Consider the following 123,279-nt stretch of genomic DNA (forward strand, 5'->3'; position numbering starts at 1 on the left):
TACTGCATCGTGTCTTTGCAGATCTATGAAAGCCAAGTACAAGGGTGGCTTTTGTTCATGTCATTTCTCCTGTAATTGGCGTGGTGTGAAGATCATGGGCGGAAGTCACACTGGCTCACCTCGCTACAACCCTGTCTTGTAAATAATACGCAGGTTAAAATGTTGACACAACATCGCGGCAAAACGGCTGTAACATTTTATGACTTTCATCTAATGAAAAAACAATAGAAAGTTTTAAGTTCCTGAGATATACTGCTAACTTTTAAGATGTTTACATTACTAAATTTGGCTCTAGTTGGGATAAAGCATGCCGTGGAAAGCAAATGCTAGTAGCTGCGAAAGCACACCTTTTTTTTGCACTGTTTCTTACACGTGTGTGTGTATTTATCATCATTACAGTCCATTTTTAAAATTAAAAAAGAAATGTGCAATACAGTACACGTTGTGCACTGTTGCAGAAAATGCAGTGATCGGCTGAGCGGCGACCTTACGCTTTTATGGTCGCGGGTGATTTAGAGACGGTCCCCGCTTCGCTGTCAATCAGCGGTTGCGCGGGCAACGGCGGTGGCGGCTCGGAGCCGGAGCTTTGGGATAGTCGGCGGCGATGAGCGGCCGAGCGGCGTGGGCCGCTCTCCAGCTGCGGCAAACTTTCGACCTCGCCAACCGCGACGTGGCGCGCTGGTTCCCGGGTCACATGGCGAAAGGTAGCGGCTGGGCCTGGGGCGAGGTCGGGTGGAAAGCTCGGATCAGGCCCAGATCTCACACGGCCTGGCTCCGATGCTGGTGTTTGCCTCCTCTGTGTCCGCCGATGGTGGAGACTGAGATACCGCCCTGGTGGGAAGCAGTGAACGGGGTTGGGGTGAGGGGGACAACAGGGCAGTGAGAATAAACCGTGAAAGTCAGGCGAGTCGGACAACCCCTGGAAGATAAAGGTGAAGTCAATAGACTTAATGGGCTTAATGAGAGTCGAATGATCATACCTTATATCACATGAAGATAGAACTATCCAGGGTAGGTTAGATTTTGATGAGCAATCTGTTCTGGTAAATCCTCATCACATTATTGAATAGTGGCGATATACAGTGTGGAAACTGACCCTTTGCCCAACTCATCCACGCACACCAAGATGTCTTTACATGCTGGTCCTATTGACCTCCCAATCTTCCCTTGCACCTTTGCTGCCTGCACCGCTCCATCTCTGTTAAGTGTGGCACTCTATTTTGTACTATGTAAGCACAAGAGATTCTGCAGATGCTAAGCAACCCCTTGTCCTCAACTACCACCTCACCAGACTATGTAACAGTTTCTTCCCCAAGCTATCAGACTCCTCAATACCCGAAGCCTGGACTGACACCTTGCCCTACTGCCCTGTTTATTATTTATTGTAATGCCTGCACTGTTTTTGTGCACTTTATGCAGTCCAGTGTTGGTCTGTAGTCCAGTGTAGCTTTCTCTGTTTTTTTTTATTACCTAGTTCAGTCTAGTTTTTTGTACTGTGTCATGTAAAACCATGGTCCTGAAAAACGTCATCTCATTTTTATTATGCACAGTACCAGCAGTTATGGTCGAAATGACAGTAAAAGTTGACTTGACTTGACCAGGGTCCAACATATAATTCTCTGTAACTTCCGCCACCTCCAATGGGATCCCACCACTAAATACATCTTTCCTTCCCCCCCCCCCCCCACTTTCCGCTTTCCACAGGGACTCCCTGTCCTTTTGTCTCCCCCTGCTCCCATCCTTCCCACTGATCTCCCTCCTGGCACTTATCCTTGTAAGCGGAACAAGTGCTACACCTGCCCTTACACTTCCTCCCTCAGCACCGTTCAGGGCCCCAGACAGTCCTTCCAGGTAAGGCGACACTTAACTTGTGAGTCGGCTGGTGTGGTATACTGCGTCCGGTGCTCCCGGTGAATCTATATGTTGGTGAGACTCAACGCAGACTGGGAGACCGTTTCACTGAACACCTACGCCAGAGAAAACAGGATCTCCCAGTGGCCACACATTTTAATTCCACGTCCCATTCCCATTCTGATATGTCAATCCATGGCCTCCTCTACTATCAAGATGAAGCCACACTCAGAGGAACAACACCTTATATTCTGTCTGGGTAGCCTCCAACCTGATAGCATGAACATTGATTTCTCTCATTTCCATTAATGCTCCTCCTCCCCTTCTTACCCCATCCTTCATTTATTTACTTATTATTATTTTCCCTTTTTTTCTCTCTGCTCCTCTTGTAGTTGCTCCTTGCCTGCTCTCCGTCTCCCTCTGGTGCTCTCCTCCCCCTTTTGTTCTCCCTAGGCCTCTCATCCCATGATTCTTTCCCTTCTCCAGCTGTGTATCCCTTTTGCCAATCAAGTTTCCAGCTCTTAGCTTCACTTCTCCCCCTCCGGTCTTCTATCATTTCGGATCAACCCCTCCCCCTCCAACTTTCAAATCTTTTACTATCTTTTCTTTCAGTTAGTCCTGACAAAGGGTCTCAGCCAGAAACGTCGACAGCGCTTCTCCTATAGATGCTGCCTGGCCTGCTGTGTTCCACCAGCATTTTGTGTGTGTTGCTTGAATTTCCAGCATCTGCAGGTTCCCTCGTGTTCAGCCTAGAGTATGTGGGCTTAATCCAGAGTCATAAATGGAAATGTTAGTCAAATCTCATCATCAAATGTGCCTTCACAGCAGCTACTTAGATAAGTGTCAGACAGTTTAAGTGTGTGGGATAATTGCTGTTGATTGCAGTGATCTCTGGAGTTAGTTGAGAGTGTTTGAGATGACCCATTCTTCTTTTTCACTCTGAACCAGTGTTGGGAGTTAAGTTTCCACGTTTCTTCTGCTACAATGAATGCGGAAAATCACGTAGTTGCGAAATTCACACACCTGTCATTAGAAAGGCATCTAATGGGCATGTACTTGGATAGGAAAGACATGGGGAGCGTGTGCCTAATGCAGGTAAAGGGATCCTAGTAGACAAACATCACAATCAGTGCGAAGGACCTATGATTTTTTTATGATTCTGTCTAAGAAATGTTTTTTTTACCATGTAACTGAGTTCATGAATTTTAATTAATTTCTATAGATAATTGGGATGTGGGTACCTTTTTTTATGTGACAAAACCTTGCTTGGTATGCTGAAGGTTGATTCTATTGTGTTTTATCCAGGCCTGAAAAAGATGCAAGCCAGTATGAAAAAAGTGGATTGTATAATTGAAGTTCATGATGCACGGATATCCTTTTAAGAATGTAGCCCTTCAAACGGTTTAACCCAAAAACCCAAAAGCTGTGGCCCACAATGCTGTGCCGAACATGTACTTACTTTAGAAATTACCTAGGGTTACCCATAGCCCTCTATTTTTCTAAACTTCATGTACCTATCCAGTAGTCTCCAAAATACCCTATCGTATCTGCCTCCACCACCGTCACCGGCAGCCCAACAAAAGTTCAAGCGTAGAAGGTTGAGGGGGGGCTTGATAGAGGTATTTAAAATTATGAGGGGGATAGTTAGAGTTGACGTGGATAGGCCTTTTCCATTGAGAGTAAGGGAGATTCAAACAAGAGGACATGAGTTGAGAGTTAAGGGGCAAAAGTTTAGGGGTAACACGAGGGGGAACTTCTTTACTCAGAGAGTGGTAGCTGTGTGGAACGAGCTTCCAGTAGAAGTGGTAGAGGCAGGGTCGGTATTGTCATTTAAAGTAAAATCGGATAGGTACATGGACAGGAAAGGAATGGAGGGTTATGGGCTGAGTGCAGGTAAGTGGGACTAGGTGAGAGTAAGCGTTCGGCACTGACTAGAAGGGCTGAGATGGCCTGTTTCCGTGCTGTAATGGTTATATGGTTACTAGGAAACTTAGGCATCTGGAGAATTAGATATGAGTAATTCAAATTCAGGTTTATCATCATTCAACCATACATATGTATCCCGCCAAATGACACAATGTACCCCCAGACCAATGTGCATATAACTCACACACAACACATAATGTAATATAGAAACATAGAAAAACTACAGCACAATACAGGCCCTTCGACCCACAATTCTGTGCCGAACGTGTACTTACTTTAGAAATTACCTAGGGTTACACATAGCCCTCTATTTTTCTAAGCTCCATGTACCTATCCAGGAGTCTCCTAAAAAACCCTATTGTATCTGCCTCCACCACCGTCACCGGCAGCCCATTCCACGCACTCACCACTCTCTGCGTAAAAAAAACTTACCCAACATCTCTTCCGTACCTACTTCCAAGCACCTTAAATCTGTGCCCTCTTGTGATAGCCATTTCAGCCCTGGGAAAAAGCCTCTGACTATCCACATGATCAACGCTTCTCATCATCTTATACACCTCTATCAGGTCATCCGTCATCCTCTGTTGCTCCAAGGAGTAAAGGCCAATTTCACTCAACCTATTCTCGTAAGGCATACTCCCCAATCCAGGCAACGTCCTTCTAAACACAAACATGAGGAAATCTGCAGATGCTGGAAATTCAAGCAACACACACAAAATGCTGGTGGAATGCAGCAGGCCAGGGAGCATCTATAGGAAGAAGTACAGTCAACGTTTCAGGCCGAGACCCTTCGTCAGGACTAACTGAAAGGCAGTTAGTCCTGACGAAGGGTCTCGGCCCGAAATGTCGACTGTACTTCTTCCTATAGATGCTGCCTGGCCTGTTGCGATCCACTAGCATTTTGTGTGTTTTGTTTGAACACCCTTCTAAATCACATCTGCACCCTTTCTATATTTTCCACATCCTTCGTGTAGTGAGGTGACCAGAACGGAACACGGTATTCCAAATGGGGTCTGATCATGGTCCTATATAGCTGTAACATTACCTCTCGGCTCCTAAACTCAATCCCATAGTTGATGAAGGCCAATACACCATATGCCTTCTTAACCACACAGTCAACCTGCACAACGGCTTTGAGTGTACTATGGACTCAGACCCCAAGAACCCTCTGATCCTCCATGCTGCCAAGAGTCTTACCATTAATACTATATTCTATCATCATATTTGACCTACTAAAATGAATCACCTCACAGTTATCTGGGTTGAACTCCATCTGCTACTTCTCAGCCCAATTTTGCCTATCCATGTCCGCTGTAACCTCTGACAGCCCTGCACACTATCCACAACACCCCCAGCCTTTGTGTCATCAGCAAATTTACTAGCCCGTTCCTCTACTTTCCCATCAGGTCGTTTACAAAAATCACGAAGAGAAGGGGTCCCAGAACAGATCCCTGATGCAAACCACTGGTCACCTACCTCCATGCAAAATATGACCCATCTACAACCACTCTTTGCCTTCTGTGGGCAAGCCAATTCTGGATCCACAAAGCAAGGTCCCCTTGGATCCCATACCTCCTAACTTCCTCAATAAGCCATGCATGGGGGTACCTTAACAAATGCCTTGCTGCAATCCATACACACTACATCTACTGTTCTTCCTTCATCAGCGTGTTTAGTCATATCCTCAAAAAAATCAATCAGGTTTGTAAGGCAGGACCTGACTTTGTCAAAGCCATGTTGACTATTCCAAATCATATTATGCCTCTCCAAATGTTCATAAATCCTGCCTCTCAGGATCTTTTCCATCAACTTACTAACCATTGACCCTCACCATCCAGGACATGCCCTCTTCTCATTACTGCCATCAGAGGGGTGGGGGGGGGTACTGGAGCCTAAAGACCCACACTCAATGTTTAGGAACAGCTTGTTCCCCTCCATCAGATTTCTGAATGGTCCATGAACTCATGTACACTACCTCACTATTTTGCTCTCTTTTTGCACTACTTACTTATTAAATTTGTTATTGTAACATCATAATAGTGCAAAAAGTGAGTAAAATAATGCAGTAGTATTCATAAATTTTAATAGTTCCTCCGTAGCTATAAATGGCACAGTAGTTCAGTCATTAGCATAGTGCTTTATCACGTCAGCAAACATGATTGGGGTTCAATCCCGGTACTCTGCTCTCCTCCCGCATTCCAAAGGAATACAGGTTAGGGTTAATGAGTTATAGGCGTGTTATGTTGTTGCTGGAATCATGGTGACACTTGTGGGCTGCTCCCAGTACATCCTAGGACTATGTTGGTTATTGATACAAAACATAGAATACTACAACACAAGTACAATATTGAAAGTCTACAATATTGACCCAAAATTTTAACAAATGATACATTTCACAGTATGTGGCAAATAAAACTAATTTTATAAAAATCTGTAATCCTTAACCTCCGTTAGTACATTCCTTTATCTGGACGCAATCCTATATTTAAGGAGACCATGAATGTTAGACCACATCTACTAGTGCTGAACAAAATGGACATAGCTGATCTAACAGATAAACAGGTCTGTATAGTAGCACACCGAGCAGTAAACAGCTCTGTAGCTGCATGTTATTTCCCAGTAATTGTATTTCTAAGGGGGAGTCAAATTTAAGAGCAGTTCATTGTGAATTATCTCCAACTTTCCCTTTCTCCCTGCAGTTTATGCCCAGAGCAATAATGCCTTAACTGGTCTACTTGCTGGAATTTAGAAGAATGAGGGGGAATCATTCTTCTAAATCATATATGTCAAACTCAAGGCCCGCGGGCCAAATCCGGCCCGCGGTGGAATTATCTTTAGCCCGCGAGATAATATCTAATTACTATTAAAGCTGGCCCCAGTAATCGAAGCGCCTATGGCATATGATATGGCTAATGCTGAGTTTATTCAGGTACCAGGTTTTCAGGGTTTTTAGTGTTTATTCGGCAGTCTTCTTCATAAGAAACGGAATTTGTAAAGTGAAACATTTTGTAGTTATAGCAAAGACTGAGACACATGAGAGCAGGCTGAAAAAACGGAGGCAACGAAAGCTGCGTTCGCATGCGTCCGACTGATCCGGCCCGCATGAAGCTGCATTTTGCTCAATCCGGCCCGTGACCTAAAATGAGTTTGACACCCCTGTAAAATGATTCGATATTTGAATTCTGAAAAGTCTAGATAGAGTGGACATGGAGAGGATGGTTCCTATTGTGGGTGAGTCTAGGACCAGAGGGCACAGCCTCAAAATAGAAGGATATTCCTTCAGAACAGAGTTGAAGAGGATTTTCTTTAGCCATGGTATCATGGGAATTCATTGCCACAGACCAAGTTATTGGGTATATTTAATGCAGATCTTGATAGGTTCTTGATTAGTAAGGCTGTCAAAAGTTGTGGGGAGAACGCAGGAAAATGGGGATGAGAGGGACAATAAATCAGGAGTGGCAGACTGGATTAAATAGACTGAATGGCCTATTTCTGCTCCTGATGAAGGGTCTTGGCCGAAACGTTGACTGTTTACTCTTCAATAGATGCTGCTTGACCTGCTGAGTTCCTCCAGCATTTTGTGTGTGTTGTGTTGCTTGGATTTCCAGCATCTGCAGATTTTCTTGTAGTTGTGCTCCTGTGTCTTTATGATGTTACAGACATTCATCTGCAGACAATGAAAATTCTACTCCATCAACCAGCAAGTAACATGCTACTCTATGATGCTATGCCCTGATAGTGCTTATGTACTACATTTTTCTTGTTTCTACTGGCATTTCATGACATAAGTGCTGTCTTCACATTATGAGAAGAATGCCAAAAGGTTGTCAGTGTATCAAGAACTGCTTATCTAATCATCAGGGTCACCTTAACCTTGCTGTGGTACAGTTGCCCCACAAGCTAATTTCTGCAGTACTGTCAATACAGAAATTTTCTGTACTTTGAGTCTTCTTGGTCATTGTTCTATATGGAAAGGAATAGCATGGGTAATGAGTTTTAGACAGATAGTTTCTTGGATATTTTGGACATTGAATTGTATAATATTAACTATTCTTGTACTGTACCATAAATGCTAAAAAGCTACTCTTCTGGATTCTCAAATCAATGTAAGAGTGGGACTCAAGTTTTTCTTTCTCAAATAAATATTTATTAAAAATAACTAGATTTGTAGAATACAGTCGGCCCTCTTTATCCGCAAGGGATTGGTTCTGGGACCCCTCGCGGATACCAGAATTCGTGGATGCTCAAGTCCCTTATTCAACCTGTCTCAATGCGGTGGATCTAGGACCCAGCGGAACCCCAGACCTTATTTAACCTGTTTCAGTGCGGTGGACATTAGGACCCGGCGGCAGAGATCTGAATCCTCAGTGTTTCTGTTTGCGAAAATAATCACAAACACGATTGAAAATAAAGTGGAAATAATAAAGCGATTGGAAAGAGGTGAAACGCCATCAGTCATTGGAAAAGCGTTAGGCTACGTCGGTCAACGATCGGAACAATTTTAAAGGATAAAGTGAGAAAGGCTCTGCCCCAATGAAAGCTACAATTATTACTAAGCAACACAATGGTTTAATTTTTGGGGTTTGGGGTTTTTGATCCACATCAACCAGGCACATGGAAAGCACACTCGGGAACGGTCTGTCCCGAGTCCCGAGAACTTCCGTTCCCGAGCCCGGTGCTGAAACATATGTTCTTAAGTGTTTTATATGCATAGAAAGGTAAAACATATACTAAGACAAACGTTTGACTAACTGACGCTAAATAATACTGGATGTACCTGTTCCGACTTACTTAGTAAGAGAACTTCTGATTTTTTTCTATCCCGATCCATGATAACCCACACACATCCTCCCGTATACTTTAAATCATCTCTAGATTACTTATAATACCTAATACAATGTAAATGCTATATAAAATGGTTGTTATATTGCATTGTTTAGGGAATAATGACAAGAAAACAAAGTCTGTACATGCTCGAACAACAAGTGCTGTTTTCACAATTCGCGGTTGGTTGAATTCGCGGATAAAGAGGGCCGACTGTACATTTCAAATATCTGGCCACCATTACGTCCTTCAAAGCTGAATTCTAGAAACATAATTTCTTAGGCCTTTGGTCCATTTGGTCCGTGCTGAACTATTAATTTGCCCACTCCTGTTGACTTGCACCTGGACCACAGCCCTCCATCCCCCTCCCACCCATGTACTTAAACAAATTTCTCTCAAATGTTGAAATCGAACTGGCATCCACTGCTTCACTGGCAGCTCATTCCACACTCTCCACCACCCTCTGAGTGAAGAGGTTCCCCCTCATGTTCTCCTTAAGCAATTTATCTTTCACCTTTAACCCATGACCTGGAGTTCTAGTCTCACCCAACCTCTGGGGGAGAAGATGAATTGAGTCATAGTAATTAAGTAGTCAATTATTTTTTAAAAGAGTTTGTCAGTAGGACCTAATATTTTTGTTTATTCTTCAGCGAATTCTGAAGCAATTGGAAGAACAAGGAGTCCAAAATGTCCTCTTCACAAACTGCTTACAGGACAGGGATGTACACATAAAACAAGTGAGTTCTTCAACTGAATTTGAATTGACTTAAATTCAATTGACTCCATCAGGAGTTTCCCATTAATGGTATATGTGGAGCTGTTTAGGATATTCACCCAATTGTGTGCAGATTTAAAGTGATGTCAATCAGTCAGAATCGGGTTATCACTGACATAAGTATGTCGTGAAATTTCTTGTTTTGTTTTCAGCAATACATTAAAAAACTATTAAGTTATAATAATAAATATCAAGAAAAAAATAATGCAAAATGGTGATGACAGAGGGGAAAAAACTATTCCTAAAATGTTGAGTGTCCTGTAGTCTCCTGTACCACCTCCCTAATGTAGTATTGCAAAGAGAGTATGTCCTAGATGGTGAGGGTCCTTAATGGTGGATGAAACCTTCTTGAGGCATCACCTTTTGGAGCTGTTCTTGTTGCTTGGGAGGCTAGTACCCATGATGGAACTGACTGAGTTTACAACCTTCTGCAGCTTTTTCTGATCCTGTACCTTGGTGTCTCCATATTGGACAGTGATGCGCCCAGTCAGAACAGTACAACTGTAGAAATTTGTGAGTGTCTTTGGTGACGTACCAAATCTCCTCAAACACCTAATGAAATAAGCTGTCATGCTTTCTTCGTGATTGCATCAATACATTGGGCCCAGGATAAATCTTCAGAGATGTCGACACCAAGAAACCTGAAGCTGCTCCATCCTTTCCACTGCTGCACAACTGGAATCCTGGTGTTTTTAGAAACATATTCCACAAGTGCTTCACATTTCAGTGACTGTTATGATATCTCCTTACTTAATTATAGAGAAATGTATACCATTTTAACATTGCTCCCTGATTGGGATTGCCATTGTACTAGCACAACATCTTTGATATCACCATTCTCCAGTCAGAGAAGCAGACCCCTACCTGTAGATATTTCACAAATGCATGACAGTGCTAGTGATCTGTCATTACGCTGGTGAAATTAGTGTTTGAAAGATGCAGACGTGAACATTACAATTGTTATAAGTAAAGTGCTCAAACTATTTTCAAATTTATAACTAATTAAATATTAAAACACAAGAAGTTCTACAGATGTTGGAAATCAAGAGTAACATACAGAAAATGCTGGAGGAACTCAGCAGATCAGGCAGCATCTATGGAGAGGAATAAACAGTTGATGTTTCAGGCCAAGACCCTTAATCAGGACCAGGTCTTCTCTATAGGTGCTGCCTGACCTGCTGAGCTCCTCCAGCGTTTTGTGTGTGTTAATTAAATGTTAGCTCTGCTGCAGAAGAATTATCACCATACAGAGCTTAAGGAATGTGGCCCATCTCCTTGAGGCAATCTCACACCTGTACCAAATGGTGAACAGATGCTGCCTCATTTGAGGCTGATTTCAACCTTGACTCGTGTTTTGCATTAACATGGACCATACAATACAGCTGTAACTGAACTACTAAATCAGTAAGAGCTGTAAAAACTGTTAACCTAATTTATTTATTAGGACCTGAGTAATTATAGGAAGTTAGTTGGCACCGATCCCGGTCCCAATTCAGACACAATAGTTTGATGTTTGACAGTAGTAGAAATGTGTTCTTTCTCCAAGTATAAAAGTAATTCCTCAATGATAAGCCTTGATGAGTTTGTGATTTGATCATTAATTGCTGCTTTTTTGGATGATTGGTAGATTGTTCCCACTGTGGTAGACCTCATTCAGAAAAGTAACCGGTATCATCGAACAGAGGTAAGGAAATAAATATGTTATTGTCTATGATATATAATTTGGTACTTTGATGTCACAAACTAATGCACATTAATAATGCCAATATGGCATAACGCTATAATGGATCCTGTGACCCAGGTTCATTTCTGCTGCTGTCCGTAAGGATTTTTTATGTTTTCCCTCTGTCAATGTGGGTTTCCTCCAGGTTTTCCAGTTTCCCACCAAATCCCAAAGACATAGAAGTTAGTAGATTAATTAGTCACTTGGGTGGCATGGGCTCATGGGCTAGGAGGGCCTGCCACTGTACTGTATCCCTAAATAATTTTTTTTTAAAATGATTAACACAGTAATCATATACATAAGACCGTACCTACACCGCTTGATATTATGCATCACTTGGGTACCATGTTTCAATGTGAGTGTGCGTCGAGTTTTGTCCCATCAAGTCAGCTCTGCTATTCAATCATGGCTGATTTATTATCCTTCTCACCCCCATTCTCCTGCCTGTTCCCCATAATCTTTGACACTATGACTAATCAAAAACCCATCAACTCTGCTTTAAATGTACCCAGTGATGGCCTCTGCAGCCATCTGTGGCAATGAATTCCACAGATTCACTACCTTGTGGCTAAAGAAATTCCTCCTAATCTCTGTTTTAAATGAATATCCCTCTATTCTGAGGCTATATCCTCTGGTCTTAGACTCACCCACAACAGGAAAAATCCTTTCCACATCCACTCTACCTAGGCCTCTTAATATTCAATAGGTTTCAAAGAGATTGCCCCCTTTTCTTCTAAACATCAAGTAGAAGTCCAGAGCCATCAAACACTCTTCATTCATTAACCCTTTCATTCCTGGAATCATTCTTGTGAGCCTTCTCTGGACCCACTTGCAGACTTCTATCACACTTGTAGACATTGGGCTTCAACATCTGCATTGGACTCAGAGATTCGCAGACCCAGCTCTGGTCAAGTGAAGAAAGCTAATGGCATGTTGGCCTTCATAACAAGGGGAGTTGAGTATAGGAGTAAAGTGGTCCTTCTGCAGTTGTACGGGGCCCTGGTGAGACCACACCTGGAGTATTGTGTTCAGTTTGGTCTCCAAATTTGAGGAGGAACATTCTTGCAATTGAGAGAGTGCAGCGTAGGTTCACGAGGTTAATTCCTGGGATGGCGGGACTGTCATATGTTGAAAGATTGGAGTGACTGGGCTTGCATTCACTGGAATTTAGAAGGATGAGAGGGGATCTGATTGAAACATATAAGATTATTAAGGGATTGGACACGCTAGAGGCAGGAAACATGTTCCCGATGTTGGGGGAGTCCAGAACCAGAGGCCACAGTTTAAGAATAAGGGGTAGGCCATTTAGAACAGAGTTCAGGAAAAACTTTTTCACCCAGAGAGTTGTGGATCTATGGAATGCTCTGCCTCAGAAGACAGTGGAGGCCAATTCTGTGGATGCTTTCAAGAAAGAGTTAGACGGAGCTGTTAAAGATAGCAGAGTCAAGGGATATGGGGAGAAGGCAGGAACGGGATACTGACTGTGGATGATCAGCCATGATCACGTTGAATGGCAGTGCTGGCTTGAAGGGCTGAATGGCCTACTCCACCTATTGTCTATTGTCAACTGGCCTTGACTTCAGAGTTGTCCATGAAAATGAATTCCACAGATTCACTGTCCTCTGGCTAAAGAAATTCCTCCTCCTCCTCTCTGTTCTAAAGGGACAGCCCTCTATTCTGAGGCTGTGCTCTCTGGTCCTAGACTCCCCCACTACAAGAAACATCCTTTCCACATCCACTCTGGAAACCCTTCAGTATTCAGTAGGTTGCAGCTTAGATCCTCCAGCAGATGGGAAGTGATACTTGAACTTTGTCACGGGTTTAGCCAAAGCTTAACGTGCAGTTCTGCTTACCACATTGTAGGAAATAACGTAATTGAACTGGAGCAGGTGCAGAGCAGATTTACAGCGATGCTGTCTGCAAAATAGTAGTTCTGAGCAAAAAAAAGTCAGATAAATTTTATTTGAAATTGAGGAGGTTGAGGGGAAACTTGAATGCAATGTATAAAGATTTGAGGGATCAGTATAAATGGAATGGATTTATTTCCTTTTACAGAAGGGTCAAAAATAGGGAGTAGAAATTTAAAGTAATTGGTACAAGGCTTAGGAGAATATGAGGAAAATCTTTATAACCCTGCTGCACAGAGTTCTGTAGTTCACTGTCTGAAAGGATGGTTGGTAGAAATCCTCAACAATTTTAAAGGAAAGGGCAACACAGTAATGTAGCGGTTAGTATAATGTAGTACAATGCCAACAATTCAGGTTCGATTCCTGCCACTGTCTGTAAGGAGTTTGTACATTCTCCCTGTGATTGCATGGGTTTCCTCTGGGAGATCTAGTTTCCTCCCACATTCCAAAGACGTATGGGTTACAGGTAAACTGGTCACATGGGTGTGATTGGGCATTGTGGGATCAAGGGGCTGGAAGTGCCTGTTATGGTGCTTTATCTCTAAATAAAATAAATAGAAGTGTTTTGGAGGTTTGGATGTGTACTTGAAGAACTGCTACTCACTGGGCTCCAGGCCCAGGTGCTGGAAGGTGGGGTAGCCTTTTCGATCAGCATCAACATTATGGTTTAAAAGTCTTTTTCTTCTGACATAGTTTACTTATTAAGTTGGAGATACAGCATGAAACAGGCCCTTCTGGCCCAACGAGCTGCACCGCCCAGCAACCCACCTATTTAACTCTTAGCTTAATCACAGGACAATTTACAGTGACCAGTTAACAGACAGACCGACATACTTTATTGATCCCGAGGGAAACTGGGTTTCGTTACAGTTGCACCAACCAATAATAGAGTAGAAATAGAGCAAAATAAAACCAGAAATAATTAAATGATAATAAGTAAATTATGTCAAGTGAAATAAGTCTAGGATCAACCTATTGGCTCAGAGTGTCTGACACTCCGAGGGAGGAGTTGTAAAGTTTGATGGCCACAGGCAGGAATGACTTCCTATGATGCTCAGTGTTGCATCTCAGTGGAATGAGTCTCTGGCTGAATGTACTCTAACCTACTAACCAGTACATCTTCAGACTATAGTAGGAAACTGGATACCTGTAGAAAATCTACGCACACAAGGGACGGAATATACACATTTACTTACAGAGGACACTGAAATTGACCTCTGATCGCAACACCCTGAGCTGTAGTAGCATCGTGCTAACGGCCACACTACCATAGCGCCCTATTTTCCATCTTTAAAGTACTTTATAATCTGGAAGGGTAATAAATCTTAGAAAATATTTGCTTGTCAGGTCAGAGGAATCAAAATCTTTGGGGAGGTTTAAAATGAGGCCAAACTCCTTAAAAAGAGAGTTGGATTACTTGAGGGAAAGGCATGTTCTTGAAACTGGTAAATGTTTAGAATTTATACCTAACAGGTCACCGGTGTTGTGGATCTCTGTCCTTAACTATGTCTGTCTTTTATAAAATTGATAGGTAATGTACAAGCATGATCATTTGGATGCTGGGTCATTCAGAACACCTAGTAATGAGAAATATTCCCATTTACCTTGTTTCCCCTTAGAATATGGAGTATTGTTTGATGGTGATTGGTGTACCAAACGTCGGGAAGTCATCCCTCATTAATGCTATGCGAAGAATGTATTTAAAGAAAGGTATGTTGTGTTTGAATGGGCACAAAACCATTTCAAAACCATTTGAATGTGCACTAAACTGTTTGAATCTATGAGAAAACAATGTTTGTCAGTCTCCTTTCTGAGGTGAATAAAAAGTCAATTATTTGTCAGATTTTTCACAAAGTTACTGAGCAACAGGACCAAGGATACTGAGCCCAAGTTAGGACAGCATGACTGATTCCATTGCTGTCCATCTGTGACTCAAGGCCGTATACAACTGGCTTCTCTACTCAAAGCATGGACAGCATGTAGCTTAGTGGCTACAGTAAAACTAATACAGTCCCAGCAACCAGGGGTTCAATTCTGCTACTGTTGTAAGGAGGTTGTACATTCTCCATGTGACCTCTGAATGCTCTGATTTCCTCCCACGTTGCAAAGTTGTATGAGTTAGAGTTAGTGAGTTTGTATGTTGGTGGCAGAAGTGTGGTGACACTTGTGGCTACTTCGCGCAATCCTCGCTGATTTGATTTGATGTACATTTTACTGTATGTTTCAATGTACTTGTGATAAATAGAGCCAATCTTTAATCTTTAAATTACACAGAAAACTTCAGAAATGAAGTGGTGATAACCTCACGATGGAGATCACCATTCTGATGACATTTAACTTAGAGCATTATTTGTTTTCTCTCAGCAAAGTTTAATCTTGTAATACTTGCATGCAGTGGCCACTTTATTAGGTACAGGATTGGAACTCGGTGTGGTCTTCTGCTTCTGTAGCTCACCTACTTCAAGATTCAACATATACATTCAGAGATGCTCTTCTGCACACCACCACATGTATGGTTATTTGAGTTACTGTTGCCTTCCTGTCAGTTTGAACCAGTCTGGCCATTCTCCTCTGACCTTATTAACAAGGCATTTTTGCCCACAAAACCGCCACTCACTGGATGTCTTTTGTTTTTCACATCATTCTCTGTAAACTCTCGAGACTGTTGTGCGTGAAAATCCCAGGAGATCAGCCGTTTCTGAGATACTCAAACCACCTCGTGTGGCTCCAACAATCATTCCACAGTCTAAATCACGTAGATTACATTTCCTCCCCATGTTTGGTCTGAACAGCAACTGAACCACTTGAACATGTCTCCATTGTGTTGCTGCCACTGAATGTGTGTGCCTTGTGGAATTCTTGAAGAGCACAGTTTTGCTTCTATTATAGATAGTCAATTGCTGAAAGGCTAAAGGCTTTGCTATTTTTTTTTAAGGCAAAGCATCCAGAGTTGGTGGTGTGCCAGGGATTACCAGAGCTGTCCTCACAAAGATTCAGGTAAATATAAGTGAAGCTTGAAAACAATGATAGTTGTAGCTGGTATTTTGGGGGCATCCTTTGGCTCTTCATTGCCAGATACAGACAGGCTACTTGATGAGGCATTGATGCATATTACTGATTGAATTAGTGGCTCATTTATGGCCAATGCCTCAAATAGAAACAGAAATCATATTGCATAGCTCCCTTCAGCCCTCCTCATTCTTCTAAACTCCAGTTAGTATGGGCTTCAGTTAGAAAACCATCAACTGCTCCACATATGTTAACTCTTTCATTCCCAGAATAATTCTTATTAACCTACTCTGGACCCTCTCCAAAGACAGCACATTTTTTCTTGGGTAAAGGGCCCAAAACTGCTCACAATATTCCAAGTGTGGTCTGACTAATACGTTATAAACGTTTGGTACATGAAGAGGGATTGACACTGTTCTGTCCAGTAAAGTACAAATGCACAGTGGGCACATGGCCTGCTCAGTGATATAGGTCAGAATAGGTGCTTCGGGATGAAGAGAAATTTACAGTTGGTGGTGTGGGGGGAGAGATGGGGGGAAGAGTCTAGTTATTGTGGGATGCGTGTGTACCAGTTGTTACGTACCCCGTAACTGGGTCACTTACCAGCAAAGATAGAGAGGTCCGTTGAAGTCTGATGGTACTATTTTTAACAGTATTTATTGATAAAAATACACAAAAATAATATCAATGCAAACACACAGATGATATACGTCGTCAATACTAAATCTAAAAGCGCGGGTATAATAATAATCAATAAGAAATAGCTCTATCGTTGTCTAGAGGATAATGTATTGTCCGATAGAAATATAAAGATAGATAGATAGATACTTTATTCATCCCCATGGGGAAATTCAACTTTTTTTCCAATGTCCCATACACTTGTTGTAGCAAAACTAATTACATACAATACTTAACTCAGTAAAAAATATGATATGCATCTAAATCACTATCTCAAAAAGCATTAATAATATCTTTTAAAAAGTTCTTAAGTCCTGGCGGTAGAATTGTAAAGCCTAATGGCATTGGGGAGTATTAACCTCTTCATCCTGTCTGAGGAGCATTGCATCGATAGTAACCTGTCGCTGAAACTGCTTCTCTGTCTCTGGATGGTGCTATGTAGAGGATGTTCAGAGTTTTCCATAATTGACCGTAGCCTACTCAGCGCCCTTCGCTCAGCTACCGATGTTAAACTCTCCAGTACTTTGCCCACGACAGAGCCCGCCTTCCTTACCAGCTTATTAAGACGTGAGGCGTCCCTCTTCTTAATGCTTCCTCCCCAACACGCCACCACAAAGAAGAGGGCGCTCTCCACAACTGACCGATAGAACATCTTCAGCATCTCACTACAGACATTGAATGACGCCAAAAACGCCATAAAAGTCACTTTAGTTCAGCCAAGCTGTAGGCTGCAGCCTTTTTGGTTGGAGAGAAAGACGGAGGTTTAACTTGCCCATTCCTTTTATGATGTCAATCCTTCGAGAGTCATTGGAGGACTGATTTCTCCTTCGAGGTTAGCTAAAGCCGTGCTTCCGTGGCAAGACCCACCAATTCCGAGGCAAATGGAAAAGGACACACGTGGGCTGGTTCCACTGGCTTTCGCTGTTACGCTGTTACAGGAGTTCTAGCATTTCTTCTGGTGCGTCTGAAGGGGCTGTTCCTCAGACCCTCTTTTATCCTGACTCACAGGGTCTCAGATGTCAATCAGGGTGGGATGATGCAATCCCTCCACCAACCCCTACCTTGGTTCATTGCCTGGGGGCTTCGATGCATCGTACAGGATTCAATACACAAGTCTGTCTCCAAGAGACAATAGCCGTTATCAGTGGTTCCGCCTTTCGGAGGCCAGGACACATTCCAAACTCTTTGTGGATTCTGCATGTCTTTCTCTCATTTCCTGGGTCTCCTGACTCGAATCAATAGCGATCCTGCCATTCTCAAAAAGGAGGGGGCCACGGGCATAACACAGTGACCTAGGCAGAATCATAAAGTGGATCTGTATGTGGCACTAAGCACTAAATTAAACAATGGTAAAAGCAATGGTGGTTGTCTGATGATGACAGGAAACCTGTGTGGGAAAGTTTTAAAGTGGAAAGGCCATTGCATTGGGGCAGTTTCACTCTCTTGATCTTAGAACATAAGAAATAGTAACAGAAGTAAGCCATCTGGCCCGTCGAGCCTGCTCTGCCGTTCAATAAGATCATGGCTGATCTGGCTATGGACTCATCTCCACCTGCCTTTTCTCCATAACTAATTCCCCAACTATGCAAAAATCTATCCAGACTTGTCTTAAGGATATTTATTGAGGTAACCTCCACTTCTTCATTGGGCTGAGAATCACACAGATTCACCACTCTGGGAAAAGCAGTTTCTCCTCATCTCCATCCTACATCTACTCCCCCAAATCTTGAGCTATGTCCCTCAGTTCTAGTCTCTCCTACCAGTGGGAACAACTTTCCTGCCTCTATCTTATCTACCCCTTTCATAATTTTATCTGTTTCTGTAAGATCTCCTCTCATTCTTAATTCCATTGAGTACAGTCCCAGGCGACTCAATCTCTCCTCATAGTCTAACCCCCTTATCTCTGAAATCAACCTAGTGAACCTCCTCTGCACCACCTCCAAAGCCAGTATACCCTTCCTCAAGTAAGGAGACCAGAATTGCACGCAGTACTACAGGTACAGCGTCACCCGTACCCTGTACAGTTGCAGCATAACCTCCCAGCTTTTAAATTCAATCCCTCAAGTAATGAAGGTCAACATTCCATTTGCCTTCTTGATAGCCTGTTGCACCTGCAAACCGACCTTTTGTGATTTATGCACAAGTACACCCAAGTTCTTCTGCACAGCAGCATACTGCAATTTTTTAACATTTAAATATAAATCTGCTCTTCCATTTTCCCTTCCAAAGTGGATGAAATCACTTTTACCAACATTGTACCCATCTGCTAGACCCTTGCCCATTCACTTAACCTATCTATATCTCTCTGCAGACTCTCTGTGTCTTCTGCACAATTTGCTTTTCCACTCAATTTAGTATCAGTAGCAAACTTAAGATACACTACACTCGGTCCTCTCTTCCAGATCGTCAATGTGTACATGAACAGCTGTGGACCCAGCACTGACCCCTGCAACACACCACTCACCACTGATTGCCAACCAGGGTAGCACCCATGTATCCCAACTCTCTGCTTTCTATTAGTTAACCAATCCTCTATCCATCACCCCCAATTCTATGCATCCTTATCTTATGGATAAGTCTTTTATGCAAAACTTATCGAATGCCTTCTGGAAATCCAAGTAAATAACATTCATCTGTCCCCCTCCATCCACTGCGCATTATATCCTCAAAGAACTCCAGTATGTTTATCAAACAGGATCTTCAGTTGCTGAATCCATGCTGCGTTTGAAGTCCAGGTCCAGTGGTATGAACAAGCATTACAACCTAGGGTCTTCCTTGGCTGCAGTGATGTGGATGACTATAACCTCTTCTGTGCCCTTCACTCTCCTTGGAGCATTGCCATACCGTATTCCTGGCTGTTGAATCTCACTGTAGATCTCATCCACTCAGTCTACCAAAGTTTTGTTTTTTTGTAGATTGCGAGGACACTCAGTCCTCGTTTATTGTCATTTAGTAATGCATGCATTAAGAAATGATACAATGTTCCTCCAGTATATCACAAAAACACAGGACAGACCAAGACTAACTTACAAATAATTGTAGCATATAGTTACAACAGTGCAACGCAATGCCGTAATTTGATAAGGGCAGACGATGGACACGGTAAAAAGTTGACTTTGCATGTCCCTATCTCACTGCCAACAGCCTTCGTCTGGTTTAGTCCACCTGTCGAAGTGGTGTACCAGGGCCACTGTCGCATGCTTTCAACTACTTGGAGCCACAGATGAGAGATGAGTGTCCTGTGGGGTCCAAATGTGAGTGAGCTGTCCTGGAATGGACACAACAAGTTCCTTCACCAGAAGTGCTCCCTCTCCCTGGACTCCCCATACAGCCCATTAAAAGTTATAATCTCTGAATTATTACCTGAGCAACATGTGAATGTAGCATAAAGTAAATAAAATTAGAAAAATTATTACTTGGAGAAACAACAGAGAAGATTGCTGGGACATGACAGATTTTTACATCTGTGTTGCTCAAAGGTAAAATACCGGAAGACCAGACCAGAGGATAACTGTTGGTCTTCCTTTATTTAAGAAGCACAGCAGAGGTAAGCCAGGTAAATGCATGCCAGTGTAGGGAAGTTAATTGGAATTTTTTTCTAAGAAACAGGATTTATGTTTGTTTGGAAAGGCAGGGACTGATTCAGGATAGTCAGCATGACTTTGTGAGGGAGACATTCTGCCTTGCAAATTTGATTTGAGTATTTTGAGGTGATAATAAAAGAGACAGCAGAGTGGTAGATCTTGTCCAGATCAACTGAAGTAAAGCATTTGACAAGATCCTGCATGATAGGCTGATCCAGAAGGTAAGGTGTATAGAATTCAAAACAATGTGGCTAATTGGATCCAAAACTGGCTTGGTGACAGGGTGCAGAGAGTTGTGGGGAGAGTGTGTTTCTGGTTGGTGTGCCACAGGGGTTGGTGCAGGGACTTTTGTGTGTGTTGTTCAAGACTCCTAGCATCAGCAGAATCTCTTGTGTTTATCACATCCTTCTTAGTGTGGTGACACAATATTCCAAGTGCTTCTTAACCAGTGGTCTGTAAAATTGCGACGTAATGTCCCAACATTAATATTTTATGCCCCCAACCTATGGAGGCAAACGTGCCACACACCAACTTCATCATCCTGTCACACGTTGTTGCCACGTTCAGGGAACTATGGACTTGGACCCCTAGGTTTCTCTATGCATCAACTTTCCCCAGTGTCTGTCAATTTACTGTATATGTCCTTCCCTTACCTGACTTCCATTTGCTTATACACTCCACCTAATTTTCCAACTGATCCATGTCTTGCTTCAGCCTGAGATAACATTCTTCATTATCCATTGGCAAAATTAATTATCTTACCTCCTACATTCAGGTTCATATATTGGTAACATACATTACCACAAATTGCTGGAGGAACTCAGCAAATCAAGTAGCATCTGTAGAGGGAGTTAAACAGTCGACTTTTCAGGCTGAAACCCGTCACGAGTCTTGATGAAGGGTCTTGGTCTGAAACGTGTGCAAAACTTCCAACTACCTGGGTGCTGTGTGAGAGCTTAATCTGCTTTAATCTAGCCCAGTTGGATAAATTTTTACCTTTGGATCACATGCAAACATAAAATACATCTTCACCTTACCCAGGAAATGTAGCAGCTACCACTTCAGTATACCTCTGTTAGTTTAGAAGTTGGATCAGTGGTTGTTAAAGGGAGATTGTCCAGACCCATTTACAATAGTACAGGCATTGTTGCTGTGAAGTGTATTTGAGACCTCTGCTGGTAGAAGCTGGTATTGTACTGCTGTAGTGCAAACCCTTTCCACTCCTGACTCCCACTCTATCTTCTTGAAAATATTTCAACAGGTCTGTCCCTAGATCAGCTACCTTCTTCATCAATCCATTCTTTTGTTTAAAAGAATGTAGTTGACCAAAATACTAATGGGTTTTCAAGTTAAAAGATCTTGAAAGTCGGTATTCAACTGAAACAGTGGTATATAAAATTTATATTCCAAAGTAGCTGTCTGTTGTTCATGTTTGCCATTAAAATAATATTGTTAGGATGATTTTCCAAGCAAAGAACATACAACAGTATAGGCTCTTTGGCCTACGATGTCGTGTTGAACTTTTAACTTACTTGACAACCAAGCTCTAACCCTTCCCTCTCACATAGTCCTCCACTCTTTCATCCATGTGCCTATCTAAGAGTTCCTTAAATGTACCTAATGTATCTGCCTCTACCACTACCCCAACAGAGCATTCCATACACCCACCACTCTTTGAAAAAAAACTTACTTCTGACACCGCCCCCCCCCCCCATACTTTCCTCCAATCACCTTATAATTATGACCCCTCGTATTAGCCATTTCTACCATGGGAAAATGGCTGTCCACTTAATCTATGCCTTGTATCATCTTGTCTATATTGTATATTTTACATTGTATTTTAATATTTATTATTTGATTAGCATCAATCCTGATTTTCAGACCCACGTTACAGCTGGATTGAAGTTTTCAGAAGAGTTTTAATATCCAATAACCAAACTAATTTATAAATCTAACTTGTATCATTATGGCAGGGAAGGGAGAAAGAGTCCTTGAAGCAGACCTACCTCACCCTCTTCAGTACAGATTTGTACCACATGATTAATTATGAAGCCTCTTAGTTCCTGGTAAAATGCAGAACATCAGCTGACATTGGCAAAATCAGTCATGGTTATTTCACAATGGAGGGTGTCATTTTAATATGCCAGTCAATATGGATCAACAGGGTGATGAATCTGGAATTTATTGCCATTGACATCTGTGGAGGTCAAGTCATTGGATATATTTAACGTGGAGGTTGATGGGGTCTTGATTAGTCGGGGTGTTAATGGTTATTTCTTTAGCAGTTTGAATGGGGCACGACTACGCAAGCTCGTGAAGGTCGACTCTGAGACAGAGGGAGTGTTTAAAAAGCGAGCAGATTAATGTAGCGGGTGACAGAGTAGTGGGAGACAGAGTAGGAAGGCTTTGGCTCGAGAGGCTTCGGCGAGCAGAGGCTGACGACGAACTTGCTCCCAGTCAGGTAAGGCCAGTCAGCTCCTTTAATTAATCTAATTAACTTAGGAGTAAACACGAGGAAATCTGCAGACACTGGAAATTCAAACAACAACACACACAAAATGCTGGTGGAACACAGCAGGCCAGGCAGCATCAATATAGGGAGAAGCGCTGTCGACGTTTCGGGCCGAGACCCTTCGTCAGGACTAACTGAAAGGAAAGATAGTAAGAGATTTGAAAGTAGTGGGGGAGGGGGAAATGCGAAATGATAGGAGAAGACCGGAGGGGGTGGGATGAAGCTAAGAGCTGAAAAGGTGATTGGCGAAAGTGATACAGAGCTGGAGAAGGGAAAGGATCATGGGACGGGAGGTCTCAGGAGAAAGAAAGGGGGGGGAGCACCAGAGGGAGATGGAGAACAGGCAAACAACTAAATATGTCAGGGATGGGGTAAGAAGGGGAGGAGGGGCATTAACAGAAGTTAGAGAAGTCAATGTTCATGCCATCAGGTTGGAGGCTACCCAGCCGGTATATAGGGTGTTGTTCCTCCAACCTGAGTGTGGCTTCATCTTGACAGTAGAGGAGGCCATGGATAGACATATCAGAATGGGAATGGGACGTGGAATTAAAATGTGTGGCCACTGGGAGATCCTGCTTTTTCTGGCGGACCGAGCGTAGGTGTTCAGCGAAACGGTCTCCCAGTCTGCGTCAGGTCTCACCAATATATAAAAGGCTGCACCGGACACAGTGAAGTGTCGCCTCACCTGGAAGGACTGTCTGGGGCCCTGAATGGTGGTGAGGGAGGAAGTGTAAGGGCAGGTGTAGCACTTGTTCCGCTTACAAGGATAAGTGCCAGGAGGGAGATTGGTGGGAAGGGATGGGGGGGATGTGTGGACAGGGGAGTCGCGTAGGGAGCGATCCCTGTGAAAAGCAGAAAGAGTGGGGGAAGAGACAGGGTGGAAAGAGGAATAGTCCAGGTAGCTGTGAGAGTCTGTAGGCTTATAGTAGATATCAGTAGATAAGCCATCTCCAGAGATGGAGACAGAAAGATCAAGAAAGGGGAGGGAGGTGTCGGAAATGGACCAGGTAAATTTGAGGGCAGGGTGAAAGTTGGAGGCAAAGTTAATGAAGTCAACGAGTTCAGCATGTGTGCAGGAGGCAGTGCCAATGCAGTCGTCGATGTAACGAAGGAAAAGAGGGGGACGGATACCCGTATAGACTTGGAACATGGACTGTTCCACAAAGCCAACAAAAAGGCAGGCATAACTGGGACCCATGCAGGTGCCCATGGCTACACCCTTGGTTTGGAGGAAGTGGGAGGAGCCAAAGGAGGAATTATTGAGAGTAAGAACTAATTCCGCTAGATGGAGGAGAGTGGTGGTAGAGGGGAATTGGTTAGGTCTGGAATCCAAAAAGAAGCGAAGAGCTTCAAGACTGTCCGGGTGGGTCTTGGTAGTGGGATCCCATTGGAGGTGGCTTGGTAGTGGGATCCTGTTGGAGGTGCTTGCTCCCTACATGACTCCCTTGTCCACTCATCCCCCCCCCCCCCCCCCCACCCCATCCCTTCCCACCGATCTCCCTCCTGGCACTTATCCTTGTAAGCGGAACAAGTGCTACACCTGCCCTTACACTTCCTCCCTCACCACCATTCAGGGCCCCAGACAGTCCTTCCAGGTGAGGCGACACTTCACCTGTGAGTCGGCTGGTGTGGTATACTGTGTCCAGTGCTCCCAGTGTGGCCTTTTATATATTGGTGAGACCCGACGCAGATTGGGAGACCATTTCGCTGAACACCTATGCTCGGTCCGCCAGAGAAAGCAGGATCTCCCAATGGCCACACATTTTAATTCCATGTCCCATTCCCATTCTGATATGCTTATCCATGGCCTCCTCTACTGTCAAGATGAAGCCACACTCAGGTTGGAGGAACAACACCCTATATACCGGCTGGGTAGCCTCCAACCTGATGGCATGAACATTGACTTCTCTAACTTCTGTTAATGCCCCTCCTCCCCTTCTTACCTCATCCCTGACATATTTAGTTGTTTGCCTGTTCTCCATCTCCCTCTGGTGCTCCCCCCCCCCCCCTTTCTTTCTCCCGAGGCCTCCCGTCCCATGATCCTTTCCCTTCTCCAGCTCTGTATCACTTTCGCCAATCACCTTTTCAGCTCTTAGCTTCATCCCACCCCCTCCGGTCTTCTCCTATCATTTCACATTTCCCCCTCCCCCACTACTTTCAAATCTCTTACTATCTTTCCTTTCAGTTAGTCCTGACGAAGGGTCTCGGCCCGAAACGTCGACAGCACTTCTCCCTATATTGATGCTGCCTGGCCTGCTGTGTTCCACCAGCATTTTGTGTGTTTTGTTGTTTAACTTAGGAGTAGGTCTTTTTTCCCCTTGGCGAATCGGCCCAGACAGACGGAGGAACAGCAGGGCTCACACAGCTAACGGTATGAGCTAACGGTTTAAAAAGTTTGTGTGTTTGGCGAGGTAAGTGGGTGAGTAGACTTATTTTTCCTTGTTTCATTCCTGTAGAATTAGGTAGCATGCCTGCAGGGTTAATGCTTTGTTCAGGGTGTCAGATGTGGGAATCCTGGGAGATCTCCCGCCTCCCTGATGGCCACGTCTGCACCAGGTGCACCGAGATGCGGCTCCTCAGAGACCGTGTTAGGGATCTGGAGCTGCAGCTTGATGACCTACTGCTTATTAGGGAAAGTGAAGAGGTGATAGACAGGAGCTACAGGAAAGTAGTCATCCCTAGGCTACAGGGGTCAGAAAACTGGGTGACTTGTCAGTAGAGGGAAGGGAAATGCCCGGATAGTGGAGAGCACCCCTGTGGCTGCCCCCCTCAGTAACAAGTATATCGTTTTGGATGCTGTTCAGCCACGCTGACCAGATCTCTGGCGCTGTTGTGCAGGAGGGAAGGAAGGAGAAGAGGAATGCGGTAGTCATAGGAGATTTCATAGTCGGGAACAGACAGGAGATTCTGTGAGCCTGATAGAGATACCCGCATGGTGTGTTGCCTCCCAGATGTCAGGGTATGGGATGTCTCGGATCGGGTGCAGAGTATTCTGAAGGGAGAGGGCGAGCAGCCAGCTGTCTTGGTACATGTTGGTACCAATGACATAGATAGGAAAAGGGAGGAGGTCCTGAAGAGAGATTTCCGGGAGTTAGAAAGGAAGCTGAGAAGCAGGACCTCCAGGGTAGTAATCTCAGGATTGCTACCTATGCCACGTGCTAGCGAGGGCAAGAATAGAAGGATCAGGCAAATGAATGAGTGGCTGAGAGACTGGTGCAGGGGTCAGGGCTTCAGATTTTGCATCTTTGGGATCTCTTCTGGGGGAAGTATGACCTGTTCAAAAAGGATGGGTTACACCTGAACCTGAAGGGGACCGATATCCTGGCGGGAAGGTTTAATAGAACTGTTAGGGAGGGTTTAAACTAATTTGGCAGTGGGATGGGAACCGTAATGATAGAGCGGAGGAGGGGGAAAACAGAAATAAATCTAAGATAGTCAGCAGTAAAGATGTCAGGAAGGACAGGCAGGTGATGGGGCAAATTTGCAACCATTGGGATGAGTTGCAGTGCAATAAAGTTGCAGTGCAATAAAGTTGCAGAGCAATCAAAGCAAAAAGTACCAAATACTGGACTTAGGGTGTTATACTTAAATGCACGCAGCATAAGGAATAAGGTGGATGATTTTGTTGTACAGCTACAGATTGGCAGGTATGATATTGTGGCCATCACTGAGACGTGGCTAAAGGATGCATGTCTCTGGGAGCTGAACGTCCAAGGATACACGGTGTACCAGAAGGATAGGCAGGTAGGCAGAGGGGGTGGCATGGCTTTATTGGTAAGAAATGATATTAAATCATTAGAAAGAGGTGACATAGGATCGGAAGGAGCAGAATCTTTATGGGTTGAGCTAAGAAATCGCAGGGATAAAAGGACCCTGATGGCAGTTATATACAGGCCTCCAAACAGCTGCAGTGATGTGGACTACAAATTACAACAGGAAATAGAAAAGGCTTGCCAGAAGGGCAGTGTTATGATAATTGTGGGGGATTTTAACATGTGAGGGGATTGTGAAAATCAGGTTGGCACTGCATCTCAAGAGAGAGAATTTGTAGAATGTCTGCGAGATGGCTTTTCAGAACAGCTTGTTGTTGAGCCCACTAGGGGATCGGCTGTACTGGATTGGGTATTGTGTAATGAACCAGAGATGATTAGAGAGATTGAGGTGAAGGAACCCTTAGAAGGCAGTGATCATAACATGATTGAGTTCACTGTGAAATTTGGGAAAGAGAAGCCGAAATCCAATGTGTCAGTATTTCAGTGGAGTAAAGGAAATTACAGTAGCATGAGAGAGGAACTGGCCAAGGTTGACTGGAAAGGGACATTAGCGGGAAGGACGGCAGAGCAGCAGTGGCTGGAGTTTATGTGAGAAGTGAAGAAGGTGCAAGACAGATATATTCAAAAAAAGAAGAAATTTTCGAATGGAAAAAGGATGCAACAGTGGCTGACAAGAGAAGTCAAAGCCAAAGTAAAAGCAAAGGAGAGGCCATACAAAGAAGCAAAAATTAGTGTGAAGACAGAGGATTGGGAAGTTTTTAAAAACTTACAAAAGGAAACTAAGAAGATCATTAAGAGGGAAAAGATGAACTATGAAAGGAAGCTAGCAAATAATATCAAAGAGGATACTAAAAGCTTTTTCAAGTATATAAAGAGTAAAAGACAGGTAAGAGTAGACAGGACTGATAGAAAATGATGCTGAAGAAATTGTAATGGGAGATAAGGAAATGGTGGAGGAACTGAACGTGTATTTTGCATCAGTCCTCACTGAGGAAAACAATAGCAGTATACCGGACACTCAAGGATGTCAGGGAAGAGAAGTGTGCGCAGTCACAATTACGACAGAGAAAGTACTCAGGAAGCTGAATTAGTCTAAGGGTAGATAAATCTCCCGGACCAGATGGAATGCACCCTCGTGTTCTGAAGGAAGTAGCTGTGGAGATTGCGGAGGCATTAGCAATGATCTTTCAAAAGTCAATAGATTCTGACATGGTTCTGGAGGATTGGAAGATTGCAAATGTCACTCCGCTATTTAAGAAGGGGGCAAGGAATCAAAAAGGAAATTATAGACCTGTTAGCTTGACATCGGTATTTGGGAAGTTGTTGGAGTCGATTGTCAAGGATGAGGTTATGGAGTACCTGGAGGTATATGACAAGATAGGCAGAACTCAACATGGTTTCCTTAAAGGAAAATCCTGCCTGACAAACCTATTGCAATTTTTTGAGGAAATTACTAGGAGGCTAGACAAGGGAGATGTAGTGGATGTTGTGTATTTGGATTTTCAGAAGGCCTTTGACAAGGTGCCGTACATGAGGCTGCTAAACAAAATAAGAGTCCATGGAATTACAGGACATTTACATACATGGTTAGAGCATTGGCTGATTGGCAGGAAACAGAGAGTGGGAATAAAGGGATCCCATTCTGGTTGGCTGCTGGTTACCATTGGTGTTCCACAGGGGTCCGTGTTGGGGCCACTTCTTTTTACGTTGTATATCAATGATTTGGATTATGGAATAGATGGCTTTGTGGCTAAGTTTGCTGATGATACAAAGATAGGTGGAGGTGCCGGTAGTGCCGAGGAAACAGAGAGTCTGCAGAGAGACTTGGATAGATTGGGAGAATGGGCAAAGAAGTGGCAAATGAAATACAATGTTGGAAAGTGTATGGTCATGCACTTTGGTAGAAGAAATAAATGGGCAGACTATTATTTAAATGGGGAGAGAATTCAAAGTTCTGCGATGCAATGGGACTTGGGAGTCCTCATGCAGGATATCCTTAAGGTTAACCTCCAGGTTGAGGTGGTGGCGAAGAATGCGAATGCAATGTTGGCATTCATTTCTAGAGGAATAGAGTTTAGGAGCAGGGATGTGATGTTGAGGCTGTATAAGGCAGTGGTAAGACCTCACTTGGAGTACTGTGTGCAGTTTTGGGCTCCTTATTTAAGAAAGGATGTGCTGACGTTGGAGAGGGTTCAGAGAAGATTCACTAGAATGATTCTGGGAATGAGAGGGTTAACATATGAGGACCATTTGACCGCTCTTAGACTGTACTCCTTGGAGCTTAGAAGAATGAGGGGGGACCTCAGAAACATTTCGAATGTTGAATGGCATGGACAGAGTGGATGTGGCAAAGTTGTTTCCCACAGTGGGTGAGTCTAGTACGAGAGGGCATGACTTAAGGATTGAAGGGCACCCATTCAGAACAGATGCGAAGAAATTTTTTTAGCCAGAGGGTGGTAAATCTGTGGAATTTGTTGCCACGGCTGGCAGTGGAGGCCAAGCCATTGGCTGTATTTAAGGCAGAGATTGATAGGTATCTGAGTAGCCAGGACATCAAAGGTTATGGTGAGAAGGCGGGGGAGTGGGACTAAATCGGAAAATGGATCAGCTCATAATAAAATGGCGGAGCAGATTCGATGGGCCGAATGGCTGACTTCTGCTCCTTTGTCTTATGGTCTTATATTTATATGGGGAAAGCAAGAGAATGGGGTTGAGAGGGATAATAATTCAGCCATGATGGAATGGTGGAGCAAACTCAATGACCTGAATGGCCTAATTCTGCTCCTGTGTCTTATGCTTTATCTTTCTGCAGTGATTGGTTAATCATAAAAGGTTGAGTCATTGTAAAGGGAACTTGCAGAGAACAGTTGGATGTCACTGTGGACTTGTTATTTTGAATACTCTATATGCTATTAATAGTTGGTTTGGTTTCCATCTCATCATTTTAGCAAAGGCTACTTTGTCACATGAGTACCAGCTCTGGGTTCAACTGGTTATAATCTAGGACAAGCATTTTTCTCATCACCTTCAGATGTCCTCCGGTAATGTAGTGCTAAAAAAAGTTATGAATGTTCTGTGTTTCTGCAGGTTTGCGAGAGACCCATCGTATTTTTATTAGATACTCCTGGTGTCTTTTCTCCTCACATTGAAAGCGTGGAAGTAGGGTTGAAGCTGGCACTCTGTGGTATGTTCTACACTTAGCACTTAGACCTGGGATAAGCTGTTGGCACACTACATCAACACTGATAGTAAACAAATAACTGTTAGAGTAGTACCGTACTACAGCACAGAAACAGGACCTTTTGGCTTATCTAGTCCATGCTGAAATGATATTCTGCCTAGTCCCACCAACCTACATCTGGACCATAGCCCTCTGTACCCCTCCCATCCTTGTACCTATCCAAACTTCTCATTGAAACCTATCAAGTATTGAAATACCTTGAGAGAATGGATGTGGAGATAATGTTTCCTATTGTGGGGGAGTCTAGGCCCAGAGGGCACAGCTTCAGAATTAGAACAGAGATAAGGAGGAATTTCTTTAACAAGAGAGTGGTGAATCTGTAGAATTTATTGCCCCAGATAACTGTGGAGGCCAAGTCATTGAATACATTACATTGGAGGTTGACAGGTACTTGATTAATCAGGGCATCAGAGGTTATGGGGAGAAGGCAGGGTAATAGGGTTGAGAGGGATAATAAATCAGCCTTGATAGAATGGCGGAGCAAACTTGATGGGCAGAATGGCCTTATACTGCTCCTATGTCTTATGTTCTTATATTATTGTTGGTTCATAGTCAACTGGTAATGATTTAAATGTCTACTGTGAGATTTGGTATCATAATCAAGTTGATCTTATGCAATACAGAGTGCATTCCTGATAGATCCATGAAAACAGAGATCCTTTTCTGGGTCCACCAGTGTTAAGGATCCTATGCACTAATTAAATAACAGAAAGGAATTTCTCATTGTGTCTTATCAATACCACAGTCAATGGAACCAAGATAGCTGACTTCAACTCATTGTTGTTTGTTGGCACCACATATACGTTGGCTGCTGGCTTTGCTTCAGAAATAAATCTGAGTTCAGCTTTAAAATGTTTTGAGGTTACAAAACATAGTTTTGGATGCAGAATTTTTCTTTCCTTCAGTGCAATAGTCCTGTATTTGATTTGCCACAGGAACAATATTAGACCATTTGGTAGGAGAGGAAGTAATTGCGGACTATCTACTCTTCACTCTCAATAAACATCAGAAGTTCGAGTAAGTATCATTTTATATTATTTTTCAGCATGTTCCTTTTGTTCAGCATGTCTCCGTTTGTGCATTTTCTCAATGTGCATTATGATTTCATAATATACTAAGTTATTTATTTATTGAGATGCAGCAGGGAATAGCCCTTCCAGACCTTTGAGTCACACTGCCTAGCAACCCCTGATTTAACTCTCGCCGAATCACAGGACAATTTACAATGACCAAGTAACCAACTAATTGGTACATCTCTGGACTGTGGGAGGAAACCAGAGCATCCAGAGAAAACACACGCATTCCATGGGGAGGACGTATAGACTCCTTACAGATGATGTCTCAATTGAACCCAGAATTCCAAAACTTTGAGCTGTAAAGGTGTTGCGCTAACTGCTACACTACTGTGGCACCTCCAAACTAGCATATAGAGTAGTATAATGGACATTTGCTAAAATAAGATATCATGTTTTCTTCTCTTTGGATAAACAAATCACCTTTGGTTATTTGGGCTTTTTACAGTTCTGACTCTTTTGATCAAATCAATGTTTCTTCCTCAATTGTCAGGGTCAATTGAAAGCAAAAGGAAAATTCAATTTGTTTCCCCTTTGTAATGTTACTTGTCTCATTAATCATAAATATGAACCACACTGCCCTTTCCTAATTTCCTTGCTCTGTAAAATTTTCTCTGTTTGATGCATACTATATGTAGATAGCCCATCACAGGTAATTGAGGGCAAAATATTAACATCTGATTTATAACTGACCATCTACTTTTCTGATATTACTATTCCTCTTCCAAATCCCTGGGAGTCCTATGTGACATTTTTGCTGTTCCATTACACTAGAATGTAAACAGCATCAAATCATAAAAAACTGACAGTGCAGGAGCCCATTCAGCTCATTGTTTTTGTGCTAATAAAGAGCAAACCAGCTTAATCCCATTTTCAAGCAGGAGCCCACCAGGTGACAGCTCTTCACAAAACATGTTGAAGTGTGATAAGGGTTTCTGTCTCTAACCTTTTGAACAGTCAGTTCCAGATCCTCGCCACCCTCTGGCTGAAAGACTGCCCTTAGCTCCCTCTAATCTTTGCCTATGCCCTTTGTTGACAGAAACAGAACCTTTCAATCTTCTCATAATTTTATACTCCTCAGCTGGGTTTCTCTTTGACCTCCCATTTCAAAAAGAGCCCCGCCATACAATTTCCATTTCTGGCAGCATTCTTTAAATCTCCTCAGTACCTTTCACCAGTACAGTCACACCTTTCCTGTAATCTGGGTTTGGAACTGTACACATTATGCAACCTATGTTCAAAGTTCAAACTACATTTATTATCCAAGTATGTATAAGATATATAACCTTGAGATTCGTCTGCTTACAGGCAGCCACAAAACAAACCCGAAAGAACCAAATTTTAAAAAAGACCAACACCCAATGCACAGGGAGAGGAAATAAACCACAAATCATGCAAGCAAAAGGACTCAGAACAAAACTGAGTCCATAGACATGCAGCCCAGAGCAGGTCCACAGCCGCAGTCTCACTTCATCACTCAGAGGAGCAAATTGTCACAAAGCCCGGAACAGTCTCACAGCCTTAGCTGAGAGCAGAGTAATGAACAGAATTGGCCCAACCCTCGCCTCTGGGCTGGTGTTTAAATTGTCCCCCACACTAGGACCCAGGCCCTGCTGCATCAACACTCTGAGCTTGAACCCTGCCACCACGTTCTGGCCCGCACCCAACTTTTCCAAATCAGCCTGGCGCTTAGATTGGTCCAACCTCGCTCCTCGGTTCAGGTGGACAGACTCCAAAACAATTCCTATCCAACTCCGTCTCGAACATGCCTCAACTTTGCTCCGAACACTTCTCCTCAAACATGCCTTGCTCTGACTTGGCATCACACTTGTATGCCTCGACCCTCAAGTCAACCTCACCTTTGCTTGCCTCTTCATTGTTTGTGGTGATAGTTTACCATAATTTACCACAGAAAAAGCATTATTAACAAAGTATTTGTGTTTCTTGCTTTATGAACCACCAGTAGGCTGTCGCCCATCTTAAATGGTGGCATTTTAAAACAATAGCCAATGCTATGGCTATGTCCAAACTAGCAATGTACATTCTATCATTCTTGAGGGCAGGTTTGTTAGGGCTGTTGGGGAAGGTTTAAACTAACTTGGAGCGGGGTGGGAGCCAAAGTGAAGGGACTCAGGAAAGGACAGATGGTAAACAAGTAAAGATAATGTGCAGTCACATTGTCAGGAAGGGCAGGCAGGTGATGAGATTTAGTTGCAGCCAACAGGCCAAGTATCAAATCATTAGGGGTGCAGAGTCAGAAAGGATAGCAAAATCAGTACACAAGGTGTTGTATCTAAATGCGCGTAGTATAAGAAATAAGATGGATGATCTTGTTGCAATATTACAGACTGCCAGGTATGATGGGGCCATCACTGAATTGTAGCTGAAGGATGGTTGTAGTTGGGAACTGAATGTCCAAGATGACACGTTATATCAGCGGGATAGGAAGGTAGGCAGAGGGAGTGGTGTGGCTCTACTGGTAAAGAATGGCATCAAATCATTAGAAAGATGTGACGTAGTATTGGAAAATGTTGAATCCTTGTGGATTGAGTTAAGAAACTGCAAGGGTAAAAGGACGTTGATGGCAGCTATATACAGGCCTCCCAACAGTGGCTGGGAGATGGACCACAGGTTACAACAGGAATTAGAAAAGGCGAGTCAAAAGGGCAATGTTATGGTAATAATGGGAGATTTGAACATGCAGGTCGATTGGGAAAATCAGGTTGGTAATGGATCTCAAGAGAGTGAGTTTGTTCAATGCCTAATAGATAGCTTTTTAGAGCAGTTTGTCATTGAGCCTACTAGGGGATCAGTTATACTGGATTGGGTGTCATGTAATGAACTGGAGACGATTAGGGAGTTTAAGGTAAAATAACCCTTAGGAACCAGTGATCACAATATGATTGAGTTCAACTTGAAATTCAGTAGGGAGAAAGTAAAGTCTGATGTAGCAGTATTTCAGTGGAATAAAAGAAATTAGAGTGGTATGAGAGAGGATTTGGCCAAAGTAAGTTGGAAAGAGCTGCTGGCAGGGATGTCAGCAGAACAGCAACGGCTGTTTCTGGGGAAAATGAGGAAGGTGCAGGTCAAATGTATTCCAAAAATGAAGAAGTACTCAAAAAATAGTACAACCGTGGCTGACGAGGGAAGTCAAAGCTATTGTAAAAGCAAAAGAAAGGGCATACAACAAAGCAAAAATTAGTGGGAAGATAGAGGATTGGGAAAATTTTAAAAACCTACAGAGAGCAACTAAAAAAATTAGAAGGGAAAAGATGAAATATGAAAGCAAGCTAGCAAATAATATCAAAGACTATAGTAAAAGTTTTTTCAGGTATGTTAAAAATAAAAGAGAAATGAGAGTGGATATAGGACCGCTAGAAAATGAGGCAGGAGAAATAATAACAGGGGACAAGGAGATGGCTGATGAACTAAATGAGTATTTTGCATCAGTCTTCACTGTGGAAGGCTCTAGCAGTATACTTGATGTTGTGTGTGAAGAAAGAGAAGTAGGTGCAGTTACTGTTACAAGAGCGAAGGTGCTCAAAAAGCTAAAAGACCTAAAGGTATATAAGTCACTCTAACCAGAGGAATTGCACCCTAGGGTTCTGAAAGAGATAGCATTAGAGGTACTGGTGGCATTAGAAATGATCTTTCAAAAAACCATTGGACTCTGGCATGGTGCCAGAGGACTGGAAAATTGCTAATGTTACTTCACTCTAAGAAAGGAGGAAAGCAGCAGAAAGGAAATTATAGTCCAGTTAGCCTGACCTCAGTGGTTGGGAAGGTATTGGAGTCAGTTGTTAAGGATGAGGTGATGGAGAACTTGGTGACACAGGATGGTTCAAAGTTGCATGGTTTCCTTCAGAGAAAACCCTGCCTGGCAATCTGTTGGAATTCTTTGAGGAGATTACAAGTAGGGATAGATAAAGAGGATGCAGTGGATGTTGTATATTTGGACTTTCAGAAGGCCTTTGACAAGGTGTCACACATGAGTCTGCTTACCAAGTTAAGAGCCCATTACAGGAAAGTTACTAACATGGTTAGAGCATTGGCTGATTGGTAGGAGGCAGGGAGTAGGAATAAAAGGATCCTTTTCTGGTGTGCTGCCAGTGACTAGTGGTGTTCTGCTGAGGTCGGTGTTGGGACCACTTCTTTTCATGCTGTATATCAATGATTTATATGATGGAATAGATGGCTTTGTTGCCAAGTTTGCAGGTGATACGAACATTTGTGGAGGGGCAGGTAGTGTTGAGGGAGCAGGTAGGCTGCAGAAAGACTTAGACAGATTAGGAGAATGGGCAAGAAAGAAAGTGGCAAATGAAATACAGTGTTGGAAAATGCAAGCTTAGGCAATTTGGTTGTAGAAATAAATGTGCAGACTATTTTCTAAACTGGGAGAAAATCCAGGAATCTGAGATGCAGAGGGACTTGGGAGCCCTTGTGCAGAACACCCTGAAGGTTAACTTGCAGGTTGAGTCGGTGGTGAGGAAGGCAAATACCATGTTAGCATTCATTTCAAGAGGTCCAGAATATAAGAGCAAGGATGTGATGCTGAGGCTTTATAAGGCACTGGTGAGGCCTCACCTTGAGTATTCTGAACAGTTTTGGGCCCCTCATCTTAGAAAAGATGTGCTGGCATTGGAAGGAGTCCAGAGGAGGTTCACAAGGATGATTCCAGGAATGAAAGGGTTATCATGCGAGGAACGTTTGATGGTTCTGAGTCTGTACTCACTGGAATTCAGAAGGATGAGGGGGGATCTCATTGAAACATTTTGAATTTTGAAAGGCCTAGACAGAGTAGATATGGAAAGGATATTTCCCATGGTGAGAAAGTCTAGGACAAAGGGCACCGCCTCAGGATAGAGGGGCGCCCTTTCAAAACAGAGATGCGGAGAAATTTCTTTACCAAAGGGTGGTGAATTTGTGGAATTTGTTGTCACATGCAGCTGTGGAGGCCAGGTCATAGGGTGTATTTAAGGCAGAGATTGATAGGTCTTGATTGGACATGGCATCAAAGGTTACGGGGAAAAGACCAGGAACTTGGGTTGAGGAGGAGATAGAAAAAAAGAATCAGCCATGATTGAATGGCGGAGCAGACTCCATGGGCCAGATGGCCTAATCCTGCTCCTATGTCTTATGGTCTTATTACCTCCCGCAGAACCCACATCACCAGATTCAGGAACAGTTATTACCCCACAACCATCTGCTCTTGAACTAGAGGGGATAACTTCACTCAACTTCACCTGCCCCATCTCTGAACTGTTCCCACAATCTTTGGACTCATTTTCAAGGACTTCTCATTCTTTGGTCTGGATACTTATTGCATATTTATTTATTTATTATTATTGTTATTATTATTTTGTGCTTATTTCGTTTTGTATTTGCACAATGTGTTGAATTTTTCACATGGGTTGTTTGTCCACCTTGTTTGCAGTCTTTCATTGATTCTTTTGTGTTTATTTCTATTTACTGTGAATGTGCACAGGAAAATGAATCTTGAGGTTTATTAACACTAACATTATCTCGTGAAATTTGTTGTTTTGTAACAACAGTACAGTGCCATACATAACAATTCCTATAAAATACAAGAAATATATTAAACATATAATAAATTTATTAGCATCTTGGGTTCATAGGGACGGTTTTGGGAACAGAGGGGAGCTAGAGGTCAGGTTAGGGTTTAGGGACAGGGCTTCTGCCCGATGGTAGCAGTGAGAAAATAATACGGTCTGAATAGTAGGTGCTCTTGATGATGAACACTGTTTTCTTGTGGCAACTCTGATGTAAATATGCTCACTGCTGGGGGGGGACTGAGTGATGGACTGGGTTGTATTCATCACTTTTCATAGTCTTTACTGTTCTTAGCATTGGTGCTTTCATACCAGGCCATGGTGCAGCCAGTCAGGATATCCTCCACTATGCATCTAAAAAAGTTCATCTAAGTTTTGGTGACATACTGAACCTACACGGTTATTGCTCCATGTTCTGTCTTCTGTCTCTCTTGTGTCTCCATTTTACTTCAGTTAGTAATGCTCTAGTGTTTAAAGCTTAACTCCATGGTCAGCTGTGACTAGCGAAACAAGACAGAGTCAAAAAAGGAATTTTTATCTCAAAGTAAATTTATTATCAAAGTACACATGTCACCATATACCACCCTGAGATTCATTGTCTTGAGGCCATTTACAATGAATACAAGAAACACACCAGAATTAATGATTCACTGCAGACAAGATGGACAAACACCAGTGTGCAGAAGGCACCAATTCGTGCAAATACATAATCAAAGGGAAAAAAAATAATAATTAAGTAACTGTTACCGGTAGTTATTTGCTAAACCCTGTGATTGTGATTGAGATCTCTTTGATTCTGTCTTCCCCTTCAGTTATGTTGAACGATACCAGCTGGGAGAGCCCTGTGACGACTTGCAAACAGTGCTGAAAAAAATAGCTGTGAAATTAGGCAAGACGCAGAAAGTGAAAGCCATTACAGGAGTGGGTGAGTTGTATGTTATGCTTCACTGATAATGCTAATTGAAAATAAATTATTTTGATTTTCTTCTCATACACATTTGGGGAGATACGAGACTTGGCATACTGCAGAGACGACTTCTTGAGGTTCTTTAAAGCAATGTCAACATTTTGAAAAAATGGACACAGCAGGTCCACTTGGGGGGAAATCAATGGGCATAATTTTAAGGTGATGGCTGGAAAGTTTAGGGGGGATTTGAGGGGTAAGTTTTTTCACACAGAGAGTGGTTGCTGCGTGGAATGCATTGCCAGGGGTGATGGCAGAAGCAGGACATTTAAGAGACTCTTAGATAGGCATGTTTAGCAGGCCAGTGGTGTAGTGGCATCTGCACCAGACTTTGAGGTGAATGGTCCTGGGTTCAAATCCAGCTGGCTCCTTGCACACTTTTTATTTGTGCTTCTTTGAGTGTTAGGTTAGCAACTTGGCCTCGTAAAAACCGGTAAGTGCTAAAGAAATGGTAATGTTGTTGTCCAATGTGCCAGAGGGCACGGAGAGGAACTCAGCAACAACTAGGTAGCCACATGGATGAAATAAAGATGGAGGACTATGTAGGAAGGAAAGGTTGGATTGACTTTAGATTAAAAGGTTTACACCATGTTGTGGGCCGAAGGACCTGTACTGTTACAAGTTCTATGTCCCAGCCAGAGGCCAGCATCCAAGTGTCTCCAAGACATCTACTAAGAAGTCAGTAGAAACTTATGTATCCAAAGAGTGGTGGAATTTACTACAAGTACAGGTTGAGACAAATTGGACAGACAAATTTTAGGGAGACTGGACAAGCTTCTGAGTCAGAAGAAAATGGAACATAGAACAGTACAACACAGAACAGACTCTTCAGCCCACTTTAATCTAACTCTTCCCTCCCATGTAGCCCTCCATAAAGGGATATGCTGGAAGATTTAATGGCAAGGACAGGAGGAGGCTCATGGGGGATATCAGTACTGGTAGAGCCAGTTGGGCTGAATGAACTGTTTGTGTGCCCCATGTCCTATAATATATTATAGGGTCAATGCTGAATACATTGCTGTGAACTCTTACTTTAGTGATGAGCCTGCCTATTTTATACTAACAGATATGGCCATAAAACATTGGAGCAGAATTAGGCCATTCGGCCCATTGAGTCTGCTCCACCATTCCATCATGGCTGATTGATTATCCCTCTCAAACCCCATTCTCCTGCCTTCTCCCCCTAACCTTTGATGCCCTGACTAATCAAGAACTATCAACTTCCACTTTAAATATACCCAATGACTTGTCTTCCACACCCAACTGTGGCAATGAATTTCACAGATGAATTAACTACCCTAAAGAAAATCCTCATCATCTCTGTTTCAAATGGAAGTCCATAATAATTATACTGATAATAAGTCAGTAATATTACTAAGGTAGGTGGTGTTGTGGATAATGAAGTAGGTTTTCAAAGCTTGCAGAGAGATTTAGGCCAGTTAGAAGAGTGGGCTGAACGATGGCAGATGGAGTTTAATGCTGATAAGTGTGAGGTGTTACATTTTGGTAGGAATAATCCAAATAGGACATACATGGTAAATGGTAGGGCATTGAAGAATGCAGTAGAACAGAGTGATCTAGGAATAATGGTGCGTAGTTCCCTGAAGGTGAAATCTCGTGTGGATAGGGTGGTGAAGAAAGCTTTTGGTATGCTGGACTTTATAAATCAGAGCATTGAGTATAGGAGTTGGGATGTAATGTTAAAATTGTACAAGGCATTGGTAAGGCCGAAATTGGAGTATTGTGTACAGTTCTGGTCACCGAATTATAGGAAAGATGTCAACAAAATAGAGAGAGTACAGAGGAGATTTACTAGAATGTTACCTGGGTTTCAGAACCTAAGTTACAGGGAAAGGCTGAACAAGTTAGGTCTTTATTTTTTGGAGTGTAGAAGGTTGAGGGGGGACTTGATAGAGGTATTCAAAATTATGAGGGGGATAGATAGAGTTGACGTGGATAGGCTTTTTCCATTGAGAGTAGGGGAGATTCAAACAAGAGGACATGAGTTGAGAGTTAGGGGGCAAAAGTTTAAGAGTAACACGAGGGGGAACTTCTTTACTCAGAGAGTGGTAGCTGTGTGGAATGAGCTTCCAGTAGAAGTGGTAGAGGCAGGTTCGGTATTGGCTTTTAAAGTAAAATTGGATAGGTATATGGACAGGAAAGGAATGGAGGGTTATGGGCTGAGTGCAGGTCGGTGGGACTAGGTGAGTATAAGCGTCGGCACGGACTAGAAGGGCCGAGATGGCCTGTTTCCGTGCTGTAATTGTTATATGGTTATTATTAAATACAAAGCATTAAAATATTGTTGCTCCTTCATTTGCAAAGCAAGATGTGATTAGTTGCTGGTCAAAATTACCCATGACTGTGTGAAAGTAACTACCATTACTGCAACTTTGCAGGTAATGTGAATATTCTCATGCCGAACTACAATGCAGCTGCTTACGACTTCATCAGAACGTTCCGGAAAGGAGACCTGGGGAAGGTTATGCTGGATTAATGTCAGTGCTCCTGTTCTGAGAATCAGAAGCCAGCAATACTGGACGTCTAGGGTTACCTGTACATCATCAGAAAGGATCTCATCCGTGAGAACTGTGTTTAAGTCCTCGTCCACTGTCATAAAGTGTTTATTTTTTTAAAAAGCTGATGATGTAGAGCATGACTGCTGCTTAACATGAAATACATGTGCTCTGCTGACAGCAACTTTCAAGAAAATACAGTGGATTCCAGTTAACTGGGACACCTTGGCCCCAGTACATTCATTGTGGCCAGTTAAGTGGCTGCCCCAATTAGCCAAAGTTTCATGAAGATAGTTAAAAAGTTATTTTTTTTAAAAAAACTAGTTTAACTGAGGTGAAAATTATGTGTTTAATTGAAATACAGAACAAATTAAAACACTATCAATATTACTGCAGTACTATAAAACTATGCATTAGCTGCTAATAGGTATTGACAGAGGAATGACACTGCCATGTTCTTTTGATTGACTGTAAACTAACAAACTCGGCTCAAACACCTAGTACAGATAATGGACTGCCTTCATACAATTCTTAACAATTGCATCCTCCAAATCTTTATTTTCACTAACACTCAAGATGTTTGTCGATACCTTCAATTTCTTTGTAGTTTCTAACTTGTTGAAGTAGTGAAATCATTTACTTTCACTCTGAGCTGTTTCTGGCACCTTCAAGCCTGAATGTTTGAAACCGCAGTGAGCAAAAACAGTTCTGAATAGTCTGACTGCTTATTTCTTGCAACTATCAGTTACAAAAATCACTGCTTTTTTAACATAAGCATGCACAACTGATGTTATTTAAAAACTGTTTGCTGTAAACACCATGTAGTGTCTAATGGCTTGTCTTGGCACTAGTTAGAAACTGTTCAGTGACAGTCTCCTATCCCAATCAGGCAGCATATAAACAAAGGGAATAGTTTTTGTTCTTTAAGACTTGTCCCAAATAAGCAGCTGTCCTGATTAACCAATGGCCCAATTAACCGGAATCTGCTGTGTAACAGCAACAGATTCTTCTACAGATTAAAATCTGCAGTAAAATAATCTGAAAATTAAACCTATCACATTGCTACACCAGTTCCATTCATGGTTCGGAAAAGAATTGTGAAATTAACCAATTAATTTCCTGAAGTGATTGTGGTCTTCTCTCTCAGTTATATTGAAAGTTGAAGTTTGGAATCTCATTAATTTGGCATCATCTGACTTTTTATTAAAATAGTGATCGTAGCTGGTGGTATTACTGAGAGATGTAGTTTTGAGAAATTTGCCCAGTTGTACAGAGGCTTCAGACTTGCACAAGTTCTGCACAGAAATCTAAATACGTCCAAATAATGCCTCTGTAGAAACAAATCTATCAGTTGTACTTTATTATGGATGAAAATGGATCTAGTGCTTTCCTGGCATATATGACGAATAAATTTTTGTCAGGCTTCCAGCTGGGTACAAGTTATATTTGATATCTGTACCCGGCTGGAAGCTCAAGAAAAGTTTATTGATTATGAATATTTGTCATAGTCTTCAAGGTTTAAAATAAAATTGAATAATTTATGCTGGAAATGTTTGTATGGGCAAATATGCAAATGGTTAAACTGTGGCTTGATTAAAAAAAGTCTGGTTGAAAGTGTGTTCCTGTGCTGGCACTCTGGCTTTTCAATGACCACAATGTCTGTAAATGAGTGAACTGCTGACACCCTCACTTGTTCTCCCTTAGACAATGTGATCATTTCTAACTTACTGATAAATCCTTTTACAGACACTTCACAGAAACAGAAGGCTTACATAACGTCTGTAAGGAATTTGTTCCCCCATGAGTGTGTGGGTTTTCACCCATAGTCCATGGTAGGTTAATTAGTCATTGTAACTTGTTCTCTGATTAGGCTAGGGTTAAATAGGTTGCTGGGCTGTGTAGATCGTTGGGTTAGAAGGGCTTGTTCCACACTAAACAAAAAACAACAAACAACTGCTTGAACTCTGGTACACTAACATTACCCACATTAACAAAATTTTGTTTGCACAGAACTTTTTACATTCAGTTGTTCCATAAAACACAATAGCTCTGAATAATTATTATTTATAAGGAATACATATTTTGTTGGATTGTGTTTTTTTAATAACTGGATTCCAGTTAATTGGACCATTGGTAAATCAGGCCAGCTGTTTATTTGGGATAACTCTTAAAGAACAAAAGCTAAATCAAGAAAATAGCCTGGATTCCCTATGTTTATTTGGGACACTATGCTGCTTAATTGGGGCAGGAGACTGTTGCCAAATAGTTCTGTGTTTGTCATGTGCACTTACATTGACATTAAGACATAATGCCTTGCTGAGAGTGATCAGTTTTTAAATAGCGTCTGTTGAATCTGTGTTCAAAAATGAATGATTTTTGTCACTGATAGTTGGCGAGAAGTAAATGGTAAGACAATTTGAAAGTTTTGCGCGCCATGGTTTCAATCATTCAGGCTTAGAGATGCCAGAAACAGCCGGGAGTGAAAATGAAACAATTTCACTACTTCAGTAAGTTAGAAATTACAAAGAATTTGGAGGATGCAATCACCTGAAGCATTATCTGTATCAGGTGTCTGCACTGATGTTGTTTGTTTACAGTCAATCAAAAGAATTCCTCCATTCATAACTATTAGGAACAAGTACACAGTTGTATAGCACTGTAGTAGTATTTGTAGTTTTCTAATTTGTTCTGTATTTCATTTAAATACATAAATTGTTACTCAGTTGAATAGTAGTTTGACTTTTTTATACCTTTTTAACTATATCCACAAAACTTTGGCTAATTGGGGTATCTGCCTAATTGTTCCAAGTGTGCTGGTCCTGATGTGTCCACTGTGTATATAAAAACAAAATGGTCAGAAATTTAGGCACTACTAAAGAGAAGTGGTTTCAGGGAAAATACTTTCCAGTAGAATTTATAGAATTACAACCATATCTTGTCAACATGTTTCTAAGTCAGTTTTATATGTATATAAAATGTATATGATAAAGAAAAAAGTAAAAACTGCTGAAGAATTTTAACCCATCACATTGAATGCAGCCTGTTTTTTTAAAATTCAATATAAATGAAGCAGTAATTGTGGATATTTTAAGGATGTGTGCTATTAAATCAATCTTGGTACCATTGTTTAACCATGTAAATCTGGTTTCTATTTTAATTGCATTTTTAATAAAGCTACAACAAAAATCTGAATCAGGTTTATTATCACCGGCATGTGTCATGAAATTTGTTAACTTAGCAGCAGCAGTTCAATTTAATACATAATATAGAAGAAAAATAAAATAATAATACGTGATAAATAAATTACAGTATACGTATATTGAATAGATTAAAATCATGCAAAAAAACCCAGAAATAATATACATTTAAAAAAATGAAAGAAGTAGTGTCCAAAGGTTCAATGTCCACTTAGGAATTGGACTGCAGAGGGGAAGAAGCTGTTCCTGAATCACTGTGTGTGTGCCTTCAGGCTTCTGTACCTCCTAACTGATGGTAACAGTGAGAAAAGGGCATGCCCTGGGTGCTGGAGGTCCTTAATAATGGACACTGTCTTTCTGAGACACCGCTTCTTGAAGGTGTCCTGGGTACTTTGTAGGCTGGTACCCAAGATGTAACCGACTAAATTTATGACCCTCTACAGCTTCTCTCGGTCCTGTGTAGTAGCCCCCCCTCCCCCCCCCCCCCCATACCAGACAGCGATGCAACCTGTCAGAATGCTCTCCACGGTACATCTGTAAAAAAACCCCTCACTGTTGATATATTGTGAGTTTTCCATTGTGTAACCTCTCAAAACATCCCTCCTGATGGTGAAAGTGTCCTAATCAAATTGTCTCAGCTTATTTGTTCTATGAATGGTGTTAAAAAAGACAGATTCAAGCATCATTGAAGACTGTGGTCTTTCTTTAAACTCATTTAACCTGTTATAAGACCTACTGCTTTTGTTTTGTGTGCAATTTTTGTATTGATTCTATTTATTCCTTTGTTCTGCTGTGAATGCCTGCAAGAAAATGAATCTCGGGGTCAATTATGGTGACAGATAAATACTTTGATAATAACTTTACTTTGAACTTTTAAGTATAAAATCCCATTACTAGCAGTAACAAATCAATATTCTTGATATAAAAATCTATAAAAATTTATGTCAGCATAAAATCTATAAAAATTGGTATAAAATCTATAATCCATATAAAAAAAATTTCATATGAGATGACATTGCTAGAAGCAACAAATCTATTTCTTGACTTCACATCCTTGTGCCTCTGTCTGGTTACACTCTTGGTCATTTTGTGTACTTCAGATTTACCCAATTATCTTTTCTTTAAGTATGGGAGGCGAATTTCCTGCGGGTTACCTGCGCAGTAAGGTATGGAAGGCAGATTTCCCGCGTAGTAAGGTATGGGAGGTGGATTTACTGCGAGTTACCCTTGCGGTGAGATGCAGAGGCAGATTTCCCATCCAGCGAGGTACGGAAGGCGGATTTCCTGCGAGTTACCTGTGCAGTGAGGTACAGAAGGCGGATTTCCTGTGAGTTACCTGTGCAGTGAGGTATAGAAGGCAGATTTCCCGCGCAGTAAGGTATGGGAGGCAGATTTCCTGCGAGTTACCTGCGCAGTGAGGCATAGAAGATGCATTTCCTGGGGAGTTACCTGTGCAGTGAGGTATAGAAGGCAGATTTCCTGCGAGTTACCTGTGCAGTGAGGTACGGAAGGCTGATTTCCTGGGGAGTTACCTGCGCAGTGAGGTACGGAAGGCGGATTTCCTGGGGAGTAACCTGCGCAGTGAGGTAGGGAAGACAGATCTCCCCCAGGGTACCTGTGCAGTAAAGTGTGGGAGGTGGATTTCCCACAGGTTATCTGTACAGTGAATTGGTACGGAGGCAGCAATCAGTCACATGCCTTCCTACCTAACCAGAGGTTTCAAGTTCTTAGTGTTGGGTATTGGTGGGACCTTTGTACATCGGTGCAGGCATGAAGAATGCTAGTCTAAGACTTATTCAGCCAGCACATCCCATCATCAATCATACAGGCAAACATATTCATTAAACTTCACACAGTGCAACAGCTCAGTTCACAGACTCACTGAAATTGACATCAACAATAAATACTGGGCATTAAGTACTTTATTTGGGTACTGTAAATATTTCACAATGCTAAAGCATTCCAAACTATGTGGAAAACAGTAAACAGATCTTACAATATATTGGCACTATGTGTTACATCTGCATTTTCTGAAAGGTTTTCCAATCCATTTAACATTGAAAAGTGTTACAATTTATCATGTATATATTATACAAATACCTCAAGCATAAATGTTTTTGCAATGATTCTTCATCAAATTGTTTTTTCAGTGGCTGTGTTAAGTACTATTACTTAATGCTGAAATATAAAATGGAAATATTCTTCCTGCCACAAGACTTCATAAAAGTTTCTAAAGTATCACTTTGACCACTATTAAAATATTTCAAACATCACTTCCACAATGTAAATATTAAAGAAACTACAAGCAGCTTACCTACCAATAAGACAGCCATCATTATGGGCAGGGCATAATTCCCTGATTTTTAATTTTAAAAAACTTTCTTGATTCTTCTACTGAGAGAAGAAACATGTTTAAAGAAGAATTATGTCAGACATTAATATTTTGTCTTTGAAATTTTCAAGACTGAGAAATATTTAAGGTATAAAGGTCCAGGTTGCTAGCTGGAGTTATCAATCCTGATCTACAATGCTCCTGTTCCTATGCTCTTATTTTGTGCCAAGAGATATGATTAAATAACATTCCTTTGTGAAAATTGTATTTAGAAAAATCCACTTATTAAAATCTAATGACAAATCAGCAATCTAATTGTATTCCAAAGTTAATCAGAATGAACCTTATTTTAAAACTAAATAAGAGGTTGCAGAGCTCTGGCTGAACTGAGCAAAGGATGGTAATTTTCAGCTCTCTCACGTGTCCATGTGTTGCTCCTTGCTGGGAGGAGTGGTTTCTGAAGGATCGTGCATACTTGAAAGGTTATTTATTTACTTAGTGATACAGTGCAGAATAGTTCCTTTCAGCCCTTAGAGCCACACTGCCAGCAACCCACAACAACCCCAATTTAATTCTAACCTGATCAACAGGCAATTTACAATGACCAATTAACCTACCAGGTACATCTTTGGACAATGGGAGGTAACCAGAGCACTTGGAGACGATCTGTGCATTCCACGGGGGTGGGGGGGGGGGGGGATTACCAACTCTGCATAGAGGGTGCCTTGCCCAGTACTGGTGGATAAACAGTTCACAAACCTCATTATCTCCTGTACACACAAACACTGCATGTCACTGTAGGACCCCACTGACAATCAAGCATCTGTCTACACATTTTTGAATATAAATTTTGATTGTTTTGTTTTTGGGCAACATACAGATTGGCAGGAGATGCATTCATTTCATAAAATTATGGTTAGTCTAATACTAACCTCATCTCCACATCCAGCCCCTTGCTGACTGAGAGTCTATCTACCCTCACTTTCAACATATTTCAAATATTCTTCCACTGCAGAAAAAAATTCCATAAACAACCTGAGTCAAAAGACTTAGCATTAGGTGGGCCACACTGTGGTGTCAAAGAGTGAAATGTCCAGCTATTAACCACTTTGGTACTGCTTTTAGCCCATAATTCATAGGAGCAGAATTAGCCCATTGAGTCTGTTCTGCCATTCCAGCATAGCTGATTTATTAAACCTCTCAGTCCCATTCTCCTGCCTTCTCCCTGTAACCTTTGACACACTGACTAACCAAGAACCTATCAACCTCTGCTTTAAACATCCTCAATGACTTGGCCTCCACAACTGACTGGGCAATGAATTCCACAGATTTACAGCCCTCTAGATAGAGATTCCTCCTCATCTTTGTTCCAAAGGGACATCCTTCTTTTCTGAGATTTTTCCCTCTGGTGCTAGACTCGCCCACTATAGGAAACATCCTCTCCACATCCACTATCTATAGTCTTGCAAATTTTGGTGAGATACCTCTTCATTCTTCTAAACTCCTGCACATTATTTTCCTTCTTTAAACGTTCCTACAATCTTATCTACAACCACTTTCCGTGAAAGTAAGTTTGTACAAAGCTGATTGGATAAAGATTAAGTTTAGTTTGCTTTATTATGTTGAATAATCTCAAGAGAATGCTACAATACAAAATTAAAGTCTCAGAGTTAAATATGGAGATAGATTAGAGATGAACTAAAAATTTGGGGAGAATCTGAGACAAGTACACTCAGTGGCCACTTTATTAGGTACACCTATACTCCTGTTTGTTAACACAAATTTCTAATCAGCCAATTGTGGCAGCAACTCAATGCATAAAAGCATGCAGACATGGTCAAGAGGTTCAGTTGTTATTCAGACCAAACATCAGAATGGGGAAGAAATGCGATCAAAGTGGCTTTGACTGTGGAATGATTGTTGGTGCCAGACGGGGTGGTTTGAGTATCTCAGAAACTACTGATCACCTGGGATTTTCAAATACAGTAGTAGAGTTTACAGAGAATGGTGTGAAAAAAAAGTATCTAATGGCTGGCAGTTTTGTGGGTGAAAACACCTTGTTAATGAGAGAGGTCAAAGGAGAATGGCCTGACTGGTTCAAGACAACAGGAAGGTGACAGTAACTCAAATAACTACACATTAAAACAGTGGTGTGCAGAAGAGCATCTCTCGATGCACAACACATCAAGCCTTGAAGTAGATTGGCTACAGCAGCAGAAGAAAATGGTGAGTTCCATCAGGTACCTAATAATATGGCCACGGTCTGTATATACAAGTGGTTTGAAGAACAGGAAGGAACATATTAATGGGGAAAATATAATCTGTGTGAAGAACAGGTGGACTGTGAATTAAGCAATTTGCTGAATTCTGAGATGCTCCACTTATAAAAATGAAGCCAGCATAAGTTATTTTTTCGACTTTCCAAGTGAAATAACTTTCATAAACTTAAACTTAAACCAATCACAATCACAACAAATGCATAATTTTCCCCACAGGTGCCCAACATTAAAGTGCTGGACAAATAAAATGTTTACAGACTCCTGCTTGAGACCCACAAGAAACATTTAACAAATATGGGTACTTCTTGCAGTTAAATTTCCAGTTGGGTCCAAGTGATCCGGTCCAAGCAGTTCACAAAATCACCCCTGCTGGTTTTAAACTACAAGACCATAAAACATAGGAGGTGAATTGGGCTGTTCAGGCCATGGAGTCTGCTCCATCATTCTATTTGGGTGTGTGCTGAGCAGGTTCAAAATCAGGACCTTGGGGTACTCAGCTAAGCAACCTCTCCAACTTTAAACTAAAATAAATTCCATTAAAATATTTTGTGTATTACATAGAATCTCCAGGTGATTCAGACTAACCAATTTTGACCAACACCTTGATTAAATTTATCCCATCAGCAATCTTATTCCCCCTAATGTTTACTCAGCTTCCTTTTAAATTCATCTAAACCTCAACCTCTTGATAACAAGCTACACATTCTCTTTGTTAATCCCGAATTCCTTGCAGGATCTGACTGATAGATTTATAAATATTAAGGAAACCGGGAATCTGGGGTTAGTAAGGAAAACTATTAACCATGACCTTTGTGGAGAAGGTTCATGTGTTCACAGTAAAAAATGGACAGGAAAAGTCACTGCGGACACTACCCACCCTGCAAACTGCCTTTTCCAAAACCTCCCTTCTGGAAAGTGCTAGCGCGCTATTAAACCAAAAACGTCACACTATCTTAAAAGTATCTTCCTCCAGGCAGTTTATCTGATCAACCATTCTAGCCTCCTCCCCTCCCAGCCTCCTCTATTATCCCAGTCACTGCACTGTACACACTTTAAACCACTTTTCATAATGCTGTTTACATTGTAAATACATGCTGGTAATTATGAATTTATGCACATTTTATTCCATATCTGTGCTTTAACCTCTAGCTTTATTTTTATATAATTCTTTGTTATAATTGTTGAATGTTGTTTTTTTTGTTGCATGTCACATCCTGAACAACACACCACGGCAAATTCCTAATATGTGTAAACGTATATGATGAATAAAGTCGATCCTTGACTTTTGACCCTTAAGGAAATGGAACCTGCTTCTGCTTCTCTTTCCTGCATCCTCTTCGTGTCGTATATGCGTGACTTCAAAGGTTGTCACCTAGCCTTCAACTTTCAAAAGTTCAAGGCTAGAACCTCTACACAATCACACTATAGTAACACTTGCCTTATTAAATTAATGAGTACAAAATAAGGACATGGTTGTTACCAGAATTTGTCTTAAATGACAATTCAGCAGCAGGAAATTGTAATATGGATGAGCCTATGTTACTTGCAAAGTGGAGACATTGAGTATTGATTAAGTTTTATTTTACACCCACCTTTGACAACATTTCATTCACTGATAGGTGTATTCGTACAAGCCTGGATTAATTATTGGAAATTATAACGACCTGAATATTCCTTTCTCAGTTAAACCAATGTAGCTGCAGAGGGCTGGGTCCGTGCATCATCTCCAGCTGTTTTGGTTATAAGATAACGCCAAATGGAATAACACAAAACTTCAGTCCGTTGCTTAACTCTGTAACATCTGAATTCAAGGGTGAAATCTTACTTTTTTGCCAACTTTAATGAAAATCCAATGTTTATAAAGTACCACAACACTGCAATCTCTTGGGGAGATTTATGAGGATGGTAGGTGCCTGATGGGGAAGTTGTACATGAAACTCAGCAATAACTGCAAAACTCCGAAACTATTCGTCATATTTTTATCCACTTGTACCCAGATAACGACAGAAATTTCCTAATAACCATGGTTGCATTACTTGGGGAACTGTCCTGGAAATTTTTACACTCTAGGACATTTAATCTATGATTTACATGACACCATTTGGTGCTACAACATTTAGGAGACTAATCTAATAAACTTTCCAGAGAGGGGGTTGGCCACTGCAGCAGTGATAAATACTGAGTTAGAACTGGAAACCTCATTTACAAGTGGAGATATTTCAAGGTGAGCAGAACGCACATGGGTAGTAAACTAGAGGAAAGCCACAATGACACGGCAGAAGATGTCCACGCTCTGTAACCATAGACTCCTGCTTCTGAGGTGCAGTTCCTCTCCAGAGAACAGTTCTTACTTACATATCCCTGGATGCCTTCGTCCCAGGTCAGCCTGGACCTCTGCAGCCTCCCGGCCATGACTCCGGCCGCAACGCCGGCTGCAGCTCCTGCAGCCGCCACCCGTGCCCTGGAGCCATAGGACCGGCTCCAGCTGGAGTACTTGGGCCGCACTCGCGGAGCGCGGAATCGCCCACGAGCAGAGCCACGCGCTGACCCGCGTGCTCCTCCTCTCCCTCCCTTGCAGGTCACACTTTCGCAAAGGATGGCCACCAACAGAATCAGCGTCCAGCACGTGGCTGTAGTTTTATTCATCACAAGGAATCCAAGTGACCTGGACAGATGAGAGTTAACCATAAACACAAGAGATTCTGCAGATGCTGGAAACACACACAAAATGCTGGAGGAACAGGGCAGGTCAGGCAGCATCTATGAAAATACACAAACAGTCATCGTTTCAGCCTGAGCACCTTCATCAGGACTGAAAAATAAGGGGATATGCCAGAACAAAAAAGTGGGGGGGAGGAAGACCCCCCTTCTGTTTTTTTCTCTTTTTTTCTTTTCCCCACCCACTTCTCTCTTCTATCCCCCACTCTGGCCTTTTACATCTTCCCCTCACATGCCAATCACCTCCTCATGGGTCCCCTCCTCCTTCCCTTTCTCCATGGTCCACTCTCCTCTCCATCAGATTCCTTCTTATCCAGCCCTCCACCTCCCAGCTGGTTTCAAAGCCTCAAAGTAAGTGTACATTTTGGGCAGAGACGTTCCGGGCCGAGATCCTTCTTCAGAACTAGAAAGGAAGGGGGAAGATGCCAGAACAAGAAGTGGGGGAAGGGGAAGGAAGCTAGTTAGAGATGATAGGTGAAGCCTGGTGAATGGGAAAGATACAGGGCTGGAGAAGAAGGAATCTGATAGGAGAGAAGAGTGGACCATGGGAGAAAGGGAAGAAGGGGATCCAGGGGAAGGTGACAGGCAGGTGAGGAGAAGATGTAAGAGGCCAGAGGGGGCAGAAGAAGCAGAAAAAGAGAGGGGAAAAGAAAAGAGAAAAAAATTAGGTGTAATCGATGTTCATGCTATCAGGTTGGAGGCTACCCAAACGGAACATTAAGTATTGTTCTCCACTCTGAGAGTGGTCTCATTGTGGTGGAAGAGGAGACCATGGAGAATTAATTAGTTGTAGAAAGACCAAAGGACAGGTAGGAACATCACGCAGGAAACTGGCAGAAGCACAGAGTTTGGGAAAGGCCTTTATAGTTGAAAGGGTGTACCTTCCGCCAACAGGCCTGGTATGGAAACAGCAATGCCCTTGAACAGAAAAGCCTACAAAAAGTAATGGATTCTGCTCAGTCCATCACGGGTAAAGCATTGAGCACAACTACATGGAGCACTATTGCAGGAAAGCAACATCCATCATCGCGTCCCCCACCACCCACATCATGCTCTCTTCTCACTGCTGCTATCAGGAAAGAGGTACAGGAACCTCAGGACTCACACCACCAGGTTCAAGAACAATTATTACCCCTCAACAATCAGGATCCTGAAGCAGAGGGGATAATTTCACTCATATTCACTCACTGCACCATTTGCACAACTGATGGAATCACTTTCAAGGACTCTTCATCCCATGTTTCCCATATTTATCACTTTTTTTTGTTTCTTTGCATTTACTGTGAACACCCAGAAAAAATGAATCTTTGTATATGGCGACATATATGTACTTTGATAATAAATCTACTTACTTTAACATAGACTGAGGCTTTTCACTGGTTCTGAACGTACACTGGACCAATGAAGTTTCAAAGGTTCAAAGATTCATTTTAATATCAGAGAATACATATAGTATACAACCTGAAATTCTTACTCTTCACAGACATCCACAAAACAAAAACCCCAAAGAATGAATGATAGAAACATCAAAGCCCCCAAGGCCTCTCCTCCCCCTCCCTTCACCCAAGCATCAGCAAAAGCATTGACCCTTCCCCTCTCACGCCAACAGAAGCACCATGCCCCACCCCTAGGCAACACCAAGAAGACCCTGATCCCGAATCCACCAGAACCACAGTCCATAACCCAGCACTTTGGTATCTCAGACAGGCGCTCTCACTGTAAATGCTCACCTCCCAAATAGGACATAATGTGTAGCTGCTCATGTGACTCTGTGTTCACAATGTGTGGCTATAGCCTCCGTATACACTCAGTGCCCATTGTATTAGGTATATCTGCTCGTTAATGCAAATATCTTGTCAGCCAATCATGTGGCAGCAACTCAATGCATAAACAAAAGAACATAAAAAATAGGAGCAGGAGTCGGCCATCTAGCCTGTTGAACCTGCTCCGCTAATCAATAAGATCATGGCTGATCTGGCCATGGACTCATCTCCACCTACCTGCCTTTTCCCCATAACTAATTCCCCAACTCTGCAAAAATCTATCCACCCTTGTAAATACATTTACTGAGGTAGCTTCCACTGTTTCATTGGGCAGAGAATTCCACAGATTCACCACTCTGGGAAAAGCAGTTCCTCCTCATCTCCATCCTAAATCTACTCCCCCGAATCTTGAGGCTATGTCCACTAGGGGGTAAAATTACCGGGTGGACAGAAGAGAAGATTCAGAATGTTCTTTATGGAACTGCAACATCCTCACCAACTCTTGACAACCTCTGTCCTACCACCTTCGAAACAGAGAAGCAGCATTCAGGATGATATTGAGAACCATGAATTCATGCATCATACGCAAGCAAATCCTATGTAAGTGTTGGAACAACTGGTCCTCCACACTATCACAGCATCCCTCTCCTCTCCTCTTATCTACAGGTCTACACTGGCTTCGTCAGTTACACCAAATGTGAGTGGAACCACATCATCTTGTCAGATTCCGGAATGGTCCATCAACACGACATCATTATTCCTCTTCTACACTATTTATTTACTGCAATTTATAGTCTTCTTTACATCTAACACTGTATAGCTGCCACAAAACAACACATTTTATAACATATGTCAGTGATAATAACCCTGATTCTGATTCTGAAGATGGAGGCATTGCCTAAGAAGCCTATTTCACTTACATAACTGCAGGATAAGTTGAATGAAAAACCAAGAAGTTAAGGCCCGTTAACTAGAACCAAGTCTGCAAAGCGCTTGGGGGGTGGGGTGCCCTCCACTAATGTCTGCGAGCCTGAGTCTATGCCACTGGAGGCCGGACACCTATCATGGTGTTAAAGGACTGTGTAGTGCATGGGAGGGAAGGTAAATGGAGCTTGGTGTTGCTGTATTGTTACTGGTTATGTTCTGTGTTATTTTGCCAAGTATTGTGGGTATTCTAAGTTGGTGCCAGGTGGTGTGCCAATACTTGTGGGCTGCCCCCAGCACATCGTTAGGTGTGTTGGTTGTTAACACAAATGATGCATTTCACTGTATGCGTAGATGTGCACGTGATAAATAAATCTAAATCTTGGATGAATCATGCTAGAATGAACCTTGAACAGTTATAAAGAAGCATATGAAAAGTTAGAACTACTCACTACAGCAGAGGTTAGGAGGAAGGAATCACTACATTCTCTGAATGAGGAAGCAGTGAACGAGTGTTTTTTAGCATTGTTGCATCTGAAGGCAAACTGAGGTGGAATTTTTCACAAATAGCTGTTAGATCATAGAATAAACACAAGAGATTCTGCAGATGCTGGAAATCCAGAGTGTGTGTGTGTAGGCCTCCATTAGTCTCGACAGACCATGGATTTGCACCTTGGAAAGTTTTTTTTATGGCAGACCGGCAGTTGCCCAAGCTGCAAGTCTCCCCTCTCCACGCCACCAATGTTGTCCAAGGGAAGGGCATTAGGACCCATACAGCTTGGCACTGGTGTTGTCACAGAGCAATGAGTGGTTAAGTGCTTTGCTCAAGGACACACACGCAGCCTCAGCCAGGGCTCGAACTAGCAACCTTCAGATAACTAGACGAACGCCTTAACCACTTGGCCACGTGCCAACACAAATCCAGAGTAACACACCCACAAAATGCTGGAGGTAGTCAGCAGGTCAGGCAGCACGTATGGAAATCCAAAAAATGGTGTAAAAATAGCTACCTTTCAGTCAGGTCTGCGTTCAAGATTTCAAAAGCAAAGCTTCAGGTCAGCTTTCTTTGAGCTGGACAAAGGAGTGCATAAAGTGAGCTACTTTTTAATCAGGACATTGATTGCAATTTTAAAGGCAAAGTTTCAAGGCAGATTCCTTAGAGGAACAGAGACAAGGTTCTGTGGCCTGATAGAGAAATCTGATTGGTATATTGTCTCCCTGGTGCTAGGATCAGGGATGTCTCGGATTGAGTCCATGGTATTCTCAAGGGTGAGGCTGAACAGCCAAAAGTCTTGGTACATATTGGTACCAATGACATAGATAGACAAGGTGAGAAGGACCTGAAATGAGATCACAGGGAGCTAGGTAGAAAGCTGAGAAACAGGACCTCCAGGCCAGTCATCTCTGGATTGTTGCCTGTGCCATGTGCCACTGAATAGGATGATTTGGCAGGTGAATGTGTGGTTGAGGAATTGGTTCAAAAGGCAAGGGTTCAGATTTATGGATCATTGGGATCTTTTCTGGTGAAGGTGCAACCAGTACAAAAGGAATGGGTTACACCTGAACCTGAGGGGGTCCAATATCCTTGTGGGCAGGTTGGCTAGAGTTGTTTGGGAGGGTTTAAACTAACTTGGCAGGGGAATGGGAACCAGAGTGATAGTGCTGAAGATGAGGTAATTGGTTTACAAACAAAGGCAATGTGTAGTGAGATTCCTAGCAAGGAGAGACTGATGATAGGACAATGTTGCAGTCAACAGGATGAGTTACAATGTAAAAGGCAGACAAAATCATAAAGGGTGTACACAGGGCTGAAGGTGTTATATCTGAATGCATGCAGTATACAGAATTAGGTCAATAAACGCTTAGCTCAGTTACAGGTGGGCACGTATGATGTTATGGGCATCACTGAATCATGGCCGAAAGAAGATTAAGGCTGGGAGCTTCATGTTCAAGGATGCATATTGTATCAAAAGGACTGGCAGGAAGGCAAAGGGGGTGGCATTGGTCTGTTGATAAAAACTGAGGTGGCTTTTTAGAATAGCTCATGGTTGAGCCCATGAGGGGATCAGCTATCATGGACTGGGTGTTGTGCAATGAACCAGAATTGATTAGTGAGCTTAAGGTAAAGGAACCCTTAGGAGAATTGATCATAATATAATTGAATTCACTCTGAAGTTTGAGAAGGGGAGGCTAAAGTCAGATATATCAGTATTACAGTGGAGTGAATGGAACTGCACAGAAATGAGTTGGCCAGAACTGATTGGAAAAGAACACCGGCAGGGATGACAGCAGAACAGCAACGGCTGGAATTTCTGGAAGAAACTCAAAAGCCTCAGGATATATACATCCCAAAGAGGAAGAGTTATTCTAAAGGAAAGATGGCACAACTGTGGTTAACAAGGGAAGTCAAAACTGACATAAAAGCCAAAGACTTATAATAAAGATGTATAATAAAGCAAAAATTAGTTGAAAGTTAGAGGATTGGGAAGCTTTTAATTACCAACAGAAGGCAACTAAAAAGAAGGTAAAGATGGAATATCAGTAAGCTGACCAGTAATATTAAGGAGGACACCAAAAGTTCCTTCAGATACATAAAGTGTAGAAGAGTGGATATCATACCACTGGAAAACGATGCTGGAGAGGTAGTAATGGGGGACAAGCAAATGGCGGACAAACTGAATAAGTATTTTGCATCAGTGTTCAGTGTGGAAGACATGAGCAGTATGGTGAAAGTTCCAGGTGTCAGGGGTCATGAAGTGTGTGAAGTTACCATTACTAGGGAGAAGGTACTTGGGAAACTGAAAGGTCTGAAGGTAAGTAAGTCACCTGGACCTGATGATGTAGACCTCAGGGTTGTGAAAGAGGTGGCTGAAGAGATTGTGGAAGCATTAGAATGATATTTCAAGAATCACTAGATTCTGGAATGGTTCCAGAGGACTGGAAAATTGCAAATGTCACTCTGCTCTTCAAGAATGGAGAGAGGCAGAAGAAAGGAAATTATAGGCCAATTATTCTAACATAACTGACTGAGAAGATGTTGCAGTCAATTGTTAAGGATGAGGTCTTAGGATAATTCACGTGATAAAGTAGGCCATAGTCAGCATGGCTTGCTCAAGGGAAAATCTTGCCTAATAAAACTGTTAGAATTCTTTGAAGAAATAATAAGCAGGATAGACAAAAGAGAATCAGTTGATGTTGTGTACTTGGATTTTCAGAAGGCCTTTGACAAGGGACCACACATGAGGCTGCTTAACAAGCTGTGAGCCCAAGGTATTATAAGAAAAATTCTAGCATGGATAAAGCAGTGGCTGGTTGGCAGGAGGCAAAGACTGGGAATAAAGGGATCCTTTTCCTGTTGTTTGCTGGTGACTAGTGGTGTTCCACCGGGGTTTATGTTGGGACCAACTTTTTTTTACTTTATATGTCAATGATTTGGATGATGGGGTTGTCTTTGTTGCAAAGTTTGCAGATGATATGAAGATAGTTGAAGGGGCAGGTAGTTTTGAGGAAGGACAGAGGCTACAGAAGGACAGACAGATTAAGAGGATAGGCAAAGAAATAGCAGATGGAATACAGTGTTGGATGGTGAATGGTCATGCACATTGGCAGAAGGAATGAAAGGGTTGACTATTTTCTAAATGCAGAGAAAATACAAAAACCTGAGGTGCAGGATTCCCTAAAGGTTAATTTGCAGGTTGGGTCTGTGGTGAGTAAACCATAGGAGAAAGAAAAGAAGGAGGAATACTGGGTGAGGTGATAGGCAAGTGAGGAGAAGAGGTAAGAGGCCAGAGGCCAGAGTGGGGAATAGAAGAAGAAGGGTGAGGGAAAGATTACCGGAAAGAGAAATCAATGTTCATACCATCAGGTTGGAGGCTACCTAGATGGATCATGGGATAACTTACCATGAGGATTGAAGCAGAGACTATATGACCCACGTGTATGCTGTCTGGCTGCAACTTCACTCAACCCAGAACAGTGACCTGCAACAAGAAAATCACAAGAGAATCTGCTGGAGATGATAACATATGGGTCTATTACATGAATCTGTAGTTGTGAACTTCCCATGGCTCATGTCATTTACAAAGACAGGTGTGTTCAAAGGGTCCAAAGGATCACTGGGGACCCCAATCACCCAACCATTATCTAGTCTAGCTGCTACCATCCCGGAAACAGTACCGCGGCATAAAAACCAGGACCAACAGGCTCTGGGACAGCTTCTTCCACCAGGCTATCAGACTGATAAACTCACGCTGATTCGAGTGTACCCTATGTTACACTGACTGTTCTATTTATTATAAATTATTATGATTGCACATTGCACATTTAGACAGAGACGTAATGTAAAGATTTTTACTCCTCATGTATGTAAGAAATAAAGTCAATTCAATTCAATTAAGGACAGGTCTGTTGAAAACCTTTTAAACTTATTTCAAATGTGTTTCTTGCCTAACTTCATTAGGAGTTTGAGGAGATTTAGTATGTCACCAAAGGCTCCAGCAAATTTCTACATATGTGCCGTGGAGACGTACCGCATTCTAACTGCTTGAATCACTGTCTGGTACGGAGGGGCCACCGCACAGGATCAGAAAATTCTGCAGAATGTTGCAAATTCATTCAGCTCCATCCTGGGCAATAGCCTCCCAAACATCAAAGACATCTTCAAGACGCAATGCCTCAAGAAGGCAGCATCAATCAGTAAGGACACCCAACACCCAGGACATGCCCATGTCTTTCCCTCACCTTCAGATTTCTGAACAGACACGTGAACCTGTGACCACCACCTCACTGATGCTCTCTTCTTGCACTGCGTATCTTTATGGCTTACTGGATCATGTGTATATTTTATGTATTGCACTGTACTGCTGTCACAAGATAACAAACTTCACGACAGATGTCAGTGATAATAAAGGTGATTCTGATGCCATCTTAGGATGAATAACCTGCAGCCTGTGATTTTGGTGCCTTTACTGAAACAGGGTCAACATCCACAAAGTGAAAGGAAAAAGTCATTAAAGTCTCACAAACCATTGGCAAATTTTAACAGAAATGTGAAAATTCACCATGAGATCCCTGCCATGATCTGTAATTAGGCCAAGCCTATAACTGATTGGATTATCAAATGGGTCACCAATTGCTTCAGTCTGCAGGTCTGATTTGTTAGTACATTTCAGTGTGCCCTGTTGTTTCATTGGTGCACAAATGGGTTGTCAAGGCAACTCTTTTTCTGCACCATGATTCTCTCTAATAAATCTTTGAAAATGCCAATTACAATTGCATCTAGTCAATGCAATTGTACAACCCCCCCCCCCCCATAACATAAATAAAATTTGAACAAATGGAACAATGGAAAGCAGACTATGTTCCACAACCCTCACTGGACTTTGTAATTGAAAAATCCGATAACACTGTCATCAAAATGTAAAATAAAGGTTTCAGAATTTATCAGAGTTAAGACAAAGACCACCTCCCTAGTGTCACCCATTAAAAAAACAGCCATATCAAACAAAATTGCAAAAGTATCATTCCCATTATCAGAGATTATTTGCCTACAATAAAAACAGTTACCTTCAGTATGTCAATTCTCCATGTTGTAAAATGACACAGATATCTTCCGACTCTGTGATGTATAATAAAAACAAAATACCTTCAGTGTGCCGTATACCTTCACTATAACCCGTCTCTGTGTTGTACAATATCAGACACCATCAGTATTCCCCGTCTCTGTACAGTACCATGTCAGAAACCATCAGAATTCCCCGTCTCTGTACAGTACAATGTCAGACACCATCAGTATTCCCCGTCTCTGTACAGTACAATGTCAGACACCATCAGTATTCCCCGTCTCTGTACAGTACCATGTCAGACACCATCAGTATTCCCCGTCTCTGTACAGTACAATGTCAGACACCATCAGTATTCCCCGTCTCTGTACAGTACAATGTCAGACACCATCAGTATTCCCCGTCTCTGTACAGTACAATGTCATATACCTTCAGTGTTCCCTCTCCGAGCTGAACAGTCTTCAACCGCACCCGTTGTCAGCCTCTGTCAGGATCGTGCACTGAGTTCACATTCACCATGGAAACTGTCTCTCCTACCGCACTATTTACGCCCCCAATCGTTGGGGTCTCTATCCCTCAGCAAGCCCCGTCCTGCAAACACTCTGCTCTACCCTTTCCCCACTACTGCGGGGGTCTCACCTTCCCGTTTGCCTTGGTCACTGTCAGCTCCCACCCCCACATCTCTCCCCGCCTTCGAGTCTGTTCCCCACCCACGTCTCCCCCGCCTTCTATTCAGCCCCCCACACCTCACACTTCCACCCACCTTCCCTTGTAACCTCACCCAGCCCGTCTGCCCCATACAGTCACCTCTCCCTCTACTCCCCACACCTACCCTTCTGTACCCCGCCCCTCCCTACAATTTAAAACTGGTTTAACCTCCGAGGACCATCTCCCTGCCATGTTCGTTCTGCTTCTCCCTCCACTGGCGCTTACCTCACCTGCACCCTCTGCCTTTCCGCTTCTGATACGGGTGGGGCTTTGGTAAAGTGATGTTAGCGCTGGAAGAACGTGTGCCTTTAAAACGGGGCCAAGAACGACATCTCATCACCCCGCCCTCGGATTCTATCGCTCGCCTCACTGGAGACTGCAGTGGTTGATGAATCCCACACCAGTTCGCACACCCAGTCTCCGCACGCACAGTCCGCACACGCAGACTTCACACGCAATCCGCACACGCAGACTTCACACACAATCCACACACGCAGACTTCAAACACAATCCGCACACGCAGACTTCACACGCAATCCGCACACGCAGACTTCACACACAATCCGCACACGCAGACTTCAAACGCAATCCGCACACGCAGACTTCACACGCAATCCACACACACAATCCACACACGCAGACTTCACACGCAATCCGCACACGCAGACTTCAAACGCAATCCGCACACGCAGACTTCACACGCAATCCACACACGCAGTCTTCACACACAATCCACACACGCAGACTTCACACGCAATCCGCACACGCAGACTTCACACGCAATCCGCACACGCAGTCTCCACACGCAATCCGCACACGCAGTCTTCACACATAATCCACACGCACAGACTCCACACACAATCCGCACGCACAGTTTGCACACGCAGTCTCCACACACAACCCGCACGCACAGTCCGCACATGCAGTCTCCACACACAATCTGCACACACAGACTTCACACACAATCCGCACGCACAGTTTGCACACGCAGTCTCCACACACAACCCGCACGCACAGTCCGCACATGCAGTCTCCACACACAATCCGCACGCACAGACTTCACACACAATCCGCACACGCAGTCTCCACACACAATCCGCACATGCAGACTTCACATACAATCCGCACGCGCAGTCTCCACACACAATCTGCACGCACATTCCACACACGCAGACTTCACATACAATCCGCACATGCAGTCTCCACACACAATCCGCACGCCCAGTTCACATACAGTGCACACACCCAATTTGTGCACACAGTCCACACATGCAGCCCCCATGCGCAGTTGGTACACACAGTGCGCACATGCAGTCTCTACAGGCAATCCACACACAGTCCACAGATGCAATCTCTACAGGGAATCCTCACACACAATTGGCAAAATACAGTCCACACCAGTCACCCACACAGTCGCAATATGCAGTGCTCACACACAGTCCCCACACATATTCTCCACATGCGATTCTTCGTTCTGGATTCCCACCACCTCATCCACAGCCATTTTACTTTCCCTACCCTAATCCCCAACACAGCCTGTCCCTCCTCTCAGGGACCCGCTAATGATTGCCAGCAGCAAATCTGAAATATCAACTCCATCACTCTCCCCACAGCCGCTGCCCGGCCTGCTGAATATCTGCATTTATTTCTCACTTCTAGCACCTGGGGCATTTTGGTGCAATCCCAAGTCATTTTAGTAGTATGAACAAGCATCACAGCTGGGGTCTTCCTTGGCTGCAATGGATAACTGTGACATCTTCTGTGCTATGCCATGCCCTTTGCTCTCCACAGAACCTTCCAGGGCATTGGATCTCACTGTGGGTCTCATCCGCCCAATATCACATGCCTGGACAGCCATGTCCCGACCTCACCGGGGTGTGAGGCTGCCCGCTGCCCACGTGTAAACAGCTAAACAGAACAATGTCCCCCGAGGACCCAGGTGCAGAATGCAGTACACACTTCACATACAGCAGATATTAACATGATAATTTCAACAGATGAAATATATTCTGTAAAACTAATCTTCCACCAGATTTTGCTTTTCAAGGTGGCTATTGTGCAAAACAGTGACATTTTGCAGGTAGCGTACACAACTTCTAAATATACTAATTCTGAGCTACTCTAGCTGCAATCTGCGACCTGTACATTCCCTATAAGTAACTCTGAGCTTTGAACTTTGGAGACCCAGTCCATTTGGAGTGAACCCAAGGTTTGGAGCCTTCACCGGTGAACTGGACTCTAACGCAAATCTCCACCTCCAGGTCAGTAACCTCTGCTAACATCATGGTACATGGGGGTGGGGGGATTTACTGAGAGAACTCGGGCAGTCCTGCACAGTCCAAACCAACAACAGGATAGACACCTCTTCTCCTACACCTGTCCCGGGACTGAAATAGCAGCTGCCAAAACTGGCATCAAAGTCGCTACATAATTCTGAATCCACAACCACCAGCTATGAGTGTGAGGGCTGACGGCCCCTACCCACTTTATCCCCTCCCTAGGATGCCGAACCCGCTGTATCCCATCCCAGGACTATGCACATGCCTCCCTAATCTTGCCCCACCCCACAACATCCCCCTTCTGGGGCTGCTCCCCGGGCACCCATTTCTCCCCAGACCACTAGTGCCTACACCTGTTCTCCCCCTCTCACCGATTCACCGGAGCTGCTCTCCCTTCCTTCTCTGGGGACCCTGAACCACTCTCCCCTCTCCGCAGGGTTCTCTCTTGCTCTCATTCCCCTCCCTCAGCCATGCACTGACTCTGGGTTTGTGCACTGGGTAAGAGCAGCATTCTGTTCCCTGGGACTCAGCCCAGCCTCCACTCACCAAGCCATTACCTGCAGCCTGTAGCAGTCACCTTCCTGACAGAGGAGGAAGGGTGAGAGGGGCTGGTGCTCTCGGGAAAGATCCCACGTACAACAGGTACTAAAGAAGATAACCAACTTTGTTGTACTTTTCTACGACTCTATAATCTGCACACACAGGATCTCCACTGTCCCACCATCTCCCTGTCACACTGGACCCTAGTCTGATATCACTGCAGTCCTTTGTGTCCATGTTCTGCTTTGGCTCTGTTCAAACCCCAAACCCCATCTGGACGATGTCATTTTAAACACTCTGCAATATTTGGGGTCAATCAATACTTTGCATCAGGACTGATGATGACTTATCATGCCTCCAGCGCCCACCCCCCACACCACCCATCCTTCTGGACACCTTCAGGCCTTTTACCCTGGTAATCGCATCTCGAACTGCCAGTCCTGAAGCAGGAATTCAGCTTGAAATATAGTCTGCCTGATTCCACCCACTTCCAGTAGGGATGTCACCTGACTCGCGGTGTTCCTTCAGGAGAAAGTGTCGCACCAGATTTCCAACACCTACCATTGCCTTCTCAGCAGCAAACCCCTCCTCTTCACTCAGTCTGTCTGCAATACTGACCTCTCCATCCCATCCTCTTCACCCAGTCTGTCTGCAATATTGACCAACTCTCCATCCCCTCCTCTTCACCCAGTCTGCCAGCAACACTGACCAACTCTCCATCCCCTCCTCTTCACTCAGTCTGCCTGCAACACGGACCAACTCTCTAAACCCTCCTCTTCACTCAGTCTGTCTGCAACACTGACCTCTCCATCCCCTCCTCTTCACCCAGTCTGTCTGCAATATTGACCAACTCTCCATCCCCTCCTCTTCACCCAGTCTGCCAGCAACACTGACCAACTCTCCATCCCCTCCTCTTCACTCAGTCTGCCTGCAACATGGACCAACTCTCCAAACCCTCCTCTTCACTCAGTCTGTCTGCAACACTGACCTCTCCATCCCCTCCTCTTCATCCAGTCTGTCTGCAATATTGACCAACTCTCCAACCCCTCCTCTTCACTCAGTCTGTCTGCAATACTGACCAACTCTCCATCCCCTCCTCTTCACCCAGTCTGTCTGCAATATTGACCAACTCTCCATCCCCTCCTCTTCACCCAGTCTGTCTGCAATATTGACCAACTCTCCATCCCCTCCTCTTCACCCAGTCTGTCTGCAATATTGACCAACTCTCCAACCCCTCCTCTTCACTCAGTCTGCCTGCAATACTGACCAACTCTCCATCCCCTCCTCTTCACCCAGTCTGTCTGCAATATTGACCAACTCTCCATCCCCTCCTCTTCACCCAGTCTGTCTGCAATATTGACCAACTCTCCATCCCCTCCTCTTCACACAGTCTGTCTGCAATATTGACCAACTCTCCAACCCCTCCTCTTCACTCAGTCTGCCTGCAATACTGACCAACTCTCCATCCCCTCCTCTTCACCCAGTCTGTCTGCAATATTGACCAACTCTCCAACCCCTCCTCTTCACCCAGACTGTCTGCAATACTGACCAACTCTCCATCCCCTCCTCTTCACTCAGTCTGTCTGCAATACTGACCAACACTCCATCCCCTCCTCTTCACTCAGTCTGTCTGCAATACTGACCAACTCTCCATCCCCTCCTCTTCACTCAGTCTGTCTGCAATACTGACCAACTCTCCATCCCCTCCTCTTCACTCAGTCTGTCTGCAATACTGACCAACTCTCCATCCCCTCCTCTTCACCCAGTCTGTCTGCAACACTGACCTCTCCATCCCCTCCTCTTCACCCAGTCTGTCTGCAATACTGACCAACTCTCCATCCCCTCCTCTTCACCCAGTCTGTCTGCAATACTGACCAACTCTCCATCCCCTCCACTTCACCCAGTCTGTCTGCAATACTAACCAACTCTCCATCCCCTCCTCTTCACCCAGTCTGTCTGCAATACTGACCAACTCTCCAACCCCTCCTCTTCACCCAGTCTGTCTGCAATACTGACCAACTCTCCATCCCCTCCTCTTCACCCAGTCTGTCTGCAATACTGACCAACTCTCCATCCCCTCCTCTTCACTCAGTCTGTCTGCAATACTGACCAACTCTCCATCCCCTCCTCTTCACTCAGTCTGTCTGCAATACTGACCAACTCTCCATCCCCTCCTCTTCACCCAGTCTGTCTGCAATACTGACCAACTCTTCAACCCCTCCTCTTCACTCAGTCTGCCTGCAATACTGACCAACTCTCCATCCCCTCCTCTTCACCCAGTCTGTCTGCAATATTGACCAACTCTCCAACCCCTCCTCTTCACTCAGTCTGCCTGCAATACTGACCTCTCCATCCCCTCCTCTTCACCCAGTCTGTCTGCAATATTGACCAACTCTCCATCCCCTCCTCTTCACCCAGTCTGTCTGCAATACTGACCAACTCTCCAACCCCTCCTCTTCACTCAGTCTGCCTGCAATACTGACCTCTCCATCCCCTCCTCTTCACCCAGTCTGTCTGCAATATTGACCAACTCTCCATCCCCTCCTCTTCACCCAGTCTGTCTGCAATACTGACCAACTCTCCATCCCCTCCTCTTCACCCAGTCTGTCTGCAATACTGACCAACTCTCCATCCCCTCCTCTTCACCCAGTTTGTCTGCAATACTGACCAACTCTCCATCCCCTCCTCTTCACTCAGACTGTCTGCAATACTGACCAATTCTCCATCCCCTCCTCTTCACTCAGTCTGTCTGCAACACTGACCAACTCCCCATCCCCTCCTCTTCACCCAGTCTGTCTGCAATACTGACCAACTCTCCATCCCCTCCTCTTCACTCAGTCTGTCTGCAATATTGACCAACTCTCCATCCCCTCCTCTTCACCCAGTCTGTCTGCAATATTGACCAACTCTCCATCCCCTCCTCTTCACTCAGTCTGCCTGTAACACTGACCTCTCCATCCCCTCCTCTTCACTCAGTCTGCCTGCAATATTGACCAACTCTCCATCCCCTCCTCTTCACCCAGTCTGTCTGCAATATTGACCAACTCTCCATCCCCTCCTCTTCACCCAGTCTGTCTGCAATATTGACCAACTCTCCATCCCCTCCTCTTCACCCAGTCTGCCTGCAACACTGACCAACTCTCCAAACCCTCCTCTTCACTCAGTCTGTCTGCAACACTGACCTCTCCATCCCCTCCTCTTCACCCAGTCTGTCTGCAATATTGATCAACTCTCCATCCCCTCCTCTTCACCCAGTCTGTCTGCAATATTGACCAACTCTCCAACCCCTCCTCTTCACTCAGTCTGCCTGCAATACTGACCAACTCTCCATCCCCTCCTCTTCACCCAGTCTGTCTGCAATATTGACCAACTCTCCAACCCCTCCTCTTCACTCAGTCTGCCTGCAATACTGACCAACTCTCCATCCCCTCCTCTTCACCCAGTCTGTCTGCAATACTGACCTCTCCATCCCCTCCTCTTCACCCAGTCTGCCTGCAATACTGACCAACTCTCCATCCCCTCCTCTTCACTCAGTCTGCCTGCAATACTGACCAACTCTCCATCCCCTCCTCTTCACCCAGTCTGCCTGCAATACTGACCAACTCTCCATCCCCTCCTCTTCACCCAGTCTGTCTGCAATATTGACCAACTCTCCAACCCCTCCTCTTCACCCAGTCTGTCTGCAATATTGACCAACTCTCCAACCCCTCCTCTTCACTCAGTCTGCCTGCAATACTGACCTCTCCATCCCCTCCTCTTCACCCAGTCTGTCTGCAATATTGACCAACTCTCCAACCCCTCCTCTTCACTCAGTCTGTCTGCAATACTGACCAACTCTCCATCCCCTCCTCTTCACTCAGTCTGTCTGCAACACTGACCAACTCCCCATCCCCTCCTCTTCACTCAGTTTGTCTGCAACACTGACCAACTCTCCATCCCCTCCTCTTCACCCAGTCTGTCTGCAATACTGACCAACTCTCCATCCCCTCCTCTTCACTCAGTCTGCCTGCAACACTGACCAACTCTCCATCCCCTCCTCTTCACTCAGTCTGTCTGCAACACTGACCAACTCCCCATCCCCTCCTCTTCTACCAGTCTGTCTGCAATATTGACCAACTCTCCAACCCCTCCTCTTCACCCAGTCTGTCTGCAATACTGACCAACTCTCCATCCCCTCCTCTTCACCCAGTCTGTCTGCAATATTGACCAACTCTCCATCCCCTCCTCTTCACTCAGTCTGCCTGCAATACTAACCAACTCTCCATCCCCTCCTCTTCACCCAGTCTGTCTGCAATACTGACCAACTCTCCAACCCCTCCTCTTCAACCAGTCTGTCTGCAATATTGACCAACTCTCCAACCCCTCCTCTTCACCCAGTCTGTCTGCAATACTGACCAACTCTCCATCCCCTCCTCTTCACTCAGTCTGCCTGCAACACTGACCAACTCTCCATCCCCTCCTCTTCACCCAGTCTGTCTGCAATATTGATCAACTCTCCATCCCCTCCTCTTCACCCAGTCTGTCTGCAATATTGACCAACTCTCCAACCCCTCCTCTTCACTCAGTCTGCCTGCAATACTGACCAACTCTCCATCCCCTCCTCTTCACTCAGTCTGCCTGCAATACTGACCAACTCTCCATCCCCTCCTCTTCACCCAGTCTGTCTGCAATACTGACCAACTCTCCAACCCCTCCTCTTCAACCAGTCTGTCTGCAATATTGACCAATTCTCCATCCCCTCCTCTTCACCCAGTCTGCCTGCAACACTGACCTCTCCAACTCCTCCATCCCCCTTCCCCACTCTGGTCTTTTACTTCTTCTCACTTGCCTATCACCAAACTGGTGCCCCTCCTTCTTCCTTCTTCTCCAGCCCTTTACCACTCCTACCCATCTGACTTCACCCATCACCTTCCAGCTTGCCCTCCTTCCCCTCCTCCACTTTTTTATTCTGGCATCTTCCCCTCTTCCTTTCCAGTCCTGATGAAGGGTCTCAGCCCAACATGATGACTGCTTATTGATTTTTGTAGATGCTGCCTAACCTGCTGAGTTTCTCCAGCATTACTCTGGATTTTCAAGATCTACAGAATTGCTTGTGTTGATGTCTGATCATTGCTGCACTTACCCCCCTTACCAGGAGCACGCACCAGACCTTTGCGTAGTCCTGGACCTCACCCTGAGCTCCAGAGTGAGGTGACACCTCCTGCCCTTCACATGGAGTCTTGGTAAAACTGGTGTTAATGGGCAACAAATAGAGTCAAACATTATGCAAGGTGGTGTGGTTGAAGGAGGTTGATCCTCCTAATCTATCACAGCAGCAGTTGCTCATGTAGTGTCCTAGACCCAACCACTTTCATGAAGAGTTTTCTTTCAATCATTATGTCAGCGGTTGGGTGGCTTCCTGTTGATCATACAATGATGAATTCTAATTATATCTCAGAAACTTGAAGCAGTCCATGTCTGCAGGTAGCAATACTTGGATAACAGTCAGCCAGGAGACATAAAACAATAAAACATATAACCATATAACAATTACGGCACGGAAACAGGCCATCTCGGCCCTTCTAGTCCGTGCAGAACGCTTACTCTCATCTAGTCCCACTGACCCGCACTCAGCCCATAACCCTCCATTCCTTTCCTGTCCATATACTTATCCAATTTTACTTTAAATGACAATATCGAACCTGCCTCTACCACTTCTACTGGAAGCTCGTTCCACACAGCTACCACTCTCTGAGTAAAGAAGTTCCCCCTCGTGTTACCCCTAAACTTTTGCCTTTAACTCTCAACTCATGCCCTCTTGTTTATTTCATATTTACATACCCTTGTTTACATACCATATTTACATACCCCGCCCCCCACCCCTCAACTCCCGCGGCAGAAGAACCCTGCACTGTGGTCCTTCCCCACCGGGCTCCTGCGGTGGCTGCATCAAGTTTCAGTGCGTCCCTCAGCATGTTCTCCTGCAGCCGAGAATGTGCCAGTCGGCAGCATTCCCCCACGGACATCTCCATGTGCTGGTAGACCATCAAGTTTTGGGCCGACCAAAGAGCGTCTTTCACCGAGTTGATGATCTGCCAGCAGCACCGGATGTTGGTCTCCGTGTGCATTCTCGGGAACAGCCCATAGATCAGAGAGTCCTCTGTCACGCAGCTGCTGGGGATGAATCTTGACACTGTCCCTTCCATCTTCCTCCACGCCTTCTCCGCAAACCCACAGTGTGCAAACAGGTGGGTCACCGACTCCTCCTCACTGCAGTCCTCCCGTGGGCAGCGGGGTGTGGAGACCACGTCCCGGGCGTACAGGAGGGATCTGACTGGGCGGGCCCTTCTCACCGTCAACCAGGCGAGGTCTTGGTGCCTGTTCGAGAGGTCTGGCGATGAGGCATTTTGCCGGATGAACTGGACTGTCTGCTCAGGGAACCACCCCACCGTGTCCATCACGTCCTTCTCCTGCAGTGCCGACCACTGCCAGATGGCCCTGTGGTCAAAGGCGATGACCTGGAAGAACTTTTCCACTAAGGACAGGTATGGCGGCAACGACTCGCTGACAGGGGTGTTGCGCGGGAAAGGAGCCAGACACATCCTTCGTAGCCAGGACGACAGATAGAACCTGGGCTCATAGTGGTACTTGGTGCCCACATACCTGGGATCCACACACAGCCTGATGCAGCCACACACGAAGCTGGCCATCAGGGTGAGGGCGACATTGGGGACGTTTCTGCCCCCGTTGTCCAGGGACTTGTGCATGGTGGTCCGTCTGACCTGCTCCATCTTGGATCCCCAGACAAATCTGAAGATGGCTCCGGTGATTTCCGAGCTGAAGGAGCGGGGGACTGGCCACACCTGCGCCAAGTACAGCAGCCCTGAGAGCACCTCACACCTGATGACCAGGTTCTTGCCCGTTATCAAAAGGGAGCGCCCTCCCCACAGTCCCAGTTTCTCTTTGACCTTGGCAGTCCGCTCCCGCCAGTTCTTGTTGCACGCCTCGGCCCCTCCCGAACCAGATCCCCAACACCTTCAGGTGATCAGCTCTGATGGTGAAGGGGACGCTGGATCGGTCGGGCCAGTTGCCGAAGAGCATAGCTTCGCTCTTCGTGCGGTTGACCCTGGCCCCCGACGCCTGCTCGAACTGTTCGCAGATGCTGATCAGCCTGTGAACTGACCTCGGATCGGAGCAGAAGACGGTGACATCGTCCATGTACAGGGAGGTTTTGACTTGTGTCCCTCCACTGCCTGGCAGCGTCACCCCCCTTATGCCCCCATCCCTCCTGATGGCTTCGGCAAAGGGTTCTATGCAGCACACGAACAAGACGGGAGAGAGGGCAGCCCTGATGGGGAAGCTGTCTGTTTTCCACCCGTTGACCTGCACTGCGCTACAGATGTCTGTGTAGAGCAGTTTGATCCAATTCCGGATTCCCTCCCCAAATCCCATTTTGGAGAGTACATCTGCCATATACGTGTGCGATAATCTGTCGAAGGCTTTCTCCTGGTCCAAGCTGACCAGGCAGGCGTCCACCCCCGTCCTGCACGTAGGCGATGGTGTCCCTCAGCAGCGCGAGGCTGTCTGAGATCTTCCTGCCCGGTACAGCACAGGTTTGGTCCGGATGGATCACCTGCTCCAGTGCAGACTTGACCCTGTTGGCGATAGCCTTGCACAGGATCTTGTAGTCCACATTCAGGAGAGAGATGGGCCTCCAATTTCTAATGTTCTCCCTCTCCCCCTTCTGTTTGTAGATGAGGGTGATGATGCCCTTTGTGGTGAACTACATATACCTGTCTGGACACGCCCCTCTGCTGACTGCTCCTGTGGCTCCTCCCACCGACCCCTGTATAAAGGCGATTGGAGGCACTGCTCCTCCCTCAGTCTCCAGGATGTTGTGTGGTGGTCTCTTGCTGCTAATCGTGGTCTCTTGCAGCTAATAAAAGCCTATCGTTCGCCTCCCATCTCGGAGAGTTATTGATGGTGCATCACCCTTCCTCATGGATCCTGACATACTGCCCGCCAGAAGCATAGCGTTGTACACTTCCAGCAGGTCAGGGCCCATCCGGTTCCACAGAGCCGAATAGAACTCAACTGGTAAGCCGTCGCTTCCGGGAGTCCCCCTCAACCATCAGACTCCTGAACTCACCTCAACGCTGAACACGAGGAAATCTGCAGATGCTGGAAATTCAAACAACACACACAAAATGCTGGTGGAACACAGCAGGCCAGGCAGCATCTATAGGGAGAAGCACTGTCGACGTTTCAGGCCGAGACCTTTCGTCAGGACTAACTGAAAGAAAAGATAGTAAGAGATTTGAAAGTAGGAGGGGGAAGGGAAAATCTGAAATGATAGGAGAAGACCCAATCACCTTTCCAGCTCTTAGCTTCACCCCATCCCCTCCTGTGTTCTATCATTTCGCATTTCCCCCTCCCCCTCCTACTTTCAAATCTCTTACTATCAGTTAGTCCTGATGAAGGGTCTCGGCCTGAAACGTCGACTGTACTTCTTCCTATAGGTGCTGCGTTCCACCAGCATTTTGTGTGTGTTGCTTCAACGCTGAACAGTCAGTCACTTTCTCAGAATTATTTATATTCTTTGATTTATTACACGATTTGTCCTTTCTGCACACCGGTTGCTTGTCATGTACATATAATTTATTATGTACAAATGATTTAGTACATTCTATTATATTTCTTTACGACATATGAATAGGTTTCTGTTTAATAACTTTATTACATTTACCGTATTTTAATGATATACTTTATTTGAACTTTGATGTCCCAGTTAGATAAAAAACAGAAGACACACGTAGATTTAGGATCGGAGTGAAGAGATTTAGAGGCGGTCTGAGCACCTGTGTACGGGCAGTGCACCGACCGAGAGTGATGGAACTGACTCGTTGACAGCATTTACAAGCCCGAGTACCGAGACGTAGAACGATTTGCCCCAAGGCAGGGAAATCTGATTGATAAGGATATATGCGCACGATTCCGCATGGCCGAACAGCCTGTATCCGTGTTGTATGAGTCTTTACAAAGGCTGGGCGGCCGGAGACGGGACCCGCCGCCAGCCTGCAGGGTAGCCAAAGCAGCTCTCCGCAGAGATGGTGCCCGGAATCCGCGCCGCAGCCCTCGATCTGTCAGTCATCGGGTTGATTGACAGGCAAGCGTGGTCTGGGGCGTGTCATCCGTCTGATTGACAGGTGAGGTGGCCACGGGCGGGTCATCGGCGCAGGACTGGGACAGCGTGCGCGCTCTCGCGAGACGGCGCCGCAACAGACAGACAGACAGACAGGCAGCGATGGCAGTACTGTGCAGAGCCGCTGTGGCTTCCCTGTGTGCGCCCCGGATTCTGCCCTCTTTATTAGTTGCAGCCCGGGTGAGCAGCGCAGGTAAGATCCTGTCTCGTCCCACGGCCGTGCGCTTGCAACCGAGATCGGGCCTTCTGCAGAATATTAGGGCGGAGAGCCCGTGACCTTGGGTCTTTAACGAGCCTTCCAACTAAATGTAGCCGAATGCTTCGAGAACACTGTCCCCTGTAAACGCAGCGGTGCAGAGTGGCATTGCCGGAGATTCCCTTGTCACTGAGGCGCAGAAAGATGGTTTCTGTCCTTAGGAAGGGCCTCGGTCCAAATCACCGTCTGCCTACTCCCCTCCATACCTGATCTGCTGAGTTCCTCCAGCGTTTTGTGTGTGTTTGCTGAAGATTTACGACATTTGCAGAATCTTTTGTGTTTATGGTCGCCAGGTCTAACTTGGGATGGACACGTGATAGCAACAGGCCTGGGTGAATGATCTCCCCACCAGAGACTTTTGGGTGAGGGGAGCTTTATTGTTGGTTCGACGGAAACGACACCACCTGCCACAGACTATTTGCATCCTATTTGAAATTCAAAAGTCAAAAAGTTTTGAGTTACGTAGTTAGAAAAGCATTTCTTGATTAGTCTCATTCTAGTAGTTTTGCACATTGATTAGTGAGCAATACGCAGTCTCTGGTGCTTCCCTTGGAATCTAGTCGTTGAATGAATTGCTCCCAAGTTGGTGGTACTGTCAATCGTGCAGGTGGTTGTTGGGACTCTACAATTCATGTTCTCAATATTATGCACGATTATTATTTATTTATTTTTCTTGCATTTGCACAGATTTTCTTGTGCGTTGGCAGTCAGGTTTAGACTATTGTATTTGCTTGTTCTGCTGTGAATGCCTGCAAGAAAACGAATCTCAGGGTTGTATATGGTGACAAATATGTACTTTGATAATAAATTTGAACTTTGCAAAGCTGGGCTGAGAAATGACTGATGGAGTTCAGTGAAGTGTGAAATGATACAAAGTTGAAAGTATATTTTATTATCAAAGTATGTATACATTATACAACCTTGAGATTTGACTCCTGACAGGCATGCACAAAACAAAGAAACCCAAAAACCTGTAAAAAAAAAAGGAAGAGTGTCGAACACCCAATATGCAGAGAAGAAAAAGCAAATCATGTAAACATTAACTGCAAGTAAATAGCATTCTGAACTGAAATTCACAAAGAGAGTCCAAGACCCATAGTTCAGCAGAGAGCTGAGTAAACATTGCAGAGCAGCAAACTACACGATCCCTCACCTCGGGCCCCGACACCCTGGCCTTTTCCATCTGACCAGCACCCAAATCAACATCCAAACGTCAGGTTCAGTCGCCTCGATTTGCTCTGGGCCTGGAACCCTGCGCCTCAATTCAACCTGTACCCAATCTTTCTGATTCGGCCTGACACTTTGGAAAGTTGAACTTGAAGCCAGAATACGCGGTGAAAGGCAGGATTCTTAGCAGTGTGGAGGAACAGAGAGTTATAGAAACATAGAAAACATACAGCACAATACAGGCCCTTCGGCCCACAAAGCTGTGCCAAACATGTCCTTACCTTAGAAATTACTAGGCTTACCCATAGCCCTCTTTTTTCTAAGCTCCATGTACCTATCCAGGAGTCTCTTAAAAGACCCTATCGTATCCGCCTCCACCACCGTCGCTGGCAGCCCATTCAACGCACTCACCACTCTCTGCGTAAAAAAAACTTTCCTGACATCTCCTCTGTACTTACTCCCCAGCACCTTAAACCTGTGTCCTCTTGTAGTAACCATTTCAGCCCTAGGAAAAAGCCTCTGACTATCCACACGATCAATGCCTCTCATCATCTTATACACCTCTATCAGGTCACCTCTCATCCTCCGTCGCTCCAAGGAGAAAAGGCGGAGTTCACTTAACATATCGTCATAAGGCATGCTCCCCAATCCAGGCAACATCCTTGTAAATCTCCTCTGCACCTTTTCTATGGTTTCCACGTCCTTCCTGTAGTGAGGCAACCAGAACTGAGTACAGTACTCCAAGTGGGGTCTGACCAGGGTCCTATATAGCTGCAACATTACCTCTCGGCTCCTAAATTCAATTCCTCGATTGATGAAGGCTGATACACCGTATGCCTTCTTAACCACAGATCCTTGAGATCCACGTCCATAGCTCTCTGAAAGTTGCTGTGCATGTGGGTAGGGTGGTTAATGATGCTTAAGATGTGTCGGGGGATTGTGTTCAGGGGCTGTGAGTAATGTTGCAGCTCTATAAGACCCGGGTTAGACCAGACTTGGGATATTGTGTTCAGATCTGGTCACCTCATTAGGAAGTTTGTGGAAACTTTAGAGAGGTTTCGGAGGAGATATACCAGGATACTGCCTGGATTAGAGAGCATGTCTTATGAGGGTAGGTTCAGTGCGCTAGGGCTTTTCTTTATTTTCTCAGTGCAGAAATTACTAATACAATGGGGTATAATTTTAAGATGATTGCAGGAAAGTATAAGGGGCATGTTGGAGGTAAGTTTTTTTTTACAGACTGCTGTGTATGTGGAATGCAATGCCAGGGGTGTTAGTAGAAGCAGGTACATGGTGGGGAGGGGGTGAGAGAGGGGAGTGCAGGGTGGGGAGGGGTGAGAAGGGAGTGCAGGGTGGGGAGGGGGTGAGAGAGGGGAGTGCAGGGATGGGAGGGGTAGGGGTGAGAAGGGAGTGCAGGGTGGGGAGGGGTAGGGGTGAGAAGGGAGTGCAGGGTGGGGAGGGGGTGAGGGACATGCAGAGACGAAGGAGGTTGAGAGAGGAGAGGATAGAGGTGGGAGGGGAAGGGTGAAAGGGGAGTGGAGCAGGACTGGAAAACCACAAGTGTCACTTCGCTCTTTAATAAGGGAGGATGACAAAAAGAAAGGAAATTATAGGCCAGTTAGCCTAACCTCAGTGGTTGGGAAAGTGTTGGAGTCTATTATTAAGAATGAGGTTTCAGGGTACTTGGAGACTAATAAGTCAAAGTCAGCATGGTTTCTGTAAAGGGAAATCTTGCCTGACAAATCTGTTAAGAGTTCTTTGAGGAAGTAACAAGCAGGGAGGACAAAGGAGAGGCAGTAGATGTAATTTACTTGGACTATCAGAAGGTGTTTGATAAGGTGCCACGTGAGGCTGCTTAACAAAATAAAATCCTGTGGCATTACAGGAAAGACACTGGTATGGATAGAGGAACGGCTGAGAGGCAGAAGCCAGTGAGTGGGAATAAAAGGGGCCTTTTCTGGTTGGCTGCCAGTGACTAGTGGTGTTCCTCAGGGGTCAGTATTGGACCGCTACTTTTCACATTGTCAATGATTTAGATAATGGAATTGATGGCTTTGTGGCAAAGTTTGCGATAAGATGAAGATAGGTGGAGGGGTACATAGTGTTGAGAAAGCAATGCGATTGCAGCAGGACTTGGACAAATTGGAAGAATGGACAAAAAGTGGCAGATGGAATACAGTGTTGGGAAATTTATAATAATGCATTTTGGTTAAAGGAACAATAGTGTGCACTATCTTATGGGGAGAAAATTTAAGCATCAGAGATGCAAAGGGATTTGGGAGTCCTTGTCTAAGTCTCCCAGAAGGTTAATTCACAGGTTGAGTCTGGTAAAGAAGGCAAATGCAATACTGGCATTTATTTCAAGGGGAATAGAATATAAAAGCAAAGAGATAATGCTTGAAACACCTGTCAAGCCACATTTGTTATATTGTCAACAGTTTTTGGCCCCTTATCTCTGAAAGGATATGTTGTCATTGGAGAGAGTCCGAGGAGGTGCACGAGGATGATTCCGGGAATGAAGGGGTTAACATACGAGGAGCTTTTGGCAGCTTTGGGCCTGTACTCACTGGAACTTAGAAGAATGTGTGGCGATCTCATTGAAACCTACTGAATGTTGAAAGGACTACATTAGATTAGATTAGATTCAACTTTATTGTCATTGTGCCGAGTACAGATACAAAGCCAATGAAATGCTGTTAGCATCTAACCAGAAATGCAAAGAATAGTGTTATTTACAAAATAACTGCGAATAAAAAATAAGTGCTACAGCACACAAATATAAAAGTACTGAGACAGTACAATATGGGTGCAATACTGCTTAGTGCTGTGATGTGAGGTTCAGCAGGGTCACAGACAGACAGACATACATTATTGATCCCGAGGGAAATTGGATTTCGTTACAGCCGCACCAACCAAGAATAGTGAAGAAATATAGCAATATAAACCATAAATAATTAAATAATAAGTTAATCATGCCAAGTGGAAGAAGCTATTCCTGTGCCTGCTGGTGCGGGAGCGGAGGCTCCTGTAGTGCCTACCGGATGGGAGGAGAGTAAAAAGTCCATGGTTAGGGTGAGATGCATCCTTGATAATGCTTTTCGCCTGCCCAGGCAGCGTTTACGGTAGATGTTTTCAGCGGTGGGCAATTGGGTGCCGATAATCCGCTGGGCAGATTTCACCACACGCTGGAGTGCTTTGCGGTCTGATACGGGACAATTGATAAGGTGGATGTGGAGAGGATGTTTTTTCTGGTGGGGGTTTCCAGAATTAGAGGGCACAGCCTCAAAATTGAGGGGTGACCTTTTATAACAGAAGTAAGGAGGATTTTTTTTACTCAAAGAGTGGTGAATGTGTGGAATACCCTGTCACAGACTGTGGTGGAGGCCAAGATCGTGGTTATATTTAAAGTGGAAATTGATAAGAGTTCTGATTGCTCGGGGCATCAAGGGATATGGTGAGGGGGCAGATGAAATGGCAGAGTGAACTTGGTGGGCTGAATGGCCTGATTCTGCTCCGATGTCTGATGGTCTAAAGCAGCTGAGATATAAGAGCTTCCGGGGGCGATGAATGTATTTTATTGGGGGTTTCCAAATTCTCTTGTTGAAGTCCTTTCCATAAGACATAGGAGCAGAATTAGGCCATTTGGGCCACCAAGTCTGCTCCACCATTCCATCTTGGCTGATTAATTATCCCTCTCAATCCCATTCTCTTGCCTCCTCCCCATAACCTTTGATGCCCTGACTAATCAAGAACCTATCTGCTTTCATTGACTTGGCCTCCACAGATCACTATGCTCTGGCTAAAGAAATTCTGTCTCACCTCTGTTCTAAAGGGACACCCTCATACTCTTGAGGCCATGTCTTCTGGTCTTAGACTCCCCCACTATAGGAAGCATCCTCTCAAGATCCACTTTAACTAGGCTTTTCAATATTCGATAGGTTTCAATGAGATCTCCCCTCATTTTTCTAAACTTCAGCGAGTACAGGCCCAGAGCCATCAAATACTCCTCATGCATTAACCCTATTTATGACAGAGATACATGGTGATTTCTTCTGTGAATATTGTGAATCTTTGCAATTCTGTTCCCAAATAGCAGAGCTTTCCTGGTTGTTGAGATCGATCAGTTATTGGACCTCGGAGACAAAATGGAGCCCTCCCCAGTGCAGAGCAGCTGTGAATGGTGCCGCAGGTGAAGGTTCCAGGGGATGGCCACTGCTCAGAGTTCACAGTTCGGTTCTTTAACCTAAGAACGTAGGAGGATTGGGCCAAGCACAAGCAAAAGGACAGCACGGCAGTGTAGGGATCGGTAAATCGCTTTACAGCAGAGTCCCCAGCCTTTTTTATGCCTGTTTCCATGCTGTATGGCTCAATGACTGGTCGTGGACCCCTGGTTGGGAAACCCTGCTGTACAGCATCAGCAGTCGCCGACTGGAGTTCATTTCCTTCTGTTGTTCTCAAGTGTGCATTTCTCCCCATGGCTACTGGTTTTCCTCCGGGTGCTCTGGTTTCTTCCACATTCCAAAAACGACGGGTTAGGGTTAGTGACTTGTGGGCATACCATGTGTTTGCCAGAAGCCAGGCGACACTTGCTCAGCACAGTCCTTGCTTGATTTGATACAAAACAACATGGTTCACTGTCTGTTTCAATGTAGAGGTGACAAATCTTTAAAGAAACTCATCTGGCTCAGGTAGGAGCCTTGGTTAGCATTGATGTGCTGGGCTGAAGGGCCTGTTTGCATGCTGTATTGCTCAATGACTGCTATCATGTGCTACACTGTGGATTGTGTGTGCACCTTTCTGCTGCTGTGTTCCAGGTGAGGAATGATGGACTAATGAGTTCCGTTGAAATCTTTATAAAAGCATTCTCCATTGGAATGATTTCTGGAAGGTTGTCTTCGTTGTTCACGTTTCTGCAATGTGTTCTTCTGTCCAGCGGCTCAGTATCAACACATCCTGGTGGGAAAGAGGGGCGAGCAGGAGAATGTGGGGTTCATCCAGCTGAACCGCACCAAGGCTCTGAACGCATTGTGCGACACACTCATGAAGGAACTCGGTCAGGCTCTGGATGAGTTTGAAAATGACCCAGCAGTTGGAGCCATTGTCCTCACAGGAAGTGAAAAGGCTTTTGCAGGCAGGTACCTGGGGAGGTGATTGTAATTTTTCAGAATCAGGTTGAATATCACTGACACATGCGAAATGTCCACACAAAATGCTGGTGGAATGCAGCAGGCCAGGCGGCATCTGTAGGAAGAAGCACTGTCGATGTTTCGGGCCGAGACCCTTCGTCAGGATTAACTGAAAGAAAAGTTAGTAAGAGATTTGAAAGTAGGAGGGGGAGGGGGAAATCCGAAATGATAGGAGAAGACCAGGGGGGAGGGGTGAAGCTAAGAGCTGGAAAGGTGATTGGCAAAAGGGATACAGAGCTGGAGAAGGGAGAGGATCATGGGATGGGAGGCCTAGGGAGAAAGAAAGGGGGAGGGGAGCACCAAAGGGAGATGGAGAACAGGCAAGGAGTGATTGTGAGAGGGGCAGAGCGAGGAAAAAAAGGAGGGGGGAATAAATAAATAAATAAGGGATGGGGTAAGAAGGGGAGGAGGGGCATTAAGGAAGTTAGAGAAATCAATGTTCATGCCATTAGGTTGGAGGCTACCCAGATGGAATATAAGGTGTTGTTCCTCCAACCTGAGTGTGGCTTCATCTTGACAGTAGAGGAGGCCGAACACCTACGCTCTGTCCGCCAGAGAAAGCAGGATCTCCCAGTGGCCACATATTTTAATTCGACATCCCATTCCCATTCTGATATGTCTATCCATGGCCTCCTCTACTGTCAAGATGAAGCCACACTCAGGTTGGAGGAACAACACCTTATATTCCGTCCGGGTAGCCTCCAACCTGATGGCATAAACATTGATTTCTCTTAACTTCCATTAATGCCCCTCCTCCCCTTCTTACCCCATCCCTAATTTATTTATTTCCCCCCTCCCTTTTTTTCTCTCTCTGCCCATTACTCTTTGTCTGTTCTCCATCTCCCTCTGGTGCTCCCCTCCCCCTTTCTTTCTCCCGAGGCCTCCCATTCCATGATCCTCTCCCTTCTCCAGCTCTGTATCCCTTTTGCCAATCAACTTTCCAGCTCTTAGCTTCACCCCGCCCCCTCCTGTCTTCTCCTATCATTTCGGATTTCCCCCTCCCCCTCCTAATTTCAAATCTCTTACTATCTTTTCTTTCAGTTAGTCCTGACGAAGGGTCTCGGCCCAACACGTTGACAGTGCTTCTTCCAATAGATGCTTCCTGGCCTGCTGCATTCCACCAGCATTTTGTGTGTGTTGCCTGAATTTCCAGCATCTGCATTTCCTGATGTTCACATGTGAAATGTGTTGTTTGGCAGCAGCAAGTACATGGTAATTGTAATTTATAGATTTTATAAGAAGTGTGTGTGTATATATAGCAGTAGGTGAGGGGAAAAATAGGTAGTGTTCATGTGTTCATTGTCTGTTCAGAAATCTCATGGTGGAGGGGAAGAAACATTTCTGTTCATGAACGTTCAGAGATGGGATGATTGTGCCAGTTCAATTAGGGGAGAGGAAGAAGTGAAATGGGCCGGAAGGAGAGTGGTTACCAGAAGTTTGGTGGTCCAAGTTTATACCAACTGATAGCGATCACTATAACTGGTCAGCAGAATAGCCAGGATCTCCCAGTGGCCAACCATTTCAGTCTGTCTTTCCATTCCCACATCAACATCAGTCCATGGCCTCTTGCACTGCCACGTCATGTCCAAGCGACACCTCGTATTCCACCTGGGCCATCTCCAACCTGGCGTCATGAGCATTAAATTCTCAAACTTCTGGTAGCCTTGCTGTGTGGCTGTGCTGCTGCAAGTTAGCTTAACACTGCCGCTGTGCGTGTGGCATCACACTCGGCTTCTGTCTTAGATCTATCATTACTGTGTCTATTTGATGTTTATTCCCAGATCATGAAGTGAATTTAAATTCAGGTGGAACTGAACTTGGTTAGTCCACAAGGAATCACACACTGATCCATGCCACTCCCTTTTCCATCGCTGTCAGTGAGCAGACTGGGATTCCTCACTCTCTTTGCTGTTTTCATGCCAACCATGTACTTAGGCAGCTGACCTCCCCATCTTTCCATCTAGGCCTGTCCACCTCCACCTCCTTTGCTTTCAAAGATTCAGGTTGTATCTGCCTTCACTCACCTTCTGATGTCTTTCTTTGGCGTAATGCTATTTGCTTCCTGATATATGTCCCCTTGGGTTCCTTTACTGCCTTAGAAAGTTGCTATGCAAATACAGATCCCAGTTGTAGTAAGTGAAGATTCAAAAACCAGTAGGTTCTGCAGATCAGAAATGAAACACAATAGGTGGAATGAGAAATGGCTAATGATTCAGGCCGAAGAACTTTGTCAGAACTTCAGGAGGTGGGGAAGCATGAGTTTTAAATTGCAGGGAACATGGGGAAGGGGTGGCTAGGACAAAGGGATTATCTGATAGGATAAAGTTGGGGTTAGATAAGATTTAGACGATGTAGTAATCTAAATTCTGGTAACGACTTTTTCTTCCCCCTTGTCTCTTTTTGACATTCCCTATTCAGACTCTCCTTTTAGTCCTCCTCAGTAGCCTGCCTGTCACCTCCCTTTGGTTCCCTTCCTCCTTCCCTTTCTCCCATGGTCCATTCTTCTCTTCTATCAGATTCCCTCTTCAGTCCTTGACCTCTTCCACCTACAGTATCTATCACCACCCAGCTTCTTTCTTAATCCCTTCTTTCCCACCTTCCACCTTCCCCTGTCACCTTCCAGCTTGTACTGCTCCCCGTCCCCCCTCCCCAGCACCTTATTCTGGCTTCTCCCACCCCCTTCTAGTTCTGATGAAGGGTCTTCACCCAAAACATTGAATGTTTATTCCCCTCCATAGATGCTGCCTGACCTGCTGAGTTTCTGCAGCATTACGTGGGTGTTAGTCAGGATATCCAGCATTGCAGAATCTCTAGTTGATGGGTTAGTTGGAGTGAAAAGACAAAGGAATGTAAAAGCTGTGAAATGTAGAGCTGTACAGAGTGCTCAGCAAGTTGTAATTGGGTTTTGATCTCCCCTTAGCTGGTGCTGACATCAAGGAAATGGAGAACAAAACATTCCATGATTGCTACACTGGAAACTTCCTGTCCCACTGGAACCACGTGGCCACGACCAGGAAGCCCGTGATTGCAGCTGTCAACGGCTACGCTGTAGGTAGAACGGAGAGTCCAAACCTGAGATTTCCCTCACCACTGTCTTCCTGTTCAGTGTGGTGTAGTTGTGGACAGGAGAAAGTCGCGTGACCCAGAACTTTGTCCACGAGTAGCCCTTGTGTCAGTATGTCCATTCCTAATGTTGTCTCGCACACAAATGGAGAAAAGGCCATTCGGCCCCTCATCATATCACATGATTATGGTTGACCTGCCCCAGGCTTCAACCCTCTGACCAGATGTGATTCCTCTGGGTGTCCCTACATTCCAAAGGTGCTGAGGGTGATGGGGTAATGGGCCAGTTCCATGCTGTATGACTTTCCTGTCTGTTCCCTGTAACTACCAGTTCCCCAATCTTTCAAAAACTATCTCCCTCCTCTTGTTGAAGTAATTGCAATGATTCAACCTCCACCACCCTGTGGGGTTGGAAGATCCAACCCTCCCTGAAGCAAAGTTCCACACATCTCCTGTCCCTATATGTTGTGACTATGCTCCCTTTTCAAAGTTTCATTTTGTTATCAAAGTATGCATGTACAGTACATCTTTGGCAGCATGGTAGTGTAGTGGTTAGCACAACGCTTTACAGTACCAGCGACCCGGGTTCAACTCCCGTTGCTTCCTGTAAAGAGTTTGTACACTCTCCCCCTGAATGGGTTTCCTCCGGGTGCTCCTGTTTCCTCTTGCATTCCAAAGATGCACCGAGTGGCAGGTTTGGTCACTGTAAATTGTCCTGTGATTGGGCTCAGATCAAACTGGGTGATTGCTGGGCAGCGTGACTCCAAGGGCCGGAAGGGCCTACTCGACATCAAAAATTAAACACTGTTTGTCTACTCCAGCTAGCCATCAAATAGGGAAAAACAATTGGGGTTGATGAAAGAACAGTCAGTAACTCCCCACCCCCCTCCACAACATGAAAAAGAAAAACAAAACTTGTAGACCCCCCCCTAATCCCCCCCCACAGCAAAAAAAAGTGACAATAACAGTTCCTGACTCCCTCACTCATGGAAAAAAACAGTGACCACAGCACCAAATCCCCAACATCCCCTCTTACACACAGAAGAGGGGGATGCTGGTACTCAGTGTGATAGAGCTTGAGATGTTTCTGTCCACACAGTAAGCTTTCTGTCAAGAAGTCCAGGATCCAGTTACAGAGAGAGGTGCTGAGACCCAACTAGGACAGTTTACTTGCCAGATTCTCAGGGACGATCATATTCAACTCCAAGGTGAAGTCGATTATCAGCATCCTGGCATATAAGGAACCATTTTCCAAGTGGGACAGGACAGAGTGGAGTTCAGAGGCTATAGCATCATCAGGACTGATTTGAACGATAGGTGAACTGGAAGGGGTCCAGTGTGGCAGGAAGATGGGATTTAATGAGATCCATAACCAGCGGCTCAAAGTACTTAATTATTGTTTGCATTTTTCCAGTCTGGTGATCTCCTGGAACCCAGTGAGTTGTGGAAATCGCCATCCGGTAACTGGACTGTCACTGCAGCTGCCTCCTTTAATGCCCTTTGATGCAGCCTAACAAACTGCACCGTCCAGCAACCCACCAGTTTTAACCTAGCCTAATCATGGGGCAATTTACAATGACCAATTAACCCAGTAACTGGTACATCTTGGGCTGTAGGACAAAACTAACACCTGGAGAAAATCCACACGTCTCATGGCGAGGATGTAGAGACTCCTTACGGGGGATGGTGCAGTTGAACTCTGAACTCCGATGCCCCGAGCTGTAACAGTGTCATGCTAACCACTAGGCCACCCATTTGCACCTTCCGTGTGACTCAGTTTTAGTCAATCACAACAGAAAGATTCCTGAACTCCCAAAAAAAACTACAGGGGTGTGGGCACGGAGAAATCCTTTCTGTATTTGCTTGATGCAAGTATGGAGCAGTGGCCTTGACTTCGAACCTCCTGGTTGCGTTCCACTTGGGGAGAGGGCCGCTCTGAGCTTGATGCGCTGATGTTGAAGGGGTAGGGGTGGATCAGGAATGCGGGATATGACTTTAACCTTCCTATTCTGCAGCTCGGAGGAGGCTGTGAGCTGGCCATGATGTGTGACATCATCTATGCAGGTGACAAGGCACAGTTTGGACAACCAGAAATCCTGCTCGGGACGATTCCAGGTAAATTTTCTGTCCAGTGTTACTAACTGATTGAAAGTTTTCCAATAGGATGGAGGGTGGGAGCCGCCAGAGGGGATTTGAGGGTGGGAGCCGCCGGAGGGGATTTGAGGGTGGGAGCCGCCGGACGGGATTTGAGGGTGGGAGCCGCCGGAGGGGATTTGAGGGTGGGAGCTGCTGGACGGGATTTGAGGGTTTGTTGGTAACATCCGCCATTCTCTGAAAGTCTAATCCCATCACTTTGCATGCGCTGGGGGCTGCAACCCTGCCGGGTAAGTGCTTGCTCTGTGAAAGTTATTTTGGAGCAAAGAAGTTGTTGCTTGCTTTTCAAAGTTATTAATTTGAAGACATTGCTAAATCTTTGCTTTGAACCCTATGTGGAATATTAGTATGTATTGTGATTATGTGTGCTGAGTGTATGTATGGCAGGAGCAGAATTAAGCCATTTGACCCACCGTGTCATCCCCACCATTCCATCGTGGCTGATTTATTATCCCCCAATGTCATTCTCCTGCCTTCTCCCCAAAACTTTTGACACCCTTACTAATCACAAACCTATCAACCTCTGCTGTAATTATACCCAGTGACTTGGCCTCCACAGCCAGCAGTGGCAATGAATTCTACTCTCTGTCTAAAGAAATTCCTCCTTATCTCTTTTCTAAAGAAACATCCTTCTATCTGAGGCTGTGCCCTCTGGTCCTAGAACCCCCACTATAGGAACCATCCTCTCTAAGCCTTTCAATATTCGATAGGTTTCAATGAGCTCCCCCCCTTATTCTCCTAAACTCCTGTTATTATAGGCCAGAGTTATCAAACGCCACTCGTATGTTAGCCTCTCATACCTGGGATCATTCTTGTGAGCCTCCGATGACCCTTTCCCAGCTCATCCTTTCTGAGGTAAGGGGCCCAGAACTTCTCACAGTACAAGGATGTAAACTTGTGGGATGGTGACTATTGGTTGACCCCGTCTACAGTGGGTCACTGGGCTTTCCCTGTAGCTGGGCACCCTGCAGACACTCGGGAAACCAGGTGTTAAAGGGTAGAACCTCTTTACCTTTATAACACACAGACTCTGTGGCATTTAATGTGCCCTTGGTGATCCGTTACTGCTGCCACTTGGGTAGCTGAGCTCACTGGCAGTGCACTGTGCTGCAGCATCTCTGACTAGAGTCCTGGAGTACAGCAGCTTAAAATCAGGCTCCTCAGCCATGTTACAGTAAATATTAGACCGCACCAATCATTCAAAGTAAATTTATTATCAAAGTATGTCTTTGTCACCATATACAACCCTGAGTTTCATTTTCTTTTTGGCATTTACAGGAAAATAAACAAAAGTTATTCAAAACTGTGTATGTATGTGTGTGTCTATATATATATGTGTGTGTGTGCGTGTGTGTGTGTGTGTATGATATATGTATATATATACACACACACACACACACACACACACACACACACACACACACACACACACACACACACACACACACACACACACACACACACACACACACACACACACACACACACACACACACACACACACACACCCCATTTCCAGAAAAGTTGGGATATTTTCCAAAATGCAATAAAAACAAAAATCTGTGATACGTTAATTCATGTGAACCTTTATTTAACTGACAAAAGTACAGAGAAAAGATTTTCAATAGTTTTACTGACCAACTTAATTGTATTTTGTAAATATACACAAATTTAGAATTTGATGGCTGCAACACACTCAACAAAAGTTGGGACAGAGGCATGTTTACCATTGTGTTACATCACCTTTCCTCTTAATAACACTTTTTAATCGATTTGGAACTGAGGATACTAATTGTAGTAGATTTGCAATTGGAAATTTTGTCCATTCTTGCTTGATATAAGACTTCAGCTGCTCAACAGTCCGTGGTCTCCGTTGTCTGATTCTCCTCTTCATGATGCGCCATACATTTTCAATAGGAGATAGATCTGGACTGGCAGCAGGCCAGTCAAGCACACGCACTCTGTGTCTACAAAGCCACGCTGTTGTAGCCTGTGCAGAATGTGGTCTGGCATTGTCCTGCTGAAATAAGCATGGACGTCCCAGGAAGAGACGTCGCCTTGATGGCAACATATGTCTCTCTAAAATACTAATATACGCCTCAGAGTCAATGGTACCTTCACATACATGCAATTCACCCATGCCATGGGCACTGATGCACGCCCATACCATCACAGATTCTGGCTTTTGCACCTTTCACTGATAACAATCAGGATGGTCGTTTTCATCTTTGGCACGGAGAACTCGACACCCGTTTTTTCCGAAAACTAGCTGAAATGTGGACTCATCTGACTACAGCACACGGTTCCACAGTCTTTCGGTCCATCTGAGATGAGCTTGGGCCCAGAGAACTCGCCGGCATTTCTGCATAGAGTTGATGTATGGCTTCCTCCTTGCGTAATACAGTTTCAAGTTGCATTTCTGGATGCAGCGACGGACTGTGTTAAGTGACAATGGTTTTCCGAAGTACTCCCGAGCCCAGGTGGCTATAATTGTCACAGTAGCATGACGGTTTCTTAGGCAGTGCCGCCTGAGGGCTCAAAGATCACGCGCATTCAACAGTGGTTTCCGACCTTGCCCTTTACGCACTGAGATGTCTCTGAATTCTCTGAATCTTTTCACAATATTATGCACTGTAGATGTTGAAAGACCTAAATTCTCTGCAATCTTCCTTTTGAACTGACTAACAATTCTCTCATGAATTTTGGCAGAAAGGGGTGAGCCACGACCCATCTTTGCTTGCAAAGACTGAGCCTTTGATGGACGCTACTTTTATACCCAGTCATGATACCTCACCTGCTAAAAATTAGCCTGCTTAATGTGGAGTCTTCCAAACTGGTGTTACTTGAATATTCTGTGCACTTTTCAATCTTATTTTAACTCTGTCCCAACTTTTGTTGAGTGTGTTGCAGCCATCAAATTCTAAATGTGTGTATATTTACAAAATACAATTAAGTTGGTCAATAAAACTATTGAAAATCTTTTCTTTGTACTTTTGTCAGTTAAATAAAGGTTCACGTGAATTAACATATCACAGATTTTTGTTTTTATTGCATTTTGGAAAATATCCCAACTTTTGGATGTAAGTGTGTGTGTGTGTGTGTGTGTGTGTGTGTGTGTGTGTGTGTGTGTGTGTGTGTGTGTGTGTGTGTGTGTGTGTGTGTGTGTGTGTGTGTGTGTGTGTGTGTGTGTGTGTGTGTGTGTGTGTGTGTGTGTGTGTGTGTGTGTGTGTGTGTGTGTGTCAAAAAACCAATGTGTAAATAAAAGACACATTGTGCAAATAAATAAATAATGCTGACAACATGAGTTGTAGACTCCTTGGTGAGCCTGTCTGTAGGTTGTCGAATCAGTTCAAAGGGTTTTCAGTGTCTGACCAGAGTGTTTCCAACATTTGGTGTTTTGTGTTTGAAGAGTTATGTTTCTGCAGAGCGAGGGAGGGGAACAATCAGGGTTGTTTGTAGACTTAGCATGGACTCAGGACTGAGTGACTTCTGCTGTAATATTCTGTACCACAGGTTTGTATGGAATGGACTCATCATTAGGCTTTCTGCTCCCCTACTGAGTTGTGTGCCACATAAAACAGAACAGCACATTCAAGCCCTTTGGCTCACGATGATGTGCCAACCTTATAATCTATTCTAAAATCAATTTAACCTTCCCTCCCACATACCTCTCCAATTACCTATCATCCAAGTGCCTATCTAAGAGTTTCTTAAATGTCCCTAATGTATCTGTGTCTACCGTTCCACTGGGAAGGCACCCACACATCCATCACTCTGTTTAAAAAAAAAATTACCATAGGACCGTAAGATATGGCAGAATTAAGCCATTTGGCCCAGCGAATCTGCTCCACCATTTCATCATGGCTGATCAATTTCCCCCTTAGCCCCCAGCTCCTGCATTCTCCCTGTGTCACTTCATGCCCTGTCTAATCAAGGATCTACCAACCTCTGCCTGAAATATACATAAAGACTTGGCCTCCATAGCTGCTTGTGGCAATGAATTCCACAGATTCACTACTCTCTGGCTAAAGAATTCCTCCTCATCTCCATTCTAAAAGGACACTCCTCTATTCTGAGATTGTGTCCTCTGGCCTTGCTCTCCCACCATAGGAAACATCTCCATGTCCACTCTATCAAGGCCTTTCAACATTTGATAGATTTCAATGAGGTCACCCCTCATTCTTCTGAATTCCAGTAAATACAACTCCCAGAGCCATCAAACACTCTTCACATGACAAGCTATTCAATCCTGGAATCATTGTCGTGAACCTCCTTTAAACCCTCTCCAGTTTCAGCACATCCGTTCTAAGATAAGGGGCCCAGAACTGCTCACAAAACTCTTAAGTGAGACCTCACCAGTGTTTTATAAAGTCTCAACATTACATCCTTGCTTTTATATTCTAGACCTCTTGAAGTGAATGCTAACATTGCATTTGCCTTCCTCACCACCGACTCAACCTGCAAATTAGCCTTCGGGGAATCCTGCACAAGGACTCCCAAGTCACTTTGTGCCTCAGTTTTGGGAATTTTCCCCTCATTTAGAAAATAGTTAGCTCTTTCATTTCTTTTACCAAAGTGCATGACCATACACTTCCTGACACTGTTATTTCTTCCTGCCATTTCTTTGCCCATTCTCTTAATCTGTCTCAGTTCTTCTGTAGCCTCTCTACTTTCTCAAAACTACTTGCGCCTCCACCTGTCTTTGTATCATCTGCATATTTTGCAACAAGGCCATAAATTATATTGTCTAAATCCTAGACATAAAATGTAAAAGCTGGTCTCAACACAGATCCCTGTGGAACACCACTCGTCATGGCAGCCAGCCAGAAAAAGCTCCCTTTATTCCCACTCTTTGCCTCCTGCCAGTCAGCCACTGCTTTATCCATGCTGGAATATTTCTTTTAATATCATGGGCTCATAACTTGTTAAGTAGTCTTATGTGTGGCACCTTGGCAGAGGTTTTCTGAAAATCCAAGTACACAACATGAACTGATTCTCTTTTGTCTATCCTGCTTGTTATTTCTTCAAATAATTCTAACAGATTTGTCAGGCAAGCTTTTCTCTTGAGGAAACCATGCTGACTATGGTTATTTTATCACGTGCCTCCAAGTACCCTGAGACCTCATCCTTAATAATCAACTCCAACATTTTCCCAACCACTGAGGCCTATAGTTTCCTTTCTTCTGCCTCTCTCCCTTCTTGAAGAGTGGGAGCATTTGCAATTTTCCTGTCTTCCAGAATCTAGTGATTCTTGAAAGATCAATACTAATACCTCCATAATCTCTTCACCCACCTCGTTCAGAACCCTGGGTGTAGACCATCTGGTCCAGGTGACTTACCTACCTTCAGACCTTTCAGTTTCCCAAGTTCTAGTAATGGCAACTTCCACACTTCATGACTCCTCTGACACCTGGAAATTCCCCTATTACCACAGCATGCCTCTTCTCCCCCTTCCCATCTGAATCACAGTGGCAGACTCGGTGCCAGAGACCCGACCACTGTGACTTCCCTCTGTTCGGACAACCCCTGCACCCCCCCCCCCCCACAACAGTTTCCAAAATGATGTACCTGTCGTTAAGGGGATTAGCTCTGACATTCCTCCAATAATTTCCTTCAGTCACCTTCAAATTATGCTCCCTCGTATTAGCCATTTGCACTTTGGAAAAACATCATTGGCTATCCACTCAATTTGTGCCTCAAATTATCTTGTACACCTGTATAAAGTCACCTCTTATCCTTTGCACTCTAAAGGGAAAATTCCTAGCTCACTCAACCTATCCTCCTAAGACCTGCTCTCTAATACAGGCACATCCTGGTAAATCTCCCTGCTCCCAATACAGAGAGCACTTAACTTGGCCAACATGTTGGGTTTAAAGAGATATCTGACGGGGAAGGGGCAGGTAATAGACATAGAAACATAAAAAACCTACAGCACAATACAGGCCCTTTGGCCCACAAAGCTGTGCCAAACATGTCCTTAGAAATTACCTAGGGTTACCCATAGCCCTCTATTTTTTTGAGCTCTATGTCCCTGTCCAGGAATCTCTTAAAAGACCCTATCGTATCTGCCTCCACCACCATCTCTGGCATGCACTCACCACTCTCTGCGTTTAAAAAAAAACTTACCCTGACATCTCCTCTGTACCTACTTCCAAGCACCTTAAAACTGTGCCCTCTCGTGCTAACCATTTTAGCCCTGGGAAAATGCCTCTGGCTATCTACATGATCAATGCCTCTCATTATCTTGTATACCTTTATCAGGTCACCTCCCATCCTCTGTCGCTCCAAGGAGAAAAGGCCAAGTTCACTCAACCTTTTCTCATAAGGCATGCTCCCCAATCCAGGCAACATCCTTGTAAATCTCCTCTGCACCCTTTCTATGGCTTCCACATCCTTCCTACAGTGAGGCGACCAGAACTGAGCACAGTATTCCAAGTAATATATGGAGATTTCCAAGGATTAGGGCTTGGCAGGTGGAACATAGACTTTCTTGTTGCAGAAACTGCTGTTGGAAAGTAAGTTTGGAATTGGCAGAGTTTCAGTGGAAGGTGCTGTTTTGGGTCAGAGTAGAGTACATGTACAGTATTTAGAGTATTAGAGATGCATTGTGGTAACAGCCCCTTCCAGCTGTCCATTTACACCCAGGTAACCAATTAATCTGCTCACTGGTAAATCTTTGGAATGTGGGAGAAAACAGGAGCACCTGGAGGAAATCCACGTAGCCATGGGGAGAACGTACAAGCTCCTTACAGATGTTGGCGGGAATTGAACCCTGGTCACTGGCACTGTCGTAGCAATACACCAACCACTACGCTACCATGCGCCCCAAAGTTTGTGATGTTTGTGTATTGTTGATTTTGTTCTATACTTTCTGCCAGACAATTATTGCACAAGGTGTGTGTAATCACAGTCTGCTCTCTGGACAGGTGCTGGAGGAACTCAGAGACTGACAAAAGCAGTAGGGAAGTCACTGGCAATGGAGATGGTCCTCACCGGAGACCGGATTTCTGCTCAGGAGGCCAAAGCCAGTGGTATGTCATGGACTATTGCAGCCTCTCAGTTCACATTGTCTCACACACTTCTCCATACCCTGGGCTAACCAGAGGAACAGAGCAGAGCTACACAGAGTAACTTGTGTCTTGTTTGTGAGCCCATCCCACTCCAGGGCTTATTGAAATATTTTATACATTCCTTGTTGTAATTGGTAGTATTTTTATGCATTGCACTATACTGCCACAGAACAAATTTCACAACTTGTCAGTAATAATAAACCTGATTCTGAAGGTTCAGAGTTAATTTATTATCACAATATGTATGTCACTATATACAACCCTGAGTTTATTTTCTTGCTGGCATACTCAGATTCAATAACCATAATACAATCAATGAATAGTACACATATAGAATGGAATTTGTAATAAAGATTGACACACCTTGACACGTTGCTGAGGGAGTGCAGCGCTGTCAGAGTTGCAGACTTTGAAATGTTGTATTAAGCGTGTTTTAAAACACCCTGTTATGCTGGTCAGACCTTGGCTAATTCCTACTGCATTTCTGACAGAGTGACTGAATCGCATTTTGTATATGTTGCTCCGCATTTCCAGCATCTGCAGAATCTCTAGTGTTTATAAATATTGTTAGACCTGTTTGCTAACTGTTAGTGATTCATGCATTAGAACACCTAGATCCTTTGGAATTCTCATTTACAATCACAATTTAGATCACCTGTATTTTGATTCCTCTTACCAAAATGTAGGAATCAGAATCAGGTTTATTACAACCAGCATGTGTCATGAAATTTATTATCTTAGCAGCCGCAGTTCAATGCAATACATAACATAGAAGAAAAAAATAAGTAAATCAATTACAGTATATGTATAATAGATTAAGAATTGTGCAAAAACCCCCCAGAAATGATATAAAAAAAAAGGTAGTGTCCAAGGATTCAATGTCTATTTAGGAATCGGATGGCAGAGGGGAAGAAACTGTTTCTGAATCGCTGTGTGTGTGCCTTCAGGCTTCTGTACCTCCTACCTGATGGTAACAGTGAGAAAAGGGTGCCCTGGGTGCTAGAGGGTGCCTTCAGGCTTCTGTACCTCCTACCTGATGGTAACAGTGAGAAAAGGGTGCCCTGGGTGCTAGAGGTCCTTAATAATGGAAGCTGCCTTAACGCTGCCTTTTTGAGACACCACTTCCTGAAGATGTCCTGGGTACTTTCTAGGCTAGTAGCCAAGATGGAGCTGACTAAATTTACAACCTTCTGCAGCTTCTTTTGGTCTTGTGCGGTAGCCCCTCCATACCAGACAGTGATGCAGTCTGTCAGAATGCTCTCCATGGTACATCTATAAAAGTTTTTGAGTGTATTTGTTGACATAACAAATCTCTTCAAACTCTTAATGAAGTATAACCGCTGTCTTGCCTTCTTTATAACTACATCGATAATGTTGGGACCAGGTTAGATCCTCAGAGATCTTGACACTCAGGAACTTGAAGCTGCTCACTCTCTCCACTTCTGATCCCTCTATGAGGACTGGTATGTGTTTCTTCGTCTTACCCTTCCTGAAGTCCACAGTCAGCTCTTTCATCTTACTAATGTTGAATGCAAGGTTGTTGCTGCGACACCACTCCACTAGTTGGCATATCTCGCTCCTGTACACCCTGAGATTCTACCAAATGGTTGTATCATCAGCAAATTTATAGATGGTATTTGAGCTCTGCCTAGCCACACAGTCATGGGTATAGAGAGAGTAGAGCAGTGGGCTAAGCACACACCCCTGAGGTGCACCAGTGTTGATTGTCAGCGAAGAGGAGATGTTATCACCAATCCGCACAGACTGTGGTCTTCCAGTTAGGAAGTCGAGGATCCAATTACAGAGGGAGGTACAGAGGCCCAGGTTCTGCAACTTCTCAATCAGGGTTGTGTGAATGATGGTATTAAATGCTGAGCTATAGTTGATGAACAGCATCCTGACGTAGACGTTTGTGTTGCCTAGCCGTTCTAAAGTCATGTGACGAGCCATGGAGATTGCATCTGCCGTTGATCTATTGTGCCGATAGGCAAATTGCAATGGGTCCAGGTCTTTGCTGAGGCAGGAGTTCAGTCTAGTCATGGCCAACCTCTCAAAGAGTTTCATCACTGTCAATGTGAGTGCTACCAGGTGATAGTCATTAAGGCAGCCCACATTATTCTTCTTAGGCACTGGTATCATTGTTGCCTCTTTGAAGCAAGTGGGAACTTCTGCCCAAGGCAGTAAGAGGTTGAAAAGATCCTTGTGCTTCCAAACATTAAACCTGCTTCGCCAGGGTACGCACAGTCACTCAGTCTGAGACAGAAAATAATCAGTTTCTGAAGTGAGGCCATGTACTTTCTAATGGTTTTCACAGCCCATCTCCAAGGACCTAATTCTGGAAAATAATAATTGGGTTTTCTTTTGCAAGGGCTTGTTAGCAAAGTATATCCAGCATCTCAAGTGGTGGATGAAGCCATCAGATGCGGGGAGAAGATAGCTTCGAACTCGAAACTCATCACAGCAATGGCAAAAGAGGCCGTGAATGGCGGTGAGCAGATTAAATTTTTTCTTCGACATTGCATATTATTATAAAGGGAAACATGTTATTTCTTCATTATATGAATGCTCCAGTACACAGTGAATTTCAGTGTAATTTAGAATTATTTAATACTGTATTGAGATTAGTTGTACCTGTGCCTTTAAATGTAAGATGACTCATGAAATCTGTCTGTTGATTTGTGTAGAGATAGAGTACAGTAACAGACCCTTACAACCCAATGAGTCCCCACTGCCTAGTTACACCCATGTGGCCAAATAACCAACTGACCTGTATGTCTTTGGAATGTGGGAGGAAATCGGAGCACCCAGTAGAAACACACAGGGTCACGGAGAAAACATACAAGCTCCTTGCAGAGAGTGCTGGAATTGAACCTGGGTTGCTGGCACTTCAAATGCGTTTCACTACTGTGCCGCCCCTAGACCTATTCTAGAGTCTATCCCCTCATCTGACTCTAGACTGTATCCCTTTGTTTGTCTCTAGACTTTGTCCCCTAGACCTATTCTAGACTGTGTCCCTCAGTCTGACTCTAGACTGTGTCCCCTTGTTTGTCTCTAGACAGTATCCCCTTGTTTGTATCTAGACTGTGTCCCCTTGTTTGACTGTAGACTCTCCCCTTGTTTGTCTCTAGACTGTGTCCCCTAGACCATTCTAGACTGTGTCCTCCCATCTGACTCTAGACTGTATCCCCTTGTTTGTCTCTAGACTGTGTCCCCTAGACTTATTCTAGACTGTGTCCTCCAGTCTGACTCCAGACTGTATCCCCTTGTTTGTCTCCAGACTGTATCCCCTTGTTTGTCTCTAGACTGTATCCCCTTGTTTGACTCTAGACTGTATCCCCTTGTTTGACTCTAGACTGTGTCCCCTTGTTTGACTCTAGACTGTGTCCCCTTGTCTGACTCTGGACTGTATCCCCTTGTTTGTCCCTAGACTGTGTCCCCCAGTCTGACTAAAATTGGTAGGAATTGGGAAAGCTTTGATGGCTGAATGGTTTCCTGTACACTGCAGAGGGGTTTACTGTTCAAATAACACCTTTTAGATGATTTCAACATCGCAATTTTTTTCTATCGTTCTGCACAGACATAGAGTTATACAAAATGGAAAAAAGCCCCTTTGGCACATTTGGTCCATGCCAACCAGGATGACCCATCCAAGCTAGTTCCTAACCTTCTAAACCAGGGGTTCCCAACTTCTGTTGTGCCTTGGACCCTTTCCATTAACCAAGGGGTCTGTGAATGCCAGGTTGGGAACACCTGCTCTAAACTTTGCCAATTCACATACCCGTTATAACTGCATCTACCTCATCCACTTCCTCTGGCAGTTTATTCCACTCATTCCATGGAGTGTTTTGTGTGTTTATTGTCCCTCAGGTTCCTGTTAAATCTCTCCCCTTCCACCTTGAAGCTCTTCCATCTAAATGTAGACTCCTCAACCCTGGGGAAAGGACTGTGTGCAATTACATGATGTATGCCTCTCATAAATTTATATACCTCCATAAGAGCAGCTCTCAGTCTCCCAGGGATTAAAGTCCTCGCCTGCCAACATTTCCCTATGCCTCAGTCAAAGTCCTTGGGCAGCACAGTAGTGCAGTGGTTAGTATAACAGTATTACTGCACCAGTGATCCGAGTTCCATTTCCGCTGCAGTCCGTAAGGAGTTTTCGACATTCTCCCTGTGACCATGTGGGTGTTCTGGTTTCCTCCCGCCTTCCAAAGACGTTCGGGTTAGTGGGTTAATTGGTGTAATAGGGCAGTGTGGGTTCACTGGGTTGGAAGGCTTTTTTACCATGCTATATCTCTATACAAGTAAACATTTACCTTTTTTCCAATTTGTCACCTTTTTTTTCGTAAATATTGTTGCTTCCTTGTTCCTGTTTCTTGGCACTACAGATGTACAAACTGGCCTGTTGTGTTGGTGAGAGTTTAAGCTGTGGTCACATTTGGACATCCGGCAGTGAAGGGAATATCAGAGGTTAATTCTCAGTCTTCTCTTGCTTTTATCCTGGGGAGGGAGACTCTGGAACACACTGTAGGATTAAGAGGGAATGTGAAGATTGCCACTTGGAAAAGTCATTTCAGGAATGTCTTCCACTGCAGCCCATGAATCTTTTATTGGAATTTGTAAATGATAGCCACTGTCTCAGTCCTTAAAAATCTTTTTATCAAGGTGGAAGTCAAAACCTGAGTAAATTTCCCTCAACGTTCTTCTGTTGTCACTGAGTGGCAGCTACAAAGATCAGGCAGTATTTCATGGTTGTGCTAAACTGTCCTGTACTTTGTTACAGCTTTTGAATTAACGTTGGCGGAAGGAAATCGACTAGAGAAACGTTTGTTTCATGCGACCTTTTCCACTGTAAGTAACTTAAATTCAGTTAAAATGAAATTTTGGGCTCATCTACCAAACCATTGTAATCGTACTGTGTAAACTTTGTTTCAGGTTGATCGGAAAGAAGGAATGAGTGCATTCATTGAAAAGCGGAAGGCTAATTTCACCGACCAGTGAGTCAGAGTTGTTCCAGGAACATAAAGGGCTGGAAATTGAACAGTTGAGAGCTGAGGTAATGGAAATGTGGACTTATACATCCATAATTAAATAATTCCCCATTTCAAATAAATACTATGTTTCTAATACTTAGATATTCTGTTCCATTTTTTCTTTATGGTTGGGGTGGCCAGAATGAGAGCAATGATGTAACTTGAGTAATTGTAGTTAGTCAAATCCTCTGTCATCATGGAATCATTTAAAATCATTTTCTTCAGTAACGTTACTATGGCTTTATTAAATACCTTGTCACACAAGAATCAGATGATGCCGTGCAGTAAGACACAGGAGCAGAATTGTCCTTTCAGCCCATCAAGTCTGCTCCACCATTCTGGAGTCTCAACATGGATAAATCAGAAAAAGATGATTGTGGGCTTCAGGAAGGAGCAGGAGAGCCACTCTCCAATGCACATTGATGGCAGAGCCGTGGAGAGAGTGAAGAGCACATAGTCCCTTGTTGTGCACGTAATGGACGATCTACCCTGGACCCACAATATCTCCTCACTAGTCAAGAAGGTACAGCAGTGTCTGTACTTTCTGAGGAGATTGAGGTGAGCGAGGCTGCCCAGCCCCATTCTGGAGCACCATTGAGAATGTACTTGCTACGTCATTGTGAGGTACTGAAGCTGCAGTGGACACCCCACAGAGGACAGCAAACGTAACCAAGAGGGCTGCCGGGGTCTCCTTCCCCCCACTATTGGTGACATATACCGGGAGTATTGAAGACAAAGAGCCCAAAGCATTGTTGAGGATCTCTACCACCCATCCCACAATCTCTGTGACCCCCACCACCCATCCCACAATCTCTGTGACCCCCACCACCCATCCCACAATCTGTGACCCACTACCACCCATCCCACAATCTCTGTGACCCCCACCACCCATCCCACAATCTGTGACCCACTACCACCCATCCCACAATCTCTGTGACCCACTACCACCCATCCCACAATCTCTGTGACCCACTACCACCCATCCCACAATCTGTGATCCACTACCACCCATCCCACAATCTCTGTGACCCACTACCACCCATCCCACAATCTGTGACCCACTACCACCCATCCCACAATCTGTGACCCACTACCACCCATCCCACAATCTCTGTGACCCACTACCACCCATCCCACAATCTGTGATCCACTACCACCCATCCCACAATCTCTGTGACCCCCACCACCCATCCCACAATCTCTGTGACCCACTACCACCCATCCCACAATCTCTGTGACCCCCACCACCTATCCCACAATCCCTGTGACCCCCACCACCATCCCACAATCTCTGTGTCCCCCACCACCCATCCCACAATCTCTGTGACCCCCACCACCCATCCCACAATCTCTGTGACCCCCACCACCATCCCACAATCTCTGTGACCCCCACCACCATCCCACAATCTCTGTGTCCCCCACCACCCATCACACAATCTCTGTGACCCACTACCACCCATCCCACAATCTGTGACCCCCACCACCCATCCCCAATCTCTGTGACCCCCACCACCCATCCCACAATCTCTGTGACCCACTACCACCCATCCCACAATCTCTGTGACCCCCACCACCCATCCCACAATCTCTGTAACTCACTACCATCAGGAAGGAGGAACAGGTGTATCAGGACTAGGATGGCCCGACTGGGTAACAGCTTCTTCCTTGCCACCACAGAGGTCTCGTCAGTAGGACAGCGAGCCGTTTGCTCTACTGTTTACATATACTGCACTTTACTACATGTTTTGTATGGTTGTATATGTGTACAGTCAGATGACAATGAACTTGAACCATCATGACTGATCTATTAACCCTCTCAGCTCCATTCTCGTGCCGTCTCCCCGTAACCCTTGATGCCCTAACAGTCACCGCTCTAAATATACCCAGTGGCTTGGCTGCCACAGCTGTCTGTGGCAATGAATTCCACAGCTTCACCACGCTCCGGCTAATGAAATTCCTCCTCATCTGCCTTCTAAATAGACATCACTCTATCCTTCTGGTCCTGACTCCCTCACTACAGGAAACATCTCCATATTCACTTTATCTAGGCTTTTCAATATTTGATTGGTTTCAATGAGATCCCTCCCTCATTTTTCTAAACTCCAGCGAGTACAGGCCCAGAGCCATCAAATGCTCTTCACATGTTAACCCTTTCGTTCCCAGGAGCATTCTCATGTATCTCATTTGGACCCTATACAATGCCAACACATCTTTTCCTAGATGTGGGCCCAAGACTGTTCACAATACTCAAAGTGCAGTCTGACCAATGCCTTATAAAGCCTCAGTATCACATCCTTGCTGTTGTATTCTAGTCCATAAGATTATAAGATACAGGAGCAGAATGAGGCCATTCGGCCCATCAAGTCTGCTCTACCATTTCATCACGGCTGATCCATTTTGCCGCTCAGCCCCAATCTCCTGCTTTCTCCCCGTATTCCCTCATGCCCTGACCAATCAAGAATCTATCAACCTCTGCCTTAAATATACCCAGTGATTTGGCCTCCACAGCTGCCTGTGGGAACAAATTCCACAGATTCACCACTCTCTGGCTAAAGAAATTCATCCTCCTCTCCATTCTAAAAGGATACCCCTCTATTCTGAGTCTGCGTCCTCTGGTCCTAGACTCGCCCACCATAGGAAATATCCTCTCCACATCCACTTTATCAAGTCCTTTCACCATTCGATAGGCTTCAATTATGTCACCCCTCATTCTTCTGAATTCCAGTAAATACAACCCCAGAGCCATCAAACACTCTTCATATGACAAGCCATTCAATCCTGGAATCATTTTCATGGATCTGCTTTGAACCCTCTCCAGTTTCAGCACATCCTTTCTAAGATAAGGGGCCTAAAACTGCTCACAAAACTCACAGGCCTCCCCAGTGCTTTATAAAGCCGCAACCTTACATCCTTGCTTTTATATTCTAGTCCTCTTGAAATGAATGCTAACATTACATTTGCCTTCCTCACCACAGACTCAACCTGCAAATTAACCTTTAGGGAATCCTGCACAAAACTCCCAAGTCCCTTTGCAGTTCAGATTTTTGTATTTTCTCTCCATTTAGAAAACAGTCAACCCTTTCATTTCTTCTGCCAAAGTGCATGACCATATACTTCCTGACACTGTATTCCATTTGTCATTTCTTTGCCCATTCTCCTAACCTTGCAGCTCCCCTGCTTCCCCAACACCAGTCAAGTCTCTCTTTATTCCCATTCTGCCTCCTGCCAATCAGCCAATGCTCTATCCACTCTAGTATCTTTCTTGTAATACCATGGGCTGTTGACTTGTTAAGTAGCCTCAGGAGAGGCAGTTTGTTAGGCCTCCTGAAAATCTAACAGCACAACACCCATCGATTCTCCTTTGTCTATCCTGCTTATTATTTCTTAAAAATTCCATGATTTGTCAGGCACGATTTTCCCTTGTTTACTATGACCTATTTTGTCATGCACTTCCAAGTACCCTTGACTCCAACATCTTCCACTGATGTTCTGATCACTGTGATCAGACTAACTGGTCTATAATTTCCTTTCTTCTGGCTCTCTCCCTTGAAGAGTCAAGTGACATTTGCAATTTTTCATTTTCCCAGAACCATGCCAGAATTAATTGATTTGTGAATGATCAAGTACTAATGCCTGTACTGTCTCTTCAGCCACCTCTTTTAAAACCCTGGGGTGTAGTCCTTCTGGTCCTGGAGACTTGTCTACCTTCAGACCTTTCAGCTTACTAAGCATCTTTTCCCTAAAAATGGCAACTTCACTCACTTCTGACCCCTGACATTCTCAAACACCCACCATACTACTAGTGTCTCCCACAGTGAAGACTGATGCAAAATACTTATTTAGTTTGTCTGCCATTACCCTGTCCCCCCATTACTACCTCTCCAGCATCATTCTTCAGCGGTCCAATATAGAACAATAGAACTCTACAGCACAGTATAGGCCCTTCAGCCCTCCATGTTGTGCTGATCCATGTATAATACCTGCTCGTTTCTCTTTTACATTTTATATGTCTGAAGAAACTTTTGGTATCCTCTTTAATTTTATTGTCTGGTTTACCTTTGTATTCCATCTTTACCTTAATGACCTTTTTAGTTGCCTTCTGTTTTTAAAATCTTCCCAATTGTCTTGACTTCCCACTAATTTTGCTCGATTCTATGTCCCTCTTGGTTTTTATGTTGACTTTGACTCCTCGTCCGCCACGGTTATGGCATCCTGCCTTTAGAATACCGCTTCCTCTTGGGATGTATCTATCCTGCACATTCCAAATTTCTCCCAGAAATTTCGGCCATTGCTGCTCCGTCATCATCCCTGCCAGTGCTGCTTTCCAATCAATTTTGTCCAACTCCCCTCTCACGCCTCTGTAACTCCCGTTACTCCACCGTAATACTGATACACCTGACTTGAGATTCTCCTTCACAAATTTCAGGGTGAATTCTATTCTTATTATCACCTGAACCCTAAGGGTCCTTTACCTTAAGCTTTCTAATCAGTTTGGTTCATTGCACAACACCCGGTCCAGAATAGCAGATCCCTGAGTGTGCAAGAAATACCCTCTTGGATTCAGCACATTGGGAAGCTGATTTTCCCAATCTCCCTGCATATTGAAATCTCTCATGACCATCATAACATTGCCCTTTGACAGGCATTTCCTATCTCCTGTTGGAACTTGTAGACCACATCCTTACTGTTTGGTGGTCTGTGTACAACTCCCTTCAAGTTCCTTAGCTCTACCCACAATGATTCAACACCTTCTGATCCTATGTCACCTCCTTCTAATGATTTGATTTCATATTTTACCAACAGAGCCATGCCGTCCCTCTGCCCACCTGCCTGTCTTTTTGATACAATGTGTATCCTTGGATGTTAAGCCCATAAGACATGGGAGCAGAATTTGGCCATTTGGCCCATTGACTCTGCTCTGACATTCAATCATGGCTGATCTTTTTTTTCCCTTCGTCAACCCCATTCTCCGGCCTTCTCACCGTAACCTTTGATGCCGTGTCCAATCAAAATCCTGTCAATCTCTGCCAACGACCTGGCCTCCACAGCTGCCTAAATTCACTGTCCTCTGGCTAAAGAAATTCCTCTGCATCTCTGTTTTACGCGGACGTCCTTCTGTCCTGAGGATGTGTCATCTTGTCCCCACCCCGACCGTGGGAAACCTCCTTTCCACATCTACTCAGTTTTAGCCTTTCAACATTTGAAAGATTTCAATGAGATTTCCCCCCCCCCCACATTTCCTTCTAAATTTCAAGGTTTCAAAGGTACATTTAATGTCAGAGAAATGTATACAATATACATCTGAAAATGCTTCTTCTTTGCAACCATCCACCGAAAACAGAGGAGTGCCCAAAGAATGAACGACAGTCAAACGTTAGAACCCCAAACTCCCCCAGCTCTCCCCTCCCACACATAAGCAGCAGCAAAGTAACGATACCCTCCCCCACCAGTAAAATAAAGCATCGGCACCCCCACCCCCCCCCCCCCCATCAAGCACTCAAGTGTGAACAAGGCAACAGCAAAGACACAGGCTTGCAGTACCCCAAAGACTCATTCAGCCGGTATTTGACATTCTGCAGGCTCTCTCTCCCTAACAAGGGAGAAAGAGGTGTCTCCGTTTCACAGCGAGAGGGGAGACATAAACAACTTGCTGGTTTACGATGTGAAAAGTCTGTTGCATCACTTTTTCCAAGCTGTGTGCCCAAAGAACTCGGGTCTCTGGGCACAGAGCCAGAGATCTTCTGTCTCCCATGATACACTGATTTCCTGCTGGGACACCGACCTTTGATCTGTCGTCTCCAGAGCCACGAGGTCCCAGACCTCCGAAGGTGAGTGAAGCCCTTCGGCTGCATCCTTGGCGTGGTGAATAACGGCCGGTTGTGAAACCCTGAGAGTGGGTCCCATTCCCACAAAGTGTGTAACTCCAGGTCAGGGTCTTCAAAAGAACCCTGAAAGGGAAAAATAGAGATATTAAAGATGGAAATAGAGCTGTTTCCAAAGATGGAAGCAAAGGAGTCGTCGTTTAGCACCATCTGCACCTTCTCCAGTGAGTACAGACCCAGAGCCATCAAAAGTTATTCGTATGATAGCCTTTTCATTCCTGGAATCATCCTTGTGAACCGCCTCTGGACCCTCTCCAATGCCAGCACATCTTTTCTTAGATGAGGATCCCAAAACTGTTGACAATACTCAAGGTGAGGCCTCACCAGTGTCTTATGAAGCCTCAGCATCACATCCCTGTATTCAGGATATCTTGAAATGAATGCTAACATGGCATTTGCCTTCCTCGCCACTGACTAAACCTGAAAGTTAACCTTTAGGTAGGGTATTGTGCACAAGGCCCTTTGCATCTCAGATTTTGGATTTTCACCCCATTTAGTAAATAGTCTGCACATTTATTTCTTCCTCCAAAGTGCATGACCATGCATTTTCCAACATTATATTTCATTTGCTACTTTCTTGCCCATTCTCCTAATCTGTCCAAGTCCTTCTGTAGCTTAACCTGCTTCCTCAGTCCTAGCTGCCCCTGCACCAATCTTCATATCATCTGCAAACTTTAACCATCTAAATAATTATAAAAAGAAACGGTCCCAACACCGACCCCTGCGGAACACCACTTATCACTGGCAGCCAACCAAACAATTCCCACTTGCTGCCTCCTACCAATGGCTAATGCTCTAACCATGTTAGCAACTGTCCTGTAATAAGCTCCCAGATATAATACTCTGTCAGCAATGATTCAGTGATGTCCACAATGTCATGCATGCCAATCTGTAGCTGTGCTACAATTTCATCTGTATACTGCTCCCGTTCATCTTCAGAAAACATCTTCAGTCCTATAGTCATCCTTTTTGATTTTCTCCACCATTTACATTACAACTCGCCTTGTTGATTGCAATTTTGCCCAATCATCAGGTTCTCCACTACACACTGCCGATGTTGGTAAAACAACTACCTTACCCTCATCCTCAGCACTCCAATTCTCATCCCCCTGCTCACTTAGCTTAAACCCACCCAAACCGCTCCAACAAATCTTCCCGGAAGGATATTGATTCCCTTCGGATTCAGGTGTAACCACCACTTTTGTATAGTTCTGAAATGAATGTTAGCATAATATTCTGCAAGATCATCTTTAGGGAAGTATCTTCTTGCTCTACGGCAAAAAATTCAGTCAGTTGTGGAGCAAACACGCCAACCACAGCCCACTACCATCTGCCCTCATGCCCAGTCCACAAAGACCACAGCCCACTACCGTCTTCCCCTGCCCAGTCCACGCTGACCACAGCCCACTACCGTCTTCCCCTGCCCAGTCCACAAAGACCACAGCCCACTACCGTCTTCCCCCTGCCCAGTCCACACCGACCACAGCCCACTACCATCTGCCCCCTGCCCAGTCCACACCGACCACAGCCCACTACCATCTGCCCCCTGCCCAGTCCACGCAATCCACAACCCACTACCATCTGCCCCCTGCCCAGTCCACACTGACCACAGCCCACTACCGTCTGCCCCCTGCCCAGTCCACGCTATCCACAACCCACTACCATCTGCCCCCTGCCCAGTCCACGCTGACCACAGCCCACTACCGTCTTCCCCTGCCCAGTCCACGCTGACCACAGCCCACTACCGTCTTCCCCTGCCCAGTCCACGCTGACCACAGCCCACTACCATCTGCCCTCATGCCCAGTCCACAAAGACCACAGCCCACTACCATCTGCCCTCATGCCCAGTCCACAAAGACCACAGCCCACTACCGTCTTCCCCTGCCCAGTCCACACCGACCACAGCCCACTACCGTCTTCCCCTGCCCAGTCCACACCGACCACAGCCCACTACCATCTGCCCCCTGCCCAGTCAACGCTGACCACAACCCACTACCATCTGCCCCCTGCCCAGTCAACGCTGACCACAACCCACTACCATCTGCCCCCTGCCCAGTCCACACCGACCACAGCCCACTACCGTCTTCCCCTGCCCAGTCCACGCTGACCACAGCCCACTACCATCTGCCCCCTGCCCAGTCCACGCTGACCACAGCCCACTACCATCTGCCCCCTGCCCAGTCCACGCTGACCACAGCCCACTACCATCTGCCCCCTGCCCAGTCCACGCTGACCACAGCCCACTACCGTCTTCCCCTGCCCAGTCCACGCTGACCACAGCCCACTACCGTCTTCCCCTGCCCAGTCCACACAATCCACAACCCACTACCATCTGCCCTCATGCCCAGTCCACACTGACCACAGCCCACTACCGTCTTCCCCTGCCCAGTCCACGCTGACCACAGCCCACTACCATCTGCCCCCTGCCCAGTCCACACAATCCACAACCCACTACCATCTGCCCTCATGCCCAGTCCACACTGACCACAGCCCACTACCATCTGCCCCCTGCCCAGTCCACACCGACCACAGCCCACTACCATCTGCCCCCTGCCCAGTCCACGCTGACCACAGCCCACTACCGTCTTCCCCTGCCCAGTCCACGCTGACCACAGCCCACTACCATCTGCCCCCTGCCCAGTCCACGCTGACCACAGCCCACTACCATCTGCCCCCTGCCCAGTCCACACCGACCACAGCCCACTACCGTCTTCCCCTGCCCAGTCCACACCGACCACAGCCCACTACCGTCTTCCCCTGCCCAGTCCACACCGACCACAGCCCACTACCGTCTTCCCCTGCCCAGTCCACGCTGACCACAACCCACTACCGTCTTCCCCTGCCCAGTCCACGCTGACCACAGCCCACTACCATCTGCCCCCTGCCCAGTCCACACCGACCACAGCCCACTACCGTCTTCCCCTGCCCAGTCCACACCGACCACAGCCCACTACCGTCTTCCCCTGCCCAGTCCACACTGACCACAGCCCACTACCGTCTTCCCCTGCCCAGTCCACACCGACCACAGCCCACTACCATCTGCCCCCTGCCCAGTCAACGCTGACCACAACCCACTACCATCTGCCCCCTGCCCAGTCAACGCTGACCACAACCCACTACCATCTTCCCCCTGCCCAGTCCACACCGACCACAGCCCACTACCGTCTTCCCCTGCCCAGTCCACGCTGACCACAGCCCACTACCGTCTTCCCCTGCCCAGTCCACGCTGTCCACAGCCCACTACCATCTGCCCCCTGCCCAGTCCACGCTGTCCACAGCCCACTACCGTCTGCCCCCTGCCCAGTCCACGCTGTCCACAGGGTACTACCGTCTGGCCCCTGTGTCCGACCCCAATTTTCTGCATTTCCCGGTAGACTCCGCCCTTTCAGGTACATAATAAAGTTCCCCCGTCTGCCCCTGAAAAACCTTGAGCGGAAAGGCTGCAGTGAGCCAACCCAGGGCTGCATTCTGGCTCCTGTCTAATGGAAAAGTAAATTGATCGGCCGTCCATTGGCAGCGCGTTGACACCGGCATCGCAGGCCCATCGCGCTGAGCAAAGAACGACCTGTTGGAGGAGGAGCGGGCCGGGCAGCGCCGGTGTACGGAGGAGAGAAGCGCCGCGCAGGGTCGGTGCCTGTGCCGGAGCTGGTGGCCACCAGATGGCGCTGTCTGACCGAAGAGGGACTGGGAAATTATCGGGAACTTCGGTAAAATCTGTTTTGGATGGGTAAAGGGCACATTCGGTGCGGGTCCGGGTTCTGCTGGCGGCACAAGGTCCCCGTGGTGTTAGATCAGTTCCTGGAGCGGCTGATGAGTTGCTGTATCGCGAGCTCGGTCCAAGGTGCCCAACTCTTGGGACACGGGCACGGAGACGGGCTATGATGGGCGCCAGGGTTACGGGGCGAAATCGGGAGAATGGTGTTGACAGGGATTATAATAAATCAGCCATGGTAGAATGGAGAGCAGACGCGATGGGTTGAATAGCCGAATTCTGCTCCTATGTTTTATAGACTCCCGGCAGGACTATGGATGGTTGCCGAAGGTATAACGTAGTGTTATCCTGAGGAGGGGGAAGGAGGTCCCGAGGGATCCATAGACCAACGCATGTTCCCACCTCCTCCAGCCTAATCCCGTGCGAGTCGGGCAGATTGCAGCTCCCGAGCGCAAGGCTCGCTTCTCAGGCGGGTCCCCACAGTCAGAGAGGAGTCGGGTACTCCCGGAGGTGGGATCTGCGTCTGGTCGGTTCCAGGGAGGTATGGCGCCCAGTAACTGCTTGTGTTCACCTCCTGGCAGCCGAGGGCGGTGGGGTTGGAGTGAAGGGACACGGGAGGTACCAGGTTGTGGGATCAGAGATGGTGGGGAGCGGGGAAGGCGGGCTACGTTATTTGGGTGCAAGATGGCAAATGTTGGAATCTGGAGTAACAGACGAACTGTCGGATGAACAGCAGGTCAAGCTGCATCTGTGGAAGGAAAATAAACAGTCGACATTTAGGGTCCCTCTCTCTCTTTCACTCACTCCCTCCATCTCAATCCCTCTTCCCCTTCCCTCGTTCGCCTCTCCCTCTTCTGCCTCAAGCTGCGCTTGACAAGGGGTGGTAGAGGCAGGTTCGTTAGGGGAATCTTAGAAATGGCCGTGGCTAGGGACATGCCTGTCCCTCTAAGCGAAATCAGTTCCGGCGGACTGAGGGGATGAGATTTAACGGCCAGGAAGACGGGTCTGCAATGCTCTTTGGAGAGTGAAGGGTTATGACAGGCCATCCACTGCAGCCTCGGTTTGTGACGCCTGTTCGTGAAATCCCACGGCCCAGAACTGGGCGGTCGGTCAGTCTGAGTCTCCGCAGGAGGACGCAGCTTTGACCCCGATACTTCCCAACCCGACAATAGCAGAGGCTTTTGCGGCACACATCTCTCGTTTGCGGCCTAGCCCAGGATACCAACACCCGAGTTCCCTAGACTGCACTGGTGAGGGCTAAACTATGCAGTTTAGCTCACAATCCTTTCTTGACCTCCTCCACGCTTCCTCATGAATGCTTCACTCTTTCCGCGTGTTCATACTGCCTGTTTAAAAATTGTATAAGTTTCTCAGCCAACTCTTGGCATGTGATCTGTTTGATCCCATCCGTGGTATCAATGACATGCCACGAACAGGTTAATTTCCGAACCTTCCAGCCTTCCATAACAAATAAAAAGGCTAAAAGGCGGGGAATCCGTTGAAGTGATCGGGATGGTCCCGATTGCAGGGCCGCAATGCTGAGCGCTCTGGATTCCGTTCGCTTCCTTCCGTGCCCCGTCCAGGGACCTCAACTTACCGTTCCTGGTCACCGCCTCCTGTTAAACCATAGGACCTAGGATGGCGTGGTCGCTCAACTCTTGACAGTATCAGTGATCCGGGTTCGGTTCCCTCCGCTTCCTGTGCGCTGTCCCCGTGGCCGCGTGAGTTTCCTCCGGGTACTTCGGTTTCTCCCACAGCCCGTTACCGCTTGGTAGGTTAATTGGTCACTATAAATTGTCCGGTGAATCGGGAGAGTGTTGGGCGGCGCAGCCCGAAGGGTCTATTCCGCGCGGCGTCTCCATTCGGCCCATCGAGTCTGTTCCGCTATTCCATCATGGCTAATTTATTATTCCTCTCAGCTCCATTTTCCTGCTTTCTTCTCGTAACCTTTGAATATATCCAATGACATGGCATCCACAGCAATCTGTGGCGATGAATTCCACAGATTTACCACCCTCTGGCTAAAGAAATTCTTTCTCATGTCTGTGCTGAAGCGATGTCTCTCCATTCTGCTGTGCTCTCTGATCCTAGACTGCCCCGCTATGGGAATCATCCTCCCGACGCCCACTCTCCATGCCTTCCCCGCCGCTCATTCCAAACACCAACTACTCTTTGTATGAAGAATTTACCCTAGACCCCCTTTAAACCTTCTCTCTCTGACCCTATATCAACGACGGTCAGTACTGGACGACCTGTCGTGGGAAACGGGCTCTGATTGTTGGCTGCTCTCTATGCTGAAGATTTGTGTCCGTGCTGGAACCGGCTGGGAGTGCACACTCGTCTGCAGCCTCTCGAGCCCGTGGATTGGAGCCTCTGTACTCAGGAACTAGACAGAATACTTAATCTCCACGCTACATCTGTAGAAATTTGCTGTTCTTTGGTGACTTAACACATCTCAAACTGGCCTGCCATCTTCGTTATTAGGTCAATTCATGGACACATGAAGGGTTCCCAACCTTCCTTATGCCATGGACCAAGCCAAGGGTCGGTGGATCCCACGTTGGGAACCGCTGGGCCAGGATGGACGCCCAGAGACAAGTAGCCCGATGGACCCTGAAACACGAGCGCCCACCGCCCTTCTGTGAAAACGAGGCCCATCACTGCCGCCTACTGTATTACAGGTACAGAACCGTGGAGTTATACTGCCTGGAAACGGGTATAAGAACCAATTTCAAATCCAGTTCCAAACCGGATTAGTTTGCTGTCATATACAATGAAATATGTTGCCTGCGTGAAATTCACAGAATAAACACAGAGACGGGCAGAGCGGTGTAAAAACTATCGCTGATAATTACGGACCAGCCGATGGGGGAAAGTGAAGAGACCGGAACATTTGTAAATATCAATATTAACGCGGAATCAGCAGAAATCCCGGCAAGGCGCAGAATTATCCTCGGTTCAAAAAGGAAACGAACTGATACCACGTGGAATTATTTTACTTATTTATGTAGAGATACAGCGCGGAACAGGGCGCTCCTGGGCCAACGAGCCTCAACGGGCCAGATGGGCCCCAGCAACCCATCTGCTTCACAGGACAACTTACAACGACCAATGAATCTACTAACCCGCAGCGGGGGAAACCGCAGCACCCGGAGGAAACTCGCGCTCACGGGAAGGACGTACAGAGGACTCCGGAATACCAACTCCGACGCCCCCATCTGTTTTGGCGTCGTGCTAACCGCTATGTTATCGGAGTGAGGCTGGCTGAGAATCGTGTTTCAACAAGCCGCCTGGGGGGGGTGGGGGGGGGGGGGAGAATCACAACCCAGTGGCGTCCCGGTTCCCTCGATGCAAGGCCTCTACACAACACACGGAGCCATCACACTTAGAATGATCTTCCAACCGGATCTGTCGTTCAATCGCTAGCATGGCGGGAGGGAGGGAGAGAGGTGGAGGAGTGGAGTAGGGGGGGGGGGGGAGGCAGGGAAGGAAAGCGGGAGGGAGGGAAGGGAGAGAACGAAGGAGGTAAGGAGCGAGGAGGAGAGGGAAGGAAAGAAGGAGGAAGGGGATGGAGAGAGGAAGGGAAGGAGGGGAGGGAGGGAGATGGAGAGAGGAAGGGAAGGAGGGAAAGAGGAAGAGGAGGGGAGAGGAGGGAGGGCGATGTAGAGAGGAAGGGGAGGAGGGGAGGGAGGGAGATGGAGAGAAGGAGGAGAGGGGAGAGAGGAAGGGGAGGAGGGGGAGGGAGGGAGATGAAGAGAGGAACGGGATGAGAGGGGAGGAGGGGGAGGGAGGGAGATGGAGAGAGGAGGGGGAGGGAGATGGAGAGAGGAGGGGGAGGGAGATGGAGAGAGGAAGGGGAGGGAGATGGAGAGAAGAATGGGAGGGAGGGAGATGGAGAAAGGAAGGGGAGAAGAGGGGAGGGAGGGAGATGGAGAGAGGAGGGGAAGGGAGGGAGGGAGATGGAGAGAGGAAGGGGAGGGAGGGAGATGGAGAGAGGAAGGGGAGGGGGAGAGAGATGGAGAGAGGAGGCGGGGTGGGAGATGGAGAGAGGAAGGGGAGGGAGGGAGATGGAGAGAAGAAGAGGAGAAGAGGGGAGGGAGAGAGATTTGGAGAGGAAGGGAAGGAGGGGAGGGAGGGAGATGAAGAGAGGAACGGGATGAGAGGGGAGGAGGGGGAGGGAGGGAGATGGAGAGAGGAGGGGGAGGGAGATGGAGAGAGGAGGGGGAGGGAGATGGAGAGAGGAAGGGGAGGGAGATGGAGAGAGGAATGGGAGGGAGGGAGATGGAGAAAGGAAGGGGAGAAGAGGGGAGGGAGGGAGATGGAGAGAGGAGGGGAAGGGAGGGAGGGAGATGGAGAGAGGAAGGGGAGGGAGGGAGATGGAGAGAGGAAGGGGAGGGGGAGAGAGATGGAGAGAGGAGGCGGGGTGGGAGATGGAGAGAGGAAGGGGAGGGAGGGAGATGGAGAGAAGAAGAGGAGAAGAGGGGAGGGAGAGAGATTTGGAGAGGAAGGGAAGGAGGGGAGGGAGGGAGATGGAGAGAGGAAGGGAAGGAGGGGGAGGGAGGCGATGGACAGAGGAAGGGGAGGAGGGGAGGGAGGGAGATGGAGAGAGGAAGGGGAGGAGAGGGGAGGGAGGGAGATGGAGAGAGGAAGGGAAGGAGGGGAGGGAGGGAGATGGAAAGAGGAAAGGGAGGAGAGGAGGGAGATGGAGAGAGGAAGGGGAGGAGGAGGAGGGAGATGGAGAGAGGAAGTAGAGGAGGGGAGGGAGGATGAAGGGGAGAAGAGGGGAGGGAGGGAGATGGAGAGAAGAAGGGAGGGAGATGGAGAGAGGAAGGGGAGAGGGAGGGAGATGGAGAGTGGAAGAGGAGGGGGAGGGAGATGGAGAGAGGAAGAGGGAAGAGGGAGAGAAGAAGATGGGAGGGAGGGAGATGAAGAGGAGGAGAGGGGAGGGAAAGAGATGGAGAGAGGAACTGGAGGAGGGGGAGGGAGATTGAGAGAGGGGAGGAGAGTGGAGGGAGAGAGGAAGGGGAGGAGAGGGGAGGGAGGGAGATTTAGAGAGGAAAGGGAGGGGAGGGAAGGAGATGGAGAGAGGACGGGAAGGGGAGGGAGGGAGATGAAGGAGGGGGAGGGAGATGGAGAGCGGAAGGGAAGGAGGGGAGGGAGGTGATGGAGAGAGGAAGGGAGGAAGGGAGGGAGGTGGAGAGAGGAGGGGGAGGGAGGGAGATGGAGAGAGGAAGGGGAGGAGAGGGGAGGGAGGGAGATGGAGAGCGGAAGTGAAGGAGGGGGAGGGAGGCGGAGAGAGGAAGGGAAGGAGGGGAGAGACGGAGATGAAGGGAAGGAGGGGGAGGGAGATGGAGAGCGGAAGTGAAGGAGGGGGAGGGAGGCGGAGAGAGGAAGGGAAGGAGGGGAGAGAGGGAGATGAAGGGAAGGAGGGGGAGGGAGATGGAGAGAGGAAGGGGAGGGGAGAGAGATGGAGAGAGGAGGCGGGGTGGGAGATGGAGAGAGGAAGGGGAGGGAGGGAGATGGAGAGAAGAAGAGGAGAAGAGGGGAGGGAGAGAGATTTGGAGAGGAAGGGAAGGAGGGGAGGGAGGGAGATGGAGAGAGGAAGGGAAGGAGGGGGAGGGAGGCGATGGACAGAGGAAGGGGAGGAGGGGAGGGAGGGAGATGGAGAGAGGAAGGGGAGGAGAGGGGAGGGAGGGAGATGGAGAGAGGAAGGGAAGGAGGGGAGGGAGGGAGATGGAAAGAGGAAAGGGAGGAGAGGAGGGAGATGGAGAGAGGAAGGGGAGGAGGAGGAGGAGGAGGGAGATGGAGAGAGGAAGTGGAGGAGGGGAGGGAGGATGAAGGGGAGAAGAGGGGAGGGAGGGAGATGGAGAGAGGAAGGGAGGGAGATGGAGAGAGGAAGGGGAGAGGGAGGGAGATGGAGAGTGGAAGAGGAGGGGGAGGGAGATGGAGAGAGGAAGAGGGAAGAGGGAGAGAAGAAGATGGGAGGGAGGGAGATGAAGAGGAGGAGAGGGGAGGGAAAGAGATGGAGAGAGGAACTGGAGGAGGGGGAGGGAGATTGAGAGAGGGGAGGAGAGTGGAGGGAGAGAGGAAGGGGAGGAGAGGGGAGGGAGGGAGATTTAGAGAGGAAAGGGAGGGAAGGAGATAGAGAGGACGGGAAGGGGAGGGAGGGAGATGAAGGAGGGGGAGGGAGATGGAGAGCGGAAGGGAAGGAGGGGAGGGAGGTGATGGAGAGAGGAAGGGAGGAAGGGAGGGAGGTGGAGAGAGGAGGGGGAGGGAGGGAGATGGAGAGAGGAAGGGGAGGAGAGGGGAGGGAGGGAGATGGAGAGCGGAAGTGAAGGAGGGGGAGGGAGGCGGAGAGAGGAAGGGAAGGAGGGGAGAGAGGGAGATGAAGGGAAGGAGGGGGAGGGAGATGGAGAGAGGAGGGGAGGGGAGGGGAGGGAGGGAGAGAGGAAGGGAAGGAGGGGAGGGAGGGAGATGGAGAGAGGAAGTGCAGGTGAGGAGAGGGAGGGAGATGGAGAGCAGAAGGGAAGGAGGGGAGGGAGGTGATGGAGAGAGGAAGGGGAGGAAAGGGGAGGGAGGGAGATGGAGAGAGGAAGGGGAGGAGGGGGAGGGAGATGGAGCGATGAAGGGGAGGGAGGCGATGGAGAGAGGAAGGGAATTAGGGGAGAGGGAGATGGAGAGAGGAAGGGGAGGAGGGGGAGGGAGGGAGATGGAGAGCGGAAGGGAAGGAGGGGGAGGGAGGCGGAGAGAGGAAGGGAAGGAGGGGAGAGAGAGAGATGAAGGGAAGGAGGGGGAGGGAGATGGAGAGAGGAGGGGAGGAGAGGGGAGGGAGGGAGAGAGGAAGGGAAGGAGGGGAGGGAGGGAGATGGAGAGAGGAAGGGAAGGAGGGGGAGGGAGATGGAGAGAGGAAGTGGAGGGGAGGGAGGGAGAGAGGAAGGGAAGGAGGGGAGGGAGGGAGATGGAGAGAGGAAGTGGAGGTGAGGAGAGGGAGGGAGATGGAGCGATGAAGGGGAGGGAGGCGATGGAGAGAGGAAGGGAATTAGGGGAGAGGGAGATGGAGAGCGGAAGGGAAGGAGGGGGAGGGAGGCGGAGAGAGGAAGGGAAGGAGGGGGAGAGAGAGAGATGAAGGGAAGGAGGGGGAGGGAGATGGAGAGAGGAGGAGAGGGGAGGGAGGGAGAGAGGAAGGGAAGGAGGGGGAGGGAGATGGAGAGAGGAAGTGGAGGGGAGGGAGGGAGAGAGGAAGGGAAGGAGGGGAGGGAGGGAGATGAAGTGGAGGTGAGGAGAGGGAGGGAGATGGAGAGCAGAAGGGAAGGAGGGGAGGGAGGTGATGGAGAGAGGAAGGGGAGGAGAGGGAGGGAGGGAGATGGAGAGAGGAAGGGGAGGAGGGGGAGGGAGGGAGCGATGAAGGGGAGGGAGGCGATGGAGAGAGGAAGGGAATTAGGGGAGAGGGAGATGGAGAGAGGAAGGGGAGGAGGGGGAGGGAGGCGATGGAGAGAGGAAGGGAAGGAGGGGAGGGTGGGAGATGGAGAGAGGAAGGGAAGGAGGGGGAGAGAGATGGAGAGAGGAAGAGGAGGGTAGGGAGGGAGAGAGGAAGGGAAGGAGGGGGAGGGAGAGAGATGGAGAGAGGAAGTGGAGGTGAGGGGAGGGAGATGGAGAGAGGAAGGGGAGGAGTGGGAGGGAGTTGGAGAGAGGAAGGGAGGTAGATTGAGAGAGGAAGGGGAGGAGAGGGGAGGGAAAGAGATGGAGAGAGGAAGGGAAGGAGGGGAGAGGCGATGGAGAGAGGAAGGGGAGGAGGGGAGAGGCGATGGAGAGAGGAAGGGGAGGAGGGGGAGGGAGGTGATGGAGAGAGGAAGGGGAGGAGGGGGAGGGAGGATGGAGAGAGGAAGGGGAGGAGAGGGGAGGGAGGGAGATGGAGAGCGGAAGGGAAGGAGGGGGAGGGAGGCGATGGAGAGAGGAAGGGAAGGAGGGGAGGGAGGGAGGGAGAGAGGAAGGGAAGGAGGGGGAGGGAGATGGAGAGAGGAAGTGGAGGGAGGCGATGGTGAGAGGAAGGGGAGGAGGGGGAGGGAGGATGGAGAGAGGAAGGGGAGGAGTGGGAGGGAGGATGGAGAGAGGAGGGGGAGGGGGGCGATGGAGAGAGGAAGGGGAGGAGGGGGAGGGAGGCGATGGAGAGAGGAAGCCCTGCGCTCCCCCCGAACTGCCGATGTTCAGATGTGAACAAGGGTCACCAGCGCTCGAAGGCACGGCACGGCTTTTCAAAAATTGCATTTCTTTTCAAACTCAAGACAGTTTGAAATTAATTTTGAAGAAGGTACATTTTGATTTAATTTTAAGTTCAGACGAAACATGTTCTTTGTTAACTAATTTGATATCTTTATCAGATTCCATGTTTTACGAACTGGTTTCGAATCCAGTGCCTTTAACCCCGCGTCTTAACCCCGTCCGGAACAAGCGCGGGATCCACGCCTCCACTTCCCGGGGCTGTTACCCACCAGCTGATTATCTCCCAGGTTGTTTTACCCACCCAGCCCCTTCCCTCCCTCCCCACCCCCCGTGAGCAACGCAATGTGTCCCCTGTCGCCAAGGCATTATCCCCGATTCCGAAACAAACCAACCCCACTGTGGGCCCGCCGAGACTCGCAGCTCCGCAGTGTCGGGGTAGAGAGTGACAAGAGGAGCAGTCAGTACTGGAAGGGAGGGGTGAGAGATTATTGGAGGAGGGTAGTGACCGGAGGGGGTGTGATTGGAGGTGGGTAGTGACCGGAGGGATATTGGAGGAGGTTAGTGACAGGAGGAGGGTAGTAACCAGAGGGGGGTGATTAGAGGAGGGTAGTGACCAGAGGGGTGGGGGTGATTGGAGGATAGTAGTGATCGGAGGGAGTGATTGGAGGTGGGTAGTGACCGGAGGGGTTTATTGGAGGAGATTAGTGACTGGAGAGAGTTAATGGAGGAGGGTAGAGACCAGAGGGGGTTATTGGAGGAGGGTAGTGACTGGAGGGAGTTAATGGAGGAGGGTAGACACCAGAGGGGGTTATTGGAGGAGGGTAGTGACCGGAGTGAGTGATTGGAGGTGGGTAGTGACCGGAGGGGGTTATTGGAGGAGGGTAGTGACAGGAGGAGGGTAGTAACCAGAGGGGGGTGATTAGAGGAGGGTAGTGACCAGAGGGGTGGGGTGATTGGAGGATGGTAGTGATCGGAGGGAGTGATTGGAGGTGGGTAGTGACCGGAGGGGTTTATTGGAGGAGGTTAGTGACTAGAGAGAGTTAATGGAGGAGGGATGAGACCAGAGGGGGTTATTGGAGGAGGGTAGTGACTGGAGGGAGTTAATGGAGGGTAGACACCAGAGGGGGTTATTGGAGGAGGGTAGTGACTGGAGGGGGATGATTGGAGGAGGGTAGCGACCGGAGGGGTGATTGGCGATGAGTAGTGACCGAATGGGGTTATTGGAGAAAGGTAGTGACTAGAGGAGGGTGATTGGAGGAAGGTAGTGACCGGATGGTGTTATTGGAGGTGGGTAGTGATTGCAGTGGTAAGGGGAAGCGGTGAGGTGTAAAAGGGGAGGGGGAGTGATGGGAGAGGTGAGGGTGTGACTGGAGGTGGGCAGTCCCGGGAGAGGTGAGGGGTGAGAGTGGAGAGGTGAGAGGGTGATTGGAGGTAGGCAGTACCGTAGGGGGAGGGGGAGTGACGGGAGAGCTGATTTGTTCCTTCGTTATTCAACATTACAAAGCTTTCCTGCAAACTGGAACGGCCCCACTTTGATGTCGTTCCCATGCTAGTTAAAGGTCAAAATAATAAATGTATCCTCAAATTGAAGCGTTTACAGTGAACAATGAGGGCGAAGCGTTGCCTCTCAGAGCGTGATAAACGCGTTTGAAGAGTCGGACCAAAGACAGATCAGCATGGGTTCTCCCGGGAAAGAATACGCCATTGAGCGGATTCAGACAGGCCCGGCTCCCCCAGCGCCCCTCCTGCCTCTCCATCTCCCCACCCTGCAGCTGCGGGTCTACACACCTCATTCACACACACGCGGAAACTCCCTTAAATGAGTTCCTGGCCGCGGTAAACGTTCCTTTACGCAACAGCTGCACGTTTGGAGAATTATTTCACGGTGATTTTTTTTATATAACGGAGAAGGTGGGGGTAGTTGGTTTTAAAAAAAGTGAAAGACGTTATTTATCCTCCTAACTTTGCGGCTAAATGGCCCCCGTGAATAGAAAATAGATTTGAATGCTTTCTAACTACACGGTTTTGCAAACATTTTGTCAAATGGCCGATAACAGTTCTGGGGCAGGATCAAAGTTCCTGCAACATTTTCCTCTCCTGTGCCGAGTGTAATCCGATTTTAACCAGAATATACCAGACATTTTAATCAGGGGTCTTAATAATCTGCGACTGGGGAGAAGTGTTTAAGGAATTCAAGCCACGAGGGGACTTTGCGAAATGCTCTTTATCAGCGAATTTAGCCTCGACACGGCCGCCTATCTACAGGCACGGATCGTTATTACACATGAACTCGTTAATGAACAGGCCCGGACACAGTTTGGCTTCAGCTCGTTAATATTTACAGAGTCGAACCCCCCAACGAGACTATATTAAATGCCAAAAAGGCAATTTTTTGATCCTTTGTACATTTCCCGGTCTCGGAGCCCCGGGCACAAAGTTTACAAGAGTTTGAGCTGCAAATTAAAAGTTAATTAAAGAACAGCGGACGGGGAGTGCAGACACGAGAGGAAGCTCTGATATTGGCACAAGAATGACTTCTTAAGAAGAAAATATGACAACAAAAACGAGTTGATTAAAAAGGAGAATCGGCAGTGTTTATGTAATAAATTGTACAAATGCGGATGAGAGTGTAGGCGCCAAGCGGCGATTAATGAATGTATGATTTCAAAAAACAAATCGAAACATTTTTTCCTCTGTTGCGATCCCGCTATTGAGTCGGACAGTTGAGGCGTGTGATTGGAGAATACATTGTCATTCCCCGGCCCGCAAAAGCGCCGGGACGGCGAGCGGTGTAATTGATTGATAACCGCGAATATAGCTTGCTGATAAATAGCTAACATCAAAGAAATTATAGAGTCGAAAGGGAAACGTAGCCCCCTGGGCATCAGATCGGCAGAACAACAGGCAGCCCGGCTCCCTCAATGGATACTTTTTGCAACAAATTAGCCGAATAATTATTGAAATATTCTCAAGCAGCGAAATTAAAAAGAGAACCCTTTTAGAGATACCGCCTGTTATATTTAATAGAAGCAAATCTATGCGAAGCTGGGTTGATTGGCGGTGCAAATTTATCTTTTCTACTTTGAAAGAATGTATTTTGTCCGCCGCTCGCTCGTCTGTCTGTAGCTATTTGATATCGGGTAAATTGTTCCAAGCATGCTTAGTTGAACGCACTTTACACTCTTTCGATGTATCTTTCAGATCCGCTCCCCGAAGCTCCTACTTCTCCAAATCCCAACATTTCAAAGCAAAACCTTTCTTTTAAAAAATAAACAATTAGTTGTGTACCATCCTGAGATTTTCGTTTGACCCCGCGAGATACGAAGGAGACCAAACACAGGAACGGCTGCCCAAATCAGCACACGGGTTTAAAATTTGGTCTGTTTCCTCTCTCTCAACAGGTTATTCCACACAGCGCATCCAAGTCATTAATATGCGCCGAGCGAATTGTTTCTGCGGATCGGTTCTGCCGCAGGACCTCGACCTGAAACGTCGACTGTACTTTTTATTTCCATAGATGCTGCCTGACTTGCTGAATTCCTCCAGCAGTTTGTGTGTGTTGCTCTGCATTTCCAGCATCTGAAGATTTTCTCCTGTTTGTTTAAACGACTTCTGAGCAAAAATTAGAGATAAACACAGGGAAGCCTGAAGTTCCGAAGTTCCTTCCGAGAAAATTCCTGCTCCCCCTTCTCCGCCGTTTCCCAGTTTTCAGTGCGGCTGCTGAAGATGGGAGCAATTCCCTCTCAGCCTGGTGATAACGGTTTTTTCTCAAGATACCGATTACTGTGAGTGAGTGACCCGAATGTGAGGATAAACTCCACGCCTCCCGCGGCTGAAAGCAGCCCGGCCCGCGCTGCCAAGCTACATAGTTTATTTATTCTCCCAGATATGTAAAGGGAGTGTTTAATTTCAGAAGCAAGCGGCAGTATAATAATTTAACGGAACCATTCAAGGCGATGCTGTAAACTGCAGGAGTGTGCAGAATGAGGGTTCTGCTTTGAAGGCAACTTCGCTTCAGGTCAGTGAGGGAGTGAAAAGCCGGCCAACCCGCTCACACACGGAGCAGGGAACTCTTATCCACGGCGGCTTCGCCTTCATGTAAATTACACCGCAGAAAGCATTTTCTCACTTGACATATTTATCTACTTGTTTAATTATTTTTAGTGATCATATTTATTCATTTTTAGTGATATCATTAAATATATATCTGACTAAACGGGGCAGCAATGGGATACTCGCTCCGTTTCTCGTGAGGTTTAATTTACCGGAGTTGCAGGCTGAAACTGATGTTACTAAGGCCCATAGCCCAGACATTGCCACCCCGAGACCATTTAAACATCACCTTTCACGAAATACCCGTTACCAACTCCGCACCGCCGTATGTTCTTTACAATATTAAAAATTAATCGATATTCTGAATTAAACTCGGGAAATGCCTAGTAAATACATGCGGATATTTACGTATTTATCCGCATTTTATTCTGTATCCGTATTTTAATCTCGAACTTTATTTTTTATAATTCTTTATTCTTTGTAATTGTTGAATATTGATTTTTGTTACACGCCGCGCCGACTTCCCTCAGCAAAGTTCTTTAAAAAAGTACGCTGAATAAAGTTGATCCTTGATCCTTAAAATATCCCCACCCGGCACCCGATGGGATTTTTATTTGGTTGTGTGTGTGTGTTGGACAGCCAGTTTAAAACTCTGCCTCTAATGGTCTACGTACATTTTACTTCAGGCCGTCTCTCGCTTTAACTAACTTGATCGCCACGTCCCATCGGTGTCTCCAGTGATTCGGGAACAATTTTATGTAGAAAAGTGTTTCTGACCGCTCACCTCTCTCCTTCGCACAGGCAATGCGTTTGATGCCTGTACCGGGGTTTGATGCCCTGTGGGTATCCTGTCCCCGTCGCACACGAGACTGTTGGGCGGTGTCATCCAAACAAACAGCTTATTCATAATAACATATATACAAACAGAAAAATGCAGTGTTAGCGCTTTTTCTATTCTTAGTGTCACTTGGCCAATATATTCAGAATTAGAATCAGGTTTAATGTCACTGATATCGATGGGGAAGTTTGTTGTTTTGCGGCAGCAGTGCATTGCAATCAAGAATAATAAAACTATAAATTATAATGTGATTATATTTATTAAAATAAGTAGTGTAAGAAGAGAACAAAATTTAAAAAAAAACAATACTGAGGTAGTGTTCATGGGTTCATTGTCCATTCAGAAATCTGCGGGCAGAGGGGAAGAAGCTGTTCCTGAATTGTTGAGTGTGTGCCTTTAGGCTCCTGTGCCTCCTTCCTGATGGTAGCAGTGAGAAGCGGACACGTCTTGGGTGATTCGGTACTGGTAGCACTGGCAGACACGGCATTTGCTGATAACCAGCCCGCCGGGCCAGAACAACACACACACACACACACACACACACACACACACACACACACAAACACACACACACACACACACACACACAAACAAACACACACACACACACACACACACACACACACACTCACAAACACACTCTCTCTCTCACTCACAGTGCTGGCGGGTTGTTGAACTGAATTGCATAGTTTAGGAGTGGCTGCTGCGTTTTGATATTATTTTGTATCCTAGATACTTGCAATGTTTGAAAATCTCTCTGTTCATCTGATTAGTTTAAACCTTCCTGTCATTCAACTTCTGGAGAGGTACAAAGAGGAAAGTAATTATCCATGTGGCGAATTAAGAACCAGGATCATTGCTGTGAATTTATGTCACAGTCCGTCACAAATTATCATCCAGATAACGAAATGCGCAAACGTTTAAAACACAAGAAATTTTGCAGATACTGGCAATCCAGAGTAACATACACAAAATCAGCCACGATGGACTCGATGTGTCGAATAGCCTTATTCTGCTTCTATGTCTTATAAGTCTGAAGCACCGGAGGAACTCAGCAGGTCAGGCAGCATCTATGGAGAGGAATGAACAGTCAATGTTTCGGGCCGAGACCCTTCATCAGCCTTTATTTTTCAGCTCGATTTTCAGTGAAAGCACCGGGAAATTAACGGTGATCATTATTCACGGAGAGGTGTGAAGTTCTTCCGACTTTTGAAAATACGCTTGTAAACCAGCGCAGCTCCAACAGCGCCGTGAGGGACAGATGCTTTCGATTTACCTCGATGAAATGCTTCGGCCCCAAATGTCGACTGTTCATTCTTCTGCATTTATCAGATGCTGCCTGACCTGCTGAGTTCTTCCAGCTCTTTGTGTGTGTTGCTCTGTTTATGATTTATATACGTAAACGGTTACGGGGAGAAGGCAGGAAAATGGGGTTCGGGGAGATAATGAATCTGCCGTGATGGAATAGTGGAACAGACTCGACGGGCCGAATGGCCAACTTCCGTTCCAGAGTGTTAAGTGTTCGCGTTCTGAGCGAAAATATCCAAATGAAGATGCTAAAACTATCTCAGAAACACTTCCAAACACTTCTTCCTCTGCGTTTTGTCACCGAGGGAAGGGAAACACAGATTATTGGCCTATTGTCTACTTCCTCTCCAGTTACCATTCAGGCCGAGTTTATTGTCATGCGTTCAGGTACAGTGGGGTACAGGTACAATGTACGTGTTAGTGTCACATACTCAGGTACAGTGTAAGTGTTATTGTCACATGGTCAGGTACAGCGAGGTACAGGTACAGTACAGGTGTTCACTGACGTATTACTGTCACCGAGATACAGAGAAAAACTTGTGTTGCATACTGTCCGTACAGATCATCATGTCAGACCTGCTCCTCAAGGCACAATCCAGCCTCCATCCAGCTGAAAGGATTCACCTGCCTCACTGATCACCTGCAGCCTATTTAGCCCCAGCTCTCATCCACAATCCTTTTTCAACTTATTGAGCCAGCTGGCCTCCACTCTTCCTGCCTAAAGTTTACCTTGTTGCCTGTTGAGTTCAGTTTCTATTTTCTTTTGTTTTGTGGCCCCTCATGGTTTGTTATTGTGTGGTGTACTATTAAAGTTATTGTTTATTGCTGCATTGTCTCCACTGCTCTGCTATTGGGCCAAGCCTCCTCTGCATTTTCTGCCCAGTGAGGTGGTAGAGGCTACCTAATTAAGTATATCTGAGACACAGATTTATTTTCCACATCGCGGGGAGTTAAGGGGAGTAGGTAGTTAGGTGGAGCTGAGCCCATGGCCAGACCAGCCATCATCTTATTAAATGGTGGAACAGGATCAACGGGCCAGATGGCCAACTTCTGCTTTTAGTTCTTATGTTCTTACTTTATTTCAATGAGGCATTGAGTTAGTACAAGGAAAAATTATAACGGAATGCAGAATAAAGCGTTACAACTACAGAGAAAGTGCAGCGCATGCAGACAATGAGGTTCAAGGCCATGAAGAGGTGGTTTGTGATGTCAAGAGTCCACCTTTACTAGGATCCGTTCAACAGTGTTAGAAAAGTTTGCTTGTAGCAACATCATGGGCACATAGGTCAGGCAACATACTGAATATAAATGATATAGAAATTATACTGGTCAGTAGAGAGAAAGAGCAGTATTATACAGAAACAGAAGAACTTTCTCAGAAAACTTGTCTTAATTTACCCATTGCTAAATGCCATCCAGAGTTATGGAGTTTGTATGCGCATGTGTTTCTGTGTGTCAGTGTGTGAGTGAGTGTGTGCTGTGTGAGAGTGAGTGTGTGGGTGATTGTGTGTGTGTTTCTGAGTATGAGTGAGTGTGTGTGTATGTGTGTGAATGTGAGTGTGTGTTGGTGTGTTTCTGTTTGTGTGAGTGTGTATTTGTGTGTGTATGTGTGTGTTTCTGTGTGAGAGTGTGTAATTATTTCTGTGTGTGTGAGTGTGTGGGTGATTGTGTGTGTGCACCTTACTGTGTGTATGTTTCTGTGTGAGTATGTGTGTGAGTGTGTATTTGTGTGTGTTTTTATGTGAGTGTATGCAGGTGTTTGTGTGTGTGTGTGTGAGTGTATGTGCTTGTGTGAGTGTGTGTGAGTATGTATTTGTGTGTATGTTTCTGTGTGAATGTGTGTGTGTGTGTAGGTGTGTGTGTGTGTGTGTAGGTGTGTGTGGGTGTGTGGGTGTGTAGGTGTTGTGTGTGGGTGTGTGTGTGTGTAGGTGTTTGTGTGTGTGTGAATGTGGGTGTGTATAGGTGTTTGTGTGTGTATGTTTATGTGTGAGTGTGTATGTGTGTGTGTGTGTGTGTGTGTGTGTGTGTGTGTGTGTGTGTGTGTGTGTGTGTGTGTGTGTGTGTGTGTAGGTGTTGTGTGTGTGTGTGTATGCGTGTTTCTGTGACGGGGTAGGGGGAGGCTATTGCAATACTTTCAGAACGGAAAGGACCTCTGAGCGGGAGTGAAACGTCACTGAAAGTCTTTGGCCGCTCCGCGCCATTTATACCGAGCTCGGTAGTTCGCACAGTATTTTAAACGCCCATTCCTGGCATTTTATTTCCCATCTCCACTCACCCAATTTGGCGGCCAGTTTTGCTTTAGTAAAATGGCCTAGCGAGTAAAGTGATAATGATTTTATAATTGTTTGTAGGTGTTCGTTGAAGGGTAAGTATTGACCGGAACGCCAGGGAGTCAGTCCTCAGCCTGTTCCCAATAAAGAGTGCCCTCATGTCCCGGGACGTTCTCCGGCAATTGGGCCGTTGCTCCGGACATGGCTACTGGTGCGCAAGGGGCTGAAAAACTTTTTCTTATAATCAACCAACTCCTCTCTGCACTGAGGGGTAAACCGTGACATCTTCAGTATTTCCAGATGAATGATACTGAGAACTCATATTTATTTACTTTTCTGCACAGCTCGGTTGTGTTGTGTGTGTGTGTGTGTGTGTGTGTGTGTGTGTGTGTGTGTGTGTGTGTGTGTGTGTGTGTGTGTGTGTGTGTGTGTGTGTGTGTGTGTGTGTGTGTGTGTGTGTGTGTGTGTGTGTGTGTTGTGTGTTGTGTGTGTGTGTGTGTGTGTGTGTGTGTGTGTGTTTTTCATTGATTCCATTATTATTCTTTGTTCTACTGTGAATGCCTGCAAGAAAATAAATGGTGACATACACTTACTTTAATAATAAATTTACTTTCAGCTTTGGAAATAGATCAAAAGGCACAGACTCTGTCAAAACTGAAGCGAAAGGAAATACTGTAGTGATCCTTGTGAACAGGATTGCAAGAATAATCATGGCTGGAGGCAGACTAAATCCTTCGGAGATTCCTGTCCACCCCATGAGCTAATGCCAGAAACTAAATTAAAATTAACGTTTACTGTCCCTAAATCTGACATGCAAAATAATTAGATCTAAAGCATATGGTGCATTGGCCTTCATCGATCATGGGATCGAGTTTAAGAGCTGAGAGGTAATGTTGCAGCTATGTAGGACCCTGGTCAGACCCCACTTGCAGTACTGTGCTCAATTCTGGTTGCCTCACTACAGAAAGGATGTGGAAGCCATAGAAAGGGTGCAGAGGAGATTTACAAGGATGTTGTCTGGATTGGGGAGCATGCCTTATGAGAATACGTTGAGTGAACTCGACCTTTTCTCCCTGGAGCAACGGAGGATGAGAGGTGACCTGATAGAGGTGTATAAGATGATGAGAGGCATTGATCATGTGGATAGTCAGAGGCTTTTTCCCCAGGGCTGAGATGGTTGCCACAAGAGGACTCAGATTTAAGGTGCTTCGGAGTAGGTACAGAGGAGATGTCAGGGGTAAGTTTTTTACTCAGAGAGTGGTGAGTGCGTGGAATGGGCTGCCAGCGATGGTGGTGGAGGCGTATACGATAGGGTCTTTTAAGAGACTCCTGGATAGGTACATGGAGCTTAGTAAAATAGAGGGCTATAGGTAAAACTTAGTAATTTCTAAGGTAGGGATATGTTCGGCACAGCTTTGTGGGCCAAAGGGCCTGTATTGTGCTGTATGTTTTCTATGTTTCTGAATCTATTAATCAATATTTTGAACTAACACAATCTGGGGGGCGGGGGGGGGGGTTCTAATAGACAGATAGAGTAAGGGACATCAGAAGAGGGCAGGGCAAGTTAACACGTCAAGAGGATTAAAGCAATTAGGCCGTGATGCCAGAGGTGTGAAAATGTAATCAAGGAAACAGGAATGAGATGTGGACATGCTAAGAGAA

At 45.8% G+C, this 123,279-nt stretch overlaps 3 protein-coding genes across 8 annotated transcripts; 2 read left to right on the plus strand and 1 right to left on the minus strand.

Moving 5' to 3' along the window:
• Nucleotides 1–521: 521 nt before the first annotated feature.
• Nucleotides 522–42,946, plus strand: mtg1 (mitochondrial ribosome-associated GTPase 1). 2 transcript variants are annotated; one of them, XM_073025682.1, is made up of 11 exons: nucleotides 522–704; nucleotides 3,157–3,221; nucleotides 6,235–6,339; nucleotides 9,252–9,338; nucleotides 11,004–11,060; nucleotides 14,626–14,716; nucleotides 15,942–16,003; nucleotides 29,650–29,746; nucleotides 30,739–30,820; nucleotides 37,259–37,371; nucleotides 39,810–42,946. In XM_073025682.1, the coding sequence occupies exons 1-11, from the start codon at nucleotides 605–607 to the stop codon at nucleotides 39,905–39,907; spliced, it is 957 nt and encodes a 318-aa protein (XP_072881783.1). In that variant the 5' UTR covers nucleotides 522–604; the 3' UTR covers nucleotides 39,908–42,946. The 2 variants fall into 2 exon arrangements, with proteins under 2 accessions (XP_072881783.1, XP_072881784.1); XM_073025683.1 differs by lacking the exon at nucleotides 522–704 and adding an exon at nucleotides 793–932.
• A 704-nt stretch (nucleotides 42,947–43,650) lies between these two features.
• Nucleotides 43,651–59,927, minus strand: sprn (shadow of prion protein). 5 transcript variants are annotated; one of them, XM_073025685.1, is made up of 6 exons: nucleotides 59,639–59,927; nucleotides 58,705–58,756; nucleotides 57,042–57,119; nucleotides 50,090–50,399; nucleotides 44,339–44,418; nucleotides 43,651–43,923 (listed from the first exon to the last, which is right to left on the minus strand). In XM_073025685.1, the coding sequence occupies exons 4-6, from the start codon at nucleotides 50,378–50,380 to the stop codon at nucleotides 43,839–43,841; spliced, it is 456 nt and encodes a 151-aa protein (XP_072881786.1). In that variant the 5' UTR covers nucleotides 50,381–50,399; nucleotides 57,042–57,119; nucleotides 58,705–58,756; nucleotides 59,639–59,927; the 3' UTR covers nucleotides 43,651–43,838. The 5 variants fall into 5 exon arrangements, with proteins under 5 accessions (XP_072881786.1, XP_072881785.1, XP_072881787.1 ...); XM_073025684.1 differs by having other exon boundaries at nucleotides 59,634–59,927; XM_073025686.1 differs by lacking the exon at nucleotides 59,639–59,927 and adding an exon at nucleotides 59,130–59,367.
• An 11,512-nt stretch (nucleotides 59,928–71,439) lies between these two features.
• echs1 (enoyl CoA hydratase, short chain, 1, mitochondrial) lies at nucleotides 71,440–95,434 on the plus strand. The gene is made up of 8 exons (XM_073025690.1): nucleotides 71,440–71,601; nucleotides 77,765–77,962; nucleotides 80,938–81,065; nucleotides 83,096–83,195; nucleotides 90,161–90,265; nucleotides 92,673–92,792; nucleotides 95,085–95,152; nucleotides 95,237–95,434. The coding sequence occupies exons 1-8, from the start codon at nucleotides 71,511–71,513 to the stop codon at nucleotides 95,300–95,302; spliced, it is 876 nt and encodes a 291-aa protein (XP_072881791.1). The 5' UTR covers nucleotides 71,440–71,510; the 3' UTR covers nucleotides 95,303–95,434.
• The last annotated feature ends 27,845 nt before the right edge of the window (nucleotides 95,435–123,279 follow it).

Source organism: Hemitrygon akajei, chromosome 21, assembly GCF_048418815.1.
Source record: "Hemitrygon akajei chromosome 21, sHemAka1.3, whole genome shotgun sequence".
Classification (NCBI taxonomy): Eukaryota; Metazoa; Chordata; class Chondrichthyes; order Myliobatiformes; family Dasyatidae; genus Hemitrygon; species Hemitrygon akajei.

Bases quoted from the DNA above. Each gene is read 5' to 3' on its own strand.
- mtg1 (XM_073025682.1), top strand. From the start codon at position 605: ATGAGCGGCCGAGCGGCGTGGGCCGCTCTCCAGCTGCGGCAAACTTTC. The intron at 9,339-11,003 runs GTGAGTTCTTCA...GATGATTGGTAG, and splicing joins GGGATGTACACATAAAACAA to ATTGTTCCCACTGTGGTAGA. The intron at 11,061-14,625 runs GTAAGGAAATAA...GTTTCCCCTTAG, and splicing joins ACCGGTATCATCGAACAGAG to AATATGGAGTATTGTTTGAT.
- sprn (XM_073025685.1), bottom strand. From the start codon at position 50,380: ATGAATAAAACTACAGCCACGTGCTGGACGCTGATTCTGTTGGTGGCC. The intron at 44,419-50,089 runs GTAAGTAAGAAC...CTCACTGCACAG, and splicing joins ACGAAGGCATCCAGGGATAT to GTAACTCGCAGGAAATCCGC. The intron at 43,924-44,338 runs GTAAATCCACCT...ATTTTCTTGCAG, and splicing joins CACCGCAAGGGTAACTCGCA to GCATTCACAGCAGAACAAAG.
- echs1 (XM_073025690.1), top strand. From the start codon at position 71,511: ATGGCAGTACTGTGCAGAGCCGCTGTGGCTTCCCTGTGTGCGCCCCGG. The intron at 92,793-95,084 runs GTGAGCAGATTA...ACTTTGTTACAG, and splicing joins AAAAGAGGCCGTGAATGGCG to CTTTTGAATTAACGTTGGCG. The intron at 95,153-95,236 runs GTAAGTAACTTA...ACTTTGTTTCAG, and splicing joins TTCATGCGACCTTTTCCACT to GTTGATCGGAAAGAAGGAAT.